This window comes from Leptopilina heterotoma, unplaced genomic scaffold (assembly GCF_015476425.1).
Source record: "Leptopilina heterotoma isolate Lh14 unplaced genomic scaffold, ASM1547642v1 Lhet_15, whole genome shotgun sequence".
Lineage (NCBI taxonomy): Eukaryota > Metazoa > Arthropoda > Insecta > Hymenoptera > Figitidae > Leptopilina > Leptopilina heterotoma.
In genome coordinates this window covers 532,216-676,394 of record NW_025110867.1, presented here as the reverse complement: position 1 = coordinate 676,394, position 144,179 = coordinate 532,216, and the positions used below count along the sequence as shown (strand labels likewise).

General features: G+C 29.9%; 2 protein-coding genes across 10 annotated transcripts; one reads left to right on the top strand and one right to left on the bottom strand.

The window, feature by feature from the left end:
- Window positions 1-61,458: 61,458 nt before the first annotated feature.
- On the bottom strand, window positions 61,459-90,340 carry LOC122498438 (protein charlatan). Of its 2 annotated transcripts, none has more exons than XM_043606159.1 (8): window positions 89,927-90,340; window positions 73,216-73,442; window positions 71,280-71,459; window positions 70,224-70,534; window positions 67,391-67,962; window positions 65,724-66,071; window positions 65,459-65,563; window positions 61,459-62,512 (listed from the first exon to the last, which is right to left on the bottom strand). In XM_043606159.1, the coding sequence occupies exons 2-8, from the start codon at window positions 73,313-73,315 to the stop codon at window positions 62,080-62,082; spliced, it is 2,049 nt and encodes a 682-aa protein (XP_043462094.1). In that variant the 5' UTR covers window positions 73,316-73,442; window positions 89,927-90,340; the 3' UTR covers window positions 61,459-62,079. The 2 variants fall into 2 exon arrangements, with proteins under 2 accessions (XP_043462094.1, XP_043462095.1); XM_043606160.1 differs by lacking the exon at window positions 61,459-62,512 and adding an exon at window positions 62,588-62,760 and having other exon boundaries at window positions 89,927-90,339.
- Window positions 90,341-94,683: 4,343 nt separating this feature from the next.
- LOC122498457 (regulator of G-protein signaling 17) lies at window positions 94,684-121,343 on the top strand. Of its 8 annotated transcripts, none has more exons than XM_043606185.1 (7): window positions 94,684-95,240; window positions 95,785-96,158; window positions 110,458-110,735; window positions 114,375-114,386; window positions 115,432-115,816; window positions 119,427-119,707; window positions 119,785-121,343. In XM_043606185.1, exons 2-6 carry the CDS (start codon window positions 96,150-96,152, stop codon window positions 119,673-119,675), a joined length of 933 nt encoding a protein of 310 aa, XP_043462120.1. In that variant the 5' UTR covers window positions 94,684-95,240; window positions 95,785-96,149; the 3' UTR covers window positions 119,676-119,707; window positions 119,785-121,343. The 8 variants fall into 8 exon arrangements, with proteins under 8 accessions (XP_043462120.1, XP_043462119.1, XP_043462118.1 ...); XM_043606184.1 differs by having other exon boundaries at window positions 95,763-96,158; XM_043606183.1 differs by having other exon boundaries at window positions 94,684-95,688.
- The last annotated feature ends 22,836 nt before the right edge of the window (window positions 121,344-144,179 follow it).

The window sequence follows — 144,179 nt, the reverse complement described above, 5'->3', positions numbered from 1 at the left end:
GGAAGCAGCAAAATTAGTTTTTACAAAATAATTCACTTTTCTGTTGAATTTTATTAATTTTCTAAACTATGGGAAGAGTCTTGCAAAGTTTGGGAAGCAGCTAAAATTACTTTATTAGAATATTTTTTATTCTGTTGAATTTTAATAATTTTCCGAAACATGGGAAGAGTCTGTAAAAATATGGAAAGCAGCTAAAATGAATTTTGACAAAATATTTTTTATTCTGTTGAATTTTATTAATTTTTTGAAATATGGGAAGAGTCTAGAAAAGTATGGAAATCAGCTAAAATAAATTTTGACGAAATATTTTGTATTCTGTTAAATTTTATTATTTTTCAAATATGGGAAGAGTCTGGCAAAGTATGGGAAGCAGCAAAATTAGTTTTTACAAAATAATTCACTTTTCTGTTGAATTTTATTAATTTTCTGAACTATGGGAAGACTCTGGCAAAGTATGGGAAGCAGCTAAAATGAATTTTGACGGAATATTTTTTATTCTGTTGAATTTTATTAATTTTTTGAAATATGGGAAGAGTCTAGAAAAGTATGGAAAGCAGCTAAAATGAATTTTGACGAAATATTTTTGTATTCTGTTGAATTTTATTAATTTTTTGAACTATGCGAAGAGTCTGACAAAGCATGGGAAGCAACTTAAATGAATTTTGACGAAATATTTTTTATTCTGTTAAATTTTATTAATTTTCTGAACTATAGGAAGAGTTTGGAAAAATATGGGAAGCAGCTAAAATTATTTTATTACAATATTTTATTTTTTTTCAATTTTATTAATTTTCTAAACTATGGGAAGAGTCTGGCAAAGTGTGGGAAGCAGCAAAATTAGTTTTTACAAAATAATTCACTTTTCTGTTTAATTTTATTAATTTTCTGAAGTATGGGAAGAGTCTGGCAAAGTATGGGAAGCAGCTAAAATGAATTTTGACGGAATATTTTTTATTCTGTTGAATTTTATTAATTTTTTGAACTATGGGAAGAGTCTGGCAAAGTATGGGAAGCAGCTAAAATGAATTTTGACGGAATATTTTTTATTTTGTTGAATTTTATTAATTTTTCGAAATATGGGAAGATTCTGGCAAAGTATGGGAAGTAGCGAAAATGAATTTTGACGAAATATTTTTTATTCTGTTGAATTTTATTAATTTTCTGAACTATGGAAAGAGTCTGGCAAAGTATGGGAAGCAGCTAAAATGAATTGTGACGGAATATTATTTATTTTGTTGAATTTTAATAATTTTCCAAAACATGGGAAAAGTCTGGCAAAGTATGGGAAGTAGCGAAAATGAATTTTGACAAAATATTTTTTATTCTGTTGAATTTTATTAATTTTTTGAACTATGGGAAGAGTCTGACAAAGCATGGGAAGCAACTTAAATGAATTTTGACGAAATATTTTTTATTCTGTTAAATTTTATTAATTTTCTGAACTATAGGAAGAGTCTGGAAAAATATGGGAAGCAGCTAAAATTATTTTATTACAATATTTTATTTTTTTTCAATTTTATTAATTTTCTAAACTATGGGAAGAGTCTGACAAAGTATAGGAAGCAGCTAAAATTACTTTATTAGAATATTTTACTTTTTTGTTGAATTTTAATAATTTTCCGAAACATGGGAATAGTCTGGAAAAATATCGGAAGCAGCTAAATTAAATTTTGACGAAATATTTTTTATTCTGTTGAATTTTATTAATTTTCTAAACTATGGGAAGAGTCTGGCAAAGTATGGGAAGCAGCTAAAATAAATTTTGACGGAATATTTTTTATTATGTTAAATTTTATTAATTTTTTGAAATATGGGAAGAGTCTAGAAAAGTATGGAAAGCAGCTTAAATGAATTTTAACGAAATATTTTGTATTCTGTTGAATTTTAATAATTTTCAAAAACATGGGAAAAGTCTGGCAAAGTATGGGAAGCAGCTAAAATGAATTTTGACGAAATATTTTTTATTTTGTTGAATTTTATTAATTTTTCGAAATATGGGAAGATTCTGGCAAAGTATGGGAAGCAGCAAATTTAGTTTTTACAAAATATTTCACTTTTCTGTTTAATTTTATTAATTTTCTGAACTCTGAAAAGAGTCTGGCAAAGTATGGGAAGCAGCTAAAATGAATTTTGACGTTATATTTTTTATTCTGTTGAATTTTATTAATTTTCTGAACTATGGGAAGTGTCTGATAAAGTATGGGAAACAGCTTAATTGAATTTTGACGAAATATTTTTTATTCTGTTAAATTTTATTAATTTTCTGAACTATGGGAAGAGTCTGACAAATTATGGGAAGCAGCTAAAATTACTTTAATACAATATTTTACTTTTTTTTATTTTTATTAATTTTCTGAACTATGGGAAGATTCTGACAAAGTATGGGAAGCAGATAAAATTATTTTATTACATTATTTTACTTTTTTTCAATTTTATTAATTTTCTGAACTATGGGAAGAGTCTGGCAAAGTATGGGAAGCAGCGAAAATGAATTTTGACGAAATATTTTCTATTCTGTTGAATTTTATTAATTTTTTGAAATATGGGAAGAGTCTGGAAAAGTATGCGGAACAGCTAAAATGAATTTTGACGAAATATTTTTTATTCTGTTGAATTTTATTAATTTTTTGAAATATAGAAAGAGTCTGGCAAAGTATGGGAAGCAGCTCAAATGAATTTTGCGAAATATTTTTTATTCCTTTGAATTTTATTAATTTTTTGAAATATGGGAAGAGTCTGGCAAAGTATGGGTAGCAGCTAAAATGAATTTTGACGAAATATTTATTTTTCTATTGAATTTTATTAATTATTCTAAATATAGGAAGAGTCTGGCAAAGTATATGAAGCAGCTTAATCATTTTGAAAAAATGTTTTACTTTTTCTGTTAAATTTTATAATTTTTCGAAATATGATTTTTAAAAGTCTAGGAATAGTCGATCAAAGTATGAACCGCTGTTGAAGTTTGCGTAGAATATTACAGCGTTTATAGCAAACTTTTTTTAATTTACAAAGTATGGGAAGAGACCTTCAATATATGGGTGACGGAGAAAATTTAATTTTTAAAGGGCCGCCTATAATTTGATAATCTCTCTCTACACTTTGCAAAATGATTTTTTTAAACAGAAATACTTAAATAAAATTAATTTTTACTTAACTTATACTTTAATATACTTTTGCCACATTTTATAAAATGAAAAGATTCTTTTAAAAAACTCGTTCTTTTTTTTCTGAAAAATTTAAATAAGATTAATTTTCCGCGTCACCCAAACTTCGACAGCCTGTTCTAATATTTTAAAAAGCTGAAAAATGTAATAAAAATTACATTTTAAAAAAAAGTAAAGTATAATAAAATTTAGTTTAACCCGTCGCCTATATTTTGACAATCTCACTCCATACTTTGCAAAATGAATTTTTTTTTAAAAACAAAAAAATGTAATAAAAATTAATTTTTTTATCACCTATACTTTGCCTAATTTTTTCCACACTTTTCAAAATGAGAAGAAATTTTTTTAAACTGAAAAATTCAAATAAGATTAATTTTCCCTTTCACCCATACTTTGACAGACGGATCTCATACTTTCAAAAATTAAATATTTTTTAATAAATCTGTAAAATTTTTATAAAAAATTATATTTCCCTCGCCCGGGGCGCATGATTATTGCCAAAAATTCAATTTCATAATATTCAAAACATCGAAATTTTTATTATCGAAACGTCAATTTACATAATTTTCATATTTCGAAATACTATTCAACATAATTTTCATTTTGTCGAATAATCATTCATTCTAATTTTTAAATAATCGAATTGTTTTTTAACATAATTTTTATTTTGTCGAAAATTTTTTTGACATATATTTTATTATTCTTAATGACTATTTGTCATAACTATTAATTCTCTGAATGACTACATAACCTAAAATTCATTCACTCTAATCGCCATTTAATATAATTTGTATGTTTGAGAAACATCAATTCACATAATTTTCATATTTCGAAATACCATTCAACATAATTTTCATTTTGATTATAATTTTTAAATAATCTTATTGTTTTTTAACATAATTTTTATTCTGACTAATGTCTATTGGTTAGAAGTATTAAATGTTCAAATTATCAAATCGTCGAATGCTCAAAATATAGAATTGTTAATTCGTCGAATACTCAAATCATAGAATTTTTAATTCGTCGAATGTTCAAAACGTCGAAAGCTAAAAACATCGAATTGTCAAATCGTCGAATGCTCAGAACATCGAATTGTCAATTCGTCGAATGCTCAAATAGTCGAAGCGCCATCTGTTCGAATTGCCAAGTAGTAGAATGGTAAAGTAGTCGAATGTTCAAAACGTCGAATCGTCAATTCGTCGAATGCTTAAAACATCGAATTGTCAGTTCGTCAATTGCTCAAAATGTCGAAATGTCAATTCGTCGAATCGTCAAAACGTCGAATTGCCAAAATTTTGAAAAATTTGTTTGATTTAAGTTAATGTTTAATTAAATCAAACAAATTTTTCGAAAAATTTTTATTTTTATTTATTAATAATTATAATTATTATTATTAATTATTATTAATTATTATTAATTATTTTTATTATTATTTTTTTTTTTATTTATTTTTTTTTTTTATTTTTATTTTTTTTTAAAATTTTTAAGTTAATGTTTAATTAAATCAAACAAATTTTTCGAAATTTTGGCAATTCGACGTTTTGACGATTCGACGAATTGACATTTCGACATTTTGAGCAATTGACGAACTGACAATTCGATGTTTTAAGCATTCGACGAATTTACGATTCGACGTTTTAAACATTCGACTACTTTACCATTCTACTACTTGGCAATTCGAACAAATGGCGCTTCGACTATTTGAACATTCGACTACAAGGTAGTTCAAGTTGGGTGGGGGAAATCCAATATGGCTGACATCAGCTGATTTACCGGAGGACAAACAATGCATTGAATTCAATGGGACAAATCAGTTTTTTAACCATAACTTTTTAAATATTTATTTTTGAACCATAGTGTAATGGAAAATTATTCTTTATTTATCGAAATCTATTTTTTAAAACAATAAAACCAAAAAATTAAATTTTATTGTTTTAAAAAATAGTTTTCGATAAATAAAGAATAATTTTCCATTACACTATGGTTCAAAAATAAATATTTAAAAAGTTATGGTTAAAAAACTGATTTGTCCCATTGAATTCAATGCATTGTTTGTCCTCCGGTAAATCAGCTGATGTCAGCCATATTGGATTTCCCCACCCAATTTGAACTACCTTACTTTACCATTCTACTACTTGACAATTCGAACAGATGGCGTTTCGACTATTTGAGCATTCGACGAATTAACAATTCTATATTTTGAGCATTCGATGAATTGATAATTCGAACATTTAATACTTCTAACCAATAGACATTAGTCAGAATAAAAATTATGTTAAAAAACAATTCGATTATTTAAAAATTAGAATCAATGATTATTCGACAAAATGAAAATTATGATGAATGGTATTTCGAAATATGAAAATTATGTGAATTGACGTTTCGATAATTAGAATTTCGATGTTTTGAATATTATGAAATTGAATTTTGGGCAATAATCATGCGCCCCCCCCCCCTCGCCCATACTTTCAAAACTTGATATATTATTTTAAAACGCTGAAAAATGTAATAAAAATTAATTTTATTAAAACGTAAATTTAATCAAATTTAGTTTAACCCGTCGCCTATATTTTGACAATCTCACTCCATACTTTGCAAAATGAATTTTTTTTAATAACAAAAAAATTTAATTAAAATTGATTTTTTCATCACCCATACTTTGCTTAACTTTTCCCACACTTTGCAAAATGAGAAGAAATTTTTTTAAACTGAAAAATTCGAATAAGATTAATTTTCCCCGTCACCCATACTTTAACAGACTGTTCCCATACTTTCAAAAATAAAATATTTTTTTTAAAAAGCTGTAAAATTTTGATAAAATATAATATTTTTTGCCACCATACTTTAAAAAATTTAAATATTATTTTAAAACGCTGAAAAATATAATAAAAATTAATTTTTTTAAAACGTAAAATTTAATAAAATTTAGTTTAACACGTCGCCTATATTTTGACAATCTCACTCCATACTTTGCAAAATGAATATTTTTTAAAAATAAAAAAATTTAATTAAAATTATTTTTCTATCAACCATACTTTGCTTAACTTTTCCCACACTTTGCAAAATGAGAAGAAATTTTTTTAAACTGAAAAATTCAAATAAGATTAATTTTCCCCGTCACCCATACTTTAACAGACTGTTCCCATACTTTCAAAAATTAAATATTTTTTTAAAAAAGCTGTAAAATTTTGATAAAATATAATATTTTCTGCCACCACACTTTAAAAAATTTAAATATTATTTTAAAACGCTAAAAAATATAATAAAAATTAATTTTTTTAAAACGTAAAATTTAATAAAATTTAGTTTAACACGTCGCCTATATTTTGACAATCTCACTCCATACTTTGCAAAATGAATTTTTTTTAATAACAAAAAAATTTAATTAAAATTGATTTTTTCATCACCCATACTTCGGTATACAGTTCCCACAGTTTGCAAAAAGAAAAGATATTTTCACAAAACTGGAAAATTTAAATAAGGTTAATTTTCTCCGTCACCCATACTTTGGCATACTTTTCCCATACTTACAAAAATTGAATATTTTTCAAAAAAGATGTAAAATTAGATAAAAAAATAATATTTTCCCTCGCCTATTCTTTTAAAATTAAAATATTTTTTAACAAAGCTGAAAAATGAAATAAAAATTAATTTTTTTAAACAGTAAAATTGAATAAAATTTAGTTTAACTCATCGCCTATATTTTGACAATCTTTCTACACAATTCGCAAAATGATTTTTTTTTTAAAACTGAAAAAGATACTTAAAATTGATTTTTTTATCACTTATACTTTTATATGCTGTTCCCACAGTTTGCAAAAAGAAAAGATATTTTCACAAAACTGGAAAATTTAAATAAGGTTAATTTTCTCCGTCACTCATACTTTGCCATACTTTTCCCATACTTACAAAAATTAAATATTTTTCAAAAAAGCTGTGAAATTTGATGAAAAAATAATATTTCCTTTCGCCCATTCTTTCAAAAATAAAATATTTTTTAACAAAGCTGAAAAATGAAATAAAAATTAATTTTTTTAAACAGTAAAATTGAATAAAATTTAGTTTAACTCATCACCTATATTTTGACAATTTTTCTACACAATTCGAAAAATTAATTTTTTTTAAAAACTGAAAAAGTTACTTAAAATTGATTTTTTCATCACTTATACTTTTATATGCTGTTCCCACAGTTTGCAAAAAGAAAAGATTTTTTTACAAAACTGGAAAATTTAAATAAGGTTAATATTTTTCGTCACCCATACTTTGCCATACTTTTCCCATACTTTCAAAAATTAAATTTTTTTTTATTAAAATGTACTATTATATTTTTAATTTGAATTTACTAATTAATATTGTATTTGGTTACCTTTATTTTTTTGTTATTTGCTGTCTTTCTCCTTTTGCAATATTCTGTCTATTTTTCTATTTTAATTTTTTTTTGCGTTCTCGGCTTGTCAACTAATTTGGTTATATTTTTGTTTTATACATAATTTCATTGTTTTTTTTTATTCTTTGAAGATAGGTTTACTCTTTAAAATTGTTAAAATGACTAGAAATGTAGTGTGAAAATGATGATTGTCGAGTGTTTTCATTTTTCTGGTGTTATTTTTGTTGCTCCTCATTTTAACACCTATAATTGGAGTTAAAGTGATACCCCCTGTTTAAATCAGGGGAATCGTTATAACGATTCTGAAGGTCCCTTAAAAATTAATTGTCATATGATCGTAAAGTGCGGTCTTTAATGGAATAAACCATTAGATTTCACACTAGTGAAGTCCGTTATTAATATAAGGAATGAAATGGATCCGAATGATTATTTTAAAATTGTACGTATTGACAGTGTCAAAGATCTTGATTTCTAAAATTATATTATTTAATTACTAAAAGTTTTGAGTTGCATGTTAGAGGTGTAGGGAGAGAAAAAAATATTTCTATCTGTTTTTCTAATTTGAATGTTATTGACGAAGACAATTATACGCTTTTCGTAAATTGAAAGGTGGAGTTCCATCGAACACCGTATAGGTGTTCCACTTTAATGAGAAGAGGTGTGAGTGGGATAAGAATTTATTATATTTTTCACACGTTATCACAATTTACATAAATAAATACAAAAAATCCTTGACTTCAGGAAATTACTGAGAATGAGTTATCTACCTAGGATAAAAATTTGTTAGATTTCAAATACATTAACACAATTCAAATCGTAATGATTACTCAAAAAATTATTGCTTAATAAGCGATTCTCTACCTAGAAAACTAATAAATTTATAATAAAATAATTTCTACAAAGTCAAGCTCTGGCGAAAGTGTTGGGGAAATTACTGAGCAATTGGTTCTCTACCTCATAATCCTGGACCTTAAGGGATAACAAAAGCAAATCGTCAGTTCGTTAAATAATAATCATATGAGCTATCTTCATTAGCAATAGGCTATATCGATGTGGCAATTTAAAAGATTTGTCGAGTCTCGCTAATGTCATAATCATTTTCAATATATTTTGAATGCGCGATTCCTCATATTTATATTTTGACGACTATAGTCGATTAGAGTAAAAAAGGGACGCAGGGGAATTTCCCCACCAATTTAAGAAAAAATTGTAGGACCCGCGCAAACTACTCATAAGCAAATCAGTTTTTGTACGACGGCAAAGAAAGTTAGACGCATTTCTGTAACTTATACCAAACGACTCAAATATATATTATTGCAAATAGTTGAATATAAAATAAAGAGTTCAATTATTTCGAAGAGTGAAAATTACTCTTTAAACCTGTTCACGAAACATCACAAGATTTAACAAATATTGACCATAGTCCACCAAAATTATTATTTACAATAGAAAATAATTAATTCATTTCAATTATTTATATTGGTTTAAAATTATAAAAATTAAATCACAAACACATACAATAAAATTTAATTCAGGAATTAAACAAATATAACATATATTTTAATTAATCAATCACTATAGATTATAATAATTAAATTATAAAAATAATACGCAATAAAAGTATAACTACAATTTTTACATAATCACACTTAATTGCACTAATTTTACAATTCATGACGTACGCTTATTAGAAAATATCTAATAAGCCTTTTGTAGGGACTTGAATTTCCACGAAAGATTCCGAATTTGAGGAATTGGACGTCGAATAGACGTTGAGTCCCTTCTGTCTTCAACCATTCTTCTTTTGATCCAAAAAGAAACATGAATAAAAATAATTGATGAGAAACGTTGAACTATAATCTGCTTTTTGTTAGTTTGCAGTGACTGGTGGAGACAAAAAATTTCCGTTACGTTGATTAAACACGACACAGCCGACGAGCGATTAAAAGAAAAAATCATCCTCTATCTTGCGCACATAGGAAAATTAATGCAACACAAAAGGATTAAAATTCTGCAAAGTCTTGTATGACATCGGTTCTCAATTTCAGAGGATTCCGTGAAGCAAAAAATGTTAGAGAAAAAAAATCGATATTCAAACGGAATTAATAAACAGGTTAGAGGAACGTTTTTTTAAAAATTCTTGAACAAAGAATTGTAACATTTTTTGGTTATTTTCTGATATTCAGGGAGGTAAATAATCGTGAGTTACGGTAAATTTCTATTATATCGGCGATCGAATTAAATTGATGTGATTATAAATTTTTGTTTTTCGTTAAAAATTCGATTTTATTTTAAAAATAATAGTAATGCGACAATTGTCCTTCTGGATAGTTGTAATTTAATAAATTTAGTTACACAAGTCGACGTTGAATTTACGACCGTCTTTATTTAGGATCAAGAGTCTTTTGTGTATTACATGCAACCGGAGAATGAAGGCGGGATGAAGGCGAATGAAAAAGTCATTTCAGAATGGATATCTGGCTAGATTTACATTTTCCAATAGCAACATGGGACTTCAATTTTCAGATTGATTTCATGAATGCGCCTTTGTTAAGTAACAATTTCTTGGATTGAATGAAATTGTATTATTTTCTTTACAGTACAAAATCGGGATTTGTAAAAAAAAGTCGAAACTAAACAAAGGATTGTAATATAACTTTAAACTACAAAGAAAAAAAAATAAAAAACATTTTGTGATTTAATACAAAAGCACTAAAAAATAAATCTACCCTCTTCAATTATGATAACTGCGCAGTTGTAACAGTAGACAATATGTACTTTCTTAGTGTTGCCTTTCTGGAGGTACTTTTTTCTACAGTTCACAAAATGACGAGTGTTGAATTGTGCATTAATGACACAGTTGCGGAGAAATTCAATGGTAAACATGACATATTCGTTATAATGAAAAGCAGAAAGAGAATGAGAGAGAGAAATAGAGAAAATCGATAGAAACATTCATGGTCCAGTCGTTTTTCACGGCTTAATATGTGGCAAACTGCCAGAGACGTGTTGACGTTTCTCAGGCCGAATTCCAGACGTTGGTTCAAGATTAAGAGTTCGCGACCTAGACGCGCCAGAATTGCCGTATTATTGGTCGTCAAGAATCGCCAAATTTTCACAGTGCCGTAAATAGAAATTCTACATAGTCCCCCCCAATGAAAATTCAAACTTTAACATTAGGGCCCGATTTTAATTTTTAATATTTTTATTATTAAAAATACCTGGCATGTAACACAACAGTTACATAGAATTTTAATGAAACTAAAGTTATAATATTTGAAAAAATAAATATAAAGTTTTATGAAAGAAAATATTGCAAGCTCAGAAAGTACAATGGAGTGCGGAGAACGTAAAATGTTATGCTTTAGTAAATCCTCTTTTTTTCGCCTAGTGGTTATTCTTCGAGGATTTCTTTTTCAAGATCCATGATATTCTATATACGGAAGAATAGAATCCCCCTGAGCTTCTATCACCTTTCAATTTTTATTTCCGTTACTGGGTCTCAATTCAAAAACATCCTAAGACAATGATTGAATGTATAAAACTTCATCTTTCACAAACTCATATAGTCCAAAAACAAAAAAGAAATGATCGTATAAATATATTTCCAGAAAAACTTATCCTTTTGCTGAAAAATATGAATGTTATTTTTATTTCTGTTCAATATTTTTTGCGATCATAATAATAGAATATTATTGGATGACAGATGTCCGATAGTTTTCAACTCCCGTTATCCCATCATCCCATTCGCTAGATTCCTTCACTGTTAGTTCTCAAAATACTGCATCATCTGAACAAATTTTTTTCTATTGTAAAATATCTTTGAATGAAGGAGCAATAATGAGGTTTAAAACTATAAAACCGGTGATGAGAGGATCGACTATGGTCATTCGAGTCGCTCAAGGAATGACGTATGTCGAGGTTTTGGGTAAAATTCGCAAAGAGTTTGTGTGTACCACCAATCTCACCAAGTGAGAAGTGAAATTAGGAGTGCAAGGTGAGAAGTGAGAGTGGAAAGTGAGTAATAATAATGGGAAGTATTAAGTGTAAGATGCTAATGGAAAATGGGAGAGGGATGTATAAAGTGGAAGTGGGAAGTATAAAGTGGAAGGTGGGAGTGGTAAGTGAAAATGTTACAGAATCGACTCCCAGATGTTTTCAGACACACTGAATCAAAATTAGAACTTTGTGGAATCAATTGAAAATTTAAATGGGGTCATAGTTTAATGTATTAGTAATTTACTCTTTAAATTTATTCTTAGAGTCGTAGAACCAGCAAGCGATACATCCTTCAGTGTGAGGTCGAGAAAATGACCTTGGCTAGCCGAAACAAAGAATGCATTGGGAGTTTTCTCTCAAATTGCTTTCGGGACAGCCAAATGAGAAAGGTCTGTAGTCCAGGTTCCGATGCAAATTAGATTGAACGCACCCTTCAGACTTGGAGTAACCGAATTATTTATTTAATGTTGATGTTGTGGTAATGCAGTCATTAGAAAAATAGAAATGTACCTCGTAGTAGAACTTATCTCCTTTGAATAAACTTGACTAAAATGAGACTCGAAGCAGGCACTTGGTACTTGAAGAGGTTTTCTGGACTGGAGACAAAGAAGACACTTGATGACAGTACACAACTAATTGACTTGGTGGCGATTGCTGGACTGACACGAAAAACAACAGGTATCTGTTTTGACGGTGATGTCTGAACTAACTCGAAAAAGACACAGGGAGTTGCTTCGGTGGTGGGTTCTGGACTCGTTAGCTTGAAGGGGTTTCTTGAACTAACAAATTCGCCAAGGATGACACCTTTTATCCGGTTTCTTTTGCAAGAGGAAAATTAGAAAATATTATTTTATAAGTGTAAAATATAAATACGTCGCGACGACGTGACATTACTTTGCACTTCTTTAAAATTCCCCCATAAATTTTGACTACATTCCATCCATTTCAAACTTACGTGCATGTCTTTCGTGCTTGTATTAAATCTCAAGGCGCTAGCACAGCTCCTACTGCCTGCCTGCCTGCAGGTTGACATGGTAACACATAAGAGTAAGAGAGTCAGAAAATTCAAATTAAATGTTTTTTCTCTCTCACTCTTATGGCGCCTGCCTGCGCAGGCAGGCAGTGTACCTTTAAACAGACGAGCACTGCGGATAATCTCGTAAACGGGAAAGTGAACATTGCAATAATCCTTTTGCTCCGGATCTTCAATGGAAAATCTAGCACCCTTTGCGCAACATTAATAAACTTTCTCTTTCTCGCTACCTCTCTCATTCATCAGAAAAAATAGGATTTTCGCGGAAATCCTCATTTGATTATTTTATGGAATTACAATTAGAAATTATTCCTCACAGTCTCTCAGCTTAATGGCAAATAAAGAGAGAATTTTTTCAACGAAAGAGTAAAAATATCCGAGATTAGTGTATGAGGAAAAAAATACTCGGAATTAATAGGATAATTTAAATCACGATGTGGGAAAGGCTCTTACCTAGGGGTTAGTGTTTATATATACATTCTGTAGGATGGATCTAACTTAATTAAAATTACATCATTTAATATTATCTAGACTGTTGGAAAATAAGCACATAATTACAAATTAATTAATTATGAATCAAAAGATTATATATATTCACAATTTGAAAATTATAACTAATATATCTATGTAAATTTCACCCGTGGTGGTGAAATATTTTCGACAAAAGAACCTCCTTTTAAAATTAAAGTTGGCTAATTTTATTCTTTTCTGTTTTTAGAAATAAACGATATTAAAAATATTTACAATACCGTGAAAAATGTTTAATTCGTTGCAATACATGTAGGCTTTTTAAATTTCAAATTTTTCTGTAAAGTGCTTTGCTTTTATTTCAACTGAAATTCACAAAGGCAGTTTTCATTGACCCGCGTGAATTTGAAATTGTCGATTGTTTCAAAAAGACAAGTCAGGAACAAGGCAAATTGGCGATTGAGTTTCATGAACAATTTACTTGTCCTGTCAGTGCGAAACGCTCCAAAAAATTTCTATTCTATTATAAAAAAAAGAAAGGGAAAAAAATTTAGCTTCAAGCGTTCACAAGCGATTCACCTCTTTGATTCGTTTTTTTTTTTTGTTAATTACGATCACGATTTTCGTTTTTGTTTCTTCATGGTCAAGCACTAAATCGCGCCAATGATACTAATCTACAGCAATGTACCCACATGAAAAAGTTCCCGGGAAAACACTCCTAGGAAATTCCAGTAGGAAATTACAACAGGAAGTTCCTGTAAAAATTCTGACAAATTCGTTTTCAATATGTCATAAAAATCAGATTGTTAACAAAAGATTTCAGAGTTCATAAAGTTTTATTACATTTTTCCTCGTTTTTTTTAAATTTTTAGATGTATTTAATACATTTTTCTAAAATTATTTGGAAAAATATCTTCGAATTTATGTTGATTTTCTAAAGTGTCACTGAGCAAGACATTTTTCCTATATTTGATGGTTAGAAAGACTTTTTTAGAATTTTTTATAAAAAGAATAATTTTTTTAAAAGTACTTTATATGATAATTAATTTTTACTACAACAATATTGAATGATAATTGATTTATTTAATTTGAGTTTTATCTAAACATAATGACTTTTTTAGTATGAAGATTTTATTATTTCTAGGTGCCTTGAAGATTTAGGGTTTATTTGTAAGCTTTACTTTTTAGGAAATTTTTTAATTTTACAAAAAATCTCACTTTATGACACAAAAAAAAGATAAAATTTTTAATTCAAGCTTTTAAATTAAAAAAAAATTTTTACAAAAAAAATTTTATTAAAAATTAAAGTAGAAAATTTTTGGATATTCTCAAGAGCTCGAACCAAATCGAGTACTCGAAATTATTTGAGCTTTTTATAAGCCTCGGCTTGGCCCGAGCTCGAACTGATTAGGCTCAGCAAGAAAAACGAAAAGCTCGAAAATAATCGATCGAGCTTCGAGATTTTTGCACAAAAAAGCGTTTTTTTCGGGTTTTAATTTCTAATAATGCATTTAACAGTGTGTCTACCAACCTAGAAAATCGGGAAATAGCCGGGAATTTTATTTGATCAGGAAAAAATAATAATTAGTTATCAATAACTATTTTATTAGGAAAATATTACTATTTGAATCAGTGACCGTTTTATTATCAAATTAGTTATTTTTAACTAATTAAAATGCAAAAAACAATATTTCTCAATTCGTAGTACTTTAATTAATATAATGTATTCATATCAATCCAAAATTTCCTTCAGTTTTTTGAGTTATAGTAGAGTCTAATTCGAACTAATTGTATAGTAAATAGATCTAATTTCTCTCGGTTACATTAAATTCCCTGATATTTTCCGTATTTCCTGGTTGTTAGACACCCTGTTAAATGCATTAATAAAAACAAAAAAGTATTTTGCCATTCATGCATGGCGTCAACAACTTTATATTGAATATTATTGTCGTACATTTAAACATCAAAATACATTTACTACAATGCAATTAATTTTGATTTCTTTTACAGGAAATTAGTGTGGAGCTTATTATCAACATACACTGCAAGCCCGATCAGCGGTCACCCGATCAGTGGTCACTTGTTTACGTCGTTTGTAGATAGGGCGGGCGAGGGGCCATGAGGGAGTCGAAAAGTTGTGGCAGTAGCGTATACATTAAAGACGCTCTGGCCCCTTAAAAAAAAATTCAGTAGTCAAGTAATGGTAACCCATCATAAAACAGTTCGTACGGTCCTATATGTTTACGCCCGATCAGCGGTCAAGCACCCCCGGAGCTGACCGCTGATCGAGCTTGCAGTGTAATTAAATTTCCCATAACTTTTAAAAATCTGGCGCATTTATTCAATCGAAGTCCCGTGCAAGTGGTTTTCTTCTCTGCGACATTTTTTCAGTAATTTTTTTTTCATTTTTTAACATTTTAAATAATTAATTTGTTTAATTATTTCTGTGTACATTTGAAATTATTTACATTTTTACCGAAATATTGTAATATTATTTATAAGGTTCAAGATAATAATTGAAGGCCTGGATGCTATTATAAGGTGTTGCACGCCATTTACCTAACATGATACATAACACCTTATAGCATCCAGTTCCTTAATTATTTGCAGCGTAAATTAATTTTTTATTAAAAATTTAATTCACTTATTACTTTATTTTTAGAAATACATTGTTAAAATTAATTTTAAGAAGAAGACCATGCAGTAAAAAAAAGAATATTTTTGATTCAAACTTCCAAATGTGGCGCATTTTATCAATAAAGAAATCAAAGTGTTCTATTGTACTTTTCCATGGTTTTTTCAGTTTGTCATTTATTTTTTTATATTTTCAAACTGAAACTTTTTCAAAAAATATTCATTAAATCCGAAAATAAATTATTTTGAAAAAAAAAAAAATTATTTCGGGAAAAAGAACAAAAAACTTATGTTTAAATTTTAATTGTTTTCAAAATTTTCAATAAAAATTGTAATGAAATTATATTATTTAACAATTGGGACTAGCGAGTGTCGTCCGAGTGTCCGACCAGGTTCTTGAATTAGGAGCCTCAATTTAACAAAATATAAAAACTGCCAATTAAATAAATATTAGTAAATAACCTGCAAGCTTTTTTAAATATTTTATATAGAAAGAAAATATTAAAAAATTCGAATGCAATTAATTATTACACTTGTGGGTATGATTATTAACTAAACTTAGCAATGTCAATACGGTTTGATGCTGGAAAATTATCTTCCTAATATATTCGTTGTAACGAAATATTTTGTCAACCTAGCTTGAAGTACACAAATTTTTAATGTTTTATTATTATTAATATTTTGTCAACCTAGCTTGAAGTACACAAATTTTTAATGTTTTATTATTATTATTAATATTATTATTATTGTCGTTGTAGTGTTGCAGTGCGAAAATTAAAAATTTTAAATTGTTTTCAGATTTAACCGCTTGTTGCCTCTAGAAACTGGTCAAAAAATTCTTTTGACAAACGAGCCAAGGACGTCGTATTCAGTCAGCCTGCGGACGCCTGTCATCATGGACGTAAGAATATATGGACGGAGCATTATCCTGCGGGGCGTGCGCCTATAGACGTAAGGGGGAAGTAATGTATTGCGGCCATATTGGTCGGGGAAAATTATTCAGGGCGGTGATTGGTTAATTTTGAAATCATCTCAAATTGTAAACATATACAGTTTGACAGATAACCTCTAAGTTGTGCAAAAAAGTGTTTAAAAAATTAATGTGGAAAAATGAAGAATTGTTTTTTAAAAAGTTGTAAAAATTATATTCAACGAAAAAGAAAAAGGGAGGAAGAAAATAACAACCTTGACAGAAAAATTACTTACCACAGGTAAATTATTTATATTTCTAATAGTGAGTATTTTAAGATGTTATTATAAAGTTTTCACTGATACATATATTTTAATTTTATATATAGTTTCCCAAAAAATGCAATTAGAAGAAAGCAATGGGCAGATGCCTTAGGAATATTGGTAGAAAATATTCGAGAATTCCATACTGTTTGTTCTGACTACTTTCCTGCAGAAGCGTTTGATAGGACTTCCCGCAGTTGTGTCAGAATTCGAGCTGATGCTGTACCAACTTTAATTGTAAGTTAAGTATAATTGCAAATAAACTAATTTTTATTATATTACATTAATCTCACCAAAGTATTAACTTTATAATAAAACTAGCAACAATTCGCGCGCGGATGACTTCTCACTCACTTTTTTAAATAAAATTAACAATTTGAAAAATTATAGAACGTAAAAATTTTTAATTCAATTTTTTTTTATAAAAATAAAATATGAATTGGAATAATTATAATTTTAATATTATTATAATTCTGGGGAAGCCAGAGACGGATCACGATTCCGGAAAGAGAGCCTGCCCGGTTTACAGAGAAGAACTGTAAAAGATTAAAAGGGCAAATCCTTAAAATTTTTGCAGGTCAACCTGCATACAAGTAATGATGCACAGTTGCTCCTAATGCAAACAGCAAGGGAAAATGAGGTCGATATCCTGTTCTGCAGTGAGCAGTATCAAGGAAGCGTAATATACGTATGTATAGCTGCTACTTCTCACCCAACGACCCACTGACAAACTTCGAAGCCAATATCGAAGACCTAGAAGCGAGCCTCACAGAATCCAGGCTGGATGTCATCATCACAGGTGAATTTAACGCAAAGTCGCCAGAGTGGGGTGAGACGAGACTCGACAAGAGAGGAATTCGTATTGGAGAAATGATCTCCAGAAACGACTTATTGGCAGTAAACCGAGGCAATACATGGACTTTTAGACGAGGTGCGATCGGATCAAATATAGATCTAACAATCGCATCGTCTAAACTATTTAGCCGCATAACCGACTGGCGGGTCTCCGAGGAATATGCCGCAAGTGACCACCAGTACATTGAGTTCTCAGTCTCGATGGGAGACACACGAGGAGGAAAAAGACAGGATGCTCCTAGTCGCAAAACCTCCTCGTGGAATATGAAGAGACTCGACAAGGAAAAGTTCGGCCGGTCCCTAAGAGAAGCCCTTTTAATTGAGGACTTGGGCTGGGTGAAGAGGCCGAGCAGTCTGGATGGGGAGGTGCGAGCGGTGAGGAACATGATAGTCACCGCTTGCAATGCGTCAATGCCACGCAAAGGCGCCACTCCCGTAAGAAAATCCTTGCACTGGTGGTCAGAGGAGCTAGCCTCCTTGAGAAAGGAATGTCTCAAAGCAAGAAGGACATATACCCGATCTAAGGGAGATCTCTTGCTGAAAGAGGCTTTCAAGGAGGCGAAAAAGGACCTCAAGAAAGAGATCCGCAATTCACGACGCCGTAGCTGGAAGGACCTAATCGAGGAAGTCGATAAGGACCCATGGGGTCTGGCTTTTAAAATCGTGACTAAGAAAATAGTGACGAGGCAAAAGACCCCCGGCCTGGACAATCCCGATTGGGTCAGAAAGATAATAAGTTCTTTGTTTCCTCCTGCAGAACCATACCTTAGAAGGGACTGGAGTTTTTGCAAAGTCGAAGAGGAAGAACTCTTCACACTTAGTGAACTGCAAAAAGCAGGCAAAAGATTGAAAACAGGCAAGGCGCCTGGAATCGATGGGATAAGTATCGAGATCCTAAAGTTGGTAATCGACACTTCACCCCAGATTCTGCTTCGATGCTTCAATCTTTGCCTTGAAAGAGGAGAGTTCTTCCGCGACTGGAAGCGACAGAGGTTAGTCCTCCTGAGGAAAGGTGAAAAACCTCTAGATAAAGTCTCATCATACAGGCCTATATGCCTGCTAGATACGATGGGTAAACTTCTAGAGGATATGGTTCTGCAGAGAATGCAAAGCCACTTGACCGGAGAGAATAGTCTATCGGATCACCAATTTGGTTTCCGTAAAGGCAAGTCCACAGTTGATGCCATCCAGGCAGTTGTGGACATAGCCAAAGCAGGAAAAAACAAGTTGGGACTCGGAAAAAAGAAGAGCTTCTGCGCGTTTGTAGCAATTGACATACGCAACGCGTTTAATTCCGCAAGATGGAAAGATCTCATTGAGTCGATGGAAAAGAAAAACATGCCGCCCTACTTGTTGCGGATAATAGATAATTATCTTAGCGACAGGTGGGTTATATATGAGGGAGACACCTGCACTCTCAAGGAAGAGATGCAGCGTGGGGCTCCTCAAGGCTCGAGGGTGGGTCCATTTGTATGGAATGTATCTTACGATGATTTTCTGCGAATGGATCTACCCGAAGGTGCGGTGATCATCGGCTTTGCGGACGACGCGTTGTTCGTGTGCACTGCCGAAAGTGAGGAGGCTCTTGGGACATTGGTGAACGAATGTCTGCGACTAGCAAAAAGCTGGCTGGATTCCAGAGGTCTTGAAATGGCCCTGGAAAAGACCGAGGCACTACTGGTCACAGACAGACGTGGTTATGAGCTCCCACGAATCGTGATAGACGGATTCGAGGTCAAGTGGAGTAAGCAAATTAAATATCTTGGTGTGGAGTTGGATGGAAGGTTGAACTTCCACCACCACATGGCTACGGCGTCAAATAAGGCGATCGAGTGTGCGGCTAATCTTTTACGGTTAATGCCAAATGTAGGCGGACCCCGTGAACACAAACGGAGACTGGTGGCAAGTGTCGCCCACGCTAAAATGCTCTATGCAGCACCAGCGTGGGCCCCATCCCTGAGGTGCAAAAGATGTGTGACCATCTGTGAAAAGATACTGTCGGCGCAGAGATCGATAACAACGCGTATCATCTCTGCATATAAGACGGTATCTACGAGTGCTGTGCAGGTCCTTACAAGTGTCCCGCCAGCAGATCTTTTGGCGAGGGAAAGGGAAGAAATGTTTCTCTTTTCTAAAGAAAGAAGTTCCTTAGATGAGGAAATAAGACCAAGCAAGGGCCTGATCCGCAAAGAAGCGAGGCACAGGCTCATAGAAAGATGGCAAGAAAGATGGGATGGTGAGGAAAAAGGTCGATGGACTTATCGCCTTATCCCGGCACTCGCCACCTGGATAAATAGGAAACACGGTCAGGTTTCCTATTATTTGACTCAGGCGCTCACAGGTCACGGGTGTTTTAACTCGTACCTGTGTCGATTCAAATTACGCGAGAACGAGGTGTGTGCATATTGCCAGTTCCCTGAGGACAACGCGGAGCACACCCTCTTCTCATGCAAGAAAGGGGACTTGGAGAGGCGGGCCATGTTTGAAGGTGTAAACAGTCAAGTTACACCGGAGAACATGGTATCGCTGATGACCCAGTCAGAAGACAATTGGCGGCAAGTCGAGAACTTCAAAATCTCGGTTATTTCGAGGAAGGATCTTGACGGCCGACAAAAAGCGTAATTTAAACAGCTTTTAATTTTGTACGTTTGTTTTTTATTAATTTATTTTGTGATTTATTTGTCCTTATAAGTTTTTAATTGTTTGTGTTTTTTATTCATCTTTGTACAGTTTTATGTTTTCAATATTTTATACGCGTTTATTTTTTCTTTTTTTTATATATCCGTTTGTAATTTTATCTTTTGACTTTTTAAACTTCTTAAAAATTTTTGTTTTTTTTATTGTCGTGGTGTAAATTCCGCTTAGACCATGAAATAGTTTTAATCATCTTTTTAACTACGGACGCAGGAAAACCGCAGTGAGAAGAAGAAGGTCGCATTAGCGACAGAGTTGGAGCGCCACCCTCGAAGGCTAAAGTCTTACGACAGTTCCGAGGGAGGGTAAAGGGCTCCAGAAGAAGGGTTACGGGTTTTAGTGGTTCGGGCTAGTAGTAGGTCGCCAGTGTATTAAATTTAATTTTTTATAGATTTATTTTTCTTTTTTTTATTTCCTTTTGTTTTATCATACCAACCCCACATAACGTTGGAGCGCGGAATCCAAGGTATCTGTAGGCAGATTTCCCAAAATTCCCTAAGCAAAAAAAAAAAAAAAATATATTATTATTAACTATGTTATAGTCAGCAAAAATATATATCCCCACCTGTATTGTTTCACATTCGATATGAGCTGCAAACGTTTTTGCAACTCAGTCTTATTCCTGCCTTTAAAGTGTAATATTAAATATTATAATAAATTGTCACTCTCAGGAGTGTTAAAAAGTAAAGTGTGTCTATTTTATAAATTAGACCGTAACATTTTGGCGATCCTGCCAGGATAGCAACAAACGACGTAAAAGTAATTCGTCAAACTGTGCTATCTTCGAGTGTGAACCTGATTTTCTACGGAAAATATAATTGTTCAACCAAAGGAGGAAAGGCTCCGTGGGTACTCTACGGATACCTTCGAGAAATTTGATACGTGATATTAATTGAGGTGCTTGAGCTTGTCGATCTAGACAATAAGACTCAGAAGAAGACGACTTCTGGAGGAATTTCATCCAAATGGAGAACTAGGCAGATACGTCAGCCACTTACTTGGAGGTGTTTTGCAGCAGTGTCTACGGCCACTCTTTACACATCACCAGGGTCCAGAAGAAGCAGAAATACGTAAGATTTATTCAACGAATGAATAATATTTGATTTATATGTTTGATTTATTAAATGGTAACTAGACTACGCGTGTTAGTAAGTCTTAGTTTCCTCAATAAAATAATACTATTTCTCTGATTAACCTTGTTGTAAGTGTGTAGCCACTTGAACAAGTGAAGAGAATTAAACACACAAATAATTATTGTTACGCGAAATATTCACTTACACCCGAAACAAAGTAATTTTTATACTAGCATATCACATTTATAGGGATTTTAAACACACAAACTATACATCTGACACAGACTCTGACTCGACTGACGAAAGTTTAAATATGGAGAACGAATCAAAAACCACCCTTAATCCACCTGGAACATCAACAACGCCAAATACGGAGCAGATTCTTTCATCAATTGTGGATCAACTTTCAAGATTAAATGTAGGAGTTACGAGTTTAGTTCATGAAAATAATAACAGGAAAGATGAGATAATAACATTAGGCAGAAAATTAGGGTTAAATCCTACGGAAGAAACAGATAACGAATCAGAAAATGCATCCCATAACGAAAGTCATTTCGGTGATAACGAATCGCAATCCGATGTTCAACAACAAGCAAATAGAATAAATAATAAAAAAATCATGCAAAATCAAAATTTAGGAAAAATTGCCGCTAAAGATATAATTAGAACTATTAAAACATTAACGGGACAAGATGATTGTGGAGTTGAAGATTTTATAAAAAACGTTAAAAGAGCAAAAGGACAATGTTACCAACCAGACCTATTATTAGATTTTATAATTTCTGAAAAAATTACCGGAAACGCAGAAAGAGCAATACGATACTTAGATTTAGACAGCTATGCAAAACTTTTCAATGCTTTACGTGCAAATTTAACGCAAATCGGTTCAGTGTCAATGCTTCGATCAAAATTATTAAATTGCAAACAAAACCTTACCGAAGATATTCAAAGTTTCAACAATAAATATAGAAAGATTTGTCATGAATTAAAATACGCAATTCAATCAGAATACACAAACACAATTAAACGACAAGTTGCAATAGAAAATGAAGAAAGTGAAATTTTAAAAAGATACATGATGAACATTCGTCGAGACATAGGATTACAGATAAAAGCTCAACGACCGCTAAATTTAAATGAAGCTCAAATGCAAGCATTGGAATTAGAATTATGGTTTCAAGAAAGTGATTATCAGAATTTGTCAAATAAAATAAATGCACCTGCAGTGCACGTTCCAACACAGATAAAGCAGGTATCATGTTACAATTGTGGAAAGACGGGACATATGACAAAAGAATGTACTACATCAGCAAATTTTCGCGACGGCAGGTTGCCGAAGAGACCACCGGAAGTTATCAGAGTGACACGCGAAGACCAAGAATTTTTAGACTTTCAGGTAATGACAGAGGAAGAAATGCAACACCACGAGCAATACGAAAAGAATGTCGAATATCAACCTTGTGTGGACGATTAAAATCTGTATACGGAAGAGCTGATAACGGAGAAGAATACAGATTATTAATAGACTCAGGAGCATCAATTAACGTAATAAAAGAACATAAAATACCCAGAAATAATTACACGACATTTAAAATAAAAAAGAATTTCTGTATGGGAAAAGATAAATACCAATCAGAATATGCTATTCATTTAAATTATTTCGGCAAACAACAATTATTTCATATTGTCGATGAAAATTTCCCTTTACCTGAGGATGGAATAATTGGATTACCATTTTTACAGAAATATGAAAAGTACGCTATTACTCCAAAATTCCTTATCATAGAAAAGTGGAAGACACCTTTACATGAAGATGGATATTTTGTAGAGCAAAATAAAATGCGGATTTGCAACATCGTAATGAATAAAGAAGATGGTGATATTTTAGTAGAAGGTCATTCAAATATTCCCACCGGACTTTATACAATACAAAACGGAATTATGAAGGCACCTGTTTATAATTATTCGAACCAACCTTTGGAAGTGCCAAACAAAATTAAAGGAATACATATAGAAAAAATTGATTACGACATCACAAACCACAAAACGCTAAAGAATAAAACGATATTAAAACCTGAAGCACTGCCTGAACGATTAATTGATTTAAAAAATAAAACAAGATTAGCTCATTTAGATAAAAACACAAAAGAAGATCTTTGGAGAATAATCGAAAATTATCACAGCAATTTTACCCTAGACAACGACGAAACTCCCTGTTCAAATTTGACTAGTAACAAAATTGTATTAAAAACTGGAAAAATAATCAATGACTTTAGAAAATTAAATGAGGATACGGATCAAGATGTTTACCCTTTGCCAGTGACTGAAGACGTTCTTTCACAGTTAGGAAAAGCAAAATTCTTTTCAGCATTCGACCTGTCTTCAGAATTTCACCAAATTCCGATGGAAAAAGAAAGTAAACAATATACAGGATTCAGCACAACTAGAGGACATTATCAATTTATCAGAATGCCAATTGGTTTAAATAATGCACCAGCCACATTTCAAAGAATGATGGACCACGCTTTTCAAGGATTAATTGGTGATGAATGTTTTGTACACTTAAATGATATTGTTATTTTCGGATCTACATTAGAGGAACATAATAAAAATTTAACCAAATTCATGGAAAGAGTAAAAACATTAGGATTAAAATTACAATCGGATATGTGTGAATACCTTCGACCAGAATTGGAATATTTAGGACATATTATGACAGATAAAGGAGTAAAACCAAATCCTTTAAAAATACAAGCAATTCAAAAATTTAAACAACCAAAAAACGTGACAGAAATGCAATCATTTTTAGGACTAGTTGGATACTACAGAAAGTTTATTAAAAACTTTGCACATATAGCTAAACCACTATCAAGATTAACAGCGAAAGAAACTGATTTCGATTGGACAAAAGACTGTAGTAAAAGCTTTAAATTATTAAAAGATTTGCTGTGTAAATCACCAATATTAAAATATCCAGATTTTAGTAAAAGATTTGTTTTGACAACAGACGCCAGTAATGTAGGAATAGGAGCTGTACTTTATCAAGATGGACATCCTTGTTGCTACATTTCAAGACTATTAAATCAAGCAGAACAAAATTACAATACAGCAGAAAAGGAATTATTAGCAATCGTGTGGGCTACAAAAAGACTAAGACAATATTTATTAGGACGGACATTTACTATTCAGACAGATCATAAAGCACTAATTTGGTTACATAATTTAAAAGATCCTAGTTCAAAATTATTAAGATGGAGATTACGCTTAGAAGAGCTTGAATACGATATAGAATATGTTAAAGGAAAAGAGAATGAAGCAGCTGACTGCCTATCAAGATTATTTCCAATACAAGACGAGGACAGCGAAAAAGTCACATCAGCAGAAAGATCAGAAGACAATGAACTTAGTTCAACACAAGAAGAAGAAGACATGACACCCGATATACGGAGGTTTGATGACATTCCACAAACAAGCGATAATAAAAATGATATTATAACCGAACATTATGACGAACCAGATGTTTTAACACAAAATTTTGAAGTATGGAAAAAGAACAAAGAAACTGGAAATGTTACAATAAAACCTAACGTTCAAGGAACATTATGCAAAACAAGACTAACAAAAGATTTACCCCCATTCAAAAAAGAAAACAGGTTAAAATATTTTGAAAATCGAGTTAAAGAATTTATAGATAGAAAAATGATTTCACCAATTCTGAAGTACCCAAAATTAATCTATCAATGGAAAAAGAAGCACGAAAAATGGTTAATTAAAGCTACAGAGAAATAATACGACAAGACAGCATTTACGACAACAAATAATACTATTACATCATACACACTAGATTAACACAAGATTTTAAATGTAATACACTGTTAGAAAAAACCAAAATTGTATCTCTTAAGTATACACCTAAATTAAATAGAATAAACACAAAATGTAAGCTACGATTTACCACTCGACATAAACTAAATTGACAATCACAAATTTGAATTAATTGTTTAAAACAGTTTGTAAATCTTTGAGTAGAAAAATTAGGACTAATATGTGTAACAATAAAATGAATAATGTTGACGTCGTTATATCCTACGAATGACAACCACATAGAAACTCAGAAGTACATATTAAACATTATTTAAATAAAAATGTAAAACTTAGGTTTTAGGGACTAAATCCTATCTAGCGAGAGGGATGTTATAGTCAGCAAAAATATATATCCCCACCTGTATTGTTTCACATTCGATATGAGCTGCAAACGTTTTTGCAACTCAGTCTTATTCCTGCCTTTAAAGTGTAATATTAAATATTATAATAAATTGTCACTCTCAGGAGTGTTAAAAAGTAAAGTGTGTCTATTTTATAAATTAGACCGTAACAACTATAATAATCTTCGTATTCTTTCATTCAGTCTGTCCAGAGCGTGTACATTCTGTCCGCAGTGAGAGAGAAAGGTTGATAGAGAGAAAGAGAGGTAAGTATCGCCTGTCCTTTTAGTTTAGAGTAGGAGCGAAAGAGAGGCGAATATTATTATTATATCTATATATATATATATATTAAGTTAGTCTTTCTTTATATACTCTGTTCACAGTGAGAGAGAAAGAGGGGGAGGGAGGGAGGTATTGTCTCTCCTTTTAGTTTAGAGTAGGAGCGAAAGAGAGACGAATAGTTAAGAAAGTAATTCCCACTTTTTGGGTTTAGAAGGGGGTACCATGTTTTCTCCATTTTCCGTGTCAGGTAGAAAGAGAGGAACAGAATTTGATAGGGGAAGGAAAAGTGGGGAATTTTAGTTTCAAGCCAAAATACGAAATGGGCGTCTTATTTCCTTATTGGCTAATTATTTTTCTTTTTTCACTCACAGATAGATTAAGGAGTAAAAGAAAGGCAGATCGAGAACGAGGTATGAGTGAGAGGTATAAATTTTATCGTTGTTCCATAAACCAAATGGACAATTTTTCATCAATTTTTGACTCCCACCCCGCCTCCAGTTGTGAACAATCGCAAATATTTTAAAAAACTAATTCGTATAATTATTTAAGATTTAATTATCTTCGAACAATGGGTAAGGCTTTCTGAAGTGTACCGATGGTTTTTTAAGCCTGTTACGCGCTATATACGCTGCCTTTATACCCTTGTTGCTTAATATAATATTTTTACAAGATTAATGATTAGGTACAATTTTATTGTGTCATTTGAAGAAAAAGAATAGATATTAATCTTATTTAAAATTTTTTGACAGTCTTTATTGTGAAAAAATTGATGCAATATCCAAATTTTCATTTCGACAATTACACAATTACACCTCCATTTTTAAAATAAGGATTTTTTTTGCAAATGACCGACAAAATGGGCCCTTTTCATTTTTTTAAAGAACCAATGAAATCTATCAGTTTAATTATCGATAAATTAATGAAAACCGCAAATTCCTGGTAATGAGAAAATTATGAAAAACATGTTTCCCGACATGAATTTTTAGGGAAATAAGAATTTAATATAAGTGAAAAAAATTTTAATTTACTTAAAATAAAAAAAACCTTTTCATTTTTACAACTCTTTTTAGTTCATTTATTTTATATTTTGACTGACTCGATTATAAGATTGCAAACTTTTTTTTATATAAAGATACTAGTGCACCAATAGAACCTTTTGCGACAACGTCATCGAATTAAGAAAAAAGTAGCCATGGTTCCTCGAAACGTCCAGAAAAGAAGAAAGAAAGTGCAAGAAAACTTGATATCTGCATTGCAAGTCTTAACTACCAAGACAGAAAATCTGGTATTTCAATAATTATAGAAAAAATTACTATTTACATGAAGAGAATAATTTAAGAAGGGAACCAGTCAAATTTTAACTTATTGAAACTATTACTGTTTGCCCCATACGCTCATTTTGAGTATAAATGTTAGTTTAAAAATAAGGTATACTACACATGGTTGTTTTGAAATTCTAAACAACAGTTTTGACAATCTCGCCATTTCGGAGATATTGACATCTGGACGGTTTGTCCCACTCTCCCCAAATATTATAATATTATTTTAATGATTAACCCATTAACGCCTAAAATAAGAAAATTCTTTGCGCAAATTCAACCTATACTTTTATGAATAAAACAGATTATATTTTATACCGCAAGTATGTTTCTTGTAGGTATTGAGTGTGCTCTTTTCGATTCCGGGGTGAAAAAAAAGAATTTCGTTTAAAACAAAAATTAAATATAGCGGTTTTATCTTTAAAAACAGAAAAGAAATTTTATTTTTTCAAGTTTGGTTATTTTTTTACCCATTTACCCATCCAAATATTTGGATTCAGTAACCTCAAAAACATAAAATATAATGATATCTGGCATTAAAAGAAATAAAAAAATTTAGCAAAGTTGTGACACACGGAGAAAAATGGATCGTTAAAAGTAGATAGTTAAAAAATATATAATCAAATTTATTATCTGTATAGTTAGAAATATTATCTTCCTGAAATATTATATATTCCCGTTTAGTATATCTAGATAATCAAATTTATTATCCTGGATAGTCAACTTGCCGAGCGCTTGCGCAGAAGTTTGATTACCGATCACACGCAAAAAAACGGCAATGCCTGTTTCAAATGACGTGAAATTGGTAAACATTCATTTTCTAACAAATTTTTCTCTGTTCACAGGCACTTTTTACAGAATCTGACAACGTACATTTGTCACAAATGTTTTTAATTGTCTGAATTCAAAAGTTTTTGTTAATCCATGCAGAAACGCGGTTGCAGGATTGGAAATACAAAAGGAATTTAATGACAGGTGGCTATACATATGTTGCAGCCACTTTGCCATTAGAGGGCAGAAGCATGCAGGGAGCGTAAAGGATCAGCTGTCAAAATGATTCGCATAACATTGCTATGGTAATTCCAATCCTGCAACCGCGTTTCTACAGTAATTGTCAAAATCTTTTGAATTCAGACAATTAAAAACATTTGTGACAAATGTACGTTGTCATATTTTGTAAAAAGTGTCTGTGAACAGAAGGAAATTTGTTAGAAAATGAATGTTTACCAATTTCACGTCATTTAAACCGGTCAGTGCCGTATTTGTTGGGTGATAACTGTTGGTCGCACATTATCGAGAAATTTGAGAGACCATCGAACACCGTATTATTCGAAATTTAAAAACATTGTCAAGTTTTTTTATACTGATTTTCAGATATAATATTGCTTAAAAAATATATAAAACTTACGATTAGCAACATAACCTTTAAACCTGTCAAAAGGATTTAAACATTTCAAGGGTACCGTTAAATTAATGTATTTTGTTCTTTAAAATTTTCAGATTTTCCATAAAAAATTATTTATCTAGGAAAAATGTTCACTAATTTCTTAAAAAATTAACTTTTATCATTAAATATTTCTTATTGATCAATTTAGATGTATATAAACACAGCAACTTGCGTTTATTATCTAGGATAGTCAAAGAAAACATCTTGGATAATGGCAGTTAGTATGTAAGTTTAATTATCCCAAGATACTAAATTTAACTATCTAGATGGTTGTCCTATAGTTGAGTATCCAAGATCGTCACCCTGATTATCTAGATAGTAAATTTAACTATCCATTTTTCTCCGTGCACGAAAACTTTATTTTGACTACTCTGCTAAGGAGTTAAACGTGCGTGAATAATATTCAATTCTCATCCATAGAGGCAAAAAAATACTAAAATGTAATTAAATTCGCCTAAGTTTTCCTACTTGAAGGCTTTTGGGTCGCTGATTACTAATTTAATGTTATTTTTAAGAAATTCAAGATAGCGGATTTAATATATAGAACAAAATTTTTTAAAATTTATGCAATAAACCTTAATTTTGTCACTCGGGAATTTTCGTGGTTGCTGATTACGAATTCAATTTTAGTTTCCTATAAATCAAAATGGCGGATCTAATATGGAACAGAATGTTTACTTTATGCAATTAATCTTAATTTTGTCACTCGGTGGTTTTTAGGGTCGCTGATTACGAATGCGATGTTTGTTTTCAAAATTTCAAATGATTAATATAATTCGGGAAAGAGAAATTAAAAAAAATTTTCTATACACGCTCGCTGATCGTGAATCGACGCAAGTGCTAAAATAATTGTCAGTGAGCGCTCCTATGACATTTACAGCTAACTGACTGGTATTACAACTCTCGAGTAACAAAATTAAGGTCAATTGCATAAATCTAAAAGAAAATTCTGCCATATTGAATACACCATTTTAAATTTATGAAAACTTACATCAAATTCGTAATCAGCGTCCCTAAAAACCACCGAGTGACAAAATTAAGGTCCACTGCATAAAGTAAAAATTTGTGTTCCATATTGGATGGGGGGAGGGTCAATAATTAATAAAAAATTGTCCTCGTGGTTTATGGACGGCTTATACCTCGACTTATATCATGACTGTTAATAAATCTCGGTGTCAATGTTTTGACAAAGAAGGAAGAATACTTCAATAAAATAATTCATTCTGATGTATAATTAATATATATAAAGTTTTTCTATCGCTTGACTGAACTAATCAAAACAAAAACCATTATTTTGTAATTTGACTTGCTTGGTACTTTGAAACGTCTGGCAACACAGCATTTCTTTAGTCGTGTTGCAAATGCTTGGTATGACTTGTTTACATTTAGTTTTGAGTAGAAAATTGTGTGCAATGTTTCCAGATGTTCAAACAGCTGTCCAATATACTGTATAAAACATGAAATTTTTTTACAAATTAATTTATTGCAACTCTCACAGGTACCTAATGACACTTTTTAAACAGATATTTAACCATTATATATCTGTCTCGTATTAAAAAATGTTTTATTAATTTCTTAATTTTAAGTACTTTGTGGTGAGTAAATATGTTTGAAAATGTACTCAATTCCCACAAAACTCAATGTTAAAAGTTAAAAACAAAGACGCTTATAACTTTTTTCACAAGTCCCAACAGGTCTAAAAAATTTAACTACATTTTTAGAAAAAGAAAAAAACGGATCATAAGGTCTTACATTTTTATATACACACAATAAAATAAGGTCTTGAGTATCAAAAGACAGAAACAGAAATATCGCGCGCGCTTTAGCGCGCGTAGCTCTGCTAGTAATTATAATAATACTAAATTATGACATAGGAATTCAGGGAAAAGTCAGACATTTTTATTAAAAGTACTAGAAAAAATAAAATTTTTAGATTTCATAAGATAATTCTGGATTTTTTTGTCTTTTTTGTTTGACTCATAAACTATAAAATTACCACGAACTACAAAACCTTCAATTTCTGATAAAAATTTCTTTTTAAATAACTTAAATCTTGAACAAATATCATAAAATAAATAAATTATTATTTAATGAATAATTTTACTTAAATATTTCAAAATTAATTCACTTTTAAAAGAGTTGCGTTTACAATTTTTATAAATAAATTAACTTCAAACGGTTTTAATTTGAAATTTTATAAAATTTTAATGTCGAACGAATTTCATTCAAAATTTTACTGAACTTAGATTTTTAAAAAATGTTAATAATCCAAAATCTTCCAAAATTAGTTAAATTTGTCGATATATATTTAATTAATAATAAAAAATAATGGATTTATAGAACAATTTTCCTAAAAAACACTTAAAAGAATTCAATTTTCTTCAAAATTTACAAAAAATCCCAACCAAATTCCAATTATTATCTTTATAATAATTATAATGAATTATAGTAATTAATATCATTCTTCTTCAAAGTTCAATATCTTCAAAAAATTTAATAAAATTCTTGTCAAAATTTCAATTATTTAAAAACAATTTTAATAAAATTCTACGCAAACATTTAATTATTTTCAGAAATAATAAAACTCATCGCAGAATTTAAATTATTATTTGTAATACAATCGTCAAAAGAATTCAATTATTTAAAAATTTGTTAATAAAATTCTTTATCTTCAAGGTATACTAGAATTAAAACAACTCTCAGCTAAATAATCTCCTATAGAAGAATCAAAGATCTTCGTATTACAATCTTTGATTTTGTTTTTCTCGAAATGACGTATTTGACATTCGAAACTTTAGAATTCTGTAACTCAGCGATTTCTGCACCAAATTGGACTTAAGACGTCTTAAAATTTTCCAAATTTAACAAGGAATTTGACAATATAGATAAGTTTAATAGTGCCAAAGTAGTCTATTTTAAATAAAGTCTAAATCCTAACTATTGATATTTGGACAATAGAAAATCTTAGATAATAATTTAATATATAATACTAAAATACTATGGTGACATTGACGGAATATTATTTGTTGCTTGTAAATGTGTACATTATTAAAACTTAAAAGATGATAATAATAGAAAGTGAATTTATCATTCGGCAGTTAAATATTAAGAAGAAAGAAGCTATCAATTATCCGAATCAAATTTTTACTAAATAAATTAAATATCTTAAATAAATCTCTATAAGCTCTTAGATTTCATATGTATCGACAGCACAGCTGCCCGAATACAGAAACCTGCTTAATGTGAAAAATATTTTCGAAATTAATTAATAATTTCAAAATTATCAAAGAATCCAGAAAAAAACGGTATCATGGTGGGAAGTTGCAGACAACCGGCCATAGGATATTGCACCCACAACCTTCTTTAGGTTTATGTACCCGACACCTAGAGTACAATTCCCAGCAAACACTGTTACAGATCTGTTACAGAACTGTGACAAATAATTGAAGAACATGTGATGTAACTGGTGACTCACAGGGGACTCACTGGGTACGCAAAATGTCGTAGTCAGAAGGTTGTCACAGTTAAGTAATAGATCTGTAACATGGTGACGAAGATACTTGTCACAGTTCTAGAACAGTTACAAATTTCTGTTACTCATATCTGTCATTAAAAAATATTTTAATTAAAATTAAAAAAATATTCCACGCTGTTCTCGCATGTCATACATACCCGGAATATTTATACATGTCGAAGAAAATTTGTTTTGCTATTTATTTAAATATTTACAACCACGAGGTCTCGAACGCAAGACGCAGCTAGGAGTGGATTATAAATCAAACGCTCTACCAACTGCGCCACGGAGGCTCATGAAAGGAAGTTTAGAATTTACATATATAACGAAGGAACTATGAAAATGTGCTTTGTAACTTGAAAAAGGATACTGTATTTGCAACAATAGTATAATTATGTTATGTATAATATACATTATATTTAATAATGTTAATTGAAAAATGTAAATTTTCAAAGTTACAAGCATAAGGAAAGGCTTAAAAATTACTTTTTAAATGAAAGATTAAAGCAATAAATTTAAGCTTAATTAATGAAATTTCTACATTTTTATAACAAATTTATATTCTATAATTTTTCATTTAAATATAAATAGATTTTACAAAATTCTTTGTGAAATTAATTTATCAAAAAAATTTGCTATTACGAATAATAATAATGTCAAACAATTAACGAATAATTACATTCTCGATTACATTACATGCACCTTTAAAACATTTATGAGACTTTTATACATAATAATATATTGTTTAAATAGTCACTAAAAGAATAATAAAACTGAAGAAAATTTAAAGATAGAGTAAAAAATGCTACTGATAGTAGTATAAAAGAAATAAGAAAGCAATTTGTTGTCAATAATTACTATATGAGTGATTCTCCACAAAGTGGTAACTTTTGAATATGTTAAAATTTTCTTTTTTAATTAAATTTTTTGGAAATTTTTTATTTAGATCTTTTTAATAAAGCTTGAAAATGATTATTTTATAGATATTTGAATTTAATTCTTTCTTTAATTTTATATACAAACAATTTAAAAATTTGTAATTTAAAGGTTAAATAATTTATTTGAAAAAGTTAATTTTCGACTGTGAATAATTATAAATAGTGTAAATAAGCAAATAATTACTTTAAACTGCTTTAATAAATAAATAAATAATATTTTTACTCATACCTGTTATTGAAATTACTTGTTTTGATACAGGTTAATCGAGGTTAATAATATTTATTCAAGAAAACAAAACACTTCCATTACGCGAAACGAAATTAGGAACTGGAGTTTACAGGAACTGGAGTTTACAAATCAAAGAAAAAAATTCATTGAAACCGTAAAAATTCATAAAAATAAACAATTTTTGCAGATTATTAAAGAGATTTGCTTACTCTAAATCACTATTATTTTTATTTTTTTTTATACATTTAGAATTCGGCAATTTTGTCGGTTATGGAGTTACATACCATTAAAATACGCTATAAAATAATAGTAACTTTTGTAGTTTTAAATCTAAAAATTATATTTCTTTTTGCAAATTTAACATAAATACAACTTATTAACTTAATAATATTAATGGCAAATAAAATCGCACTAAAAAAGGGAATAAAATTAATGAAAATCAATGAAATTGTAAACTCCAGTTCTAAATAAAAAAAGATTGGGGAAAATATTAAAAAAATATTTTTACACAGATTTTTTAATGGAAATTAGAAAACGACACACTAAGACTTAGTTTTTGAGATGAACTTTCGAATAGAATAAATAAAAAAACGTTTAAAATAAAGTTTGTGCAAAATAAAACATATTAAACTTTATGATTCATGTGTGGAGAAACGACAAATGTGCATTTTTTGAACATTTGCAATTGAATTACAACTTTTGTTTTAATTAAAAAAATTTTTTCGATTATGATATTACTAAAAAACATATTGAAGATTAATTATGCAAAAGTTTGAAGTAGATTAGATAACAATTTTTCAAGTTATTAAATAGGAAACAGAGGGGAAGCAAAAGTGACCACTTAATGAAGAATCACCCATATAGGTATTTTTTATAAATTATTACGAATTATATTATATTATATATTAAAAATAATATGAACTACACCAAATTTGTTAGAAGAGTTTAACATTGTTCGGACAATGTTAAACTGTATATTACAGAACTGCATTGCAACAGATGTTTAGACCAATTACACAACAATGTTCATACACAGTTATAGAACAAGGTTGGAACAACAGTTACAGAAAATTTGCGACATTAAAGTTATGTAACTCTTACATCACATTGTGATAGAACTGTGACATAAGCATAATACAGAACTATTCTGTAACTAACTTGTAACTATGTTCTAGAACTCTGTTACAATCAGGTTCTATCACAGATCTATAACTAGTTAGGAACAAATGTTCTATAACACTGTAACCTCACTGTTATAGAATACTTATATAACGTGTTTGCTGGGTTTACTTCTGACCACCCTACTTTAGCTTCAAACGAAGTTTAACATTCTTTACAAAGAAAAAAGCATCAACTTACACTATTTTTTTAAACTTACAATTTTATATTTTACAAATGTAATTACTTTAAATTCAATCATTTTTTTATTAATTTTTCTCAGCAAAAATATTTTTTACACGTTAAAACTGGAAGTGTCCCATTAATAACTAAAAAAAGTGTAATAAGATTTTTTTTACCATGAAATACCACTTGCGGTCACACAATGAACATTTCATGAAAAAAAAATTGGTGTTGAAATCAACTTCTGACCTTAAAATTTCACTTGAGGGGATGGAAAGAAATCTACGAATGACGTTAATTAAAAATTCAAATAGTCATTGAATGAAAATTTGCAAACTCTAGAATAAAAGACGCTCATTTATTCTGTAGATTGACCTGAATTAAGTACGCCTTTTTGGCCTTCCTCACTTTTACTCTCAACTCCACAAAAGTAAAAATATTCTTTAAATTTTTTTTCCTTCACAAGAGCAATTTGAAATTACTTGAATTAATAAAGTGGATGAAAAAAATATTCACAGGTCAAAGTGATAAGATGTTCTCGCTTCTTTTTGAAGAATTGAAAAATAAGCAAAACTCAACATTATCTGAGGAGAAACGAAATTTTCTCAATTTTCACGCACATGAAAAAAGGATATCAATTGAGAAATTCTATAAAAGCTCTTTTGAGTTCAATGAGATTTAATAAATGTAAGTTGAAAAAATTTTCTCTTTAAATCACTTTTTCGTATTTCTAAATTGACATTTACCTGACAACTTGAAATGAGATTTAAAATTTTTAAACTAATTTGTCATTTTGTAATTAATTTCGTCTTAATATTTCATTTCTCTAAATGACATTAAATCGATTTAATATAAAACGCAAATAATTTCATGGATATAAAACTATATATTTTTCCACCTATTTTCATTTTTTCTCTACTTCAGAAATAAATGTTTCGTATGAATTATAAAAAGAGAAAATATCGAGTAAAAGAATGAAAGTTCCATGAAGAAACTTACGGAAAGTACATAATTTGCATTAATTAAAAGTTTTCTTTTTCTTTCTTTTCTTTTTTTTTATCAAAACGTCTTTCTTTGAGTGGAAAAAAATCTCATTGAATTGTGAAAAAGTTATCAGAAATCTCAAAATAAAAATGTAATTCTGTTACGAACTTAACTTTTCGCTAATGACTTTTTTTCATGGTATTCAACCACGAAAAGAAAATTAAAAACTTTCTCGTTCAGAAGCACGATAAAGTTTGTCAAATTTTTCCATGAATGAGTAACGAAAAGTCTTTTACTCATCAAACGAAAAGCCCTATATCAAGTTCTAAACTGAAAGCAACAAAAAATCTTTGAGCACCAAAATTAATCACTGCAGTTTTTTTTACGGTATAAGATTATTTTATTTTCTTTAATTAAAAAAATATTTTTAATTGAATGAATCTTGAAAAAAAAATTGAATTTATTTTTTTTTTTGTGATATTTTGTGACCGGAAATAAAATAAATATATAGTTTTGGCAGTACAATTAGATTTATTATTCAACGAGATGTTAAGCCAGTTATCGACAATGCGATGCATTCTTGCACGATAAATGGGATTTCTAGTAAGTGGTAACTGACAGGGGAGAAAGAAATTCCCATCATTACAATTTTAGATCGATAGAATTCCCCTGTTAATTCTGAATGAATCGCGTGGTAACTGATACTTGAATTTTTTTGCGCTTGTTTAAATAATGAAGAGGAGCGATCTTCAGTTGAGGATGAAATTTAAAACTCAATATACCCTCTATTCACATTCCCTTTATACACAGAATAATGAAACAAATATACACTCAAAGCAAGGATTACATCTCAGTGAATTAATTTAGTTGTTTAATGAATTTTCATCCTTGTTACCATTCTATATATGGATTCATTTTTTTTATCTGATAGTTTATTTCCAAGTTTATCTATATTACAAAATAATTCTGAGATTAAATTTAATTTTAAGTAGATTTTTGTTAACTGGTTTAATTTAGATATTAAAACTATTAATTTTAACTCTTTACAATTAAGAAGACCTACCGATGATACCTTGCATAGATTTCATCACATATTTGTTGGTCTTGAAAAAATTTAAGCTAATTTGTGATAAGGATAATCTTATCACAAATTAGCTTTACGCATTTCTTTAATTCATAATCCTAATTTCATTAATGATAATATTAGTTTAAGTATCTTTTGTCTAAAACTAGAAAATTTAAAAATAAACCTAACTCTGAAATTTAAGAGCAAAATATCGCAGTTAATCAAGTAGAATATGTGTCTCTATGCTAAAATACAAATGATGATTTTTCGCAAGCAATAAATTTCACTCAAGATTAGAATCGAATGATAGAGAACCTGTTTGCACATTGGCATATTGGTTAACTTATTACTTCCGGACGCGTCATCAGGTAATTCCCTCTTTATACCGATGGCATTGCGGTCTGGGATATCAGACTCGAAATACGATGACTGGATATTATGTCCGACAAATTACTAAAGAGCTAATTATAAAGCGGTTGTGGGAATAATTCCCATCTGAATGAAACCCCATATTGCATGTGTCTTCACATCCACAATTCAGAACTATAGGAACATGGTACAGATAGATCATCAAATCATGATAGGATTAGAATTAATGCAATTTAATCATCAATTCAAACATTAAATATCTACAAAAAACCAATTTTTCAAAAATTTTCAAAAATGATTTATCGCCAGCAAAAAAAATGTTGTAGGTTTATAAGCAATAAAAATCGAAACCAACTTTGTGGACAATTCGAATTACGGTATTCACATTCAAAGCCCCCCCCCCAATGTTGAATCGATAGCCAAAACCTATAATGTCATAACGCACTTTCGTTACAGACCACACTTCATTTTTTGCAGCTGCCTTTTTCACCGAAAAATAATAAAATAGAAAAGAATAAAAAATAAAAATAGAAAATGCTTTTTCATATTTTCTGGTTCGCCTCTCTCAGTGAATCCGAAAAAAAATTCCAGTGAATAAACTAGAGACCACTGTTGCCTATTTTTTTTGTTCATAGCAGAAGAAAGTTTGCTGGGGAATATTGATGAAAACGTCAAATTGATTAGACAAACATTTATATTCATCATTTTAATGGCATATGCACAAAATTTTCGTTCTATATTTTTCCTTTCTATTTTATCACGACTTTTTTCATCTTGTTTGCTTTTTATGCTACGATAATGGCCAAAGTGATATTTAGAAATGAATTTTCAGCACCGCTGAATATGTGACACGAGAACATTAATTATTGTTTGAATCGAGGAAAATTAGGATTAGTTTTTTAAAAGTAAAGCATAAAAAAATTATATAAAAAAAAATATATTGATAAGACAAATTAATTGGTATAAGAAAAGAATTGAAGGCTCGGATCGAAAAACCGACGCTTGTAAACGCACAGAACATTGCGAAGCGTCGGTTCTTTGATCCGAGCCCTCAATTAAATTAATGTAGACAAAGTTTGATGCTAACCGTGAACCAGAAATTGTCTAAACTAGAATTAGAAGTAAAGAAATATTTGTTATCAACAAATATAACCGCAAGTATCAGAAGGAAGAGAGGGAGCGCAAATACAAGTACCAATACAAGCGCAAATTCATAAGCGACATTAGAAGTATTCAGAAACGGCGGAGAGAGGGTGACAGTCCAGAGGAGACTCGACCACAAGTCAGTAGAAACAAGAAAGGGGAAAAAGAAGGAGGAAGTACCTCTAATGGAAGCTCATGAAAAAGTGTCGGAAATATCAAAGTCAGAGAATAAGGATTAACGTATGCTGACATTCTAGGGAAACTTTCGCAAGAAGAAGAACCCGGACGACAGTTATTCGAAGATGGTGGGAGCAATAACTACAAAGAAGGGAGACCTTTTGATTAAAATCGGAACAGACTCCAAAAAGGAGGTTTTTACCTCTGAATTCACTGAAGTGGTTGGAAGCATGGGTAAGGTGCAGTCGATAGATCGAAGAGTTGCTCTCGAAATCCGCGACTTGGATTGTCTTACCAAAGAAGCAGAGGTCCAACAGGTGTTGGCATTAGTGCTCGGAAAGCCAGGAAAGCAGGAGGGTGGTGGTCTTAGGACCCAACCGCAAGGGAATGAAGCTCGCGGTTGTAGTTACTAATCCAGAAGAAGAGAGCAAGTTGGAAGGATTTCGTCACGTAAAAATTGTTTTTATGTATTGCTCAATTAAAAACGGATAATGGTCGTCAGCTGTCATCGACGCCTGGGATGACGGCTTTATTGGAATAATAAGGCCAGAAGGAGGACAAATCGGCTAAGTGCCTTAAAATAAATAAGGTATCCAATTAAAAAAGTGCACAAAGTGTCTGCAAAGTTTCCGCAGACTCCTGCCTCTACAGAAAGTCCGCAAAAAGTCTGATGGTTAAAAAGATTCAAAAATTATGGAGTATCAGTTTTTATATTTTCTGAACCACCAGACTTTCTGCAGACAAGAGTCCACGAACATTCTACAGACATTCTGTGGACTTTTCTACTTGGATAATATCTTGAACATCTTTCAAAATATGAATAAATAAGTTTCCTCCATTAACTCCTAAATGACAAAATGTTCCACGCGTCTTTAGCTAAAGTACACCACCCTAAAAAACCACAAAAGTATCCAAGAAAAGTGTATCGCAATTTGTCACTCAAAAAAATGTTCACTTTAGGTTATTTCAAGTTAATATATTGTAAGTTAACTGTACGGAAAAAATTTTACAAGTGGCACTTTTTCCCATGAGTTAAGAGTGGAAAAGAGCAATTGCTGCCCAAAAAGTGGATTGTAATGGTGGTGGGTATTGGGGGGAGGAAAAAGCGGTTGGGAGCAAGGGGGATGGATGGGGCGAGCGGAAAAGATTGCGAAGAAATATCGCGATACACAGGTACGCGGCAACCTGAACAAAATTTATTGCCGATATTTTTCAAAGCGAGCATTTCCAACGCTCTTGAGAGCGCGTTACGGAAACGACCTTCTCTGTCGCGATAGAAAGAAAATAAAAATTATATCGCATAACATGCGCCATGCATATCGAAATCAGTTCAGCCAGAAACGAACAGTCGATATTTTCTTATTTAAAATCCTATTTTTACCCCCGAACATACAATTCAAAAATGTTTATGATACATTTCTTATTTCAATAACGGAAAAAAAAGAATTTTCTTTTTCTTTAAACATCCATACTTTAAAAGGAAAAAAAATGCTATTATTTCCATAAACCAGGGGCGGATCCAGACAAGGTTCTTGGGGGGGGGCCATCTGCTAGACGCTAGCTTGATGACCTATTATGAATGAAATTTTTATTTAAAAAATTCCAGGAAGTTTGAATTCTCGGGGGGCCATGCCACTGTGCCCCCCCCCTGGATCCGCGCCTGCCATAAACTGGAATTATACTGAAATTACATATATATAATTATTAACAATTGTTTTTTAAATTATCAAAAATGTTACATTTCTTTTACAACACAACCGCTCTTTTTACATAACAATGAACTAAAATTAAACTCTTGACAATAACTTTTTTCCTTTATATTGAATTTAATTACTTTTCAGTTTAATTAATTTTTCTTTTCATCATCCCATAACTGATTATTTTACTTTTCATAATAGCGAAATGCTTGTCATACAAAATCGCTTCACGTTGTTAAATTCAGTAATTAACTTTATTGAACATTCATTTTATCAATTGATTAATTAATTAGACACAAAAAAAATTTAATGAATTACCTTTCAATTTATTGGAATTCAAATATAAATGCAAATCCCTAATATATTATATATACATGTATGAATGGATTACAACAATAGATTTCATACATGTTGGGCAAAATTTTAAAAACGTTAATTAAACTAATGAATTTCTTTTTATTAGTCGTATTGAATTTCTCTTTGTTTTCTTTCTTTGCGACAAAAACATAGGCAAATTTATCACTCTAATTAAAACAGTCGGTAGCGTTAAATTTTTTTATATTCTACTCAAGCGACGAATTCTCACACGAAATAATGAATTTCTATTCAATTGTAAGTTTACATTGTCAGATAAAAAATTTTCATGAAAAAACACAGTTGAACACTGAATCAAACTCGAGGTATTGGTAATTTTAAAAAAAATTAATTTCACTTTCAAAACGATTCACCGAGTGTGAAGTGTATTAACCCTTGTGTTCATACCCGGGTACCCGGGTATCCACGACTACAGATTTTTTCATTTTACTCACTTAAATATTAAAATTTCGTCTCGGCGCTTCAGATCTACGTTATTTATGTTAAATAAAAGCAATTTCTTCAAGAAAAAAATTTTTTTGTTTGCTATAAATAAATAAAAAATTAGTTTAAACTATAGGTATGCAGTGTCAGCACTCTGGGTGGCTGAGACAAATTGTTTAAAAATTCATTAGATTTACTTGAAATTTGTTACTCGGGGGTTTTCGGGGTCGCTGGTTACGAATATGATGTCAGTTTTTGAAAATTTTAAATGTCGGATCCAGTATTAGTAAACGCCATATTAGATCCGCCATATTTAATTTTCAAAATCTGACATCATATTCGTAACCAGCGACCCCGACAACCCCCGAGTAACAAATTTCAAGTGAATCTAATGACATTTTAAAACAATTTGTCTCAGCCACCCAGAGTGCTGACACTGCATACCTATAGTTTAAACTAATTTTTTATTTATTTATAAAAAAAAATTTTTTTATTGAAGAAATTGCTTATATTTAACATAAATATCGAAGATCTGGAGCGCTGAGACAAAATACCCCTGGTTTTGCTGGTCACATTATTTTTTATAAATGTTTTGCTATAGTGGGTACCCGGGTACCCCGGGTGTTAGACAACGTAGAATTTGTTGGGTATGGACACAAGGGTTAAATTATTCTCCTAGTTCCGACAATTTTTAATTTTTTTATTTTAAACAGATAATTATTGTTTACGTAAATTTCTTGTCACATCACCGAAACGAAAATTAATTAAATGGCCAACTTGCCTACCAAATTGACGACATGTGTCAGCGCTTTCTTCTTCGAGGCAGTCCCAAGCGAACTAAATAATAAATTACAGTTTCTAGTTATCCGCGGCCGGTAAAACAAAACACCAAATTATCCATAGTCACAGCCACATTTTTTAATTCGGCAATGCTGACAGTGTTTTGACAAAACTAAAACAAGGACCAGTTTTTTTTCTTCTGGTGCTCTTGAATATTCGGGATTCACGAAAATAGTGGATTGAGAAAAGTAAGTATATCAAAAAAGAACTTTTACAGAAAGAAGTTAATAAAAAGAAAATTGTAATTATTTCGTTTTCGATTAGATCGCGATGCCCGTAATAGGAGTGAACTCTACTTATTACCAAACAATTTGAAATGAATTTTTCATACTAAACTTATATTTAATTAAAAACTCTCTCAAATTTCAGAAGTACAACGTCATTTTGCTCTTCAGTTTTTTTAGCAACTTCAAGTTATATATTATTTCATGTCTCGTTAAGAGTCAGGGGAGAAAAAAAAAATTTTCACAGACAAGCTGTTTTAAAAAATCCAATTACATTTTTCATGGATTCAAAGCTTTTTTGTATTTTAATTGAGAAGCGAATATTTAAATACGAGAAGAAGAAAATTCGTTATAACATGTCTCTCGGAATTTTTTTTCCATAAACCCAATTAGTGTAACGTACAATTCAAGAGTTTTTCAAAATATAAAATGAAAGATTTCTTTGGAGAATATTTACTCTTATTACGTTTTGTATTGTGTTCTCATTTTTTTTATACAATTATTTTGTATTCTTTTGATATGTACTCATCAATGAATTTCTATTTATTAGTATGACACAAAGAAAACGAGAACTTGAGGCAAACGTTAAAAAAACTTTTTTTTGAGTTGAACCAACTTTTAGGGAAAAAGTCGTTTCTCTTGTGGAAATGGAATTTTTTGGAAATTAAGTACTGTAATTAGGTTAATTAAATGTGAAATAATTTTATCACTCGGTAGTCTATGATACTCCCATGGGCTCTTCTATCTCTGGATTGTTTGCGGATATCGTCATGAATGATCTTGAGACTTTGTACATAACTAAATTATCTTTCAAACCATTACACAGCCACACAAAAAAATAAAAGCACCCTGGCCGAGGAATGAGACCACCCTTTCCTTATGTATTTTGATGCGCTGAACACGAATCTGAAGTCTGTTTTGCTCCATCACGTCAGGATTTTGACATAACCTCAAAAAACAGCGGATTTTAAATGACAGGAGAACTTTTTTAAATAATGACAGATTTGCTTGAATCTTATTACTCGGAGGTTTTTGGGGTCGCTGATTACGAATTTAACGTCAGATTTATAAAATTCAAAATGGCGGATCTAATATGGCGGACGAATTTTTAAAAAATGGTTGGATTTTTACGAAAATTGGTATCTAGAGGCTTTTGGGGTCGCTGATTACGAATTTAACGTTAGATTTATAAAATTCAAAATGGCGGACGAATTTTTAAAAATAGTTGGATTTTTACAAAAATTCGTATCTATAAAATCTGACGTTAAATTCGTAATCAACGACACCAAAAACACCCAGATACTAATTTTCGTAAAATTCCAACTATTTTTTTTAAAATTCGTCCGCCATATTGGATCCGCCATTTTGAATTTCATAAATCTGACGTTAAATTCGTAATCAGCGACCCCAAAAACCCCTAAGTAATCAGATTCAAGCAAATCTGTCATGATTTAAAAAAGTTCTCCTGTCACTTAAAATACGCTGTTTTTTGAGGTTATGTCAAAATCTTAACGTGATGGAGCAAAATGGACTTCAGATTCGTGTTCAGGGCATCAAAATACATAAGGCTTTCCTAAAAGCCAGGGTACTTTTATTTTTTTGTGTGGCTGTGTTATTTTTCTATAGATACGTTGATGATATAATCACTTGCATACCAAAAAACGGAATCACTGAAATGATGGACACTTTCAGATTTATTTTTTATTTGGTATGAAGATTAGGAATAGGTAAACCATTTTTAAGTTGGTTTCATCAACAATTACGGCCGTCTAGACATGTGCACAAGGGTGCAACAAGATAATTGAACAACCAACAGGAAAGGGCCTTAATAAAAGTATAATAGATATGGGCCTACTATTCTCCAATTTCTAAAAGCAATGTTATCAACTCAATTTTAACCCAATATTATAGACAACTTAAATATATATATATATATATCATTTTCATCTATTAAAAATTAATACATACAACTAAAAAATTAACAAAAAGAATTTATGAAATTAAACAAAACTTACATACAATTCACTAAAAGACTTCAAATGAATAAAACGGTTTTTTTTTTATTTAATGGCTTTTTGCAAAGCAGATAGCCAAAACACAACGGTTACGGTTGGCTTTCTGGATTCCAGCGCGACAATAGTATGTTAGAGTATTGGACATCATGAGTACTGGAGGAGCTGATGCTGAAATACGAACGGGAAGCACTCACAGTCCTCAAAATGTCAGCAGCAGCAGCATTAGTACTGTTAGTACAGTATACAGATGGACGCTAAAAACGAGGAGACAGGAAAAATATTCGACTCAGGAGAGGAAGCATTTTTCCTGACAAAGGTTGAAGAGGTCTTCAATTTGTTAAAATCTTGCGATGTCCAGAAGAACGTCAATCAGACAATAAAAAATGTTTTAAAGAACTTTTAATTCTTGGTCAAGGAGGTTAGAAACGAACATGGTAAAATGAAATTCTCAGTTGTAGACACCGATTAGGACAAGGAGGATCAACAAGGTCTAGGCAAATGTGAGTTCTTCTAATTTCTTACTCCTCGCCATTGTATACCCCGAGAGGTTTTTCACTTTGCTGATTCGCAGTGATTCCCAAGTGACTCATGAATGACTCTTGCAAAAGTAATTCATGAGTGAACATGCGTCACTTAGGAGTCATCATGAGTCAAAATGAGACACTTAGGAATCACAGCGAATCAGCAGAGGGAACAACCCTTCGGTATACCCACTACTGAAAATCTTGTATGTGCTTAGTTAAACCTTGTCATGAAGGCGGAGCTTTTCACTAAAGGACATCCAAACAGCAAGAATGGAATTTATAGAATCCACAAATCATCTGGTCAGAAAAGTCCAAGGCTGATCTCCTTTCTTCAGAAAGAAGAGAGGGTGACAACTCATAGAGAAATTTAACCCAAGTCAGTAAGAGCCAGAAAGGGAAACTAGGAGGAAGTGCCCAATGGAAACATGAAAAAGCGTCGGATATACCGAAGTCAGACAATCCTCGATTTGAAAGAGTGGGGACGAAAGGATCCACTATGCTGATCGGAGTCGGCCAAGGTTCAACGTATGCTGCCGTTCTGGGAGACCTTTTAATTAAAAACGGAGTAATGGTCGTCCACTGTTATCGATGCCAGGGACAAGTGCCTTAATGGAAGCAAGTGCCAAAAGAAGGACTAATCGTCTGCGTCCTTTGAGGTAAGTTAGGTAAGATCTTGAACATCTTCCAAAATATGAATTAATAAGTTTCCTCCATTGATTCCTAAATGACAAAAAGTTTCTTGCGTCTTTAACTAGAGGTTTGTTATAACTTTAGGGTCATAAACACAGATCTCAAAAATATACAAGTCATACGAAGATGGTGGTAGCAAGAACCACAAAGATACCTTTTGATTGAAATCGGAAGAGACTCCAAAAAGGAGGCTTTTCACCTCTTAGGTCACCAAAGCAGTTGGAAGCATGGGTAAGGTGCAGTCGATGGATCGAAGAGTTACTCTCGAAATACGCGAATTGGATTGTCTTACCAAAGAAAAAAATCCTAATTTATACACCACGATGAATTTCACTCGTCGACTAATATTTTATTAATAAAGTGACGGCAATAGTCAGTATAATGTCAAAATACGACAACTGCAGTTTTCACTGTCGACATAGATGCAAAGAAAAAAGAAATACTTATCATATATTTTTACGGAAACTTCTCATCCGACAAGTTGACAGGCGCCTCCAACTAGATATTATATTTACCTCAAAATAATTTAATTCTTCATATTCTACCTAATATCACAGTATGTAGGTATCCATATATGTGAATTGAACAAAAAAACATTTTTTCAAATGGAGAGTTCTTTTCAATTTTTTTACGATTTTTTTCTCGAAACAGGAACTAACGTAACAGATATCTGGTTTCCGATATCGGTGCAAACTTCTTTTCTTTTGATTCTTTTGATCTTTTCTGAACGTATATATATATATATACACACGTACATATACTCACACTTATAAATTTATATACATATAAAGTCACATACGTAGGAGTCAGACATTGGAGGGCAATAGGAGAGACACGAAGACGATAGCCCTGCAATCTTTTCATCGGACTAAAAGGAAGTGTGTCATGAGTGTTGAGCAAGCGTTATTGAATTTAAGAGAGGGTGACTAGCAGACGCGAGAAAGGGTCTCTTTCGAATGTTGAAGGGGTCAGCAAATTCTCGTTTTAAAGGCAACGGCATTTAAAGAGGGTGCTTTTACCGTCAACGAATTCGTCGCGGACGATTTCCCTCTAATCTATTTGATGAATAGGAACAAAATTTTATACGGATTTAAGTATTTCTTATCGTGACGTTTGAATTCCCCTTTTTGATATATATTTATTCGGGGGAAAGCGGTTAAGTCCCCCTGTAAAACAAAGGACTTTTTTAATTTTAAATTTCTTATTTTCAAATGCTTACATATGAACAGCATTTATAGAATTTAAAAAAAACAGAAGTTCAGTTTTGATCAAAACTATATCAAAGAAAAGTAGTTAAATATTCCTTTGATTCTGAATTTAAAATATAAAATCAAAAACGTTTTTTCATCGGATAATCACCTCTATTGAGGCTATATTTAGACCCCTGTTTTATTATTTTGGTCATCTATTGAAAAAAGATAAAGAGGATTTACTTGTTGCGGATGTTTTAATGTTTTAGGGGAATACATTCGTTCGAGTATCGATTTCACTCGAACCAATGTGAATTCCCTTTTCTACGTGTGTGGTTGGTATTGTGTACACCGAGTAGGGCAACATAGACATACATATGATGATACTGAAAGTGCTACACCGCTATATAAAGCCCGAGACGAGATTGTAGCCAGCTCAAAATGAAGACCATCCCAAAATGCTTCCGGTGCCAAGTAAATCAAAGAAATTCTCACGACGACGAGGACGACAAGACCAAATCGATGACGTCACCAAAACGAGGCCGAGGATCAAAAGCAAAGGCGCTCGAGAAAGGAAAAGATAAAAGTCCATCTCTAAAAATAGAAATAGAAAAAAATACCAATGAATACCCTTTTGGAAAAAAATTTATTTTATTACTAACATATATGTTTTATCTAAAAATCATTATTTAACTCAAGACTATTTGAGTCTTCATTATTTTCTAATTATTCTTTTTTCCCCTCCCAATTTGAGCTTCTTCGTTAAAATACATAAACAATTATAAAATAGTGTATTTGAAAATTTATGAAATTGTAATATTATACGTAATTTGTGAATATATATAGGTGAGTTTATAGATCCGTCGTTGGCGATTAACGAATAATTATTAAGCTAGACGCTTATCGTGGTAATTGCGTGGAAATGAATCCACCACGACATATATATAGAGAGCCAACGTCGTGTGACGTTTGGGTGAAGCTCAATTTTCAGCTTCAACTAAACCTTGCAACGATTTTCGGTTGAAATAATCTTTTTAAAATAAACTCTAATTGAAGATCGATTTTATTCCGCTAGCGAGCGAGGAAGGAAGTGACGTCACACCGCGCACCAACCCTCCATTTCCGAACGGATACAACCGCATGCTGCATGACCAGTGATATAATTGAGGGCTTCGTTTTAGAATAGTGAAACGAACCGAAAGATTTTTTGTCCTCTTTTTTGTATATATATATATGTATATAAAAGCGAGAAACTAAACTGATTTTCTGCGATGGAATTCGGTCTTTTTATTTAATTATCTTGTGTTTTTTACAATAAAATTATATTCACATGTAGAAATTGCAGTAGGATTCTCATAGGGGCCTTGTAAAATTTCCCTTTTACCTATATCTGCGTATAATAAGGAAAAATTCAATGAATTGGTCAGGGCCTTGGATTTTCTGTGATGCTCGGATCTTGTCAGAAATGTCTTACAAGTCGCGAGGACCTTATGCGAACCTCACAAAAAACTGATTTTTTCTGTATAATAATTTAAGGTTATTTGCTTTAAATAATATTATTTATTTATTATTGCAAATTATATTATTATTTATAAATAATCTGCGTAGTTTTTGAAATTTATTACTCTAAAAATAAAAATACAAAAAATAACCTGCTTTTTAGATTATGAAACATAATTAAAATTTTTATAAATACTGTTTATTCAAATTTTGTTTGCTCATAAAGTTTTATAAAAGAAAAATCTTTTCTTTAATAATTGACACAGAATAACAAATTTTTATAAATTTAGCAATGAATTATACTAATAAATTTTCGAATATAAACACAATAATTACAACATTTTTGAAAACAATAATGATTTATTAATATAATATTTTAATAACAAATTTAATTGAACAATTAATAATTAATTAATAATTAAATAATAATTACAATATTAGGTACTAAAACTAGAAAAATTACACGCGCACAGGTGCGCGAGAAATTTTCATTGCCCTTGTTACTTTAAAGAATTTGCTTTTTGAAAATTTAATGAAAATTCTTCATTTTTCAAAAAATATAATTTTTCTAACAGTTTCTTTTTAAATTTAATTATTGAAGATATTTCTAACGTCAACTTGAATATTTTTGATTAAATAATTAAACTTTCCAGGTGGTACTCGAGTACCACTGGAACTATCCTGGTAATAAGTTTATTCTAAATTATTTTAAAATTCAATTATTTTTCAACATGGAGCGTAACACCTTATAGCATCCAGCCCCTCGATTATATTTCAAAATAATTTTTAAAAGTAAACAAATAAAATCCATTAAAATATTAAATTTATTTCAATGAAATTTGACAAAATTTTCAATTGCTTTAATTCTTTAATATTATTTTCAGAAATACAATTAATTTAAAAAAATTTTAATTACATTTTTCGAGAAACAAACTTTTTTCGGAATTTCTAAATTAAATTATTTAATACTTTTTGTTAAAAAAAATTAAAAACTTAGTCTTATTTATTTTTCCACATGAATTAAAATTCCAAATAATTTCAATTAAGAACCTCATGAAATTTAATTATTTCTAAAAATTGCAACCGTAATTCTTCCAAAATTAAAATAATTTTTTAAAATTTTTGAATAAAATTATTGAAACACTTAAAGAATTTTAAACAAAAATAATGTACTGTAGCCAGGGTTGCTACAATTTTTCTCGAATGAAATTCCCTGACTTTTCCAGGTTTTCCAGGTCTCAAACAATACACAGGCACACAAATAAAAAGTCAAAACCCAAAGGTCACACCCCCCTATCCCCATGTTTTTGGGGTCGCTGAAACCGAATATGACCATGAAAAATTTTTTTCATCGGCCATTTTCCCGCTACCACCCCCTTACACCTGCTCCCGGGGGTTGGAATTTCAGTTTAAAAAAAAGTGGAGTAGGGTGTCTATTCCTATGTTTTTAGGGTCGTTAAAACCAAAAAGGACTACCAAAACCAAATCCTTTCCTCCCTTAACCCCCTACAACCCCAAGGTGAGGGGTCGAAATTCGAATTTTCAAGAAAAGTCGATTACAGTGTCTAAACCTACGTTTTTTGGGTCGCTAAAACCAAAAAAGACTACCAAAATCAAATCCTTTCCACCCTCAACCCCCTACAACCCCCTGCAATAATTTTTGATAATTAATATTTAATTTTCAATTTCCCAAAAATCGGTTCGTTTTATTTGAAAAAAATTATTGCAGGGGGTTGTAGGGGGTTGATGGTAGAAAGGATTTGATTTTGGTAGTCTTTTTTGGTTTTAGCGACCCAAACAACGTAGGTTTAGACACCGTAATCGACTTTTCTTGAAAATTCGAATTTCGACCCCTTACCTTGGGGTTGTTAAGGGGGTTGTAGGGGGTTAAGGGAGGAAAGAATTTGTTTTTGTTTTAACGACCCAAAAACATAGGAATAGACACCCTACTCCACTTTTTTTTTAACTGAAATTCCAACCCCCAGGAGCAGGTGTAAGGGGGTGGTAGCGGGAAAATGGCCGATGAAAAAAATTTTTCATGGTCATGGTCAATCACTTCTAGAAAAATAACTCAGTATTAAACATTTTTTCATTGGCGAGAATAAAATATTTAAAAATTTTATGGTTTTCAGGGTGTTTATTATTTAAATCTACAAATGGCTTTAAAAAGTTTTATTAGCTTTTATGAATAATTACATTTTTTGACGAATTTCTTTAAATTTTTATTTTTGAGAATACTGTTTTTTTAATAATTTTAATTGAAAATTTTATTTTTCAATTTTATTAAAATTATATTAATAATAATTTATTTTCTGCAAAGAATTTGACTATATTTTTTATGAAAGTAATTGAATCCATCCAAAGAATGCTATTATTTATGAACATAATTTAAACCTTTAACGCCCAAATGGACAAAATTTTGGCACGACGTTTGAGGACTTATTTCGGTACTTAAAAATCAATAGAAAAATTCACGAATCATGTTTTTTTATGTTTTCATATGCGCTCTATCGAATGGCGTTAAAAAAAGTCAAAAATTTATAAACAAAAAAGTTATTAATGTTTTTTATAAAAAAAAGTCCGATTTTCTTCCAATTTTTGTTTAATTTTTAATTTTTTCTACTATGAAATAGCAAAAAAATAATTCCAAATGTTACAAATAACGTGACATAGATATATAACCTAAAAGATAGGACTATAGAGAAAATTAAAAATTAAAATGGCGGCTCAAAAATGGAGTTTAAAGTTCAATTTTTTTTCAAAATTTAATTCCAAAGTACGAAATTGTTAAAAGTGTTTAGATCAGCTTAAGATTTGTTACTCGGGGGGTTTTAGGGGTCGCTGATCACGAATTTGAAATCCAATTTTAAAAATTCAAAATTGCGGATCCAATATGACGGACAATTTTTTTAAAAACTCATTAAATTTGCTTGAAACTTGTTATTCGGGAGTTTTTGAGGTCGCTGATTATGAATCTGAAATCAAATTTTCAAAATTCAAAATGGCGGATCCAATATGGCCGACTAATTTTTAAAAACTCATTAGATAAGCTTAAAATTTGTTACTCGGGGGTTTTTTAGGTGCCGCTGATCACGAATCTGGAATCCAATTTTCAAAATTCGAAATGGCGGATCCAATATGGCGGACAATTTTTCTAAAAAATCATTAGATTCGCTTGAAACTTGTTACTCGAGGGTTTTTGGGGTCGCTGATTACGATTATAATGTCCAATATTTAAAATTAAACATGGCCGCTCCAATATGATAGACGAATTTTTAGTTGAAATTCGATAATCACGTTCTTTAGCCATTAAAACACTTAAAATATTTTTAATGTTTTCCAACTTTCACCACGTGGAGGTAAACGTGAACTGGAAAGTCTTTTTTTAAAATATCTTTTTCTCGTTTTAATATATTGATAAGTAAAATTAATCGAATTAAAACTGTGAATAAAGATTTTTGAAAGGTTTTACAAGAGCTGCAAGCTGAAGATAAAAAAATTGTTTTTTTCAATTTGACCTTGAAATAAGTAATGATTAAAATAAAACATATACATTTCCATTTTTTAACCCTTAAATTAAAAAATTATAATAACAAATAAAAAGAAGAAAAATACATAAAAAATAAAAAAATAAAAAAGTAAAAAAAATATAAAATTTAAAATTAAAAAAAAGATACTTTCCAGTTCACTTTTACCTCCACGTAGTGAAAGTTGGAAAACATTAAAAATATTTAAAGTATTCTAATGGCTAAAGAACGTGATTATCGAATTTCAACTAAAAATTCGACTGTCATATTGGAGCGGACATGTTCAATTTTAAAAATTGGACTCCAGATTCGTGATCAGCGACCCCTAAAACCCCGGAGTAACAAATTTCAAGCTAATCTGATCAGTTTTTAAAAATTTGTCGGCCATATTTGATTCGCCATTTTGAATTTTGAAAATTGGACTTCAGATTCGTGATCAGCGACCCAAAAAACCCCCGAGTAACAAGTTTCAAGCAAATTTAATGAGTTTTTAAAAAAATTGTCCGTCATATTGGATCCGCAATTTTGAATTTTTAAAATTGGATTTCAAATTCGTGATCAGCGACCCCTAAAACCCCCCGAGTAACAAATTTCAAGCTGATCTAAACACTTTTAACAATTTCGTACTTTCGAATCAAATTTTGAAAAAAAATTAAACTGCAAACTCCATTTTTGAGCCGCCATATTAATTTTTAATTTTCTCTATAGTCCTATCTTTTAGGTTATATATCTATGTTACGTTATTTGTAACATTTGGAATTATTTTTCCGCTATTTCATAGTAGAAAAAATTAAAAATTAAACAAAAATTGGAAAAAAATCGGACTTTTTTTATAAAAAACATTAATAACTTTTTTGTTTATAAATTATTGACTTTTTTTAACGCCATTCGATAGAGCGCATATGAAAACATAGGAAATGATGATTCGTGAATTTTTCTATTGATTTTTAAGTACCGAAATAAGTCCTCAAACTTCATGCCAAAATTTAGTCCATTTGGGCGTTAAAGGGTTAATTTTTGCTAAGAATTTTATTAAAATTTTTGACAATACTAAGCAGTACCTAATAATTAATTATTTATTTAATAAGTAAATAAATAAAAATAATTAATTAGTAAATATAAATAAATAAAAAGTCTTACTTTCAGCCTAATTTCGAGGTTGAATTTAAAGTGTAAACGGAGTCAGACTGATTTTATCCTATGTGTAACAAAAATTTAATTTGCTCAAGAAATAAATAAATATCATTTATTTGACCATTCAGAAATCTAAAATTATAAAAATTTAAGAGAAGTTTAATAATCATAATTATTGAATAATAACATAATAATATAATTTAAATAAAATTAAGCTTAAAGAAATTTCAATAAATTCAAAAATGTTCAATATTTTGTTTATGAAAATTCAATTATTTTGAAACAATAGAATTGGAAAATTTTTAAAATCTTATTTTTCAAAATTTTCAAAAAAACTTTGCAAAAATTCAATTTTATTAAAAAATTTAACCTTCGGAGAACACACCTCTTTTTTAGATCATTTTTCAATGCTCAACCAATTTTGAACTGTTCATCTGATTAACCTAAAGATTTTTTTAAAATATAGTTTAAACTCTGTAAAATAAGTCTGTGGACTTTAAAATCCTTATAAAAAAAATATTAAATAATAGATAAAAAGCTTTTCGCAAAAAATCGTGGGGTCAAAATGACCCAATGTGTTCTCCGAGGGTTAAAAACAAATTAAAATAATAAAAATTTTTTTTAATTTGGTGAAAAAATTCTCGGTTTGACATAAAATTCCTGGCATATTTCCGGTTTTTTCCGGTTAGTAGACCAGTTAACAATCATTTTTCACTGATTGGCCAATTAAAAAGTTACTGGAAATTTTAGTCACGAATATTTAAAATTTCAGTTATTTTTTAATTGGCCAATCAGTGAAATTTGACTGAAATTTCAATCATTTTTAATTGATCTTCAGTGAAATTTCACTGATTTAAATCGCGAGAATAGAGTCACTGAAAATCAGTCAAATTTTACTGATTCAGTTTTAGACAGTGTAGGGAAAAAAGTACCGAAGGTAGAGATGTGCAAAAAGCTCGAAGTGTCGAGCCGAGCCAAGCCCAAGCCGGCTCGATGTATCGAATACAACTCTAACCGAAGGGTACTTTTTCATGGTAAAATTCGGTAAAATTCGCCAAAAATTAACATAATTTTAACAGAAAATTATTTTCCAGGTGTTTTCTCATTTTTCCCTGACTATTCCCTGCTTTTCCATACAAAATAAAATTCCCTGACATTTCCAGGTTTTCCAGGTTTCCAGACATTGTAGCAACCCTGGTACTTAATAATTTTTTAAAATAAAAATTGAAATACCTATTTTTATACTTTTGCTTTCCTTACATTTTCAAAGAATTTATTTAAAAAAATTTTTAAAAATTAATTAATACTTAAAATTTCTGTTATATCGCTTTAAATATTCAATTATTTTTTTTTAATTTTAACTCTAATTTCTTTTAATTAATTTTTATCGCAGAATTCAATTATTTAAATACAAAGTAAATAATTCATAGAATAATTAATTACTTTTAAATTTGCAACTGTACCTCTTTATTGAGTTTTTGAAATTGGGGTTAAATTTTCATAGTCCACTTATTTTATTATTTACAAATTAACTGTCAAACTTTTGACATAACAATTCGATCTACATATAATACAAAAAATTGAATAAAACAATACTAAGTTCAGGTGAGAAAAAATTATGTCGATTATTATAATATAATAATTATTACATTATTAATAACAATAATAATAATAATAAATAGTGAAAATACGACTGAGTGATAGAATCATCTCTACTCTTAATAATAATAATAATTACAGTAATTGCAATTAATAACAAAAGATGATCCAGAAGAATTGAAGGGCTACATAAAATAAGGGGACGAACGCGAGGCTTGGAAGGGATACTACCAGTCGGGTAGCAGTGACAAGCCTTCAGCCGCTCGCTGCTACCTGACTGATATTATCCCTTTCAACCACGCGTTCGTCCCCTTATTTCATGTAGCCCTTCAATTATTCGTGATTCCATTTCTTCATTAAATTTAATTTATATTTTATGTGATTTAAAAGCTGTTTTCTACAGTAACATTGTTTTGTTCATGAATTGATTAAACGAAATGTAAATAATAAGTTTATTTCAAAAAATATATTTACATGTATTTATTTCCTTTAAATTTTACATTTTATTTCAAATCTAATCAGTTTTTAAAAAAAAATTAAGAATAAATAATTAAAGATTTATTACAATTTTATGTGTAGGTATTATATTTTTTTTCTCGACCACTCATAAGTTTCAAGAAATTGTTACTTAACTTTATAAATAAATTATTAATTTTTCCAATTGCCTATCTAATTATTGGACTTGTGAACTTCATAACTTGAGTAAGTATTTATTAATTAGTAGTTTAAATGCATTTGATAATTATTTAATGTTTTAAATTCAGTAATAATATAGTTTTTGTGATGTAAAATGAAAAACTATATAAAATAATTATTCAAAATCCAAGAAAGTAGTAAATTTTAGATTATGAAACTTTAATTCTTCTCTTTTTGGGACTTTATTATTACTTAGTTGTAATTATTTTCACACTTAATTTATGTTCCTTATTTAAAAATGATGATAATAGTATTTTTTCTTTATAACTTTTTTAATTTTATTATTTACTCTTTATTATTTAATTTTGAGGGTTTTAAATACTTTTTTTCATTGAGCATCATGGTTTGCTATAGTTATTGACCATTGACAAAATATAGGGATTTTGAGGATTTTAAGTATTTTTGTCATTATCATAATTCGCTAGTTTTTGGCCATAGTCAAAATGTGGAAATTTCGCATTGAAATATTTGAAATATTTCAGGAAAATATTCAGGAAATATTATATGCTACATTGGATTGTAACACTATTTTCAAAAATAGGGAAAAATAATTATTTTTTTATTCCAAATATTACTTTTTCTACTTTTAATGAGTTTATTTAACGTTTGATTCTCATTATTCTAAAATTACGAAAAGGATTAAATTACTTGTGGCACTATCAATGATATTGATTAAACAATTCAAATATTTTCATATTTGATATGCGACAAAAACAGACTGAAAATATATATATCAATATTCGCAAATCCCCATGAACACTGTAACATCGAATTGAAACAAATTCAGAATATTACGTAAAACAATTTCATTTGTTTTATTTCTTTTCATAACATAAAATCAAATCCCACCCTTTTTTCCGGTTGAAACGTCAATTCAATCATACTTTGATAAGTACCCCATAGTAGCACGTAATGTTGGGAACATTCCAGCAGTATTCCCATGGAATGAGTATTCCAACACTGAGAGAAATGGATAGTCAGATTTTGATGTTAAAAAGATGATGTTACACGATACTATCATTATGCTACTCCCAACCATCCCAGATGCTAAAAAAAATATAGTTATGCTACCCCGTACTACCAAGATGTTACTCCTGATGATATTGATGGTAACGGTGACTATCTAGATAGCTGTCTGTATACGTAGCATTAAAGATGGTCACCCTAACCACAATTATGTTACCCACTACTATAAATTTCTCTCCGTGAATTACATCGTTCTCAACTCTCTAAATCTGAATTAGTAGAAAGTTACTAATGAATTGACGAAAAGTCTTCCACTAAATGATTTAGTAATAATTTAACTAACAAATAGTGAAATTTTACTATAATTGTTAGTAGAGCTTTACTAATTGCTTAGTAGAATTCTACTATCAATTAGTAGAACTGTTTTATTAATAGTCGATAAAACAGTTTCACTAAGTGAATTTCACTTAGGGGTCGTCAAAATCTTTGAAAAACTGTCCACGTGGTATATGGACGACCCCTTAGTGAAATATGTGACTTTTAATTAGTGGAATTCCACTAAAATATTAGTAAAATTTTACTAAAAATTAATAATATTATACTGATTGAAAAGGGGAAAATTCTTCCATGAAAACTACTAAAAATTAGTCAAATTTTACTATTTCTTAGTAGAATTTTACTAATTCAGATTTAGAGAGATTACCCACACAGCACCGAAACTTTCCTTAAAATTTATGAAAGATTTACTTGCAAACTTCGAAAAATTTACTTGCAAAGTGTGGTGAAAATTGTGTAAAGATTTAAATGTCCCACTTCAATAAATGTTTATCGTCAAATTATCCTAAAAATTTAGCTTAAAACTTTCCTGAATATTTAATAGTATATTGTGCAACAAGTACAGAAAGAAGCTGTTTTCCGACGAGTGCAAAGTTTGCTGTCCCGAGCGAAGCGAGGGCAGCAATTTGCACGAAGTTGGAAAATCTTCTTTCGTACGTGTTGCACACAGTACTTTGTGCAACACCTTTTGGTTTTGATAAAAAAAGCTGTTTGGAAACGCTAGTTGACGCCAACATACGTACTGTTTAGCAGGGTTTGGAACGTATGTTACCGCACGTAATATTCGTGGTTTTTTACGCGTATATTACTGTAAAAAACAGGTATTCTACAAATAGAAAACAAATACCTATGTATATCACCAAAAAAACCCAAAAGTTTAAGAACTTTGCCGCACTAATGCAGCAAAGTAAGCTCTTTGCCGCACTAGTGCGGCAAAGTACTGTTTTGCGCCTACTTTACAGGCATGCAAAGTATTACTTTCCTTACAGGTGTTGCACAAATTAAATTTTCGCCTATATACAGTAGGCGAAATTTTTTTTAAATTTTCAGGAAAGTTTCACGCTAAACATTTATTGAAGTGGGACATTTAAATCTTTAAACAAATTTCACTAAACTTTTCAAGTAAATACTTTGAAGTTTGCAAGTCAATCTTTAATAAATTAATCTTTAATAAATTTTTAGGAAAGTTTTCTTGCTGTGTGGATTATTGCTGTAATATTACGTGCTACTGGGGTAATATTTTAAAATAATTTTTTATGATTTTGTTTTAAATTTTAACGAAAACTTGGGAAAGCGAATGCGTGAAATAAAACATTTCTGTATTTTATATTTAAATATATACGAGGAATTGAAATAGAATTAGCCATCAATATTGATGCTTATTAAACAAAATTATTTATACCAGTCAATTTGCCGCAAATGGAAAATTAAATTCAAAATAAGAAAAAAATGTTCAATTTTTTCATCGAGGCTGTATGGTTTTTATAATATTGATGAAAATCAACAATTGAGACTTAACATTTGATTCCAATATTTAGCAATTTTTTTCATATTTTAGTATTTTATTTTATTTTTTAATTATTATTTATTTTTTCAACGAGTTCGAAAAATTGCATGAAACTTTTATTCATATACCACACAGTAAAATATTACCACACAGTAAAAACTTTCAATAACGAATAGAATAAAAAAATATTATTGAAATTTTATACTCAGTTAAATATTTTCAATAACAAAAAGAAGAAACTTTTGATAAATTTAAAATTTAAATGTTGATTGGTTGTACCGGAAAGGATTTCCTTGATTGCAGAGTTTCTCCCACGAGATTTTCCAGACAAGAAGATCAGGCACATGCTTTTAAGACGTCCTGAGAGAGTTCTCTCCTTAGACTATATAGTAAGGTAGGCAGTTTGAATATTTTATCATTCGAATCTAAATCAACTATTGATCGAACCAAACGTCGTATTTTTTTTGCCCACCGAGAAAACCAACTCATTTTCAATTTATTAATCTCCACCCTTCAAACAATTATTACTTGGTGCATATATATTTCAATGCCAATCATCTAATTGCTGTCGAAAAAAATATCCTCATTCACTAATAGTAACGAAATTTCATACATTTTTTTTTACCAAAAACAATTTCCGTAATTAATATAAAATTGACTTCAATTTAATTACATTTATTTTTAATAGAATATTCCGTTATTAAAATAATCAAAAATATTTTATTGTAAATTAATTAAATGAAATCGTGTAAATTTAAAAAATAGTTTCTATATTTTTCGCTCGGGTATAAAATGAAAAAATATTCTTCTCCTCTCTATAAAAAATTTTGTTTAATTAGTGTAAATAACAACCAAAAGCACAAAAGTAAACAAAAAATTAATAATATTTTTCACCTCTCGTGAATATATTTTTAACAAATTAAAAATATTTTTAAAACAAAAAAGCATTCCTGAAATAATTGATGAATCAATTTTCTCTCGAGCTTAAATATGTGTGTTCGTGCTTGAAAAATATGGAAAAATAATATTAAAAATATATATATATATATATATATATATATATATTGAAGAATTGGTGTGAAATTTTCCTAAAGTTCAGTGCATATAAATTTAGAGGAGGCTTTTAATTAAAATCATCAATAATTCAAGTGGTGTGAACAAAAATTTCCAAAGGTACTTTTCTAACTTGAAATTTTGCTGAAAATACATACTGCTATCAATCAATGGAGAAATGAAAAAAAAAATTATTATTCATAACTAATTTCAAAAGTAAAATTTATTATTTTTGGTCAGTTTTTCAAGAGGTTTTTTTTAGAAATTAAACAATAGAAATTAAAAAAAAATTTTTTAAATTACATTATATATACCGCGTGAATAAAAAGACAAGTTGCCATCAAATATACATCGACTCCATCAAGATGCAATCTTTCCAAAGTGGAAAGTCATTTTTATCTCGGTCGGGGATGTAAAAATTGACCGATCAATGGGGTGATTGATCGTCACGAAAAATGAACTTTCCGTGAACTCATCGTTCTCTAGCGACAAGAATTGTATAATTTTGCTCAGACTGGCGCTCTCTTGCGTCATTACTTTAAATCAATTCACATCTTGGCAAGGCAGAACTCTAAAAAATTGATTTTTCACAAATAGAAAAAGTTTAATTAATTATTTTTTTCTAATTTTTTTAATTTCTATTTTTCTCCTTATTTTTTTAATATGAATTTTTTTCTATTTTCGTTTTTAAATAAATTTCAATCTGAGTAAAACTGTTCAAAAATAAATTTATAAAAACTTTTTGTAATTTTTCCTGATGTTTAAAAATTTTACTCTATTTAATATAGTATAAAGGTAAAACTAATAGATTATTAAAAATTCTATTCGGTTTTCTCAAAGTGAAACGGAGGAAAATTTTATTACAAACATTTTAAATGTTTCAAAAACGGAAAAAGCATTATTTCTTTCAGAAAAAATACCTCCGACTGTTGGTAAAGTAGATTTCTACCTTTAATCGGTAAAAATTATCTCACGAATTGGATTTTTAATCGAAATAAATAGTAGATTTTTTAGTTATTAATCATTTTCCAATATTTCCAAAATTTTAAAAGGAAATATTACTTTACTCATTAACAAAAATAAAACCAAAAGATTGTTACCAAATTTTTCGCTCAATTTAACGCAAAAGAAATTAATATTTTGTTCTAAAAATTTAGGAAACATGAAATCTGACCACAAGTAACGTGCCTACACTATTATTTTGTAGAATTTGGAAGAAAAAATATATTGAGTCAAGAAAAACTGTTTTTCCGCGGTCGGTAAAGTAAATTTCCTACCGTAACGAAAATTTATTTTCAATCAAAATTTTAGTGTTAATTAAGTTTAAAGAAGTTATTTCAAATAGAAAGAAAGAAAATATTTCGCGTTTCTCGCGGTAAAACGGTATAAAATTTTAGTGTAAAAATGTAGAATATTTTTAATTTGATTAAAAGCAACGTGTAAATAATTTTTTAAAAACAATTCTTCCAAAAATTTTTTTGTAAAAGAAAATACATCCAACAGTCGGTAAAGTAGATTTCTCTCTTCTATCACCAGAATTATTTCCAGAATTGGAATTTCAATCGAAATAAATCGTATTTTCCTTGTTCTTTAATAATTTTTACTGTTCCCTAAAGTAAAAAAAGTAAAAGAACGTAATTTTATGTTAATCATTACTAAACAAGATTGTTACAAAATTTGTCGCTCATCTCAAAGAAAGAAATTAATATTTTGTTCTAAAAACTTTGGAATTATGAAATCTGACCAACAACAACGTGCCTACACTATTATTTTGTAGAATTTCGAAGAAAAAATATATTGAGTCAAGAGAAACTGTTTTTCCGCGGTCGGTAAAGTAAATTTCCCAGTGAAACTAAAATTTATTTTTTGCAATTAAAATTGTAGACATTAAAACTCTTACCTGGTTACATTACATAATTTTTGTACATTATTGTTGTTGTTTCGCTGATTTTTTTTTAAAACATTTAAAAATTTTTTTTTCTAAAAAAAACTTAAAAATTTAGTTTTTTCATTTCAAATTATTGATCCTACCCTTGTAGAAATTTAACCATGGCCCGAATCGGGGCCAGATCTTTTGATCATTGTGTAGGCCATAACATGGCAATTTCTACACGGGTACAAACCACAAAAAGCTCTACACTATTACAATACTTGGATTATAAAAGAGTCCTACATTTATTAAAATTTTAGTGTTAATTAAATTAAAAAAAGGTTATTTCAAGTGGAAATAAATGAAATTAGAACATTATTCATGAATAGTAGATATAATATATTTCATATAATAACGTAAACAATTCAATGATTTTGTACAAATGCATTATTAAGTATACAAAAGAAAAATTAATTCCTGTAACTATATATTAGCCTAGAGTGCGAAAACGAGATGGCAAATCGTTTTACAGACATTTGAAATAATTTCATATCTTGTACAAAAAAATGAAAAAATATAAAAAATAATAAATAAATTCTACCTTAACTCTGTAATTTAAAGACAAAAAAAAATAGAAAAATGGTAACTTTAATAATAATAAAAAAAATCACATCCATAATTTTGGCAAATTATGATTCGTATTCGAGAGAAATATTCTATATCCTCAAAGAAGGAGGAATTTCTTTTTTTCTTCTTTTCGAACACTAAAATCTTTTATAAGTCGTTGTCGCTTGTGGAATGACGAGAGAGTGAGACTCGAGTGTCGGACTTTAACATCCGAGTATAAAAATTTCACGACTTATTACTCACATACATATTGGCCAAGTGTTCCACACACATACAATCATACTTGAGAGGGGAAAAAAGAAAATCCCACAATTTTTTTTTCTTTTGCAAGAAAGACATCAGAGATAGAGATGAAATATACATATTCATTAAATGGTTCCAATGTGATTATAAAAAGCCAAAGAGATTTACATTTATGAAACATTCAGAAACAATTATTTACACTGATCACTTGTCCTTGGACAAAACAAAAAAAAAAACTTCAAGAACTTTGGTAATTCACTTTGAATGTGAAATATTCATTCTTTGGAATTGGAGAAGAAAAATGGCAAAGAATTTTTCTCTCACAAGCGCTAAGTAATATTGCATGAAATAGAAAAGAATAGATATATAACTGTTTCTTTTTCTATCTCATGCAGAACTTGAAGCTATGGATAGAGAAAAGATGAAAAAAATGGCACTTGAAAAGAAACGAAATCGAACGAGGGTGCTGAGACCCCCAGTCCAATATTGCTATCTTCGATAATCAAACCAATTCTGATTGAGAAGAGTTGCCTTTAAAATGAGAGAATTTTCGCTTAAATCAACGTGTTCCCCATCATCATCTTCATCATCCGATGATGAGGGAGATTCATTTTTCTCATGAAGTTTGTGCTTCCAAAGTTTATGGAGAAGCAAGGAAGTGCGACTGTGATAAGGATCGAAGATCTGCCCCCTTGCTGGTGCATCGTCAGGACATGAGAAACATTTATAATTTCTCTTCAAACATTCCTGTTTTTGTCTTTGATATTTCTCCTTAAGCTTCTGCCAATCATCGATCATCATAGGCTCCGTATTATTTGAATTCTGATCGTCCAATTGCATCAAGTCCTCCATGACAATTAATTTGTGAAGCACCTTCCTCGGTTGACTCTGCTTTCGTCTTCTTTGTGTATTACTCAGGTCACTGTTGTCATTTTTTTTTTTTTTTTTTTTTTTTTTTGAAAAAGAAAGAAACAAAAATTTTAATACACATACATTTTTTTTCTTTATCGTTTTCTAATTCCTCATAGTTCTTCACAGATTAAATGTTCTTGTGAAATTCAAGGTTGTCCTTGTCGTCCAAGCAGCTGCAACGCCCTCTGCCGGAGGTGACGCTATGGTTGCCGTCGTTGTGGTGAAGTTTACCATCTCGTGGCTGCAACCACCGCGGCACTGTTCCATAAGTTACGTTCAATAATAAAAAATCGAAAAAAAATAAATACAAAAAAAAATTAAATTTTAAAACGGAAAATTATTTCTATCCAAAAGCAGAGAGAAAAAATTTTCCTCAGCGTGTACTAAGGCACTTCTACAATTTTCTTTTCAACTCACCAAGCCTTAAGCACGTAATCTAACCTCTAAATCAAATATTTTAATTTTTACCACTTACTCAAGAGAGAAAAGGATAACTTTTATCCTTATTTCCTATCCTTTTCCCTCTTGTGTAAAAATTAAAATATACGATTTACTATTTTTATTTTACTTAAGTCTGGTCACAATACTGCAAAGTTTTCTGATGGAAACATTATTTTTTTACACACCTGCAGTTTGTTTGGGAAAAAAATGTTATTGTAGAAGCACCTTTATAAACATGTATATAAAAAACAGTAACAAAACGAACAGGCGTGCGGCTACGGATGCGACGACAATAAACAAGGACCTTGGCGTTTAAAATATTTAAAAAAAATTGTGAATAAACAGAAAAAAAACTGAAAAACATTCAATAATAAAAAACTATGAAAATTAAAATATTTCACAAATACATCTAATAAAATTATACAATAAAAAGTAATAATTATCATTATATCTGAACTGGACACATAAAAAATACAGGTAACTGCATTTATGCTGTCCTTCCGATTTGATGGAATTTTGAAAATTCGTGTCATTTTTCTATCAAATATTCTTAGTTCATGGCGTACGAATATATTTATTCATATGCCATGAATTTTGAACTTTAGTTCTGACAGTCGGCTATGCCAAAAGTCATTTAAGAAGAAAAGAAAGAAAAAGAAAATATGCCATGAATTTAAAACTTTTTGATAGAAATGACACGACTTTTCAAAATTTCTTCAGACCGGAAGGACAACGAAATAAAAATTGCTAAATTACAAAACATAACCTAAAAATAAAAAATACACTGAAAGAAAAATAATTTCTTTTGGTACTGAAATTTTTTTTCGTATGTATCTAGAAAAATATGTGAAGAGGTAAAAGGCAAAAAAAAGTTAGATTCTCTATTTTCGACATTATTAGGTAAAAAGGATCAAATAAAAATGTTAGATTCTCTATTTTTGACATTATTTTGACATTATTATTTTTTGACATTAAAAAGAACAACTTTATTGTAATTTGGCCTTAAATCGTAAACTTTCAAGACAGAAAAAGATGAATGATACTTTTCTCCTTTTCTTTCTCATTCTTACTGTTTATGTTTCAAAACGGACAAAATTCATCTCCTATCTCTTATTGGACAATTTTATTTATTTATATATTTATTTACTTATTAATTTACTTATTTGGTATTTATGTACTTATTTATTTATTTTGAAAAGATTTTACTGTAAATTTTTGTCCTTTTACCTCTTTTGCATCAAATTATTATCAAAAAACCTAAAAATTAATAAAAAATGAATTAATAAAAACGATAAAAACTAATAAAAAGAAGTAACAATAACCTAAAAAATTAAATTTAACTAAAAATTAAGATAATTTGCTAAATTGGCATAAAGTGCTAATAATAAATATCTCCATGATCACATCCAATGAATTTTTACAATGAGCCAATTTCATTGTGCAAATTCATTGTATGATTTCGTTAAAAATAAAAGAGATTTAAAATCAGAATCAAACATTAAAATTAAGGGCATGAGTTTATATAAAATTAGATATGAAAAGAATAAAATCGAGAGTTATAAATTTCTGTCATTTTAAGGTTAGGCTACTTTAGGTTAAGGCCAATGCACAATAAGTTCGCGAAATCAAAAAATGAGACAGAAGAGGACAGAGATACTCTTCTATCCTTTTCTATCTTATTCTTCATATTTAAAATGTTTTAAAAACTTATAAACGTTATATAGGTAAATTTTTTTGAAAATTTCTTTGTAATTTCTAAATTAACGAAATTATATGCCCTTAATTAAGAATAGAGTATATAAAAAGCAAATTTGTGTTTCATTAAAAAAACTACAGTAAAAATTTCTAATTATATACATGCATACAAATATACATAAATATTATATATATATATATATATATATATATATATATATATATATATATATATATATATATATATATATATATGTGTGTATGTATGTGTATAATAAAATATCATCGTCCCATGGTACAATAAGATTTATTCATAGTAAGAAACTTTCAACACAGATTTAATTACGACAAAACTGATTAATTCACTTGCACAACTTCATTATATTCTCCTCTTGCTTATAATACGGAAAACTCTTCACTATGTACCATGAGAGAAATGAAAGTTATATAAAACTTTGGCAAATGGTGCACTGAGATGAAAAATAATTTTCAAGGAAAACAAAAGATTAATTCGAACTTTATATATAAATATTTTCTATTATTATCATATCCCTTTGAGTGGAGAAATATTAATTAAATTGATCATCATCAAAGGGATGTGATTTGAATAAAATAAATGTATGTATACGGGGAAAACGCAAAGTTCAAATTGCCAGAAGTCAAAATGTGAATATTAATATAGCTAAACGTGAGGAATTTACATATTCTGGTAAAATAGAATCATCAGAAAATGAGCATGCTGAATAATATTATCATAATTTGTATATATAGACTAAAAGCGAGAAATATTTTATCGACAAATGATAATTAATAAACCTACCCAAGAATTGTATTTGGAGGAATGACTGTTGCTGATGGTACAATTGCTGACGCTGGTGCTGGAAATACTGGTGGTCCTGGTGGTGGTCGTCCTCCGCCAACGGGGCTGTAATTTTTTTTTGAAAATATTACTTTATTTTCCTAGGACGCAATTTTAAATCAATCAGAAAGTTTTCAAGAAAGAAACTATTCAGAAATTTAGGATTTCTCTAAACTTTTGGATCAGAATTTAAAATAGTTTGTTAAAAAAGATTTTAGATATTTACTGCAATGTTTGTTGTTGCTGTTGCTGCTGCTGTTGCGGTTGCTGATGACGATTTTGTGTTTGTGATTGAGCCGAAGTTGGTGACGATGCAACAGAAGCTGATGAACTGGTAGTGACACGATGAACGTGCAACTGATGTACCTGCAATTGTGCAGCATCCTCCGCTAAGAATGAACATCTCGAGCATTGTCTTCGGTTGTGAACTTTGAGAACATGAGTCGCTAGACGTTCAGCTCTTGCTGCTTTATATTCGCAGAGTGTACAGGCAAACGGTTTCAAATGAGTGTTGAGATGCCGCTTTAAACACCAATTGTCGACACCACTCCACGAACAGTAGCAACAGGTGTACCTGAAAAAAAGTAGGCAGACAATTTTAGATCAAATAATTCTGAATTCAACGATTAATGCTGTAAATGATAAGTTTCTTTTTGTTAGAGAGGATACTTAAGGGAACAAGTGGTCAACAATCAACTAAGAACTGGTAAGGGATTGAGAGGATGGTAAATTATGCTACATCTTAAAAACTTCAACCAATACAGATGATGATGGTTACAGACAAATATGTTAACAATTACAGATGACACCGAATACATTTGTTCCATAGTTTATTAAAAAATACAGATGATACTAAATGAAGATGCTAATAATTACAGATGATACCCAACAAAGATGATGATTAGGAACAACAAAAAAGTTTGATGCTGTAACTAGAAAATGTTGAACCACTACAGATGATACTAAATAAAGATGTTAATAATTACAGATGATGCCAAACAACAATAAAGTTTGTTGCTGTATTTAGAAATCTGATCCCTGCAGATCTGCATCACTATAGATGATACTAAATAAAAGTTGTTAACAGTTACTGATGATACCAAATAATGATAACGACAATTAGAAACAAAAACAATTTAAAGTGCTACAACTGGTAGCGAACAACTGCTACAAAAATTCCAACTAATACAGATGGTACTAAATAAAGATGTTAACAAATAAAATTACAAAAATCTTCCACAATTGTAATACAATCCAAAAATGTATCTTCAAATTAAAATAATATCATCTAATTAAATAACCAAAATTCAAAAGCAGTACACTACGGAATTTCATTTCACGTCTACTTTTAATTTCAGTCAAATTTAATTTCGAAATTCATTCTATATTTGAATCTACAATAATTTTCAACGGCTCTATTTGTCTTTAAAGCGGTGACCAGAAGTCTTTTTGATGAATGGGAAGGCAAGCTGTGCAGATAATATTCCGTAACTAGACGAAAACATCACACACGTACAAACTATAAAAGGGTATATATGAGAAAGAGGAAATGAGTGAGATTGTTAATATCGCGTCTAAATTTCTCGTTTCTGATTAACGAGCGTCCATGTGTCGATGAAAACACACGGTGCGCAAAACTGATCGATATTTGAAATTTATTTTCATAGTGATAATGGAAAGAACAAATCAAAATAATATCTAATTAAAAATTGCTTAGTAAGAAAAAAAACAGAAGAGGTAAAAAGGGTAGACGGGATAAAATGATAAACAGGTTTAATATATCTCAACTAGACGAGAATCGAGATCAAAGTAATCCTCAAAGGAACAATAAACCGGGACTAATTTGCGTTTTCAACATAAATAAGAAATTTGAATCAAGTGAATATAATTTACCTTCTCTCTTGTGCTCCTTTAGATCCCCCTTTAAGATGGCTTTTACTATTACACCCACCATTCTGAATTCTCCTCCCACTGCAATTCGCTTCTGGTTGCATGATACTGGGCGCAGGCATGTTGGTCGTCTGATAAAGAGCCGTGTTATTCGCTCCGGAGGCTGAATTTGACTGGAGCTGATAACCCTTGTTGTTGTTATATCCCGAGGGATAGGTGGCATGCTGTTGTTGTTGTTGTTGTTGCTGCTGCTGTTGTTGTTGGTTGTTAGCAGTTCCGGTCGAACTTGTATCCTGCTGTATTGGCTTTGGTGTACTTGTGCTACCAGGCGGACGACGAATTCTCGAGAGTTCATAGACATGCTCTCTGTGCATTCGAAGAAAATGCTTCTTTACGTGATCCGCTCTATTAAACGGCTTGTAACAAATGTAACAGTGAAATGGTTTTTCCTCACGATGAATATTCTCATGACGTGTATAAAGATCACGTCTGTCTGTTCCGTAGGGACAAAATGGACATGTGTAACGTTTACCGCTTGCCGTTACTGGACTCGTGCTTGTCATACTCGCTGAACTCTGAAAGCATTAAAATTTTATTCTTATCTGCGAAAAATAAATTTCTTGGGATTAAGGAAAAATAAAATTTCAGGGTTTTCTTTAGAAAAAGATGTTTTGAGGTGCTGAATAAGAGAGGTGATTTTAATTACAAATTAGGTGATATCAACCGTTGTTGATATCATTTTTGATTCATTTCATTGAAGGTGGTAACAAATTAAGATAATATATACATGATACCAATCAAAGATGATAGAATTATTAGAAGTGCAGATGATGACAATTAGAAACAACAATAAATTAATTTGATGCAGTCGGAAAAAGTTTATCCAATACAGATGATAGTAAATATGTTAACAATTCAGATGATAGCAAATAAAGATTATGACAATTAGGAACAACATTAAATTAGGTTGCCGCAATTGGAGAAGTTTAATGAATACAGATGGTGCTAACTAAAGATGTTAAGAAATACAGATGATGGTAAATAAAGATGTTAAAAATTACAGATGATAACAATTAGAAACAACAGTAAATTAATTTGCTGTATTTGGGGTAAGTTTAGTAAAAACAGGTGGTGCTAGTTAAAGATTTTAAAAAATACAGATGATACTAAATAAAGTGTTAAAAACTTCATATGAAAGTAAATAAAGATGATTAAAATTAGGACCAACAATTGTGGTGCTGTACCTGCAGAGGTTTCAATAAATACAGATGACACTAAATAAAGATGTTAACAGTTATGGATTTTACAGAATAAATTTGTCCAATTGAAAAATAATTAACAAATAGAGATGATGATAAATAATGATGTTAACAACTACAGATTGATACCAAATAAAAATGATGACAATTAGAAACGATAAATTTAGAAACTGCAACCAATACAGATGATACTAAATAAAGATGTTAACTATTACGGATGACATCAATTAAACATGATAGTAATTAGCAACAATAAAGAATAATGCTGCAAGTGAAAAGAATGTAAACACAAACAGACGATACCAAATAAAAACAATAATATTCAACAAGAACAATAAAAAATCTTAAAAGTCAAAAACCGTAAGCAACCTTTAAGAGTATTCTCCAGGAAAAAAATCCTAATGCAATAAAAAAGACGGCAAATAATTGTTCCTTAGGGATAGTGTAGGGTTGTTAAAAAAATTGTAGAATGGCAATTTTAAGTGGCAGATGGGAATGTTTTCAAGAGGGAGTAGATATACAAGAGAATAAAAAAACCCTTAAAAAGAAAAGGAGGATTCAATCGTTTTAAGAGTCTCTAGAGAAGAGTTTGTTTTGTAGCGTGAGAGAAGAAGCAAAAAAAAGGAAACAGAGTCCGATTAAGAGTAGGTATTTAGTTGCCTCTTCGTTAAGTCCATTTGGAGCTCATTCGATTTTCAACGAGACAATAAAACTCCTCTGTTTGGTTGAGGGTTAAAAGGAGTTTGCCCAATGAAGTGGCTTGGCCACCTGCCAAATCAATTTACCAGACTCCGGAACAAACCTATATATATGCGGCTTAATAGAATTCTGCATAATGTTCCAACAAGAGTCAACAGATTGGCTTTCAAACAAATTTTCATCTTTCCCTCTCTTGTGAATTTTGACAATCATACTATTTCATTCGTTATGAATCTCTAGAAAGATAAATAGTTACATCTTTTACAACTTTGTTTACAAAAAATATTTGATTCACTCTTGCAAAAAAGATTGAATAGTCAATAATGTTTTTTCAGAAAAGATCAAAGGGTTTATAAATAATATCCATCAGGATCGTTGTTTTTGAGAATAAAGTGCGTGGTGATTTGAAAGGAATAGAACTTTGAGAGGGAGTTGCATACAACGACTCTTGGGAAATCAGTGACACGTGGGAAATTCTCGTTGACGTTACTGGTCATTCGCGTGATGCATAACATTTCCCTTTTTGCTTTCATTTTTTTGTGTATTTTCATTTTACATTTCTTGCACTCTCCTTATATCCCACGTGACTACCCTACAGTAATAGGACAAACAAAAATTTCACACGGAACATTTCACTTTGAGAAAAAAAACAAACAAGATGCATCCATCTCCTTATAACTTCACTATCATAAAAACTTTTTTAATTTCGCTATAAAATTCATCACTGATGCTAATATCTTCTAAAAACTAAAACTTTTACACAAAAAACACTGTAACTTTTTTCTTGATTAATCCCTAAAAAATTCACTATTGTTTACTACAGCTTCGGAGTTAATTATTTTTTGGAAATAATTTTGTTTTGAGAATTATTTTATTACCTGATGTAAATGTTGAGAGATCGATGGTGCTGATGGTAATTCTTGTAATAGAAATGTGGAAGTGGCAGGAAGTAAAGTCGCGGGGACTGTTTGTGTTTCCTGGGTTCTACGTGAAGGTGGCGCAGATCTTTCGGCCCTATCTCGCACCCTTTCCAGGTAGGTAACAACGTCCTCAAGTTTCAGTTCGTTGTGCAGGTAATCTTTACGGGTCGAATGATGTCTATTCCTCGTGTCGTCCCCAATGATCCTCGAGGAATGCAATTCAACGAAATGTTCAGCTACCTCTCTAGGACCCCCTCCCATTAAGTCACCTGTACAAGAGGCGGTGGAAAATATTTTTCATTCTTCCCACTTCTGTATAATATACATACCCCACCAATCAACCAACCCAAGTATTTTACAGCACAACTTCAAATTTCAAACAGAAAATTATCTTTTTGCATTAAAAAACTTTAGAGTTCGTTGAGTAGTCTATAAATTGTTCATCACTTTTTGTTTATCAATTTCTTCCCACGATAATAATTAGAGTTTGATTAGAAATTAAAAATTTATAGACCACTGATAATATTTACTGGTAAATATTCTAAATTTTTGACATTAGGATCAATTTCTGTATTTGTCACCCAAGAGACTGATTTTGAGTGTTCTGGTTAAAAGCAATATTGCAATGGTTCAAAAATTCGAAAAACTGGTGTTAAAAGGGGGAAAAGAGATAAAAATGGGACAAAAAAGGGGGTAAATGGGGTAAAAAGAGTAAGAAATGAGGTAAAAGGGTAAGAAAAGGATAAAAACGAATGAAGAGGATAAAAAGGGTAATAATGGGTAAAAATAATCAAAAATGATAAAAAAAAAGTTTAAAACAGTGTAAAGAGAATTAGCAAAATTAACGAAAAAATTTAGAATCGAATGTTAATTAACAACATGGTTGACTAATTCAGAAATTAATCTCCCGAAATACCCAAAATTGTCATTTAATGAAAAGAAAAGTCTGAGAATAAGCGGAAAAATTTCTTAATAATAAAATTCGAAAAATTGGAGAAGAAAATCGAAACTCACCGCACTCGTAACATCGCCAGGTGGTTTTTGTGGAGTGATAGGCGGCAATTCTGCTGCCGTCAGTTCCCTTAAGTGGTTCCTCGTCACATGTCCAATCATCACTGAGATCGCCTCCATTGTCCGTATCATCTTCAGTCTTATAACTCACCGAAGTCTCGAATTCGTTTTGCACACTTGAAGCTATTAAAAAAAAGAGCCATTTTACCATTTAAGGATGGTACTAATTGGTGTCAACAAATATTAACAATAGAAAATAAATTTGATACGAAAAAAAAAATTGTTAACTAAATAAGATCTCTTGTCCAAAGTAAAAAGTTACTAAAAATAATTTAGTAACATTTTCCGCATGAAGTTAGGTTATAAAATCAAGACCTTGTGGAAAATACAAAATACGGTTACTTAGGTTGTTTGGGACAGAAGAGATGGTAGAAATTATATTAATGATATAAATGATAATAAAATGTATAAGCAAGATATATATATTAAATGTACGGAATTGTATATTTAGATATATATATATATATATATATATATATATATATATATATAGTTGGGGAAGTGCATTAGCGATGACATGGCAAGTAGTGTGTCTCCTGACAAGTAGCTGGGGGTGCTTGATATCCCAATTAGTCTGAAGCTCTTGGATAGTCAGTACATATTACGAAGATACAGGTATCGAGTACCCGCAATGTGTACAATGTTCCAAATGCTCTACGTGCTATGTTAGCATTAGTATTAGCTATTGATTACATTAATCACTGCAATCAAAATTGAGAGCCCAACGCACACTAATGATAGGGATTTGGAATGCCCCGCCAATTGAGGAATCTATATGTTAATTTTGACAAGACCGAGTTACAGATTCAATTAATTTCGTGAGGATACATCTTTTCTTTGCACTTTCCTTCTATTATTTTTTGTTACCCGTTATTGTAATTAAATCAATGATTATCTCCATTGGGTTAATGAATATATCTATTTAGTGTAATTGTTTACTGTTGGAATTTTGCAGTTGGAAAAGGTTTAACCAATATGAATAAAGATGTTAATAATTGCAGATTACACCCTATTTTGCTACAACTGGAAAAGAATTAATAAATACATAGATGATATATATTAAATAGAGATGTTAAAAATTACGGATGATACTAAATGAAGAATATGTTAAAGCTACATATGATACTAAATAAAGATGATTACAATTAGGATCAACAAGAATCTTTCCTGCTACACCTGCTGAAGTTTCAACCAATACAGATGATACTAAACAAAGATAATAAGAGTTACAGATTGTACGGAATAAATGTGTTCCAATTGAAAAAGAATTAACAAATACAGATGATGGTAAATAAAGATGTTAACAACTTCTACAAATGATACGAAATAAAAATTATGACAATCAGGAACGATAATAAATTTGGAAACTGCAACCAATATAGATGATACTAAATAATTATGTTAACTACTAAGGATGATACCAAATGAAAATGATGACAATTAGGTGCAACAATAAATTCATTTGTTGCAGTTGGAAAAGGTTTATCTAATACAGATGATATACTAATTAAAGATGTTATTAATTACAAATGATACTAAATAAAGATGTTACCAATTATAGATGATATTAAATAAAGATGATTGCAATCATAAACAGATAATTACTATTAACAATAATCTGTTATACAAACATAGTGTTTCTAAGGATATCAAAGAAAAAACTAATCAAAACGTTGCTTCGCAACATTTTTCATTCGTTTTTTCCCTCAATTTGATATCCTTAGGGAAAATGTGAATTAAAAACCTAGTAACCGTATTTTTTTCATAAGGTCGAGTAATGCAGATGATTTTAGTAAATACTAATTGTTCTAAATTTGTTTTTCGTTTAAAAATATTTAGTCCAAATGTTCAAATTCAAAATACATCGAGAATAACTTACTTCTGTGATCGGGATCCTCGCCATAGAGTTTCCTCGTTATTTCCTTAAACATATCCTCATAGCAGTCGAGTCGACCGATTCCCGGTCCACCACCCTCCATCGTAATGGTATTTCAGTTGAGAGCCACTGTATTTTTTTTTCTTCTAAAAGAGACCCTCGAGATCCTCCTCCTCCTCCTGCACCCCAACACCACCCCCTGGGTCCTTGTACAACGTTCCCTCGGTTACCTGATGTACCGTTAAATTACAGGATAAGTCTTCCTTTCCAACCTTATACTGTCTAAGATTTTTATTTTTTTTTTTCTAATACTATAATATTCTTATTATCGCAGATTTTTTCAAATTCATTTCGTAACCATCACATTGTCAACAAAAAAAATTATTTTTTTTGGAAATTAATATTTTTTCTTTATATTATTAATATTGTTAAGAGAAAATATATTTTTCTTTTACTTTTATAAAAGTACCGCAATAATTCGAAGCTTATGTAGAAGGGAAAGAAGCTTCCTTCATTTTTGAGGGAGATTTACTCCCCATTTTCTTTTCCGGTCATAAATATTCTGAATTGTAAATCCTTTTAGAAAATATTATTGACAATGTGTTGTATTCAATTTTTCTTCAGTTCTCAAATGAGAAAGAGGTATTAAAAGAGAATCGAATGAATGAGAAAGGTGCGGATATTTGTAAAATTCTGTATTCTTTAATAATTTTTACCTCCAATTGCATATTGTTTTTTATTTATTCAATTCTACTGTATATAATTGCCACTACTTTTTTCCAAAGTATTTATTGCGAATAAAATTAGGATGTTATAAAATTACTATATAATATAAAATATACAGAATATATAATTATATATTATTAATATTACTATTATACTATTCCTGTAGATTAAAATGCAATTAACAACAAATTTTAAATACATTTAATTAAAGAATTTAATTACGAACTAGAATTTATTTTATTTGAAAATTTAATTATAGCAAAGGAGGTGTAAAATTACGTCTATACAACGTACTTAAAGCAATAATAATTAAATTCCTCTTTTTATTTCGCATTATAAATTAAAACTTTGTTTTTCCTTTTCTCTATCTAGTATTAAGGGGATGGAAAAGAAAGAGGAGAGAGAGAGAGAGAGAGAGAGAGAGAGAGAGAGAGAGAAACTCAAGACGACTTAAAACTTGAGACTAATTCGAATTGAGGCATACATAACCTAAACTTTAATCGTATTGCATCAACAGAGTGCGTTATCCCCCCTCCGGAGGAGGTACCTACTCTCCCCCCTAAAATTACTTCCAAAGTGCTTTATATTCCTTTTCAAAGCAGACACCCAATTACTCATTTTACCTATGGCACTCTACTACCCCCCCCTTTTCTCTTTCTCATAGCATTTGCAAAGTCGTTACTGCCTTGCCTCACTAAGTTTTGCAGCGACACACTGCGATTCAATTCTCATTTGGTTTGAAACTGGTACTTTCTACTATAGAGCTTTGAAATACATGCCACACCGCCTTCGGGATTTTGGTTCTATGCTGTTGTGGTTTACCCAAAACTACGGCACTATTGGGAATATATATAAGCATGTTTCTTTGTGTGTGTGTGCGCGCGCCTTTGTACTGAAATTAGTATTAGCTGAGGGGACTCACGTTACTTTGAAGTCGATATATGTATATATGTATGTTATTCCAGTGTATATAGATAATAATTCACACATTATTCGTGTTTGAAATTCATACACAGAAACCGCTAAATTGTTTAATGGTGATCACGTGCGGTGAATCACCGAACTAGTGATATGAGTAATGTGTGAATCGAGCTTTAGTTTTCACTTTCCTGTTTGTACAGTCCAAAGCTTTAATTCCTTTCTTCTGGTTTGATGGAGTTTTAAAAAGTCGTGACACATCTATAGTGTTGTTAGTTCGTGACGTACAGGTAACTGCTTATATGCTGTCCTTCTGTTTATTTTTTTATTCTGTCTATTCTATCTATTTATGTATTTGGTTCATAACATATAAATAAACATTCGTACCTCGCGAACTAAGAATATTTGATAGAAATGACACACGACTTTTCAAAATTCCGCATCAGACCGGAAGGACCAGCATATATGCATTTGGGTGTATAATGTTAGCTACGAACTAATAAGGTTGTAACAGAAATGCTGTAGCATTTCTGTTACGTAGGACTGTAGTCCTACGGTTGTCAGAAAAGTGACCGCAAATCGGAAGATTTGCGGTCACATTTCTGAAAACCGTAGCAAACAAGTTTATTCATACGCCATGAACTAACAACATTTTAATAGATGCGTCATGACTTTATAAAAACGGCGTCAAACCGGAAGGATAGAAGTGTCGTTTTTTGTCCATGATTACAATAACGATTCGCGTTCCTGATTAGGAATCTACAATGCGTTGACCTTGATGATTAAAAAAGTGAAAAGTAAATAAACCAGAAGCTCAATTCAAACAAGAACCTAAGTTAAACAGATGAGAATCTAAATGAAACAAATAATAAAGTTTTTTCAATCCACTTGAACAATTATTTAATACTGTACATACAGTGAACCATGAGGGAAATCTTCCCTTTCTATTTACTATTTACAAACTGACCAAATAATGACTCTTCAAAAAGTTTGTAAAAAGTGTAGGTAAAAAACATCCAAAGTGAAATAGTGAAATTATCTGAAACTATTAAATTATCCCTTAAAGGCTGCTCCACATGTTCTGTGAATTCACTCTTTCTCTCTCTTTATCTTTCGATCATCTCTGTCTCTCTCTCTAGGGAATGCAAATTCAAGTGGTCCGGAAGTAAATCGTCTGCAATTGGCGACTCATGAATGCACCTCTGGCGTGTAACAACCGCAATTACCTACTTCGTGTATGGGAATGATGGTTGTCCCTGCGTCCAAGCAGGGAACTGCAAGTGGAGCTGAAAATTGATTTCGATCGAGTCGCCGAAACGAAATAAATCCTCTCCCCCACACACACTATATAAATTTGCTGAAACTCATTTCTCCTGCGCACCATCAACGCACATACACAAGCGAGCTACACTGTCCCATGGATCCAGAAGGCGAGTTCTATATTGATCGAGAAGGAAGATTCCCCCTTTTGGAACCAGCTGACGCAGCATCATCATCATCCCCTAACACCATCTCTCTCTCTCTCCTTTGTTTCATCCTCCTTCATTCATTTTACACACATGGAGAAGGACAGCAATATAACACCGTAAAACGAGGAGAAGATTCCCCTTCCCTTTAAAAAAGGGGAAGGTTTAAAGAGGAAGGGGGAATATTCTTCCAAGAAGGAAGAGAAAAAAAATATTTAGGAGTAAAAACTATCCCCTTCCTTCAAAGGAGGAGAGCCTCCCCTCTCTCCCTTTCCTCCTCCTCCTTCTTTCAAGGAAGCTTTCCCCCTTTCTCAACAAGGACTTGGAGAGAAGGGAGGACTTGAAGGAAGGGGAAAATCTAAGGAGTAGGGAGGTCTTGTCCATGAAAGAAGGGGAAAATTAAGGAGGGGGAGGTCTTCTCCTTGAAGAAAGGGGAAATTACTAGCCATCGAGAAAGAGAGAGCAACCCCCCACATTCTTCAAAAAAACAGAGGGGAAATACCTTCAACTCTTTAGTTTTGAGGAAAATTGATCCCCTCCCCTCTCTCAAAATTCCCCAGTTTCCATGAAGAAAGGAAAACAATGAGGAGAAAATACCACCACTTGAAGGGAATGAATTCTCCTTCCCCCCTCTTTTGAGTGATCAGAGGGAAAACTCTCCCCACCACTTAAGTAAGGAAATGGTGGTGGTGGGGGGATTTCTACTACATATAAGTGTTGAACGCAATGAGGAAAGAGGAAAATACGTCCCCTATCCTTGCAAATCAGAGGAAAACTCATTCCTTTCTCTTCACATTGTTTTCATTAGAAAAACAATAAGGAAAATTGGTGCAACAAGAGATCAAAGGAAAATTCTTACCCTTACCCTACGTCCTCAATTTTTATGAGAAAAAACAATGAGGGGAAATTTTTATAATAATAAGAGATGAATGCAATACACTGTAAAAAATTTAGGGAGTTAACGGACTCGGGAGTTGGGAATGAAATTTTTCGAGTTAAAAATCAACTCCAAAAGAGAGTTAATTTCTAACTCCCTTCATTCAACACCCGCGCGAGTTATTTTTTCCTTGGGGAGTTAGCATTTGGGTGTGAAGTTTTAGCTCTCTTTATTTAACTCCCCTGGCATTAACTCCCCAATGGATGCGACTTTTATAGAATCCCCTTGGGAGTTAAAATTTAACTCCCTTTTTTTACAGTGTAGAAGGAGAGACAAGGAAAAAACGAAGAAAAAGAGAGAGGATTATGAAAAGGAAGGAAGAAAAGTAATAAAGAAAGAAGAGAAATAAAGAAGAAAAGGAAGGTTGAGAAAAAGGAGAAAGAAGCAATGTAGGATAGAAAGAGAGAAAAAAGAAAGAAGGCTTAAAAAAAGGAAAGAGAGAGAGAGAGAAAAATAGAAGGGAAGAAGAAAAAAGGGAAAGAAAGAAAAGTAAAGATAGAGAAAGATAGAAATAGAAGGAAAGAGAGAGGAAGAAGAAAGGCGAGAAAGAGAAAAAAGAGAGTAAGAAAGAGATAAAACAAAGAGAGAAGAAAAAGAGAGGAGAGTAAAAAATAGAAGGTAAGAAATTAAAAACGAGAGAAAGAAATAGAAAAGAAAGAAAGGAAGAGAAAAAAAGGAGGGAAAACGAAAAACAAAGAAAGAAGGAAAGAGAAAATAAAAAATGTCAAAAAACAAAGAAAAATTAAAACAAGTTTTTCATTTTATGACCATTTAGCTTTCTCAATATATTGAGAAAAAAAACTGGACACGAAAAAAAACCTGGACTAATTTTTGTTGCAACTCAAAATGAGCCCATGTTAAATGCCATATAACGTGGCGCCACCTACGAGGTTCATTTTTGTTGCGTTTCAAATTGAGTAGCGTAGGCTACTCAATTTGAACCTAGGTTTTTTCAGTGTATATAAATAGTATATCATAATATTAAATAAATTAGGAAAAAAATAAAAAATTTGAATTTTTTGTGAAAAAGAATAGTAGATTGTGCATCAAGGGAGGGAAATGGATGATTTCCGACGAGTGTAGTTTGCAGTTCGAGGCGTAGCGAGCAAACGAGCCGAAGGCGAGTGCTTGCGAGCGAAGCCGAGAACTGTAAAACACGAGTGGAAATCAATTTTCCTCCCGAGTTGCACATACTATTTTTTCTAACACACGTATACCGAAAGTACAAACGCGGCAGTTTGATTGTTACTTTTGAATGTATAGTTGTAGCTGGGGGCTGTATAGTTACAACTGTGGTAACTGAAAGTTTGTGAAAAGCTTGAAATAACTGAACTGACCCAAAGAGCGTAAGATTACGCAAGTAGCGTAACTTACGTAACTTACGTCAGTTACGTAACTTACGTAAATCATTTATTGTTTGTAACTCGAAAGACTAACATAACTACGTCACTTACGTAAGTTACGTAACTACACCATTTACGTAACTCACATAAGTTACGTAAGTCACTTAGCTGACGTAACTCACGTAACTGATTCACCAATGGTCATACTTTGATTTATACTACGTTCCTAATAATATTACCGAGAAAGCAAGTTACTTTTCCTCCCTCACAGGGAGGGAATGTTACATTCCCTCCCGGTGACGTCACTAGCCGGGAGGGAATGTACATTCCCTTCCGCTCGCAGGGAATCATACACTTTTCTCCCGCTTGACACGTAGGAAATGGTGTACTTTCGGTGCGTGTGTTAGAAAAAAATATTTATTAATTTTATAAATTTTGATAAAATATATACTTTGTATACATCAATCGATTCGTTTTCTTGTCAGGAATGTATTTTTCAGAATAATTAACAAAAATATTAACAAATAAAAAAATTATTTCAAAAAATACACAAAAAAAATTTTTCTGAATTTAAAAAAAATTGTATAAAAAAAATTTTGTAGATATTTTTGAAAATCCTTGTGTCAGATTTTAGGTATTAATGACTGCAGTAAACCTGCAAAATTTCAGGACAATCCAACAAAATTTGTCTGAGATAATTTGTACACAATTTTCTGTGACATACACATACACACACATACCTCTGGACATTTGCTCAGATTTGAATATACATATGTTCTAGATGAAAATGAGTTCATATTCTTTTGAAAAATTGAAAATCGTCACGAATGCAAAGCTTCCTCATATGAGGACGCATAAGGAGAGATATAGAGAAAGAAGTATATAGGAAAAAAGATAAAATAAAGGAGAAAGGGGAAAACAGAAACAAAAAGTTGAAAAGAGAGAAAAAGTTGGAAGGAAAGAATAGAAAAAGCCATACTTAAATTGCGTAACGCTTTTTTTGACATTTTACACCCCCCCCCCTCCCCATGTAACAAACTTTTACATACATTAGCGCCATTTTTATGCTGAGTGTAACAAATATATTGATCTCCCCTCCCCATTATTGCATATCAAATTCTCTATATTTTTCCTGTAATATTCGGGTAAATATACACCAGCATGCAAAATTTCAGCTCTCAATGTTGAAATAGACCTCCGTGCGTCTATAGTCAAAATTATATGAAAAATGATATTACCTCAAATTTTTTTGTTGATTCTGCATCCTAGCCCTATAAAGTCATATCTTATGAAAAAACAAAAATTGTAAGTTTAGCGCTTTTTTTTAACGACGTCCATTGCATTTTTTGATAATTTTTACATTTTTCAACATATTTTATATCATTTTACTTCATCATAGAGGAAGTATTGTAATACCAAAATTTTTCGAGTTCGATTTTTTGACATATCTTTATGTTATTCGACCTCAGAAGTTCAAAAATGACATTTTTAAAAAATGTCATTCCGTATGTGTGTGTGTGTGTGTAAACATCACATTTTCATACTCTCTAAATTTGAATCAGCGAAAAGTCGCTGATTCACCAGCCCAGAGTATGCAGCTGATGAAACAGCGTATATACGCTGGAAAATCAGTGCCCAAGTGCGAAATGCCAAGACTGCAAAAACGGCCCATCATTGGTGCAGTAATGTCTGCCGAGAATTAGCAGTAGTTACTGGGCCATTATTGGTAACCAAAACGTCCCATTACTGGGCCAATGATGGTGCCGATGGTCAGAATTTCAAATTTTTTAAGACTGGGCCAGCTCTCGGCCCAATAACGGCACATTCATGGCAAAGTTTATCAATGTTTAATGTCAAAAGACAATTGCCAGTGATGTGCCGACCATCGGCCCAGTAATGGCTCATTATTGGCACTTTAATGGCAAAAAATTTGTATCGTTCATGGCAAATTATAATTACCAGTATTGGGGAGTAGCTTGGCTCAGTAACGGCATAATATTGGCAAAGTTGATCAATCTTTAATGGCAAAATTCAATTGCCAGTGATGTCACGAAGATCGGCCCATTAATGGCACATTAGTGGCACTTTAATGGCAAACATTTTGTATCTTTGATGGCAAATTATAATTGCCAGTATTGGGGCGTAGCTTGGCCCAATAACGGCACGTTATTGTCAAAGTTGATCAATCTTTAATAGGAAAATTCAATTGCCAGTGATGTGACGAAGATCGGCCCATTAAAGGCACATTAATGCCATTTTAATTTGGTATAATTTTTTATAAGAATTGAAATTTAAGAAACATTCAGGTATTCAATAAATTATTTATTTTGTATTTAAATAATTGAATAAGCTTGAAAAGGATTCAAATTAAAATATTTGAAACTTTGAATTTTCTATATTTTTAACTGTCAATTTTAAAGAATTAATTTTTTTGAAAAAGTTTAATTAAGTATTAATTTAAAAAAGAAGTTATTAATGTTTTCATATAATTTTACAATTAAAGAAATTCGTAAATAAATGTTACAGAAACCTTTTTTTGAGTAAAATTTTTCCTTTATTATCTAAAAATTAAGAAATTTTCAATTTCACTTTCAATTAATATTTGCAATTGACAAATAGAATTTATAAACATTTTTTTCCTTCATTTTTTAAAAATCTTTGAATTTTTCTTAAAGCAATTGTAATTAAGAAATAGAAATGATGCAAATTATTTCCTTAAGAAAATTTATTGAATAAATGAATGTTTTTTAAAATTTAATTCTCATAATTCAATTTTAAGAAACATTTAGTTATTCAATAAATTATTTATTTTTGCATTTAAATAATTAAATTCTCGTAGAATTTTGTAGTAAAAATTGATTTCAAAATGGATTCTAGTCAAATTTTCAGATAATAATTAAATATTAAAAATATACCATGAATTATGATATTAAAATTTTTTTAAATTCAATCGCCAATGATGTGACAAAGATTGGCCCATTAAAGGCACATTAATGGCAAAAATTTTGTATCTTTAATGGCAAAATATAATTGCCAGAATTGGGGCGTTGCTTGGCCCAATAATGGCACATTCACGACAAAGTTGATCAATCTTTAATGGTAAAAGACAACTGCCAGTGTTGTGACGAAGATCGGCTCATTATTGGCACTTTAATGGCAAAAAATTTGTATCTTTCATGGCAAATTATAATTGCCAGAATTGGGGCGTTGCTTGGCCCAATAATGACACATTCACGACAAAGTTGATCAATCTTTAATGGTAAAAGACAACTGCCAGTGTTGTGACGAAGATCGGCTCATTATTGGCACTTTAATGGCAAAAAATTTGTATCTTTCATGGCAAATTATAATTGACAGTATTGGGGCGTAGCTTGTCCCAATAACGGCACATTCACGGCAAAGTTGATCAATCTTTAATGGCAAAATTCAATTGCCAGTGATGTGACGAAGATCGGTCCATTAATGGCTCATTGTTGGCACTTTAATGGCAAACATTTTGTATCTTTGATGGCAAAATATAATTGCCAGAATTGGGATGTAGCTTGGCCCAAGAATGGCACATTAATGTCTATCATTTTGTATCTATGATGGCAAATTATAATTGCCAATATTGGGACGTAGCTCGGCCGAATAATGGCACAGTATTGGCCAGTGTAGTGTAGCTTATAAGAACCCTTTTGCTTCCTCGACTTCAAGTCAGAGTAGCAGAGTGGTCAGAGTGTTAGGCTGTGGAGCGTCAGGTTCAGGTATCGATCCCCGCGAGAGGTAAGAATTTTTCAAATATTTGTAAGTTTGCGTTTAAATTAGGGAAATAAGCCGTATAAATGTTATAAATTAATTAGTTAATTGAATAAAAAAAAATTATTTTTATTTTTTTCTAATTTTGTCAACACTGGGGGAGTAATGGCAGCCAATATTGGGCCATTAATGTCTGCTGAGATCTGGCTGCCAATAATGGGCCATTAATGTCTGCCGAGATTTGGTGCCAATATTGGGACAGTAATGTCTGCCGAGATCTGGCTGCCGACGTCCAACCGCGGTTAACACCACAAGAGTCGGCGCAAAGTCGGGCCAATATTGTCTGCCAAGTCTCGATGCCAGCTTTGCCAATACTGGGCCAGTGTTGGGCCGCGTTGGTTTTCGCACTTGGGATATACGCTGTTTCATCAGTGTATATACGCTATTTCATCAGCTGCATACTCTGGGCTGGTGAATCAGCGACTTTTCGCTGATTCAAATTTAGAGAGTAAATATCTTAAAATCATGAAGAGCTTTTGGGTTGAAGTTTTTTTTAAATTGTAGATCTCACCTGCGGACATAAAGTGAGAGTACTTTGTGATAGATTAATAAAGTTTAACTAAATTTTTTTTGGATTTTTAAATTTCCAAAAAAACATTTTTTGCCCATAACTTTAAAAAAATGTTAGGATACCTATAAATGTTTTTCCATAATTTTGTAGAGTCTTTTTAGACGCATCTTTTGAGCCCTAATTGAACATTTTTCGTCCATATTGACCGGAGATATTAAACTTTTAAAAATCAAAAAATTTGGAAAATAAGACTTTTTTGAAAATTTTGTTGAAATGTCATATTTCAGAAATTTTAATTTATAGAAATTTTATTTGTCATAATTTTCATTTATTCGAATAACCATTTAACATAAAATTTATTTGTCCGAAATTCCATTTGACATAATTTTCAAACATCCGAATTACTTTTTAACCTACACGGAAAAAAATACTGGGCTAAAACACATGAGCGTCTGTTGCGTATACTGCACGCACACTACCATGCGTGATTTGCTTGGAATCCATCCTATTTTCGCATGGTGCTGTAGCAAAAGTCACACGAGCCATGCATTTTTAGTAAACTCCTGTGTGATATTTGCAAAATAGGCTCATGTAAAAATCGAACTAATAGACTCTATGCATTATTAGGCTGATTTTTTTCCGTGTATAATGCAAGTCACAGAAAGTTCATTTTTCCTAAAAATAACAATGAAAATTTTTCATTGTTATTTTTAGGACAAATGAACTTTCTATGTGACTTGCATTATAGGTTAAAAAGTAATTCGGATGTTTGGAAATTATGTCAAATGGAATTTCGGACAAATAAATTTTATGTTAAATGGGTTATTCGAATAAATGAAAATTATGACAAATAAAATTTCTATAAATTAAAATTTCTGAAATATGACATTTCGTAGATTTAAAGGTTATGTCTCATGAGAATTCGAGTAAATGCGTTTTATGTCACTTGATAATTCGAGTAATGAACATTATGACAAATAAAATTTCGATAAATGAAAGTTATATATGTAATATAATATTTCGAAGGTTTGAAAATTATGTTAAATCGCAATTCGGAGTATTAATAATTATGACAAATAGTCATTCGGAAAAACAAAATGTATGTCAAAAAAATTTTCGACATATTAAACATTATATTAAAAAACAATTCGACTATTTAAATAATAGGATAAAGAATAAATCGATAAATTAAAAATTATGTTGAATGAAATTTCGAAAACTGAAAATTATGCGAAATGATGTTTCGATGATAAGAATTTCGATGTTTTAAACATTAGGAAATTGAAATTTGAGGAATAATCATGCGCCCCACATTTATTAAAAATAAATTTATAATGTGATTTATAATGTGACAATAAATGACGACATCCGCAGTCGGATCCGGCCCAGCACCGAGCCAGTACAGACTTAACATATCCGTCATTCTTCCGACGCCGCAGAAGAATAAGATTCGCCGGCGGAAGAAATCCAGTACCGAGCCAGTACTGACAATAGTGGGAAGACGGTTCCGACAGTCGGAGCATAATCTGTACCGCGCCGGTTGCTTTTTCAGATCCGAATCGGTACAGACCGTCGGTACTTGCGGTCTGTACGGGCGCGGATCCCAGCCGGTTGTAAATTCCGACATTCGTCCGACTTTTCCGCCTGAGATGAGGAAGCAAAGTGTTCATAAAATGAGCACCAAAATTATAAAAAAATATACAACTTGGCAGCGGTTTTAAACTTTTAAGGGCTACTCTAGTTTACAATACTCTTCACTTATAACCACGCTTTTTCAAGAGTATAATTATGTACATGATATATTAAATTATTGTTTCGTTGTTGTAAAATCAATGTTAGCGGGGCTAACTGATACTAAACAATAACAAAGCATACACTGAATGTGAAATACATCACTCTGTTGGATCTATATTTACTTTTAAGTTCTTACGTAATTATATATATGTTTAAAATGATATAAAATATGTTGAAAAATGTAAAAATTATCAATAAATGTAATTGAGGTCGTTAAAAAAAGCGCTAAACTTACAATTTTCGTCTCTTCATAAGATATGTCTATATAGGGCTAGGATACAGAATCAACAAAAAAATTTGAGGTAATATCATTTTTCATTTAATTTTGACTAGACGCACCGTGCTGCAATCACATTCGCTATATTTTTCCTGTAATCTACGAGTCAAAATACATATCTGGACCAGATTTTAGCTCTTTAGGTCAAATAGTTTAGCCGCTAGGGTGGGGACACGAATTTGGCCACGGACGCAAAAGTCTCACCAATAGAGAAACCAATATCTCTCTAAAAAGAGAGATAACAAAAGACGAAAGGGGGGGGGGGGAAACGAAAGGTTGGAAAGAGGAAAAAAGTTGTAATGAAAGAATAGAAAAAGTGAGAGAAAAAAAGGAAGAAAGAAAAAAAACAAGAGAAAAAAGAAAAGAAAAACTGAATAAACAAAAGAAAGAAGAAGAGAAAAAAAGAAAGAAGGAAAGAAAAAATGAAAAATAAGAAACAAATAAAATTAAAAAGGAGAGACAGAGAAAGAAGTATAGAAACGAAAAAAAGAGAAAATAAAGGAGAAAGGGGGCAAAAAGAAAAGAAAGGTTGGAAAAAGAAGAAGAAGAAAGAAAATTAGAGAAAATAGTGATAGAAAAAAGCTAAGAAAGAAAAGAAAAAAGAGCCAAAGAAGAAACGAAAGGAAAAAGAGTAATACTAAAAAAGAGAGAGAAAGAAAGAAAAAATAGAGAATAAAGACATGGAAAAAAGAAAGAAAGAAAGAGAAAAAGAAGAAAAATAGGAGAAAGAAAAAAAGAAAAAAAGCAGAAAAGAGAGAAAGAAAAAAAAGAAGAAAGAAAAAACAAAATGAGAAGGAGAGAGACAAAGGAAAAAAAGGAGAAGGAGAGTAAACGGTAGAAAGAAAAGGGAAATCTATAAATAAAGGAAACTGCAACAACTAGAAATTATTGATAATGAGGGGTGAAGAGGGGAAGGGTAGGGGAAAATTCATCACCAGGGAGGGAGGAAGTAAGGAAAATATTCTTTCCAACATCAGGAGAAATTTCCTTTCCCCTCTGTTACCCCATAACTTCCCACTCCCTGACGAGAAACAATGGAGGGGTTGAAAGGGACATTGATGTAGAAAGATGATCTGAGGAGGGTTAGAATTTTAAGGAGTGGGATACTATCCCTACGTTGAGGGGAATAAATATTTTTATGGGTGGGATTGTTCAAGAGTGTTGCACGAAAGGAAGGGGTTGCGTCAGATAAATCAATATTCCCCTCACTATTAGTCAAGTGTGCGCAACTGCACGTCGATTCCAGGTGCACTCGCAGAAGGGGCTGTATGTCACGTGAAAGTATGAGAGCCAAAACTCCTTTACTCTCCTTAAAGACGAAAAAGAAATATTCTTTCCTTCTTTTTCTTTCTTTATGTATATTTTTTATTTATATATATTTTATATATATATATATAAAAGGGAGGTGTGTCCGTGGTATAAACAAATACATAGATGGATGCACCATTGTTTGTGTCTGTACAGGTAACTGCATATATGCTGTCCTTCCTGTCTGTACACGTCATTTCTATCACAATGTTATTAGTTCGTGACTAAAACGATAAATATATTAGCCACGAACTAATAACATAATGGTAGAAATGATGTGGTTTCCGAAAATGTATGCAAAGCGGAAGGACAGCATATAAACAGTTACCTGTGTGTAATATTTATTTCCGGATCATGCCATACATTTTATCTCTATATGCTTCTATATACAAAGATTTTATGTTTGTGTGCTTATGCACATACATACATTTTATGTCTATATGTGCACATGATCGTCAACTTTTTGATTATTGTATGTATGTGTCTAAGTACCCACCTTCGTGTTCATCTACAGAACACCTACCAATATGTTTCTTATTTTCAAGAATATTGTCAACTTTTAATTCTCCCGTACATAGTCTGGCAACTTGGCAAGACGGACATATTGAGAATCACTGGCTTTCAAAATCGAGCTACAGCAGCTGCAATGCAGCGTTGCCAGCCACACACGGACACAAATTCACTCATACATAAACCCATTATTATCAAATAATACTAGGAGAATTCCTCCCTTGTCTGCATGTCCACTGTACATTGTGGAGTATGACAAGACAGTCGAAAATCTTGGCAAAATTTACGATGACACGAAATTTTGAATTTTCGAAAAATCATTTTATTAATAATAGCAGGTGTTGTTGTAAAAGTTAATTCTATAATAATTTAGATTTAATTAGAGTTGATAATTAATTAGTAATAATTAATTAATTAATTAACAATCTATTAGAGTTAAGTCTAATGCAATTTAATAATTTGCAATTAAGTCCAATGACTTAGTAATTAATTCTGATAATTTAGAATTATGTCTGGTATTTTTAAATTAATAGGTGGTGAAGAATAAACTTCTTGTTTTTTGAGACAGCTGCAATCTTGCAGCAATATTTCAGCGAGCTTACATAGAAAGCTATCTGGGAATTCTAATAAATTACAATTAATTGTGATAACCTACAATTAATCGTAATAACCTACAATTAATTATAGTAGTTGAATCCCTTGATGCAAGAACCAGCCGCAGTCTATTTAATTTCAATGGTATATGTCTGATTATTGCATCAAGGGGTTTAATTAACAATTCATTGCAAATATTGTAAACATTGCCAATATTGTAAATATTGTAATTATTGTGAATATTGCAAATATTCGAAATGATAGAAAGTAAAAAATAAAACATATAGAGAGAGAAAGGCTTTTATAGGGATAAAGGAAAAAACGACGTTATCGAGCTTATTAAGATCGTCCTTTACAAATCAGCATGACCTTCCACAAGAAATTTTTTCTTTTCTTTCGTTAGCATTCTGCTTTTCTTATTTCTCTCATTCTCACGTTTTGCTTCATCTTACCATGTATATACAAACAAACCATTCCTTCCTTTTTGCTCCCACATTTTTGTAAACACTTTGCCTCTCTGGCTTCTTTGAAAATTACCATTTTTCCTAAGATGCTATGTACACTAAATTTTTATCTTTTGCCTCTTTGCAGTTGTTCTTTAATTCATTTCAATAAAAATTTTCATTCATTCCTTTTAGTTTCTTTTCCATTATCTTATCCTACCTAATTTTTCTCAAAGTGGATATTTTTTTCCTATCTTACATATCATCTATTCTTTCACTTCGCAGTTTTTCTGTGGATATCAAATTGAGACAAGAAACGAATCAAAATGTTACTTTGCAACAATTTTGATTCGTTTTTTGTTTCAATTTGATAATCGGCAGAAAAACAGTGTTATTTCCTTTTTCTTAAGTTGGACATCATCTTTTCTAGGATAGACATTATTTTTTTTAAGATGATGGACATCATCTTTTTTAAGATAGACATTATCTTTCTTAAGATAGACAACATTTTTTTTAAAATAGACATGGTATGTTTTAAAAGATAGACATATGTATAATCTTTTCTAAGATAACCACCATCTTTCTTAAGATAAACAAAATCTTTCTTAATCAATACATCATCTTTTTTAAAACAAACTATTTTCTTCTTTAAAATAGACATTGTCCTAAAGATTGCATATCATTTTCCTTCAGATAATTATTATCCTTCTTAAAATTAAGTTATAATAAAATCTTTATCTAATAAACCTTCATCACCCTGAAGACAAGCTTAATTTTTCTTAAGGTAAATATTACCTTATAAAAATATTGAAAAAATAGACACCATCCCTCTCTAAAGAAGACATCATTTTACTAGAAACCGATATCATCATCCTTAAGATGTACGTCATCTTCTTGAAGTTAGACACCCCTATACTCGATAATTATAGCTATTATCATCTTATGATTATCATCTTGATTATAACCATTATCATCTTATGATTATTATCTTGATTATAGCCATTATCATCTTATGATTATTATCTTGATTATAGCCATTATCATTTTCTTAAAGATAATAATCTTTTTGGAGTATCTCGGAAAAGAAATCATCTTCCTCAAGACAGACCTTAATCTTCTGTCCAGTGAAAAAATGTAGTAAGTCGCATGTTCCGTTAGGTCGAGAGTCGCTTAGCGTCTATGCAATTTTCAACCTTAGGGAAAATATCGACTCACTAGGTTTTTACTTTAAACATCACTTATGTTCCTTACGAAAAAACATCATCCTGATTAAGAAAACTGATGCTCCTTATTGCATAACTAAAAATCAAATTATCATTTTTTAACTATCTTCAATTTTTGCTTATAATTCATCAATCAACACACACACACACAAGTCCCACTCACAATGCTCACTATCTGACGTTACCACAAGATTCAAAATTCATCCTTCTGATGAAAAAATAATAATTCTCTCATAGATCGCTCCCCCTCTTTCCCAATGTCATATTCTTAATTCTCACTCTCTTTCTTTGAAGCCGCACACATAATAATGTGTCCTTCCTTTTTTTCTTTCTCTCATTTTTATTCTTTACTTCAGAGGGAGAGAGAGAGAGAGAGAGAAGAGTGGAGACGATTTCTCGACACCACAGCGCACCCGCGCCGTTCACATACACAAATACATTGACTGGCACTCACACAATTCAACTTCACCCCACACATGGAATCCCAATGGCTCGAGAACCGATATACACGCACAACTCCGGGAAACAACCCATACACTTTGGGCTCACTTCATGGCAGAGACGACCGCGGGAGAGCGTCTACTGTCACTTTTTTCATCACTATAATAATATTCTCTCTTGTTTTTCTCACAAAAAAATCTCATGCAAACATGAAAATAAAATCCAGTGTATCAAAAAGGCCAAAAGTTGAGGAAATAATAGACAAACATTAAAATAAAATTGTATTTCGGGGGGGAAGTTTTTCGAGAGTGGGGAAAAAAGAGACATGGCGTTAAGAGAGAGAAGTACATGAAACGACCAAGTTTAGTGCCAATGAGGATTAAACAGAGGGGGTTGTTTTTATAAAAAGAAAGAACTGTACTCACGTTTATTGAGAATACTGTTGATGATGATGATGATATTAATAAATGTTGAGTGTTTCCTGGTGGGATGAAAATCGTGTTCGAGGAAAGGTTATGCTGGTTCGGTTGCAGGTTGTTTCCTCGACGGCAGTCGGGTGGCCAGTGGGTGGGCAGGCGGGGTGGCAGGCCGTCGGTTGGGTGGATGGGTGAGTAGGTGGGTGAGTTCGTTCCTCGTAGGAGGAGTGGGGTGAGGAGACCCAATACCACCCCCTCGCCCATTCAGTCCTGCAGTATTAGGGGGAGTTGCCGAGCCCGTTGGCTGACTCTCCCTCCTCAAAATGTGAACATACATATATAGATGTATTTTTCGTATGAGAGTGTGTGTGTGTGTGTGTGTGTGAGGGCTTAGAATGTGAACCTCTCTAGCTCCCTTTAGTTTCACTTTATGTTCTTCTCTCGTCTCTGGACTTGTGTGAGTGGTGAGCCACTGTCGCTCACAGAGCCCCTGAATCCCTTCCTCCCCTTTTTCCTTCTTCTCCGCACACAAACATGCGCGTTACTATATATCTATACTTTTACACACAGTTATAAGATTTTATTCCCCAAAAGAAAGATGTGTCCATGCACGTGTTTTCTTGACTTCCTTCTCCCTATTCTCCCCCCCCCCCCGTTTACCTTCCCACTGTGGGGTGACGAGACAGACTGTAAGGGAAAGAATGCTATAAATGCACTCTGGGATATTTTAACCATACTTCCCTTTTGTCGCCTCTATATACTTTGGAATTAAATTTTTAAATACATTTTCCAATTATATCCTCGTTAACCTCCTCTTCCTCCCCCCTTGAGTAATTTTCAGTTTTTCTTTACGCCATTAATGACTAAGGTTAATAAGTTTCTCTGTTAGTTCTTTCTCTCCTATTGTTACAGGGGTTATAGGAGATTAAGAACTAACAGAGAATCTATTGAGAAAAAACTTAGTATAAGAAAAAAATTTAATATTAATAACACGAATTTAGAATTTTTTAACAAAACTTTGCCTTTCCTATATTTGATTCATTTTCTATGCTAAATAGACTTGTAAAAAAGTCTGAAATTTTGTATGCAATTTCCGATAATTACCATAAGAGTAATATCGAGGCGGAGCTTCTGCTTTTTCATCATAGGTGAAGCTGAAATTAGAATAAATGTAAGGGAGGAAATTTTCTATTATACCGACGCTCGATATATGTATCTGCCAACTATCAAAAGGTAATAATGTGCCATCTGTCGTGAAATTCCTGAAAAGCTTCATTCGCTTTACTATTTTCTATAAACTTTTTCTTATTATTGATTTGTTGTGTATGGATTTTAAAACGTACACAAACATCAATTTATAATGAGACTTATTTTTATTCATGTTTCCTGTTTTTTTGAAAATTAATATTTCGAAGAAGAAAGAAAATTTTTTTTAAAATTAATTAAATTTATAAATATATAAAAATAAGAAAATATTATACGAGGCGAAAAAATGTACAGTGGGAGACTAATAATCTAATACTCCAAATGGATGGTGTTTTGAGATTAATTCGATGAATAGAGAATATTTCCTCAGTGACCCTCTTCAGTGCGCTGTTGCCTCTTATATAAGCTCAAAAGAAAAAAAAATTGAGGCTGTATTTAAATTTATGTTTACAGCATCCGAATATTCGACTATCTTCTATGTCCGATGCAAAAAAAACCTGGAATAGAAGAAATTTCAGATTTGCAAACCTGCTGCAGTGAAAAGTGCTATAATAAAGATAAATCGTAAAAATTGAGAAAAGCAAAAAAAAGCTTTTTTATTACTGCTACAATTTGTTGTTATACTTGTTAATTATAATTTATTGTTATTGCAGTTTGTTCTTATACAATTGAATTATTAGTTCGAACAATTATAATGAACAATATGTAAATAATAATTAGTATTCGTTATTATTATAATTTTATTATTATTTTATGTATATTATTTACATTCGAGAATTTTTTTCAAAAACCTACAAATTTATAAATATACATGTTTTTTTCATATATTGTTTATATTAGATTTTTCCATCTTAAAAGTATAACGATTAGTTTAGTTATATTCGCTCTTATACTTTAATAATATATAAATATTTACTAGCAAAATGAGTATGACCTAAAAAGTATTGATAAATCAGTTTTAATGATTTTATAATTTTTCTTCTCGCATCATTTTTCTGTTATCGAACAAATAATTTTATGCTTTGAAGGGAAAATTCTGTGGAAGAAAGGCATAACAGCATAACTGCATTTGTCATGATTTTGAGATAAATTAATTTTAATGTTCTCTCACTTCTGTCAATTCAGAAAATCAACAGATTTGTTCGGTCTTTTGCATTTAGTATTATTATTTAATATATTTTCAAAATTCTTTTATAAAATTTAATAAAACACACGATTTGATATAAATTTTGATAATTTTTCATCGGAATCATGAGTTTTATTGCACTTATGCGGTTATGCAAGTTCAGATTGTATATGAGTCCAACTTCAGACACTTTTAATGTCACAATTTATTTTGGTTTGATTTGTCATAATTAAAAAAATTTTTCATACAAAGACAAATTAAACTATTAATTCGTTAGAAAAAATTATAAGAGTTTATTCAGTTATAAAATTTATTTTTTTATAAAATGTTTTTAATTTATTGAAACGAGAAAAAAATTTACTTTACTGTTCAACTTGAAGAATTTTTCAATTTATTTTTTTAAATACTTTCCAAAATTTTTTAGAATAGAAATACCCTTAAAAATAAGTACATAATTAAATGCACAATTTATGCTATAAAAAATTTGTTCCAGTTTTATTAAAATAAATATATTTAATCTAAAGTACGAAAAATGTATTTTACTAAAAACATTTTATTGCAAAATTCTTATTGTTTTTATTCATAAAGGTTATTTTCATTTTTAATTATGTCAATTGTTTTTTAAGCTGAATGCAGTTATGTTATTATGCTGGTCTCCTTTTGTCAAAAACGCAATTATGCGATTATGTTTTCCATTATTTTCTACATTAATAACCATTTTAATGATTTTTCAGCTATTAAACTTTGAAGAGCAATATTAAATATATACAAATCTGATGTTATCTCAAATTTGATAAAAATGTCAGTTATGCTGTTATGCCTTTCTTCCACAGAATTATTTGACTATCAAGATAATACCTGCCACCATTCGTGTCACGCAATTCTAACAAATCGACGATAAAAACGCTAATATTTATGCTAATGAAAAGCGTGTTACATGAGGTTGGAAAAAACATTTTCCTCTTTTTTTTTTAATAATAGTGGCAGAAAAAAATAATTCCTATTATTTTTTGTTATTAAAATAAAAAAATGTGAAAAAAAACCTTAGAAGATTAATTCTCTATACGCGAAAGAAAACTATTTTTTCCGATACCAATTTTATTTCAATTTATATTTTCTAATATTTTTTTCAAATTTTCTTTATTTTCTAAAATATTTTTTTCATATTTTCTTTATTTTCTAATATTTTTTTCATATTTTCTTTATTTTCTTATATTTTTTTTATTATTTTTATCTTAATACATATTTCCTAATATTTTTCACTTTATATATATTTTCTTTTATGTTTTAAAAAATAACTTTTTCAATTACAATTTAAAAAAAAAATTATTCACTTTTTTCTTGCTAACACAAAAGTTTATTACAAGAGGATGAAGAAGAACTCTTCACTCGATGGCTCTTGTGGTTTATAAAACAATAAAGGTGTGAAACTTATGAAATTTCAATTATAAGTTTTAACACAATATAAGGAGCTCTCGATTTGTCTTTGATTTTAAAAGGCCGATAATAATAAATAACATTGGTATTAAGGTAAACTTTTTGAAAGTGTCCAAGAAAACAGATAGGAAACAAAATTAAAAAATGGAAAGTCTTTATAATATTCCTATATAGTATTATTAATATAGTTTAAAAAGCAAAGAGACTTTAAAGAATGCGCAACAGGACTTTTACGCTCTTCGAAGATGCGCACTTGCGCAGAAGTTTTCTACGCAATTTTTAGATGTGCACTGACACTTGGAGTAAACTTTCAGCTGCGCAGTAGGTTTTTAAGCAATCTTTGAATGTGCACTGATACGGTAGGGTAAACTTTTACCTGCGCAGTAGGTTTCCACGCAATTTATAGATGCGCAATGACGCTGGAAGCAAATTTTCACCTACAAATACACTTCTATTGTATTCAATTATTGAAAAAGTGAACTTTAAAGAAATTAATTGGCAGTATATTCTAAAATATAATAATTAGAATGTATATAATAAGTAGTATAAATATACTAAATGAAAGAAACAAAAATAAGAAATAAGTGAATACTATAAAAAGAATAACAAATAGTACAAGTATAATAATATAAAAAATTACACAAACGTCAAGATGACATACATGAATGATATTCTTATTTATCTAATGGAGATTTATGTCAACGGAAAAAAATGAAAAACAGCCCACATGGAAGTTATTCGAAACGAGTACATGTCATGAATAGTAATAATAATTTCTAGCCTAAAAAATCAAGTCTCATCGAAAAGGGAGAGAGGCTTTTTTTCGATGAAAAATGAAAACAAACCCTCGCGACATCTCTCAAATGTTTGATGTTCTATATTGATGATGATGTTCTATATAATTATATTTATATATATATATATATACATTTATTGTATCCCAGGGAGGTAATGGTCCTCTCTACACATTTATCTCTCTCTTTCTCTCTAATACACAAAATAGCGAACTCTAAACCGCAGGCGTGAACGTGCGTGGACATGCGACCTTCGTGAAACGGCGCCGTTGTATATCGGGACGCCCCGCGTCGGCGTCGCCGAGACGTTCACGATAGAAGGCAGCACCACCATCACAAGCAGTGGTGGCCAGGCATTATCAGCAACCGCCATATTGACTGAACTCTGGGTGGCCCACCACGGCACCGTGTCTCACATTTTGAGACATCCGCGAAGAATTGTCTCAAAATTCGCGTGTTAATAAAACCTCTCCCCACTCAAAAAAAAAGAAAACAAAAAAAAACCACCAACCTCCCCTCAAAAAAAGGAAAACAATCCCTCCCCCCTCCCCAAGTAATTTCCAAAAAGAAATCCTCAACACTCTTTTTTTAAAAAAAATCTAGTGTCCAGTGCTCAAATTTAAAAAAAATCTGTTTTTTTTCAAAATAGTGTATTAATTTTGTCTTTTTTCAAAAAGACAAAAAAAAAAACGAACAAAAAAATGAAAATTGGGGGAGGGGGGTTGTAAACAAGTGAAGTGTGAAATTCACAAGATGTGAGGTAAAAGTGTTATTTTCGATTCGGAAGTTTAAGAAAGAAATTTTTAATTTTATTTTTTAAAAAAGGCGAGGGGAAAAAAAGGAAAGATTTTTCGAAAAAAAAAGTGGGGTACATGTCGTTGCGCTCGTGACCCCGGGATTTCCTCGAAAGAGAAGCACCCTTCTAGCACGACGGCAGCGTCGCGACGTTGGTCTCCCTTCGTTCCGTGGTCGCCAATCAATAACGAGCAGTCTTGTCTCTCTCTCTCTCTTTCTCTCTTATTCGGAATTCTCTCTCTCTCTCTCTCTTCCTATCCCTTTCCCTCTCACTTCCTCTCCTATCTCTTTCTCTCTTATCCCATCTCTCAAACCAGGCTCTCACCACCGCATCCACTACACTAGCACCCCGAGGCTGTGGAATAAAAAACTGGACTTCCGGAAAATTTTTAGTAACCTTTCAAAAAAAAAATGTTCGTGTGACTAAATTTCAATATTTGTGAAAAGAGATAGAGAGAGAGAGAAGAGTATTTGTGATTATAATTAGGACATGGACCAATTATGCGCAGGACTGGAATTCAGAATCTGAGGTTTGGAATTTCATCTTTGGGAATTATTGTTGACGAGCGGGTGTGCAGTGAAAAACGCGAGGTGGCGTAGTGTAAAAACGTGGGGTAGGCGTTGAGGGGGGTGAAAAGGGAGCATGAGGGCTTCGGGCGAGGCCCGATTAGGTGGTCCAGCAGGACCAGGCTGAGGATCATCATCACCACCATCACCTGAAAAAGAAGCTGCAGACAAAATTTTGATTATATTTCATTGAGGAACCCTCACATTATTTTTCCATTCGTGGGGGGCCTCAGTGTATATAGATATATAGAAATTAAATACAGACGCACGCGGGCAGCGAGCTGGACTCGCTCCTAGCGCATGGAACATGATAGAGGTAAGATGGTCTTGGCCCCATTTTTCGTTTACAATATCTTCTCAACCCCACCGCCTGACCCACTCCAAGTAGGACGTAATGTTACTGGAATATTGGGGCAAAATAGAAATATTCGCCTCAGTATATGAGAAAACCTAAGAATTAAAAGAGTTTACATCTTAAGCCTAAGATTATTAAAGAGTAAGCCCACTTTAAAATTTTCAATAGGTGGTCATAACTTTAGGAATAAAGATAAATACTCATAAACTTGCTCTCATGCACACTAAAAAAAAAGTTTTACTTTTAGCCTGTTTTCGAGGCTGAATTTAAGGTGTAAACGGAGTCAGCCCCATTAAACAAGGACAGACTTATGTGAAATACATGGGCTGAATTTAAGGTGTAAACGGAGTCAGACTTTTTTTTTCCTGTGTGGCTAAACATCATTTAAGAATGGTTCTAACGTAAACGATTTTAGTCAAAAAATGGACTGAAAGTATAAAACTGTTTAGAAAAACCAAAATTATTATAAAGTATAAGCCTACTTTAAAATTTTGAAACTATAGGTTAAGTCACAACTTTAGGACTTAAAATAAATAGTTTTAGGCTCGCTCTAATGGCTAAAATTCATTCAAGAACACAGAAAAGAACAAAGTCTGAAACCGTTTACATATCTTAAAACCAAAATTTTTGAAAAGTAACATATTTTTAAACTTAAAACTGAAATAGGTTTATGTTAGGACTTTAAAATAATACTCTCAAGGCTAAAATTCAGTCAAAAATGTTTCTAATGTAAACGGTTTTAGTTAAAAGTGGACTGAAAGTAAGATTTATTATCTTACGCTTTGATTTAAAATTAGAAAGTTACTTCTAGCCCTTTATGCCTCAAACCCTTTTTGTTAGAAGCATTTATTTTTAACTGAACATCAGACACGAGAGTTTGATTTTAAGACCTGAAGTTGATTTAATTAACTATACTTTTATCACTGCAAAAAGAAACATCTTAAAATACACTGTAGTCACTTTTAAGATAATTAGAAAATCTCATTTTTCGATCATCGTCTAAAAGATGAATGCATTGACTTTTTAGTAATATCTTAGTGCCAGTTTCACCAACTCCGATTAAAAGTTAATCAATGATTAAAGTTATTTTAACCGCCTATGATTGGTCGGTTAAGGATTTAATCAATGATTAACTTTTAATTGGAGTTGGTAAAACTGGCCCTAAGTGTATGATATGCTTTTAATAACTTTTTCGAAACAATTTAGGAGTGACTACCATACTATCTTAAAATAAAATGTCCTATTTTACAGTGTTTTTCTTTGAAAAGTAGGTTACTTTGAAAATCATTTTTGTTTTAAAATCTCTGCAAGAAGAAGCATCTTAAAATATACATTATAATAGTAACTTTTAAGATATTTAAAACAATTAATTTTTTGTATTCCTTTTAAAAGATAAATACATTGACATTTTAGTATTTCTTGGAGCATAAGATATGCTTTTGATAACATTTTCGAAACAATTTAGGAGTGACGACCATAATATGTAAGATGCCTTTTTTCACAGGGTTTTTGTTAAAAAGTAAGCTACCTTAAAAATCTTTTTGGTGTTTTAAAATCACTGTAAAAAAATGTATCTTAAAATACGTTGTAGTCACTTTTAAGATATTTAAAAAAATTCATTTTTTGATCCTCCGTCTCGAAGATCAATGCATTGACTTTTTAGTATATATCTTAGTGTATAAGATGGTTTTGATAACTTTTTTGAAACAATTTAAGAGTGACGACCATGGTATCCTAAAATAAGATGCTTGATTTTACAGTGTAGGCTACAAAGTAGGCTAACTTTAAAATTTATTTTGTAAGTTTTAATATTCAATAATTTAAAGTTTTAAGATCACTATACAAAAAGAAGTATCTTAAAATACATTGTAGGTAGTTACTTTTAAGATATTTGAAATATCTCATTTTTCGATCACCCCATTTTAAAGATAAATGCATTATTTTAAGACGTTTTATGATAACTTTTTCGAAACAACTTAAAAGTGACTACAAAAGAAGCATCTTATTTTAAGATACTATATAGAATATATTTTTATATTAAAAATACTTCGAAGTCATTTTGTTTTTGGTTTCGTTGTTTATGATTTCATTTTATAAATTATTCAAAAAAGCGAAAAATTTCCTTATTTTGTAAATTCAGTCAATTCGATTTTTTTTTTAGGAAAGAGGGAGTTGGGTAATTTAATAACAAATTTAATGTCAATTTATAATCTCAGCAATATGCTGTTAAGTTTCTATTTTACGAATCATAACTGTAATGGAAAAAAAACCGACCATTTATCTTTTAGCATTCTAATAAGTACCTTTTAACTTTTGAAACTAAAGTGACTTTTCGCCCTAGTGAGTAAAGTAGCTTCTTCTATCCCAAGGAAGCAAAATAGTTTCTTACAACACAAGAGTTTGAAAAGATGTCTTTTTACCGAATTAGAAAATTACTTCTTAAAAAAAATTTTTAATGTGGAAAGGTGGATCAAGTTATTTGTTACCATCAGCAGAAAAAACTTTTATAATAATCATTTCTTATTTATAATTAAAAAAAAGAAAAAAATAAATAAATGAAATATTGATGAATTTGAAAGATTGTTTCAATGAAATAGTTTCTCAAGCTTGCAGTAGAGTTTAATCAGCCAACAGATCCACCTGTTGATAAATCTATCTGTTGATTAAGAGTTAATAAGATGCCTTGTACTATGGATATGACCTAGATTAAACTGAATCTACTATTTTAACATCTCCCTTTAATCATCGCAACGTTTATTTATTTATTTTTTTATATTTTTTCTCTCTTTTTTTAATTAAGTAACTCGGCGCTAAGTATGAGAAAGTATATATATTGTATATATAGAACTCGATAAACTCAAGTGTTTCGAATGTTGTTAATGATGGAGTTTATGTTCGAGTTGAATGTATATATATACTTTTAGCGTTTTCTTGAAGAAATTTATTTCACTGATTTTTTTCAATCTTCTAACTTGATGTCGTATATAACTATTTTTAAAACTGGCAGTATTATATAAATTTCCATTAAAATTTTAAAAATGTTAAAATTATAAAAAATTGATGTTGCTTCTTATTTAAAAATAATTAATATAAATGGTAAATTTTTTACTAGAGAGTAAAGTAATTATTTCCATCCCTAAGGAGAAAAAAACGTTTGGGAACTCTAGGGATTAAAGTTACGTTTTTACTCCCTAGTGAATAAAATAACTATTTTCATCAGGGAGCAAAACACTTTCTTGCAACACGAGTGATTAAAGTCCCCCCCTAGTGAGTAAAGTAACTTATTTCCACCCTAGCAGAAAAAAATCTTTTCAGCAGATCTAAGAATAAAATTCATCTTAATATTCACTTTTTAAATAAACTCTACGTTAATTACAATTATACAATTAATTTATACTAAAGAACATATTAACATTGTTATAAAAATAATAAAAATTATACAAATATAACCAGATTTAGAATTCGGTTTCTTTTGTCTATCCAAGAAATTAATACACAAAAAGAATGTTTCAGCATCAAGTTGGTTTTTGACCTCAATCTTTCTTTATTGATCATGAATTATTCTTCGGGGTCTCTCGGGTAAACTGAATAGTTAAAGAAAATCTTTCTCAACAACTTGTTAATCATTTCTTTGATATTTCTCTTTTTTCTTTCGTATAAAAATCTTTTTCTTTTATATATAAATATATATATATACACTGAGAGACCTTTGGGTCAGCAGCAGACTTTCGATAGGCTGCTACTGACCATTTTGGAGGAACGCTACAGGACTATACTTTTGGGTTGCTGCGGTAAAATCTTGGGCGCGTGACAGTCCCAAAGTTGTTCAGCTGCAAACCAAAGACGGCATTCCCACTACTTCGGTGAGCTGCTCACCAACATTTGGGACTGTCACGCGCCCAAGATTTTACCGCAGCGCACCAAAACCATAGTGGAGCTGCTGTCACATACGTTGTTCCGCTACAGTCCCAAAGGTCTCTCAGTGTATATATGTATAATATAAAAAGAAGGAAAAAAGAAGAAAATTTTCTATCCAATTAAAAAAATTTCATTTTACATAAAATGCTGAATATCACGGTTGATTTTTTCGAGCTGCTTGAGAAATATTTGCAAAGAGCTTTTTATTAATTTCAAGGAAAAAAAAATTGAAATTCTTTTCATAATATGTAGACTTGAAAAAGATTCGTTTCAATGTTAAAAAGGAAATTTTCTCTTTACATCTGGTCATTTCGAGTTTTTTTCTTCATCCTCCACTCTTTTCTTTTTTTTTTTTAAACGAAACCTGAACAAACACACTCTGAACAAGTTGATTCACCTGTTGATCATTTTAGTCACAAGTAACTTGTTTTATTTTCTTGATGCTAGTAAGTGAACTTTTTAGTGTTTAAAATCAAAGAAAGAAAAAAATTACTTTTTTTCGTTTTTTTTGACGCATTAAAAAAAGGCCAATTTTGTAAATTTTTCTATTTTTCAAAGAACTTTTTACTTTGCAATTTTTTTTCGTTCTCAGTTTTTTTATGCAACTTTTTTTGTTAAATTTTAATTCTATGAATCTTTTATTTTGCTTCATATACGTATAGATATATATGAGTACATATATATAGTAAGCTTTCAGTGACCTATATAGTAAATTACTCTTTCCCTTGAGAGACTCACTCGCACTGACCAGCTTAAAAAGTTTTCTCCAGGCACATACCGCACAAGTAAACATACATGTCCTCCTATTGTTAACAAATTTTGCAAATTGTCCCCCGTTTGATCTCGAGTAAAACTAGTAAAATTTAACTTTACATAAAGAGATAATTTTTCCACTAAACTTTTTTTTAACTAAATAATTAATTTTCTTGTCCTCGATACAAAATATGTGGATAATATTTTTAAAGTTATAGAATACTGAACAATTAAACTGATAAATTAACTCAAATGCTAATTTTAATCATAATCTTAGTTGCAAACATGTTTCTTATTAATAAGCTTATATATTGTTAAAAATTAATAATTTCATATCAAAATATCAGTGACTGAGCCAAAAACTAATATAATATTTCTACTAAAGTTTTTTGAAAAATGTCTGTTAAATTCAATTTTGTAGTTGAATTTACCTTAAGGTTAGTCAAAATGAACGCTATAGTCTATATTTCTAAACTTACAAATTTTTTTAGCTACTTTTCAATTACCAGTTAGTTGAGAATTTTAAATAATTTTAATTACTCTCTTATAATTTTTATCACTATTTTTTTAATAAATTTCATAACTTTTTAATAAATAATCTACTCTTTAATAAATTTAATTGTTCTGTAAATTATTTTTTCTACTTTAAACAACAAAAAAAACCATTTTTATTAAGGAAGAATCCGACAAACAATCCGAACAAAAGTTAGTCCAATGTCATAATTTCGTATTTAAAAAAAAGTTAAATTAAATTTTAAATTCCTTTAGGTAGAAGCGTAAGGAATTTAATTTTCTACATTTTGAACATTTTAAAGTTATATTTGAATAAAAATTATAATTTTTTGTCAATAATAAATGACTTAAGTAACATAACTTAAAATTTAACAAATGTTTCTTATTGACAGAAAATTGTAATTCTTATTCAAATGCAACTTTTAATCGTTTTAATTCAAAATTAAATTCTTCGCCTTTCCACCAAGACGAATTTAAAATTTAATTTGTGTTTTTCTTTTGAATAGACCAACCAAGATGTTATTAATAATAATTAGCTATTTTCTATTTTACGATTTATCTTTATTAAATACACTTTTTTCACTGCTGCACACTTTCTAACCTCAAATTTGTCTACTCGAAATTTTTGCATCGTATGACAATCGACATACATGCCAACGTCATGCCAATGAAGTATCGAATGACCCGTGTAGAAATTTCGCTATGGCCCGGATCAGGGACTGATCGGGCCTTCCATATTAGGGAATGAAACACACGGCCCGATATGGCCCTGATCAGGAAATCCACATTTGATCGTCGCTCCGATCTGGCCCAGGTCGGGCCGTGTGTTTCATTCCCTAATATGGCCACACCGAAAAAAATAAAATCTCAAAGTGAGAAGAAAATTCCGCTTAACAATTATTTTTACACTTTATTTTTAATATGCGAATATTCATTTACAAAAAAGAGGAATTTTTGTTTATATTTAAAAGTTTTTTTACTAAAAGATGGATTTTAACCTTTCTTCTTTGTTTGAAATTATTCCTCTCAAATTGAAACAAATTTATACTAGAAAGAAGATTTTTAAGCTGTTTTTTGTTTTTCTGAACGCACCTTCAAACTGCTTAAAAAGTGACATTTAATGGAAAATGTAAAAGAGGAAAAACCTCTCAATTAGAAATGAAAACTTTAGTGCCCATATATAAGAGGAAAAAATGCTGCAAAAGAAGAGGAATAGTCTGAATTGAAATTATTTTTTTTTCGGTGCATAATAGGGATATTTCTACACGGGGAGTTATTGACTTTGTACAGTGCTTTGGTTTCTCTTTTCCAAATCGTTGTTTCAACCTAAAAAATAAAAAAAAACATTACACGGAAAGAAAATTATATTAAATTTTGTAAAAGTGCTTCTCAATTTAGGGAAAAAATGCGACAAGGCGAAATTTTAGTATCAAAAATACTAAACAGTCAAAGGAATAATATGAAATTTAGTATAATAATATCAAATATCAAGAATTTTAATCTAACTTTACTAAATTTCAAATTATTTCTTTAACTGTTTAGTATTTTTTATACCAAAATTTCGGTTTGGTGCACTTTTTCCCTAAACTGTAAAAACTTTTACAAAATATATATGATATGTGTTAATATATGTAATAAATTTTCTCTCCGTGTAGTAGGGTATAGTGACACCAGTGAAAGAACATTTAAGGAAATGTATACTTTCGATATTTTTTATTTTTAATTGACATTCTTGAATTTCCTTTTAAACATATGCAATGAATATAATAGCAAAATTTCTAAAGAATTTGAAGCCTATGATACAAATTTTGTAAATATAACATAAAATATCAAATTTTAATCAAATATTGAAAAATGTCCATTTACGAGTTAAAGAATGTTGACCAGGAAAAGAACAGTTGTATTTTCCAGTGAAAGAACAAATCAAATTTATATAATACAGTGTCTAAAAATAAAAAAATTATATGAAAAACGCTACAAATATTCTGAAACAATTTTACAACTTACTATTACTAATATTTTCCTAATTACGCAACCAGAAATATTACACCCAATATCATATATGTGACCGGGTCTGAGAAAAGGGACCTACTTACCAAAAAATCGATTTTTTTATGATAGATTCTTATAGTTTAAGGTCCTAGAAAAACAATGCAATCAGTCCCGATTGTTAAAAAAAAATTTTTGCAATTGTTTAAACAAATTTTAAAAAAAAGTTTTTTTTTTAAATTTTTTTTATGAAAATATAAGTAATTTTAAGACTAAAATTACTCTTGGTTGTCTAAGTGTCAAGAATATTTCCCCTAAATCTTAAATTGAATGCCTAAACCATTTACAAAAAATTCGACTCAATTCCTCGAAGATGATCCCCAAGTATACCCGTCATCGGCAACCTGATTGTGCAAGTCAAAAAATAACTATGGATTATTGTAGAGTTCAGAATTATTCATTATTGTATCAGTTCTGAACTTGCATAAAAAATTTTAGACCTCTAGGACATCCGGAAGTCTTTTAAATTAATTTTGAAAATTCCATAATTTGACTTTTGCAAAGTAAATTGTTTATAACAATTACAGGGTTGTTTGAACAATTATTTAACCATGAAAATCGGATTCAGCATAAAAAAATACATAAAGAACACTCATCATGGTAATTTAAATGTAAAATGTTTCAAGAAATCTAATTTATTTGGATAGAAAACTTTAAACGCGTTTTTCTCGAAAAGTTGATTTTGGTAAGTAGGTCCCTTTTCTCAGACCCGGTCACATATGCTTTCCTTCCAGTTTGGACAACTTTAAAACATTCTTATTGAAGGCACACCACTATTTTGAAGAAATAAGGAACTAAAAAATATTTTTTTTATAGTGATAAAAGTTATAATTTGTGAAATATCGTAATAAATAATCAATTTGTTCTTTTACTGGTGTCAATTCTTCCATCACTGTTGCAACTACCCTATTCAAAATAACAATATAGACAAAAATTAATATTTAACCTTCAAAATTACTAAAATTTGAGGTTATAATAATTCTGGAGGTTAGAATATTATTTTTTGTCTTTTATCTCTTTTTCCATTAAAAAAACGAAGAAGGAATTTATTTTTTTAGGATTTTCTAATTCTAGGAATAGAGTAGAGATATTCTAACGACAAATTGTTTTAAAAGATAAATATTTACTATTTTAACTAAAATTCACTCACCCTGCAAAGTTCCAAATTTCCTGCTTTCGTCATTCTCTTTGATTAATTTGCTTTAGATCCACATACCAAACTGTCAGTTCCACAAATGCGAAATTTAGACTGCTTAAAGCAGGTAAACATCCTCCCTAATGATGACGCGACTCACTGACACCTAGAGGTATTACAAATACCACAGTAGATGGCGCGCTAAATGTTTCGCCCTCTGCTTTGCAAAGAGCAAATAGAAAGAAAAAGTAAACAAAATACAAAACTTACTTTTTTTCAATTTTTAAATGTAAATATACCTGTTTAGAATTTTTTAAGTAGAAAATTTTTAATATTCTTTTAGTTTCTTAGAGTGAAAAACCTCATCTATATACGTGACGTATAAGAAGTCAATAAAGCACGGACACGTTCTTTTAGAATTTTTATAGAATTCTAAGCAGAAAAAAATTTTCAATTCATCGATCAATGATTTATTGCTTTTCTTTTTCTTTGACTCAATTTTTTTTTCTCTAAGAAAAATATATTAAAACTTTGATTGCCGAGTAGGATAAAAGATAAAAAGGATATTTGTAAAAATTTTAAAAAGATTTAATCTTTTTTAGGTTTATAAAAAACTTTATAGTTCTTTTGTTTATTACATAGTTTTTCCATTAGAAATGTAAGAAAAGTTTTTCTATTTTTTTAATATTTGAATATACAATTTTAAGTTTTTAATGCAATTATTAGTCAAGGCAAAAATTTGAGTCGTTATAATTAGCCCATAATCGTCACTCAAATATGTAAAAATTAGAAATGTAAAGTTTATCATTATGGAAGTGTTATAGCCTAGCGGTTAGTGCGCTAAATGTCAGGTACATAGGTTATGGGTTCGATTCTTCTCAACTGTGAATTTTTTTCTCTCTTTCAACAAAACATGATATACAATTAAATTCTTTTGTATTTATAAATAAATTTAATTTTTTTGCTAACTAATATCCGTAATACTTTGACATTACTGTGTCAAAGTCGTTAATTTCAGTTTGATTAAATTTTAATAAGAGTGTTATTAAAAAAAATATATATGGAAAAAAACGAGGACAAACTTTGTTTTTGTTTTATTGAAATAAAGCTTTGTTTATCTTCGGAGAGAGGTAAAATTTTTACCTGCGCTCATCGAATTTTCATTAAACCACATAAATACGGACAACTATAAATAGCCATGAAGGAGAGTGCGCTAATCGATAGTTTGGTGAACTGAACACATTATTATGCCAACGAACTTTTTTTTGTACATAGTTTGGTGAGCAAAAATAAAAAACACAAAATGAAGAAAAACAAACAAAGCAAATATTTGCAAAGTCAAACTATTCATCATTTGGAGTTTATTTAACTCTGTTCCCAGAAAGAAAACCGTCATGTAAAACTTACTTAACTTGAGTAAACTTTTTACCATACTTGGAAATTTAAAAGAAAATAATTGTAGGGCAAAATCCACTCTTGTAAATAAGTAAATAAAAAATTAATAATAAAAATAATTTAAATGACAATAACGATGATAATAGTAATAATAATAATAATATGGAAATAATAGTAACAATAAAATACAAATAATAAATTAAATATTAATATAATGTAATTAATAAGGTAGAGTGGGGTGAAAAAGCCATTTGAGTTTTATTTAAAAACTATTAATCCGATTTATCAGCTGTTTAGAATATAAATACTATTAGGTAATACGCAACTTTTGAATCTAGTTTGAATGTTGTACATAGATTAATATTGTTTTATTGTAATTTTAATTTTTTGTTGCTTTTTTGAAAACATTTTGGTGAACTTTTTAAACATATTACAATCTGATTAAGTGAACGAATAATAAAAGTAAATGTTTGTACATAAAGAGAAAAGTATACCGAAAACGTATACAATGTTAATTTTTGGAAATTGAACTGAATTAAAAATTTATTTTTGCTTTTTTAATAACTGGTCTTGGGTGTAAAAAAGCCAGGGCAAAAAATTCATTGAATATTTTGTGAAATTCACTTGTTTTCTATTTAAACTAACCTTCTTATTTTACAAAATTTCTCGTGTTTATTTAATAAAATTAATTAAACACGACGAAAAAGTAGTTCAAAGTGCATTAAAAAAATAAACAATGAATAAACGGTTGCAACGAAATATGTTATCTGTGGTAAAACTTAAAGAGAACTTCTAAAAAAGGAACGAAAAATTGGCAGTGCAAATTGAAAACAGGTAAACTTAATATAATTTTCAATTTTGCTTGCTAAAAACTCTTTCATAATTATTAAAATATTTTTCAAATAAGACTATTTATGTCACTCGATGTCATATAAATAAAGGAAAACTATAAAAATACCTAAATTGATAACATGTTTTGCAAAAATCGTAGGGTGACTTTTTCACCCCACCAGGTGGTACAAAAAAGCCACTTACAGTGCTTTCGTAAAACTCTTATAACTTAGTCCTTTCATGAGATAAAAAATATTTCCGTCAAGAATTTTCAAGCTTAATAACTAAACTTTCAATAACAATTGGAAATTTGAGAAAAAAATTTTAAATACAGATTTTACAGTATCAAAAGTATAAAAATGTGGCTTTTTTACCCCACTCTACCCTAATAAAAAAAATGTTATTGATAAGAATAATAAAAGAAAACTAATAAAGTAGTAAAAAAAAAATTAAAATAAAAAAGGAATAATAAAAAGTTCAATCAGCGTATTTTTAGATGAGCAGAAAAAAACAAACATTTAGTTTCTATATAAAAATTGGAAGCGATATACTTAAAAGCATTTTTACGCAAAACGTATAAACTTTATTTTTAATATTTTCAGTTTGTCGATACGTTATTACGTATAAATATAGATTACAGTGTACATATGTATTTTTAATTGAGAAATTTCTATTAGTTTTGGTAATTTTATTACTATTTACGTTTATCCTACTAATAGTCAATAAATAAAATATTTTTCTTTTTTCTTTTCTAATTGTGCGTTATTTCGTGAGAAATATAATATTGAAATAAAAGGAAAAATAATTATAGGGTGTGAAATTAATCCGAATTATTTTTCTAACTTAAAAGTATAAATATAAGGTGGATTTCAATTTTTTTCTTTTTGTAGATTATAAAATTGGATACTGATTAATCACTGAAATTAATTTCTTTTATTCGCAAATTCTTTAAGTACTATTTAAAATTCCACCGGTATTTAATATTTCTTAGATCACTCGATTTCCTCAGCGGATTTTGTTTACTTTTGCTCGGAATAGTTCGTCTTACTCAAAATGCACCGATCTAGTAAAATATAGCTGTGGGGTCATCAAGTAACTATTCACATTTAGAAAATAGAATAATTGTACCAATAAAATATTAGTACGATATAATAATTTCTAAATTCGATTAGTTTTCTGATTGTTGGAATTTTTTCTCTTCCATTATTTTACGGATTTATCTTTATTAACACAAACTTTTTCCACTGCTGCACACTTTCTAACCTCCAATTTTTCTATTCGAAATTCTTGCATTGTATGACAATTGAAGGGCTACATAAAATAAGGGGACGAACGCGTGGTTGAAAGGGATAATATCAGTCAGGTAGCAGTGAGCGGCTCAAGGCTTGTCACTGCTACCCGACTGGTAATATCCCTTCCAAGCCTCGCGTTCGTCCCCTTATTTTATGTAGCCCTTCAATTGACATACATGCCAACGCCATGCCAATGAAGTATAGAATGACATTAACCTTTAAAGTGCTAAGTGTTGAAAAATCACGCTCAGTGCTAACCCCGGTCTGTCAGACCGCTATTCCCTTTTGACAGTTTTTTAGTCATTTATAATTTTTAAAAGACAACTATTATAAATATTTTTTACTTTTTAACAAAAAAAGTCATTTCTGTATTATGCATTTATTTATTTTATTTATTTTATAAATGCAGTCTATGAGAACTGTCAGTAGAACTAGTAGCTGCGCGTCAAGTTGCGCAGACGTCACTCATGGGGATATACTGGAATATACTTTCACTTAAAGCTAACCCCGGTCTCACAGACCGCTATACTTCAAATATTTATTTATATTACAAAATTTAACGAATAAAAATTTTTGAAAAAGTTGTCTCCTAACAGATTTTCATAAAATATGAAGCTACTAAAAAGTTCAAGTTCTTATTATACTTTGAAAAAAAGTTACAAGCAAAGAAAATTTTAATAGCGGTCTGTCAGACAGGCATAGCACTTTAAAGGTTAAGTTTGTAGAGTCTTCCTTTTCGACATCGTTTCAATCTCAAAAATAAAAAATATCATCAGGATTGAAAATGACAAAATATAGATAAAAATTAATATTTAAGCCTCAAAGTTACTAAATTTTTAGGTTAGATATACATATTTGTTTATGTTCTCATTAACTGAAAGTATTATTAAAGTTAATAATTCTGATGGATATCAAATATTAATTTTTATCTTTTATCTAATTTTCCAATAAAAAACGAGCAAGGAATTTATTTATTTTAGAATTTCCAATTCTAGGAATAGAGTAGAGATATTCTAACGACAAATTGTTTTAAAAGATAAATATTTACTATTTTAACTAAAATTCACTCACCCTGCAAAGTTCCAAATTTCCTGCTTTCGTCATTCTCTTTGACTAATTTGCCTTAGATCCACATACCAAACTGTCAGTTCCACAAATGTGAAATTTAGACTGCTTAAAGCAGGTAAACATTCTCCCTAATGATGACGCGACTCACTGACACCTATAGTGTTATCAGAAATACCTCGATAGATGGCGCGCTAAATAATTGTACACACCATTAAAATAATAGTACGATATAATTTCTAAATGTTAATCGTTTTCTGATTGTTGGAATTTTTTCTCTTCCATTATATTACGATTTATCTTTATTACAACACACTTTTCATTGCTGCGTACTTTCTAACCTCAAAATTTGTCTTGTTTACTTTTGCTCAGAATATTAGTTCGTTTCACCCTAAAATGCGCCGATTCAGTAAAGTACTGCTTGAAGAAATATGTAACATATTTAAAAAAAACTTTAATCTATTACAGTAAAACAATAGTAAACAAATAAATTACAACAATTTTTCAAAATTAAATTTATAAACTAAACTGAGAACCACTGACATTGTTCAGTTTACATTTAACTTCCTAGTTTTGCCCTCTTTTCCTTTTGGACTAAAATATAAACAACTCGCACGAGTGAACAAATAATATGTCTGGAGGGTAAGAACTCGTCCGATGCAGTTAAATGTAAACACTAACAGTGGTTGGCAACCGTCTGCAAACAATTCTCCGTTCTTTTTTTCTTTTTTAATTTTTTTTCTCCCCCTTTTTTTTATAATGTAATTAAATCTCTCAAGGCAAAAACTTTCCTCTACTATCGCATAGTATAACAAAAACAAATATCTCGTTAATTTAATTTTCAGCTGAAATCAAAATTTTGCATTTGTAATTCAATTTTTCCATGAGAGAAATAGGGGAAAAAAAATGTTGCTTTTTTGTAATTATAATTTTTCTTTTGAATATTATTTTTCCAAAGGAAAAAATTTATCATAAAATTCTACCTTTACATTTTTTTTAAATTGAAAATAATTTTAAATATTACGCTAATTAGAATTTTTTATGTTGGATCCTAATTGTAAAAATTCTCCTAGAAAAATCTGCTTTTTGATATTTTCAAAAAATAATTTTGTGATTTTTTAAAAGTAGTGCTAATTTAATGTAAGGATCCTTTTATTAGTGACTGTTTTAAGTGGGTTCCTATTTTAAGGATGCTCTAGAATATTTTAACGTACTTAATTTACGTTTAACGTACTTTAATTTTTCTAAAAATATTTTTTAACATTTTGTTTAGTAAGCAGTGTGTGTAATTTGTCAAAACTTTGTGCAGATGTCGAGTGGAATTGGTGCAACTGCAATGGGGATTGGCGTTAGTCACGGCGCTGGTGAAGGTGTCACAGCTGGGGGATGTCGTCTGAGGGCCCAAAGTCAAGCCTCAGGTTCGGTAGCGCAACAATCGTCGCAGCAGCAGCAACAGTCGCAACTGCAGCAACAACAGGGAGGAGGACAGCAGCAATCGCAACCTCAGCGTCAGGCTCAGGGATTGATGGCTCGCTCTAAGAAGGACAACTGTTGCCTTTGTTGGTGTTGCTGTTGCAGTTGCTCGTGGTATTACCGTTCTTCATTTCTTCTATTAGTGTTTTGTGTCTCAAATGTTTTGTTAGCTTCTACCTTAAGACTTTTGTTTTACGCTTTAGTGAAGCCTTCCTGTAATTCTATTTATCCCTTGGCATACATCATCTTTTCTAACTTTGTCCGTTAGTGAAACCACTTTCCTTTATTGCCTTTTGATGATTTGGGCATTATATGATGATGAGTGCTTCTGTTCTTAGTGACCGTCAGGCTTTTAGCTTCGTAGGTAAGGATCCTGGGGATTCCCCTAAAATTTAGGTGGACAATTGTCATTCTACTGAATTACCCTTAGGACTTTAATTTCGCAACTGAGGATTCTTGGGATTTTGCACAATTTGGATAGACAATTAGTCATTTTACAGAATTACCGTCAAGCTTTTAACTTCCTAGGAAATCTCCTGGGATTTCGTAGAATTTGGTTAGAACAGTAAACATCCTGCGGAATTACTGTCAGACTTTTAATTTTGTATTTGAAGATGCCTAAGATTCCATAGTGTTTACTGAAGCATCCTATTGAATTACCGTCTGGATTTTAACTTCGTAAGTTAAGATTTCTCGGGGTTTTTAGATGACTAATGATCCTACGAAATTACCAGCAGGATTTAAACAGTGCAGATAAAGATCCCTAGAGATTCCGTGATGTCTCCTAAGGAAATTAGTCATCCTACCGAATTACCATCTGGCTCTTAACTTCCTAGGTAAAGATTCTTAAGATTCCGCAGCGTCTTCTAAGGCAAATGACTAATTCTATGACCAATTAGTCATCCTACTGAATTATCCCCTGAGTTTTAAGTTTGTAGGTCGTTATCCTTATAATTCTACAGGGTTTTTAAGATGACTAGTAATCTTACGGAATTACCATCAGCCTTTAAAGATTGTAGGCAGATCCCTAAGGATTCCACAACATCTTCTAAGGAAATTAGTTATCCTACCGAATTACCATCTGGCTCTTAACTTCCTAGGTAAAGATTCTTAAGATTCCGCAGCGTCTTCTAAAGCAAATGACTAATTCTATGACCAATTAGTCATCCTACCGAATTATCGTCTAAGTTTTAACTTCGTAGGTCGTGATTCTTATAATTCCACAGGGTTAGGTGGAATACAGTGTAGGTATAGATCCCTGAAGATTCCGCAATCGTGCCAAATTACCGTCTGGCTTTTAACTTCGTAGGTGTAGATCCTTAACATTCCGTAGCGTCACCTAAATCAACTGATTAATTATGTGACTAATTGGTCATCCTATAGAATTACCGTCTGGGTTTTAACTTTGTAGGTCAAGATCCTTACGATTCCACAGGGTTTTTAGGACTATTAGTAATCTTACGGGAATTATCGTTAGGCTTTAAATATTATAGGTAAAGATCACTAAGAAAATTAGTCATCCTGACGAATTACCGTCTGACGTTAAACTACGAAAATACAGATCCTTATAAATCCACAGGGTTTTTTTTTAAACAATTGTAGTTATTCTACCGAATGACCGTCTGGCTTTTAACTTCGTAGATGAAGATTCTTACGATTTCACAATTCGTGCTAAGGCAAATAGTCATCTTATAAAAATACCGGCAGGCTTTAAACTTCGTGAGTAAAGATCCTTAGAGTTTCGCAGCATTTGCTGAGGCAATCAATCATCCTATGTAGTTAACGTAAGACTTCGAACTTCGTATTTGAAGATCTCTAGGATTCCACATTGTTTGCCAAATAATTCGTCATCTTCAGAATTACCGTCGAGTTTTTAACTTCGTATGTAAATATCCCTTGGACTCCATTTATATAACTGCACCTTACCCATACTTCCAACCGCTTTGGTTGGAACCTCCCCTTCTCGGAATGATAAATGTCAAACATTAAGAATTGTGAAATTTATATTTATTTACTCTTCAATAAACTAATTGTCAAGTTTTATAAAACTTTATCCTCCTTTTCCTCACTCTGTATATCTTTTGATATTTTTATGCAACACCCCCATTCTCTTCGATCCCTTCTGTCATTCTTTCTCCCTCACGCTTTTTCTATTTCAAATTCTCATTTTTTCTCTCTCTCCCACTCTCTTTCTTTCTCTCGTTCGCGTATGACATATTATATTCTCTCTCATGGCATCACTCAACTTCTCTCTTTTTTCCCAACCCGCTCATCCCCATTCCTCTTCTCACCCTATATAACCCCACCCAACGCTCTCGAACTATCGACCTCGCTTGCGCCGCTCTGCACTCGCTTTTACTACGTGAAACGTCCTATTGAATTCGTAGAAAAGTCACGTCAAATGAATTCTTATTCAATTCCGGTGTATTCCATCGAGGAGACCTAGTTGCAATAGTAGTCTATTAAAAAAAAGAGAGAAGATAAAAAAATAATTCTAAAAGCATCCTATATACTCTATAAGCGAATCTCTTAAGTTTCATGAGTTGAATTTGTTACGCTTAAACTGGTCCTGAATTCATGGATAGGAATGTAGGACACTCCAGGGATTTTCCGTTTTTTATTACTAACCAATTTGTGTCATTTTCCTTTCTGAAAAAAATTAAATTCTAAAAAAAAATATTCCATTCTTGTTACAAAAAAAATAATTTTTCTTTTCATGTGAAAAGGAAATTTTTATTTTACAATCTATATAGGCAAAATTGTTTTATTATATGGTAGGAAAAAATACTGTGTGAGAGTATATATATATACAGTAAGAAGATTGCAATCTTTTAACGCATGTAATTTCTAAAAGAGTGTGCAATTTACTGTTCACATACAGACACAAACTCACGGGTGCTTTTCTTTAGTATGTTAACGATTTTCCAGTATACAATTGGGATCTCTTCCATTTGTTTCTTGAAATGTGGAACACTGAATCTCTATATCAGACACATTTTGTTACACAGTTCAATTCAATAGAGAATGAGGATGATTGCAATTCACACACACACACACACACACACACACATATATATATATATATATTTTAATGCGCCTAAAAAAGAATTTTTTTATACAACAAAATGAATTATTTATTATTACTTTTTAGTATTAAAGTATTGATTCTTTATTCAGAATTATTTATTTCATCTTTTAATGTAATTTCATCTCGATGGTAATATTTCAAAAAAGAAATCAAAAATATTACTACGATCTCTTTTTATACTTTACATGGTCCTATTCTATCAATTTAGAAGAGTGCCGTCGAATCCGAATTCGCCCCTGGATTAATCGATTATCTTTTTTCGAATCGTTTATCTCTGCAACCCTAAAGTCTGTATGGCGTGTATTTATGACCTATTTACCATCGGAGATACAAATGTATGCACAATCTTTCATAAATATATAAATACACACATATTAATCTTAAATACAAATCAATTATAGAAAGAGAAAATTAATTTGAAGGAAAAAAAATTAATATTAAATAGAAGTTATTAAATTTTCGAAATTAGAAAAAATCTTCTCTCTGGTGATATATTAGGGTACAATTGATATATTGATTAACAATTATTGTTACATTATGATAATTATTTCCATAGATATTGTAATAATTATTTTTAATTAATATTTTGCATTAACTATTATTATAATTATTATATATGCATATGCAAACCTATATCTGTTCTTTTTTCTGTTTCATGCCGCTAGCAGGAATGAATGGTGAGCAGGACAGTGTATTGCTCGTTGCTTGTTTATATGCTGCTATCGTATTTTATATACATTTGGAAAACGCTGTCGTGCGCATAACACGTGTTTCCCCCACTGAAACCTACTACACTCATCCCGCAACTCCTACCACTTTCATCCCAGAAATTATGTAGAGATTCGATTTTTAGTTTTGGTCGACTAGACGTTCTGTCGTCGATCATATTTTTCCCCTCTGAATCAAATATACATACATTTGTATTTTTTCATGTCTTTTTCAGCTTTTCATGGAATTTTCTTTAGTTATAAAAATATCTAGGAGTTTTTTTTTACTCTAATTCTGTTGAGAGTAATTTGAAAACCATCGGGTTGTCACCATGGTGTAAGAGTTGGTTCCTTTCTGTTACATGTCTTCTTTACTTGTGACGTCCTTTTCCTTTTGTTCTACTAATTATAATGAGCGTCACCAACCCTCTCTACATCCCCCCTTCTCCATTCTGCGTAACCAATCACAGTTATCGTCACTCCTACTTCACGGGTTCAAGAACCAATCACTGGACGATGCTCCCCTCTCTTTTTTACCTCAATCCTTAATAGTTGACAACGCTTTGTTGATTTCAAATACAAACACAGAATGTTTTCCAATAGAAAATTGTTTAACAAAAATTTATTTGTTGAATCCAATTTTGTGAATGTGTTCCTACGCAATGGAACTCGCTTATCAAATTTTCCCAGAACTCACCCTTCCTTAATACAATTCTCATACAACGTGTACCCTTTTAACGTGAAATCCGTTGCTGACCTTAATCTCCCATTGGCGAAGGATATGTCTTCGGATTAATCCAAAGCATAATCTCATCGCGAGAATTTGGTTGACTCTAGTCGGCGCTTTTACAAAAAAAGGAATAATCACCCGGAAAAAAATCATTCTACAGTTAGAGTACATTTTATTCGTAGAAAACTACTAAATAGTGAACCAATAGAAACTAAAACTAAATTCGAAAAATTGTTTCCCTTCAAAATAGAATTGTTATTAATGATAATTTTTATTATTCGACAGTTTGGCGGCAGTTGGCAGTGGAAATGGAGCCGGTGGTGGTGAGCAGGGTAAAAAGAAAGCCAACAATGGCGATCATGGAATTTCCGGTGATCCAAGTAGTACAAGTACGGGAAATAAGCATGATGGATTGGATGGTATTGACGTTGATGGCGAGTACTGCAATTTAGATGAAATTCGATCGTGGGGTTCGTCATTTGATAAGCTTATGAGGAGTTCAGGTGGTAGAAGACTCTTCCGTGAATTTCTTCTCAGCGAATATAGCGAGGAAAATATCGCCTTTTGGCTCGCATGCGAGCAGCTCAAACGCGAGACCAATTCCGAGAGAATCGAAGAAAAGGCCCGCTTAATATACGAGGACTACATATCGATACTCTCCGCGAAGGAAGTAAGTTGACCCTTTTTATTTCAAGTAGAAGAAGTAAATAATTATTTCAAATAAGATGTTCATAAAAACTTGAAAAAGACAAAATAATCAAGAACCTCCAATTCAGTTCTTAAACAAAAACTGGTTTTTTGAAAATACTTGCTAAAATCCTTTTGAGTAACTAAACGCTCTTCAGATGACTTAGTTTCTTTTAGATGACAATTCTTTTTGATGACCTAATTCTGTTTAGATGACTTAATTCCTTCACATGTAATTTCTTTTAGATGACATCATTCCCTTTAAATAAGAAAAACCCGTCGAGATGAAAAATTTCCCTTTAGAGTTGTCATCTAAGTCGTAAGTTATTGCCCGAGCCTTTAAGTCTATTTGCAGAATAGTCAGTTTACCTAGAAACCTGTCCTTCTCGAAATGTCCAGGATTTCCTCCATCGATAGGTTGCTAATCCGCTCTGGGTCAATAGGAGCTTGACCTCGGCTAAAGTGTCTGACTCCTGCAAACGTTAGGAATTTGCATAAAATTCAACTCCATAACTTACCACTGACCATACTAACACATCAAATAATCAAATGCTCTTTCTCTGGACATTCCTAAAGATTTTTTCTCTTCTCCCTACACCTGACCTATTACCTTCCCTGCACTTTCCACTTTTTCATTGACATTCATCCGGTTCTCTCCTTTTTATTGAATACGAATACCCCAGATAGCAGGACACATCCACTTCTCTTATTTCTTTCTCTTCCTTCTCCTATCCTAAATCTTAATATCATTGTTTGAATTTTATCATCCGGAGGGAATTCGGTCATCTGGAAGGAATTCAGCAAGAATTGTAGTAAACGAAGATTTTACAAGATGGTAATTACCTTAAGTACCTTACCTTCTTTAGTAAAATCTTCGTTATCAGATTTTCTTTTTCAGATTTTCATGAAACTTTTTGAATTTATATTACGTCACCAACACCAGAAAATGAATTCTTACCATCTTTCTCTTGTCTTGCGCGGAAAAGTTTTCGGGAGAGCTTCTCTATTTGCTATATAGTGACGCTTGCACCACTTTGGCTGTTGAGAGAAATTTTGCTCCCTATGGGAAATTAGCGCTAGGAACAAATTTTCCGTGATGATTACCGCTCTTCGAGATTAGCCATCAGCAGATTAGAAATAATTGGACTTAATAGGCAATCATCTTTTGTATACCGTGTCAGAAGTCTTTACCTAACTCTTCCTCTCTATCTATATACTTTCTCCCTCGTATCCTCAATTCCTTAAATCTCCTAATCAATTCCTCTTCCACTTTCCACCCAGAGGAACTTTCTATTTTTCCCTCTCATTTGATGTAAGAGTGTCAGTTTTCTCCAGTTTCCAGGACATTTTATTAGGGATAGTAATGTAGCAGACGAATTAGCAAAAAATGGGACTCCAAAGTCGTCTTTGGGAATTCGAGAAGATTCTAACTTAACTTTGTGACTTAATCAAGATACTATGATGATAAAATGCTTAAGTAAATCTTGATGCTTTTGTGATAATGAAGATTCTCAACCCTCTGCCTATACACACTTGACCGTTATCGACAACAACTGACAATTCGGTTGAAAATTTGATTCATAAAGGCTAGAATGGGGATAAGTCAGTGTAGGCAGAGGGTTGAGATACTAGTAATTCTTGATGCTTTAAGATAATTACGATTCTTGGTGCTTCAAGTTAATTATGACTTTTGATAATTTAGGAATCACATATATGATTGTTGACGCCTAAAGATAATGATGATTTTTGATAATTTGGGTAGCATCTGATTGTTGCTGCTTTTAGATAATGATGATTCTTGATTTTGTAGGCACCCTCTCATAATTATTAGAAGACTATGAATAAAAAATTTCTGATTTCTTTACTAACTGCACTAAGAAGTATTAAACCCCCCTTTCTTAAGTTCATCAAATTGCAAGACTTGGTCTTTCACCTCTGCCTCACTATATATTCTTTTTCTAAGTTTCCATTTTTTGTAGCATTATTTTGCTTCCCCTAATTAGAGACTGGCACTTTACATTTCTAGTTCTCCTTACAAAAAACTTAACTCAGGTTTTGTCGACATAAAAATTCCTGGCCCAGAGAAAGTAAATTATTCCACAAATTGCGCACAAATTTATTTTTGATTATTTCTTTAAATTTTCGTAAATTATAAAAGTGTAATCGAACTTTTAGTAAGTAAGTCCAAATCAGTTATAAAAGTACGTGTAATCGAACTTTTAGTAAGTAAGTCCAAATCAGTCTTGTATCAGTCGTGCCTGGTCGCTTGTATTTCTAAAGTGTTTGTCTGAAACTTTTTTATCTTTAAATTGATTTCTACTTACAAAGTTTAATCCAGAAAATTAATTTTCACCTGACGGATAAATTTGTCCATTTAAATTTACTTTTTTTTTTTGTTAAAAGCATGAAATTTTGATTGACATAAAGAATTTATATTCTATTCAAAAAGCCACATTTTTTCTAATTTGCTACCAAGATAATTATTTAAAAAAAGAAACAGATTGTTGCAAGACGATTAAAAATTAATTTGATCTAGAGTCTATAGAAAGGGTTTTTCAAAACATAATTAAAGATATTCATAAAAATCTGAAAAAGACAAAAATAAATTAAAAGTGGTATAAATAAGAAGAATAATATAAAAAAGTAATATAGCAAAGTAATAAAAAGCAAAACGAAAAAGTAAGGAAAAGAATAAAAAACGAGAGAAAGGAATGAAAATATTTTTTTTTTTATAAAAAGTGTATGAATGTTAAAATATAACTGAAATTAAAAAAAACTTAAAATTGAGTTAAAAGTTGATAAGTTCGAGATTCAAAGTACTGTCAGGTTTGACACACATTCGCAAACAAGAACGATAATGGAATTGAAGAAGAATGCCCTAAAAGCATGATGTTCCAATGTGCACTCTTGTGCCTCTTCTCTACTTCTTCTAACACTACGTATATATGTACATAGGGACAAAAAAAAGTGAAATTCGATTTTGCCTAGATGGCTCTACTCTAATGCATACATATTTTTTCTTATACTAAAAAAAATATTTATTTACTTTTATCTTAAAATGAAAAAATATTTAATTTTTCTTCATAATAAAAAAGGTTTTTTCATTTTTTCTTATAATTATCATAATATTAATTTTTTATCTTTCTCACATTTTCAAGAAGTTTCTTTTATAATTAAACTATTTATTTTTTGTCTTTTCAGATTTTTAAAAAAAATCTTTTTTATAATTGAAATATTTATTTTTTTGTCTTTTCAGTTTTTCAAGAAATATCTTTTTTATAATTAAAAATATATTTATTTTGTTTTCATTTCAATTTTTCAAGAAGTAGATACCTTTTTATAATAAAAAACATTTTTTTTTGTCTTTTCAGTTTCTCAAAAATACCTTTTTATAATTAAAAACATTTTTTTTTGTCTTTTCAGTTTTTCAAGAAATACCTTTTATTACAATTTAAAAGAATTATTTATTGTCTTTTTCAGATTTTTATAAATTTCTTTTTTCTGGAATGGTTTTTTTAATATTTTAAAGATACTGTAAAACAATGTTAAGTATTTTTTTAAAATTTTCTAATTATCTAAATTTTTCCTTCTAGGTGAGTTTGGATTCGCGGGTGCGCGAAATCGTGAACCGTAATATGGTGGAGCCAACGCCTCAAACGTTCGACGAGGCACAACTACAAATTTACACTCTGATGCATCGTGACTCTTATCCACGTTTCGTCAACAGTGAAATTTACAGGCGAACAGCGAGACTCGGCAGCGGGCCACCCAGTCCAACGGGAACCGAGCAAGAACACACAAACGTCACCGGGAAGTCAAAGTCAAAAAAATCGACGACGTAATCTTGCTCGTCCAAGAGAGAAAAAGAAATTTGGTAAATTACCTTCTACTAATTTAAAAAAAAAAAAAAAAGAAAAACGTTTTATTAAAAAAAAATATTTTCTTCTCCAGAAATCAAGGTGCTTGTGATTATCGTCGCTGCCGTCGCGTCGATTCCGCACACGAAATTGTTGGAGTCGTCTCGAAAAATAAAATAAAAAAAAATAGGTTAACAATGGTCTTCCAAGCGAAGCCACGGGGCCATGAAATAAAATAAAAGAAAAACAAATCACGTTATGAAAAAAAGAAATACTAAACACGCTGCGACTAATAGTGAAAATATTTATTAAAGAAAATAAATATCCAAATAATTACGGACTTGGAATTTAAAATAAAAAATTTATCGAAAAAAGCGTTAGGAAAAACAATTTGCAGTCCCGGGGATATGCGTCGTCATATTTATTTTATATTCTAGAATATGAAAATTGTCTGCGATTAGAGAAAGGACGAGTTTCGTTTCTCGACCAATTACAGTGAGCGTCACTCCCACTCCTCAGCGTTGGGAACCAATCACAGTGAGCGTCACTCCCACTCCTTCGTCTCGGGAACCAATCACAGCGAGCGTCACCCCCTCTCCTTTGCCTAGTGTACCAATCACCACACGTCACCCCCACTCCTCCGTTCCACAGAACCAATCACCGCAAATCATTTCTCACATATCCTCTCAATTTGAAACGAAACTGGTTTTATTCTTTATTCGTTAATATTTCAACGCGTCATTTTATTTCCTATTTTCCTTTGCGGAGAAGTTTGCATGAGTCGACTAAGTTTCTGATTATAAATATCGAAATATGACCACTTTTTTTTAAGGTGGTGATTTAAAAAATAATTCCTAGACATGAAATTAAAAAAAAAGAAGCTGAAGATACCAATGATAAATGTAGATACTGTTTTTTCAATCCTTGTTCACTTTTCTATAAGGATTTTTTATGTGTAAAAAAATTGTTAAATCAGAAGGAATTTCCTTGAACTGCTTAAAATTTAGCAGTTGCTTTAAGTAAAAATAAATATATAGTAAAAAAATGTACAAGGAAAGAGAAGGAATTTTTACCCCTCTTTCTGTATAAGCTATAGATTATTTATTTATTAGTTTTAATACCTAGTCGCTTTATTCTAAAAAATAGAATAATGTAAAATAATACATTTTTTTCCATGGAAAAAAATCTATTAAAGTAGTTAGCGAACTAGCGTCAATAATTCTTATTCTGCGATTATACAGTGAAGAACGATACGACGCTAGTTCTGCTTATTTATTATTTCAAAAAATTAATTTATTTATTATATAATTAGCAATAAAATTTTTCAAATTTGAAAATTTTAAGACACTTTGAGATTAAATAATTAAAATAAAGTTGAAAATCTGCTACAAATCTTTGTATTTACAATACAATAAAATAAGAATGTATTTGCGATAAAAAAATGTGTTCGAGCTAATTAATAAGTTACTGGATATTAAGCAAAAAAAAAAAACTGTGTACAGTTAGTCGAGTCGATCGAACAGCTTTGTTGGTCTGAAAAATTGACAAAAAGAAAAATATTCGTCAAAGATTTTTTTTAAAACTGGTTATAAACTGTATTAAAATTAAGCAGTTTATTTTTCATGAAAGTAAAAGTATATAAAAAAATTATTTTTTTTGTGAGACTTCAAATAGTTTTTAAAAATTAAATACTTATGAATATTTAATTAGTATGTATTTATAAATATTTATTTATTTAACATTTCTAAATATTTTTTTAAGTGTTTTAAATATTTATAATCATTTCCAACTATTTACAAATGTTTTTGAGTATTTATGAACATTTCTAAATATTTCTAAAGGTTTTTAAATATTTCTAAACATTTCTAAATATTTATAAATATTTCTAAACATTTCTAATTATGTTCTCCAAATGATTAAATAATTAAAAAAAGATTTTCGGTTTCAAAATTAATTTTTGTTTCCAAGTAAATACTAACTGTTAAAATCTACTATTACTTTAAATAAAAAACTTATTTATTTTAAGTAATGAATTTGTTTGTTGTAATTAGAGAATTTATTTAAAATATAAAATTTGTTTATTTCAATTAAAAAATTTATTTTAATTAAAGAATTTATTAATTTTTGACATTAAATTAAAATTAAAACTTTAATTGAAAATTCTATTTATTAAGTTTAAAAAAAAGTCTATTATTTACTATAATTAGAAGAATTATTTATTACAATTTGGATTTAAAAATGTTTTATCACATTTAATTGAAGAGCAATTTGTTAATTTAAAAAAAATTATTAATATTGTGTAAATTCCGAGAATATTATAAAAATTTGATAAAATAAAAATCAAGTTTTTGGTTGACCAAAGAAAAAAATATTTTATCAATGTTGTACGGATGCGTCGTATAAAAAAAAATTCAATGTAAGTTATACCGTTACAATTTTATTAATTAAGAATATTATAACACTATACCTTTTCTCTGTGATATCGCATAATGTGAAATAGTCGTTAATCGGTGTGATACTTCTTGAAAATAGAAAAAAGAAAAAAAAACGAAAGAAGACAAGAGTGGAATGTGACGATCTCAGGTTACTAACATTTTTTTTATTTTTGTTACCCTGTTTTTACTATTTTATCCCGGGCTTCGAAATATTCTCATATTTACCTCAATTAGTATAAATTTACTGTAAAAAAATTTTTTTTGCTGTAAAATGGATTTTCTTTACGATTGCGTAAATATTTTGATAGGTTATTATTATTGTGAAAATTTTTTATTATTGTATTGTAATTTTTTTCTTATACTTTCTAAATTAGTTTTTGTAAAGAAATAATTTTTGTTTGACAAGAATGTGAGTTTTTATAAAAAATTATAGTTTTCGGCGACTAGTGGCCGTCAGTAGTTTATAAGAAAGTTGCGCACGCCGCTTGGAGTGGTGGAAGCGAAGACCAATCAACGCGCGTTATATCCCCGATTCCAAGCGGCGCGCGCAACCGAAAGTGACGCTCCAAACTTTATAAAAAAAACTAGTTCGCATTCCCTTTCATTTTCCAACCCATTTTCTTTATATTTTCTACTTATTTTTCTACAGTATTACCTTAAAATAATTACAAAAATTAATTATACAAAAAAATACACTATTTTATAAATATTTTTTAATCAAATGAAGAGAAACATTTTTTTTCCTCCTTGAAAAGAGAAAAAAAAAGCTATGACGCACAATCTCATTAAGTTGACGCACAAAAAAATAAAAGAGCGCATAAAAAACAATTTATTTTCCCCACATCTTTTTGTTTCCTTTTTTTCGAAGTCCGATTGCTATATGATAATGATAACTATTATTAACTCTATACAATAGTGATATATATATATAAATAAATATGAGACAAAAAAAAATTTTGCGATAAACGCGTAAGAACGAGTATTATAATAGACGACGCAGAATCCCCGATTTGGTGTAAAAGAAAGAAAAGGACAAAAATAAAATACACTATTTATACCAATATATATATTGTACTGCCACGAGAAAAAAAATGCGACGCATCAATATATTATTGAATGACGCTATACAATTTAAAAAAAAAGTAAATAATGACCAGACGAGTTTTTACCACAGCACACAAACAATAATATAAAAAAGGGGCACCACGTATAGAAATAAATTTTTTTTCGTGGTCCTAGGAATGGCCTAAGCCCTCTAAAAAAAAAAAATGAAAACTAAACCGAAAACAATAAATCATGAAAAATGCAAAAAAAAAAATAGAAAACTCACGATTTAATATTATTATTAAAAAAAAGTAAATAAATATATTATATAAATATAATCGAGCCGCGAAATTCGCTCGTCAAAAAAAAAAAAAACGTCGCTGAATGACATTCAATAAAATGGTTGTAAAACACAAGGCTAATAAATAAAAAGAAAATGAACAAAAAAAATCTTAAATAAATAATTTCGTGCGTGAAGCCATGAAAAAAATTAATTATTGAAACTTTGAACAAAACAGAAAAAAATTATGCGATGACGAAATTGAAATGAAAAATAAGGTGAGAAAATGTGTGTGTGGAAGAAAAAAAGAGAGAGAGAGACAAAATGAGAGAAAAAATATCTTAAGAGCGTTTGAAATGTGTGCTTGTGAGAATAAATGCTTTTAATGTAAAATTGAGCTGCAATTCCCCGCAGAATCACGATTCGGCACAAATAAAATAAAATAGCACAGTCAGTCACAATGTTTGGCTACTGCCTTTGTAGATATAGATAGGTGTTATTATTACTATTTTTTAAATATTATTTTTGTTTTTATTATCATTTTTCATTACTATTTTATTATTTTTACTATTATTATTATTATTATTATTATTATTATTATTATTATTATTATTATTATTATTATTATTATTATTATTATTATTATTATTATTATTATTATTATTATTATTATTATTATTATTATTATTATTATTATTATTATTATTATTATTATTATTATTATTATTATTATTAACAATTCTCACTCTTTTCCTAAGCATTATCTTTATTTTTTTTATAATCATTATTATCATCATTGTTATAATCATTACGAATATATTTGTTAATATCATTATAATTATTATTGTTATTCTTATTATTACTTTATTGGTAATTTTTAAAAAGTTTTATTAATAGGGCCCAGACTAGAGGCTTATAAAGTTGATTATTCATCATTGTCGCAAAAAAAATGACAAATAAATGTTTCTGCGCATATAAGATTCGCACTCGATTAAAAATAAATGCCAGTGGCCTGGTGGTAAAGTACCTACTCGTTGTGTCGAATTATTATTCAGTGTTGAATTCTTACCAATTTCATTTTTTTTTTTTTGCTATTTTAATGTTTTCAATTGAATTAAAATTATTTTAAATATTAATTATTTTTAATGTTATTATTATTCATATTATTAATAATAATATTATTATTTATTATTTAATTTTAATAAATTAAAACTCTAAATATAAAAGTAAAAGAGTTAGTTTAAAATGAAAAGTAAGAAAATAGGATTGAAATAAAATATTTTATTGTGCAAATAATTTATTTAAAAGTTATTAAAATTTATTTATTTGAATATAAAATGGACTTACCGCGAGGCCATTGCGATGTTTCTTTTTTAAAATTCAATATTTGAAAAAATTGCACTAATCTGGACTTTTATTATTTTTTTCAGTTTCATTTTCAGTTAGTATTATTACTATTCGGCAACCGAAAACAGAGAAAATCGTTGAGAAAATTTTTAAAAAGGATATATGATTATATTATAACATATAATAAATGTATCATACACGTACTCATCACACTGCGACGTGCGACACCTAATATATGGAAACAAGAACAACAATAACAACAACAACAACAACTACAACAACAACTACTACTACTACTGCTACTACTACTAATACTACTACTTCTTCTTCTACTACTACAAGTACAACAAGAACAAAACAACAACAACTACAACAGCTACAATAAAAACAACACGTATTGCATTTACGCCAAATTTGTAATAAAAATGGCTAACAAAATGTTACATATATATTTACTTATATAGATGTTTATGGGAAATAAAAAATTTTTTTTTCATCATTTTAGTTGCACTTTACTATTTCTAAAAAATTATTTATTTTTGTGTATTAAGAAAAATTCACTGACTGGCGTAATTTTATTCAAAACTAGAAATTATTTCTTTCTTCATTAAATACTTTTAATTAATAGTAGTTTATATTTTAATTAATTTTTATAATAAATAGTTTCGATAAATATTTTAATCATTATTAATTATTATAATTTATAATAATTAATATAGTTTTAATTCTGTTTATTATAAGTAATTTAGCAATTAATTTTAGTTATAATAAACATGCCAATAATTATTATAATTTTAATCATTATAATAATTTAATTTCTATTATAATTATTACCTATATTAATTTTAATTATTATAAATTAATAAATATCAGTTAATCCTATAATTACAGAAGCCTGCAAAAAAATAAAAATTTCCGTTGTCTGAGATCGAGAAGTCATTTCCCGCAGTATTTGGTGCGCTGAATCCGAATCTGGCAACGAAAACCTCCCATCACGTCAGGATTTTGAGAAAAGTGGGAGTAAATTCCCAAAAATCATGTTTTTCACTGTTTTTGTAAATTTCTATCGGGTAAATCCGACGTGCTAGAGACTTGTCATAGGAGTCAAATTAAAGCCTGAACCCTGTACTTTAAGAAAATAAAGCGATATTGCTGACAACAAACTAAATCAGCCGTCAAAAATGATTTTTTTAACAGTGGGCAATCATAAAAATTGACTGACACAGTCCGTAAATACAACTATTTAAAAAAATGATTGGATTCGCTTAGAATTTATTGCTTTGGGGTTTTCGGGGTCGTTGCTCACAAGTATGATGTCAAAATAAAAAATCTGTAGTTGGATTCATAATCAACGACCCCAAAAGCTCCCGAGTAACAAGTTTCAAGTGAATTTGATCAATTCTGAAAAATAAGTCCGCCATATTGTATCCGACATTTTGAATTCTAATAATCTGACAACATATTAGTAATCAGCGACCCCAAAACGCCCTGAGTAACAAATTTTAAGCGAATTCAATCATTTTTCAAATAGTTTTATTTACGGACAGTGTTAGTCAATTTTTATACTTGACAACCGTTAAAAAAAGTCATTTTTGATGGCTAATTTAGTGTGTTGTTAGCAATATCGCTATATCTTCTAAAAGTACAGGGTTCAGGGTTAAATTTGACTCCTATGAAAAGTCTCTAGCACGTCAGATTTACCCGATAGAAATTTACAAAAACAGCGAAAAACATGTTTTTTGGGACTTTACCCCCACTTTTCTCAAAATCCTGACGTGATGGGACGTTTTCGTTGCCAGATTCGGATTCAGCGCACCAAATACTGCGGGAAATGACTTCTCGATCTCAGACAACGGAAATTTTTTTTTTTTTGCAGGCTTGTGTTATGGTACAAATAATTTAAATTTTTTTCAAATAAATTTTACATTTACTTTATTACTGCAAATAAAAAAATAGTATAATTTTAAAAATGTAATTTATTTTTTCTTTTAATTAAATAAACGAAAAAAAATAATTTTTGTAACAATTTGTAGCAAATTTTTTATCCTTTATGCAAAAACAAACACACACGCACAAACCAAGTGAGAAAAAAAGTTAAATAAAAAAATGAGTGAAAGCAAAAACAAAAAGAAATTAAAAAACAACAATATACTCTCACAAACACAAAAAAAAACATAGATTTTACCTTTATATGAGGTACAGGGTGCAAGTTTCGAGATCGAGCGCGGGGACATGTTATATATATACATATTTATAAATATATAACTATAATATATATATTTATAATATGCATATATATTATAAATATAGATTATTTAATGAAATTAATTATAATATTAAATGATAATGAATAAAGTGAGAGAGAGTGAGGATATAACGATAATATTCCTCCTCTCCTACAAAAATCATGCGAGAAAATAATAATAATAATAGTAAATAATATTAATAATGATAATGAAAAAAAATAATAAATAAAAATCATTAAATCAAGTAAAAGAGTAAAAAAATATAAAAAAAATTTAAAAACACTTTATCAAAATTCTTTGAGAAAAAAAGTGATTTTAAGAATTTTTTTTTTTTTTTTGAAGTATTAAGGTTGCACAAAAGTATATATAATTATTTAAACTTGGACAAGATCGCGAAATGTAGTTAAAAAAAACGATTCTGTAGCCAGGAAACTCAATTTCTATAATTAAATATGTATTATAATTTGTTAGACGATTTAAATATATATTAAATATTAATATACTTGAATATTTGCGAGTATTTTTAAACATTGTTTACGAAATATTAATTAACATTATCTGATATTACTGATTTTGTATTATTTTGTTACTATTTATATAGTATTATATTTATTATGTTTTATTAGTATATATTATTTATTTTTTTCATTTATTACATTTTCGTAATATTAATAATATTAAATTTTAATATCAAAAGGTGGAAGAGTAAGCACAAGAAAAATCTTAAATTTTATTTTTTTATAATATTATGAATTGTATTTATTTTTCTATTTATTCACAGATAGCACGTAATCTCGTTCGATACAGCGCATGCGCGTATCGCACGGAGTGGGGACAGCGAGCAACTACCAATCACTGCGTTCTCCCTCTCTCTTCGTTAAAAGACGCGCGCGCAGTGCGTTTTCAATTCGGACAGAATAATCGCAATCAATTAAAATTTACAAATTTTTAATTCATTATTTCACAATGACTGAGAAAAACTATTATTTAATATCAAGTAATGTTAATTAGTACTGTTTAAAAAAAAATATTTTTTTTTTGTCTTTTTCCTTCAACATTATTTTGAATGACAATATATTTTAATTTTAGTCAAAGTCTTCTGATACAATTTTTACTATTATATTATTGTGAAAATCGTGAAATAAATAAAAAGAAATCTTTTTTTTTGCGAATAATCCAAATATTACTGAGTAATAATAATAATAATAACAAATGCTGTCGTATACAGACTGATGAAAAAATGAGAGGGGAATATAGTATAATTATTATGCAGTTATTATTATAAGTAAACGAATCATCGCAACCATTTTATATAATGCAAAAAAAAAGGAAGAAAAAAAAACAAACAAATAATGTAACTTGTCTCAACGTTTCTTGTAATATGAAATCTCTTGAAAATCTGCAATTATATATTACCAAAAACCAAATTGCGTATCATCTTATTATAATTTCGTTTCATACTTTAAATATATTCATATTCAATGTACAAAATTTTTCTTGAATTATTCTTACTTTTTGTTATTTTGTTTCTTAATTTTAAGAGCGACGGCGATAAAGAAAAACTTCAGATGGCAAACTATTTTATTTCTGTAGTATAACTGTTTTTAGGGTAACGTTCAGATAGCGAGTAAGCTGAAACAAGTTTGCGGCAAGCTTATCGTGATAATTTGGCAAGCTTGCATTCCAAGCATTAAATGTCACACAAAAATTCTGCAAGCTTTAAATGTCCTACAAGCTTGAAATATTTCACAAGCTTGCCACAAACTTGATGCAAGCCTTAAATATCCCACAAACTTGAAACAAGCTTCCTGTATGTTTAAAATGTCCTACAAGATTGGTAAAAGCTTGTGGATACTTAAAGCTTGCAGCAAGCTTGGTTCAAACTTGTGGGATATTTAAAGCTTTTGGAACATTTAAAGTTTGCAGCATGGTTGAAGCAAGCTAGCTACAAGCTATAGGTGTCTAACAAGCTTGGTACAAGCCATAAATGTCCCACAAGCTTGAAAAAGGCTTGATGCAAGCTTTAAATATCCCACAAGCTTGAACCAAGCTTGCTGCAAGCTTTAATTACTCCACAAGCTTGAACCAAGGTTGCTGCAAGCCTCAAATAACCCACAAGCTTGAACCAATCTTGCTGCAAGCTTTAAGTATCCCATAAGTTTAACACAAGCTTGCTATGTAAGCTATGGGTTATGGATGGGACATTGCAAGCTTGCTACAAGATTACGTGCTATCTCACAAAAAATTTTTAACTATGAACTGATAAAAAATCTCCTGTCTACGGCCTTTGATTTTGAATTATTTTAGGTTCAATTTGTATATTACTTCTTGCGTATAAAATAATAATAATAATAATAATAGTGAAAAATAAAAATTTCAAACGTCTATATGGCAGTGTTTTTAGAATCTTTTTAAAAAAAATAAAAAAATAAATGGAAATCGTCATCAGTTGCATAATATATATACTAATAAAAAAATAGTCTTTACGTATGCAGTAATAAACGCACAATTTTTCTCAATTATTGGATCCCACGCTTTTCTTCTTTTTCTCTCTCTCTCTCTCTTCCCCCTCTTCCTTCTATTAACCCTCTTTCTTTCTCCTCATCTCTCTTTTTTTTCTCCCAAAATTTATTCGCCTTCTTCTCCCTCTCCTATTCTTTTCTCTTTAAAATAAAAATTACTTTTTTTTTCATTTTCAATTTTTTCTGGTATTTTTTAATATTATAAATTTAAAAAATTTAAATAATTGAAATTTTAAGAAGCAATTAAATATTATACTGTAAAATTAATTTATACTGTAATAGTTGAAAATTTAATTTGTTTCATTATTACAAAAAAATTGTTTATTGATTTTTGAAAACATAATTTTTATAGATAGGTAGGGTATTTTTAGAGAAAATTAAAAACTAAATTCCATTTTATTATATAAATTTTTAAAAATTGTGTTTTCCAAAGTTTACGTTGTTTATAAAATAAATGTTTATCTTTTAAATATTTTTTCTCTACGGTGAGTATATATATTTTAATATAATAATTAATATTATTTTCTAATTAACAATATCACTTTCAATTATGAATTAGGTAATATTTATTATTATATTGGATTATTTATTATTTATTCATTTATCAATTTTTATTTATTTACTTATTTATTTATATCTTTATTTATCTTATATTTTCAATTTTCATTTATAAATAAATATTTAAATATTTATCACTCGATCGGATTAGTTAAAATAGGTATAAAGCTTTGAGTTGAACGATCACCATTTTTCCTTAAAATAGGCAACCCAACGTGCAGGCACAAAGAGCGTGAAGTATTCTTTCCCAAGTAAAATTGCACAAATGCTGCTCGGGCTGTCTATCTTCAGGATGAAAATGATAGAATTAATTTTCCCCAATGTGATATTTAATATTAAAAGAGTAAAATTCAAAAAAGGAATAATATTAAGACGATGTAATTTTTAACAAATTTACAAGTCTTTTTTCACGCATTCTTCTTCCAGTATTTTTTTTATATAGAACTCGCATGAAGAAATTTATATATTTATATAAATTTTTCCACCGTTGAACATTCAGAAAAAGTTGTCAATGTTCTCTTCAAAGGAATGCAGTTTTCACTAACTAAAACTGTATAAGTTCGTAGCTTTCAAAGAAACTTTCCTTCATTACATTTTATAAATGCAACAGACTGAGATAAATAAAGTACACAACATAAAATAAGCAACAAAATAAATAACAAAAAAAATTAAAAACGCTTTAAAAATTATTATAAAGTAATTTTTTTCTTAATTATTTATTAAAAACTATTAATAGTTATCAATTAATAAGTAATTATTCTTTATTAACTTATTGGTAACCATACTAACTAATTAAATAAGTAATAATTATAATTAATAATAATTATTAATAATATTAATTATATTATTATTATAATTATTATATTAATTAAAAATGGTAATTAATTTTATTAGTTATCAATTAATTAGGTAGTAATTATTTATAGCAATTAGCATTAGTATTTATTATTAGTTAACAGTTGTAAGTAATTATTTTCCATTAATTTGTAATTGTTAGTCATCAAATAATTAGTTATTATTATTAGTTATCAATTAATTAAATATTAATTGATTAGTTAATAACTAATTATTAATCAATAGCAAATTAGTAACAAATTAATGTTAATAATAATAATTATTATTATGAGTTATCAGTTAATTAGTAATTACACATCAGGCACACAAAAAAAAGTGTACAAATTCAAAGTTTAAAGTAAAAAAAAAATTGAATAACAGATTGTGTTGCAAAACAGAACAATAAATTTGTGCACTTTTCTTACAATAACTCAGAAACAATGTCAGAATTGTCCATTACCCTCTGTTTTTTTTTAATTTAAAAAACTATACCCTTAAATATACAAATTCGAAGTTTTAAGTAAAAAAATAAAATAATAAATTATTTTTCAAAGTAAAACAATATATTTAAACAAACTTCTCTTTCAGCAACTCAAAAAAAAAAAAAAATGCCAGAATTGCTCCATCACTCTCTGTTTTTTTAAATCGAAAAAACTACTTTTAAATGTACCTATATAAATTCCAAGTTTTAGTAAAAAAATAAAATAACAGATTGTTTATAAAAACTGAACAATAAATTTATGTACTTCTCTTACAACAATTCAAAAAGACACCAATTTTTTGTTTAAATTCAAGAAAACTACCCTTAAGAGAATAAACTCAGACTTAACAGGAAAAAAATAAAAAAAAGATTAACTTTTTAAACAGAAGCATACGATCCTGTATTTTTATTTTAACAACGTGTACTCAAAAATGCATCAAAATTGCTTCATCACCCTCAAATTTTTTTATATAAAAAAAACTACCCTTAAAAGAAAAAACCCGCAGAGTTTACTAAAAAGAATGAAAAAAAATTAATTTTTTAAACAGAAGCATATATACGTTTCTGTATTTTTGTTCTCACAACTAGATAGCAGAAGCAGAATTAAATCACAACCCTCTAATTTTTCTTAATTTGAAAACTTTCGCCATTTTAAGGGTCCTTTAAAAAATCAATCAATAAATTTTTGTTGAAAACACTAAAAAAATTAAATTTTGGAGAAATTACAAATATTTGCAGAAATTCAATTATTTAAAAAAAAATAATAAAATTCTTCTTATAAAAATCAACTATACACTGTAAAAAATTTAGGGAGTTAACGGACTCGGGAGTTGGGAGTGAAATTTTTCGAGTTAAAAATCAACTCCAAAAGAGAGTTAATTTCTAACTCCCTTCATTCAACACCCGCGCGAGTTATTTTTTCCTTGGGGAGTTAGCATTTTGGTGTGAAGTTTTAACTCCCTTTATTTAACTCCCCTGGCATTAACTTCCCAATGGGTGCGACTTTTATAGAATCCCCTGGGGAGTTAAAATTTAATTCCCTTTTTTTACAGTGTATGTTCAAAATTTGAAAAAAATTCTTGTAAAAATTCCAATTATCTTTATAAATAACAAAATTCTTGTCTAAAGTTCAATTATTTTCATAAATGTCAAAAAAAATTGTTGTCCTAATTTCAATTATTTTCAAAAATTGTTCTAATTTCAATTATTTTCAATATCTACTATTTTAATAACATTTCCCAAAAAGAATTCAATTATAAAAAAAAAAAATTTTAATAAAATTGTATGCAAACATTTAATTATTTTCATAAATAATAAAAATTTCACAGGATGTCAATTATTTTTATAAATAATAAAATTTTTTTAAGGAATTCAATTATTTTCATAAAAAATAATTTAGAATTCTAGAAAATAATAATTGAATTAAAATTATGAAAATAATTTTGATGAAATTACAGTAACAATATTCTTATAATATAAAATAATGATTTTATTACTTGGTCATATTTAATTTATTAGAAAACATGAAGAAATCGATCACTCCGAGTCTTCGACTCGGAGCAATCGATATCTTCATGTTTTATAAAAATTCTTTTATAAGTTGTTTAATTTAAAAAAGGTTTGAATTTGAAATTTTTGAATGTCTTAATTCCTGTGGAAAATCCTGTTCCAAAAATAAGATTAAACATAGGAATTGTGCAAATATTTTTCTTCTTTTTCTAAAACAAAATAATAATTTTGTTAAAAAAATTGCGATTCAGAAACAAAACTTATGCAAACTAATTATTGATTAATAACAAAATTAATGTTAGTAATTATTACAGTATAGATCCTCGATTATCCGAGGTAATATGGGGAAGAGGTGCCTCGGATAATCGAAAACTCGGATAATACGAACAAATGAAAATTTTAAAAAGTTTAATTATTTGTTATGTGTTTAAAGTGTTAAAATAATATTAATCGACAAAAATAGACGAAATTTTAAATGCACTGAACATAAATAGTGGTTCTGTGAAAATTTTTTTCCAGACTTGGTCGCTGCATCCGTTTTATTCTAGTTATTCCGCATTATCCGAGCGCATGTTTAGTGCCTCGGATAACCCGGAGTCTCGGATAATCGAAGCTAGGATAACCGAGATCCTAAATAGTTATCAGTTATCAGTACTTAAAATAATTTTCAATGAATTTGTAATTATTAGTTATCAATAACAAGTCGATATTATTAGTTAGCAATTCATTAGTAATTATTATTTATCAATTAATTTGCTCTCTAAATCTGAATATGTGAAAATTCACATATTTGTACGTTATAAGTCGTCTTCTCGATCAATAAGTGCATATACACTTATAATAAGTGAAATTTCACTCAGAATAAGTGAAAAATTCACTTATTTATAAGTGTATATGCACTTATTGATCGAGAGGACGACTTATAACGTACAATAAGTGAAATTTCACATATTCAGATTTAGAGAGTGTAGATAATTATTAATTTTTTAATTATTTTTACTAATTATTATTGTTCATTACTAATTATTAGTTATACTAGTAATTTTTAATTTGATAATTATCATGTTTAATTTAAGAATTAATTATTCTAAATTATTTATGATTATTCTTATAGAAATTGATATGTATCATAAATATAACTTTAAATAATATGTTTTGTTTTTCAGTAATAAAGCCACATAGACAAAATTCTTGGAAATTAATTTTGACTAGTGTTTACATTTCGAGCGCCCTTCGTGTACTATTCAAGTACACGAACACTTACAAATATCTCCTGTTGGCTCTTGCGCATTGGACAAGCATGAACAAGTTTCTAACACGCCAGTGAACTTGAAATTTTCGTATGGAAAATCGTGCTCTCTTCTTGCCCTAGGCCACGTGGTTATTAGAATGAAAATCTGCAGTTTTTCTAAATCTCAGTTAATTTTTTTTTTGTTTTTTTAATTCTTAGATACAGAAATTTTTTTTTTTTAAAATCATTTTACGTTATGAAAATGGAAATTATTATAATTTCCAGAGTTTTATTTTTCATTTTACAATCGTTCTAGTTTATATATATTTTTTTTTTTTTTTAAATTGTTTATTTCAAGTCAGTGAAAAATGTGTTTAATTTTTCGCCAAAATTGCGTGTGTGTAGAAAATAGTGTGTGAAATCAATTTCCGAAGTAGTTTCAAGATATGTGGATTTTGTATGCAGAAAAATGGTGATAATGGTAAGTTATAAGCAAATTTTTTAAACCAAGCGATAATACATTATTATAATAATGAAACTTATATATAAGTTTCATTTACATATGTATATAAAAAAAATTTATATATATAATATATAGATATATTAAAATTTTAAACAAATTGAAAAATTTAAATATATTTTTAGGTCTATTGTTATTATATTTTATTTAACAAATATGTATATAAAAAAAATTTAGTTTACATCTACAAAAGTAAATTATTATTTTATTATTATAATTTTTATAAATATTAATAAACAATTATTTATTTATTTATAAAAATAAAGTTTTCATAAATAAATAATTTCTACTTGTTATTATAAAAATATTAATTTTTTGTCAAAAATTTTTCTACTCATTTATAAGGGCAATTCTCTGGAACCTTTAACCTTTAGGTGTCTTATATTTATTATGCAATTACTCAAGATATATCAAATGTTTTATAAAAAGAATTATTGTTCCATGTAAAGAATGTTTAATAATATTAAAATATGTTAGTTTAAAAATTATTAAATTATGTTTAGTAATTAATATATATTTTTTAATGTGGAAAAGGAAGCAAATCACGAGAGTCCCTTTAGGTACTTTCAGAAACATAAACTAATTTTATAAGTTGGCACATCGACATAGAATAAAACGACGAATACATAAATGTAAATGAATATCTAAGGATTATTTTAAAAGTAATTAGAAGATTATACGCATTTGGAAAGTAAAGATATTTAATTTCGAAAAATTTCCCTTATTTTCGTGTCAGGACCGTAACTGCAAACGTACTTGCAGATATTTCAAGAGTGCCTTAATAAAATGAATTCAACAATACATAGAATGAAAGCTTAAAACTTACTAAAACTGTGGCCAGTTGAAATTTTTATGTGCAATAATTTATATTGAAATTATTGAAGAATATTGTTCTTGAATTCGACAGAGAACCTGGTTATGTCAGGACCGTAAATGATTCGGCACAATTAAACAAAACTATAAAAATTTATCAAACCTGTACGCACATTCGCACAATTATATTTTTTACTTGTGTGTAAAAGCACGCCTTAAAATTTTCAATAATTATCGAGATTCAAGGAGGTACACGTGAAAATGTCAGGACCGAAATTGTCAGGACCGTAAAAAACTAATTTTTTGTCGCAATAAATTAGGATTTCAAGGTTGTTAGTGTGATAAATTGATAACTTCACTATTGACCGTTTTGTTTTTAAAGTTCAAAATAGAAATATGTAATTCGTAAAGTTAAAAATAATGAGGTCAATGAAAGAAATTTAGAATAAAAAGCAGAACAAATGAGGGAAAAAAGAAGCAGAATACAATTTGAAAAACTTGCATCAGAGAAGGAAATTATTAAGGTTATCTAGAAAAAATATTACAATTAAGATAAATTTAATTAAATAAATAAATAATAATTAAATTCACTAATTTTTATTAAAATATTTAAATTTGACCAATTTAATTTAAATTTAATATAACTATAATAGAGAATATTAAAAAATAAATAATAAATATTATAAAAAAGTAAAGACAACCAAAATATTTAAATCCAAAACAATCGAAAACAATAGATTTTAACCTGTAAAAAATCATCTTATTAAAAAAGAATAAAAATATATGAGACCTTCGAAATATTACATTTTTAACTGCAAAAATAAATTCTAAATGCTAATTTTAATTTATATACAAATTTTTATTAATGTGCTAGTAAATTTTTTTTTTCAAGTCAAAAGTTAAAGGTTCCAGAGAATTGCCCTTATACTAATTATAATAATATTAGAGTCAAAATTAAAACGGCATTCAAGAAAAAAAAATAATTTCCAAAATTATTTATTTCATTTTTTTGAGATATATGTTATAAATGCAGAGGTCGTAAATCCCACCGGGAAACGTGTGTGTGCATTTCGCCTTGGAGCATCGAATTCGTGATCGATGTCGTGAAAGCACACCGAGAGATCGAGCCAGATTATTTTATTTCACGCATTTGTCCGTTTATATAAAAGTCTATACTACATATATATAAAAGATAGGGGTGAGGAGGGGGGTATTGGGAGGGAGAGAAAGAGCCTTTCACAATGTATCAACTCTCAAGACTGGTAAAATTATGTACTCGAGAAAGGGTTCGGCCTTGAATTTCTTTTTCTTCAACCAAAAACGATAAGTACACCACAGAGAAGACAGATGAGAAACGAATTATATATATATATATAAGAAAAGTCGGTCATTTTCACCCATTTTATTATGGGTCTAAACAATCAAAATAAAACTTTCGCCTTTTACCCCCACCAATAAGTTGTTTTTGTATTTTTAAAAACACATACCAATTGAGATAAAAAAAAATTAATAACAAAAAAATAAATAAAAAAATACTATTTACATTTCAAAATAAAAATTATTCCTTAGTTTTAAAAGTATGTACAATAAAAAATGAAATTACGCGTACCAGCGGCAAATAATTCCCAACGTGTGTTTTCCTATCTGTGTTCAGTCGGTAAGGAAGATTACAAACTAGCGCCAAATTTAAATTGTCGAATTTCTTTTTTTTACGAATGTAATTAAAAATTCCCAATTTTAAATAACAATTAATTGCAGTTTATGATTTAAAAAAATGTTCCTAATTGGCCGTCGCTGCAAATTTCATCAATTAATTTAATTCATCGTGTTAAAATTCGAAATAAAAAAAAATTTCACCTGAAGGATTTGAAAGAACAGAGTGAAAGAAAAAAGCAAAACTGTTGAAGTGAATCTAAAAAGACATTTGCTCGAGTTCCTCTGGTCTCAAATATATGTATATAGAAAGAGAAAGAGAGAGAGAGAGAGAGAGAGAGAGAGAGGCCTTATTCCGGGTCCGTTGATGCAGAAATGGTAGTTGCAAAAGATTGCTGGCTCGAGATACAACCTCAGGAGGAGATCGGGGTCATTTCGGGACGGACGCGGACCCAAGGTTTCTGTTCTTCTTCTTCTTTTTTTTCCCTTCTTTTTTCTTCCTCCACTCCTCCTTCTGCTGCTGCTTCTTCTTCAATTTTTTTTCTTTTTTTCTTCAAATTTTTTTTTCTTTTTTTACTTCGTCTCCCTTTAGGTGAAAAAGATCAGGGGTTAGAGGGAATAGAGTGGGAGAAATTGGTCTCTTCCAAATGTTAAACATCTCAAAATATATAGTTTCAAAAAAAAAAAATTATAATCCAGTAGCGCATTATCGACTGAAAAAAACTCCCCAAAAAAAAGAAACAAAGAAATAAAAAGGAATTACAGTACACAAATTATAAAGTGAGCATTTATTATCAAGAAAGTTTTTCAAAATCAACCTTCAATTAACCTCTATTAAAGGTTATGCGAAACAAAACGGTATATGTAATTTCAAATGAGATAATTGTTAACTTGGTTTGGAAAATTATAATTAATTAATTCAGGAAGTTCATTTTGCTGCGGATTTTGTATCGGAAAGATTATTTGAAAAAGCTTTCTTTTCTTTCTTTTTTATCATTTTATTTATTTTTACGATAAATTATTATTATTATTGATTATTAAATTTATGACTTTAGTTAATTTTTTATTTTCTATAGAATTTAATAATAAAAAAAGAAGTTTAGATGGGAACTTTTAGCTAAAAGTGTTTAAATTTCCCGCGTCTTTTAAATTTACTTTACCGACCGAACATAGATGGGAAACGGAAAAATTTTTCGGACAGAAGTTCGCGACATTTTTAGAAACGAGAAATTAGAAAAAAAATTTTTAAGTCAATTCATCTTTAATTTTAATAAATTTCTACAAAATTAACTTTTTCTTAAAAAACAAAAAGTTTAATTTAAGTTTTAAGCCAAAATAATAAATCTCTCGTTATATTTCGATTTCGTTTTTAAAAAACGTTGCCCACTTCAGCCTCATAAAAATTTTCTTTCTACTATTTTTTTTCTAATAATTTCTACTAAATTTACACACTAAAAATATTTAAATTTTCCGCGTCTTTTAAATCTACTTTATCAACCGAACTGATATTCTATCCAACATATTGTAGAAATTTCTTCACTTTCCCTTAACAAAAAAAAATTATCTATATTTTTGTTAGTGTTGCATTCCTTTGTTTTAGAAAAAATGTTTTATTTATAAGATTTGTTAATTAAATTTTTTCTTACGAAAATAAATATTTTACTAACAAAATTAATGTCGCAAATGAATTATAAAAAAAACCGTCAAAGAAATGTAGAGAAAAAATCTCGAAACTATTTAAATTTCTCGCGTCTTTCCGGGGGTCTACTTTACCGACTCAACATAGATGGGAGACTCTGATAAAAAATTTTCTTCGCAACATAATTTGTAATTCTTTTTCAAAGCAATCAAGTAATTGCTAAAGAGAATATAAATTATTCTACATAGGGGCAATATTATAAAGAAATTGAAGATTATATTTATTTATTTGTTCAAATTCACGTTTAGTTTAAAAAAAAGAAAATGAGAAATGGAAAATGAATAAAGAAGATGATAACAAAATCTATATTGGAAGGAGACAACCTTGCTGATTGAAAGATGTAAACTGATTAAATTTTTTTCGTACACAGATACTTATTTTGCGCTTTGAATACATATAGTTGGGGGAAAAATGTGTGTGTGTTACGCATTGGTATGCCCTGTAAGTCGTGTAAGTCAGAGGGAAGGCAGAAAAGGGCGTGGTCGCGATCTCCCATGCCGCGAAATGCGTTCATTTGGTTGCTCTTTCTATCAAGTCATTTACCCCCCCTCCCATGGGCCCCTTTCCACCCTCTCTCTCTCTCCAGTTTTCATTTCATCCATCCATTTTTATAAAGTCTCATCTCTACTTTTATCATCACACATATTCGTATTTTCTTTCGTCAATTTTATTTCATATACTTTATTCATTTTTTCAAAATTTTTACAAAGGATGATTTAAACCTGAAGGATTAAAAATTTCTAATAGTCGTTTTTATTTCTACTCCTTATTTTCTAGACAAGAAGAAAGCCAAAGTTGACAAATTCAGTATTTTTTTTTTTGGAGTAGGAGAAAATTTGTTACCCTGAGTTTTCCAATCTATGTTCTATCGATAAAGTAGATCGAGATGGCGCCACCACTATTTTCCATAGAAGTCGAAGAATTTACTTCCACATTTACTCTGTTGATTATAACTTTTAAATATTACGTCTTCTTTTGAAGAGAGAAAATTTACAGTTAGTTGTATATCTTGTTTTTGATGATTAAGTTACGATACCGCCCGTTTTGGATAATCACTTGTTTAGATATCTTCTTTCGGGATAATTGACTTCTTTTCAACTATATATATTTCTTCTTTTGGATAATTTTCTTCCATTCAGGGATCTTTGGGATAATTTAAAGATTTTCAGATATTCAAGATTTTTAGAAAGGTTATGTTTTTTTTGAAAAAACGGAAAAACCCCAGGAGGGGGAGGAAAGAGAGAAAAAAAATCTAACGACAAATTTTACTATACTATCTATTTTCTAACTATCGTCTTTTCTTCTCTTAATTAACAATTTTTTATCATAAAAATTCAACAAAAATTTCGACCCATTAGTGTCCCGAAAAAGATTTTCAAAAATTCTTCAAGAATAAAATTTTAATTTCTAAACTAATTTTGATTTGCAATTTTTTATAGTTGTTTTCTACACTTGGTGATTGCTTTGAAGTGGAGAGAAAAACGTTTGGTCTAATTAATGTCCAGGAAGAGTAAAACTAACATTTTTTGTTCCGGACTTTCAAAAATATTTGTTATTCCGAAAATAATTTGTGTTTCCAAACTAATTCCAATGGCAAATTTTTGTTTGTTTTGCACTCCCCTAAGTGATGAAAAACGTTTTGGCTCAATTGTTGTCCCGGAAGACTACCAATATTTGCCTGGATTTTCAAAAATCAAAATTCGATACTTTTCTTTTTATTTTTGACATCGGAGTCGTTTCCAATGTAATTTTATCCTTTAAACACGATCCCGGTAGCTAAAATTTCAAAGTACGTCAGAATTTTGAGAAAAGTGGGGGTACATACCGAAGAAACGGTCGTGTTTTACGAATCTTTACCACCCAATTGTTTTGCAAATCTTCTGTTATTTTGTTTTCGCATCTGGGGCTTAAAGTGCACATTTTGAACTTTAATTTAATAAAAAAGTCAAGACTCTAGCATCAGGTTAAGGAGAAAAAATATTTTAAAAACATCCAAAAACACGTTTCTATGGTCTTTACCCCCACTTTTCTCAAAATTCGGACTTGCTGAGCAATTTTGGGTAACGGAATCGTGTTTAGCGGACGAAATTACATTAAAAACGACTCCCATATTATATAAATAAAAAAAATTATCCATGCGTGTATTATTGATGAAAAAACCGGATATTTTTAAACATTCTCCATTTTCGATGTTTTTGGTTCTCAAGTGTTATTTAACTTGTTAAATATTATAGAATTATTCACGAAATCTATTTTTTGGTTGTTTTATAACGCTATTCGAAGTGTAAAAAAAGTTTTTGCTTAATTATAATGTTCCGTAAAATAGTCTCCTTTTGCCCGGTTCTTTCTTAATGTTTTCAAAAATGAATTTCAAATCGTTACGGAATTTATTTTGGGGATAAACTTTTTTTTGATTTAACTTTGAGTGGGAGATAAAAGTTATGGGTCAATTACTGCCCCGAATTATTGGTCCATTTTGCCCGCGGATTTTCAAAAATCTTTTCTTTTTCGAAAAAGATTTCCTTTCCAAACTAATCACGGAGTCAATTTTTTTCTGATTGTGTTCAACTCTTGAGAAACTTTTTTTTAAAAAGTTTTTTCTAATTAGTGTCCCGGAAAATTGTCATTTTCTTGGCTGGTTTTTTTAAAGGTTTTCAAAAATGAATTTTAAAATCGTTGTGAAATTAATTTGAGGATAAGCTTTTTTTCTGCTTTTTCCTTGAGTGCGAGAAAAGTTTTGGGCCTAATTAGTGTCCCGGAAAATTGTCCTTCTTTTGCCCGGAAATTTTTTCCAAAAAGTAGTTTTTGGTCAATTTTTGTTTTTTGCGGATTACTTTTTTTGGTTGCGATTGAAAGTTACTGCAAAATAAATTTTCGTTATTATTGAGTGAAGGAAGAATATTTTGGGGGCAAAAAAATTTTTTCGACCGGAAAGAATGTTAATAAAAATTACGTGCGCCTTTATGTGTGTGTGTGTGTGTGTCTGTTTGGAGAGACCTCTATCTCCAGTAATTGCCAGACTCGTTTCAAGAGTTGACATATAAGTTTCTTCGTGCTGGCACGTGAGGGATCGCGTACTCACGTCTCAACGAGAGAGAAAAATAGAGAGAGAGAGAAGGAGAGGATGCGCACAGGAGCAAAACTCTTCTCGATACTCGCCACGAACCACCACAAACGAGGGGCAGACTTGGTCACATGAGGGAAAAACAGTAACTTTGGCATTCGAAAGGTGCGTCTCTCCTCTATTCCATTGGCGAGTCAGTTCCAGTGAATTGACTCTGTTTCTCTATATACGCGCGTCGTTCTGTTATAATGTCTCCTGGTTTGAAGCGTTTTCCATGCCACTTATGGCAAGAGCCTCAAGTCGCGACGTGCACATTGATTTCATTGAATTATCTCAAATGGGAATTAAAAACGTTTCATTTTTTTTTAGTGAATAAAAATCCTTTTCTTTTTTTCTTAAAAAAGAGAGAACAAAAAAAATGTCATTGAGATTTTTTTGAATTAATTTTTTATTCGATTAAAATCCGGGCAAAAATATGACAATTTTCCGGGACACTATAATTGGTCAAAAAAATTTTTCTTTTTAGCACTTTTACAAGAGTTAAAAACAACCTGAAAAAAATTAAATAGTTTCCAAATGAAATCTCTTTTAAAAAATTTTTGAAAATCCGGGCAAAATGAATCAATAATTCAGGGGAGTAATTAACCCATAACTTTTCTCTCCTACTCAAGGTTAAAGTAGATAAAAAGTTTATCCCCAAAATTAATTTTGTAACTATTTAAAATTCATTTTTGAAAATATTTTTAAAAATCGGGCATAAAAATGGCAATTTTTTGGGCAAAAACTTTTTTTATACTTCGAATAGAGTTAAAAAAACAGCCGAAAAAATAGACTCCGTGAATAAGTAGGGGATATAACAAGTTATATAACACTTGAGAACTATAAACATCGAAAATGGTGATTTTTTGAAAATATCCGGGTTTTTGAATCGATAATACAGACTTGGATAATTTTTTTTATTTATATGATATGGGAGTCGTTTCCAATGTAATTTTGTCCGCTAAACTTGATTCCGTTACCCAAAATTGCTCAGCAAGTCAGGATTTTGAGAAAAGTGGGGGTATGACAAAAAAACGGATTTTTTGACTGTTTTCAAGATATTTTTTCTCTTTAACGTAATGCTGATGTATTTCTATGCAACTATAAAAGTTAAGAAGAAAAACTTTTAAAATTAATTATTTTGGAAAATTTCCGGGTTTTTAAATCGATAATACAGACTTGGATAATTTTTTTTATTTATATGATATGGGAGTCGTTTCCAATGTAATTTTGTCCGCTAAACTTGATTCCGTTACCCAAAATTGCTCAGCAAGTCAGGATTTTGAGAAAAGTGGGGGTATGACAAAAAAACGGATTTTTTGACTGTTTTCAAGATATTTTTTCTCTTTAACGTAATGCTGATGTATTTCTATGCAACTATAAAAGTTAAGAAGAAAAATTTTTAAAATTAATTATTTTGGAAAATTTCCGGGTTTTTGAATCGATAATACAGACTTGGATAATTTTTTTTATTTATATGATATGGGAGTCGTTTCCAATGTAATTTTGTCCGCTAAACTTGATTCCGTTACCCAAAATTGCTCAGCAAGTCAGGATTTTGAGAAAAGTGGGGGTATGACAAAAAAAGGGTTTTTGACTGTTTTCAAGATATTTTTTCTCTTTAACGTAATGCTAATGTATTTCTATGCAACTATAAAAGTTAAGAAGAAAAATTTTTTAAATTAATTATTTTGGAAAATTTCCGGGTTTTTAAAATTGCAATAACTCCATTATTTTTGTTTGCAGAATATTTACAAATATAAACCAAAAAAAAAACTTTTAAAGTGACTAAAAAGTAAGATTGAAATAGAAACAAAATATATTAAACGTATCTAGAGCCTTCTTATTATTCTACAAATTAATTAATACACGGTCAAAAAACAAAAATCGCAAAAATATATTAAAAATAAAACTGACCAGAAAAATTCCAGTTTTTTCCGATTTTTATTTTTTATCTCTGGTTTTTTTCTGTACTTTCTTTTATTTTTCGAAATTATTAGAATAGTGACATTTTTATTTTGTAGATAAGTTTTTGTGAGTATAAATATAAAAAATAAAAATTATTTACAAAAACAGCCGAATTTCGGGGAATTTCCGTGTTTCTGAGACAACAATAACTTTGTAACATTAAATTGCAAAAAAATTCGGAAATTTATTTCCAACTCTTGAAAAAATTCACTAAAATATTTTTCAAACAAAACGTACTAAACTATA

Coding starts and splice junctions, on each gene's coding strand:
- LOC122498438 (XM_043606159.1), bottom strand. CDS start 73,315: ATGGAGGGTGGTGGACCGGGAATCGGTCGACTCGACTGCTATGAGGAT. Junction 65,564..65,723: donor CAGCAACAACAAACATTGCA/GTAAATATCTAA, acceptor AAAAAATTACAG/CCCCGTTGGCGGAGGACGAC. Junction 62,513..65,458: donor CCTCCAAATACAATTCTTGG/GTAGGTTTATTA, acceptor AAATGACAACAG/TGACCTGAGTAATACACAAA.
- LOC122498457 (XM_043606185.1), top strand. Junction 115,817..119,426: donor CGATACTCTCCGCGAAGGAA/GTAAGTTGACCC, acceptor TTTTCCTTCTAG/GTGAGTTTGGATTCGCGGGT.